The 144,179-nt window shown below is 32.7% G+C and overlaps 1 protein-coding gene across 1 annotated transcript; it reads left to right on the top strand.

Moving 5' to 3' along the window:
- Nucleotides 1–32,114: 32,114 nt before the first annotated feature.
- On the top strand, nucleotides 32,115–137,139 carry LOC126780670 (SCY1-like protein 2). Its single transcript, XM_050505300.1, has 17 exons — nucleotides 32,115–32,282; nucleotides 103,386–103,610; nucleotides 106,853–107,020; nucleotides 112,102–112,222; nucleotides 123,072–123,167; nucleotides 123,523–123,668; nucleotides 127,170–127,300; nucleotides 128,144–128,267; nucleotides 129,651–129,796; nucleotides 129,935–130,100; nucleotides 130,176–130,425; nucleotides 130,927–131,063; nucleotides 133,310–133,562; nucleotides 133,759–134,018; nucleotides 134,190–134,258; nucleotides 135,788–135,928; nucleotides 137,113–137,139. The coding sequence occupies exons 1-17, from the start codon at nucleotides 32,115–32,117 to the stop codon at nucleotides 137,137–137,139; spliced, it is 2,628 nt and encodes an 875-aa protein (XP_050361257.1).
- The last annotated feature ends 7,040 nt before the right edge of the window (nucleotides 137,140–144,179 follow it).

Here is a 144,179-nt window from a genome sequence, read left to right as displayed (position 1 = left end):
TGTATTAAGATAATATTTTTAGCATACACATAATTATATATTTGTTGCAAGATAATCACTCATGTATTGCTGCAAATATTGTATGAAACAGATCCATTATATTGTCTTTTGTGTTTATCTTAGAACGTGAGATTGCTTAGTGATTCAATATTTACTCATATTTTTAAGGAAACTATCCATATGGATAGTTAGTAATAGTTTGCTGTATTTCATTGAAATATACATATCGAAAAACATTTGAATTGAAACTCGGTATGGGTTAGTAAAAAGGTAACAGACGATCTTGCGAACAACGCAATGAAAATTATATAATTTCAATAAATAGTTTGCCGTAATAAAAATGTTTTTAATTTCGACCATCAAAGTACGATGAAAGAAAAAGACACATTTGATACCGCAAATTATACCAAAATAAATAATATATTGCACAACTAAACAAAAATAATGCTCAAACTGTTTTAAACGCTGTTTTTTATTGTAATTTAAATTGTTCTCATAGCAAATGCCATAACGGGGATTACGTGAACGTGCATGAACGCTAATTAAATAAATAAAGCAAGCAATCAGTTGCGTCTGTATGTAATTTAAGCTGAGCTAATTAGTTAACGTAAGACGTTTATTGTTTTTTATTGCAATAGAACAATCAACCAGTCTGAGTAGTGATCTCGGAGTATTTAATGTGATACTTAGCACTGATCTTGATACATGTTTAAATATTAACTATAAACAATCGTATATGGTAATCGTACACAGAGATGGTGTAATGGATAGAATACCTGAAGGCTTTGAACTTCATTGTACATTGTAGTATTTAATAATAAGTCATAATTATTTTGTTCCTGAAGTGTTTTTAGTCTTAATTATTTAATTTTTAGCTTCAAAGACGCTGTTAAAGGAACACGGGTATATTGAAAATACGTCAACAAGATTAGCGTATGTACGTGCTTTTATAGTTAACATTATAATCTTATACAAAATAATAAGCTCCTTTTATTATGGTTTTCCACATATTCATTAATAGTGCAACACGTTATAATATGTGTGGTGTTTGTTCTGTAAAATGAAGGAAATTAGAGAATAGGTTTTGTTAGCTCTGCTTCAAGGATATTTAAAAGTTAAGTTGTCACTTCTACTTATTGCAAAAAAATATTTTATGTAGATTTTATTATTTCTATAAATATCCACTGTTATCGAGCAATAAATAATTTAAATTAAAAAAACACTGAATTCTATATATCACCCGTATTCTATTTATCTAGTAAGCTCATTGTGTTTCTTTGTTTAATTTTTTTTCAATTGAGATTAGTCAATTGCGCAAGATATATTAGAATACATAAGTGCGTAAACACTCTATTTCCTTACTCTCGTAGTTTAATAGTTAAAGGCAATGGCTTAAATTAAGTTACTATATACATACATAATTAATTAAGCATAATATATAATTGTTATTACGCGAAACATATCGTTATACACTGAAAATGACATTTGATACTAAGAGCTACTAGCTAGCTCTTTGTGTTGTGGCCGAAATTGCGGAAATTGATATCGCTGTTACAAACAAGGATTCTTGGATCATATCTCATAGTCAGCATCGACAAGGAAATTATTGTTAATTATTAGATTATTTATGTATCAACTAATAATTCTGGCAACTGATTTTACTTTTTTTTTAAACAGTATCATAGAGTTCGTCTTATTCCTTGTGCGTGCGATTTACTTTACGTAACATTACACTTGTGATGAAAATATAACCTGTATGTGAGTGCACCTTTTGTGTATTTGTATACGTCACTTGAATCGATATCATTGACTATGACTTTGACCAAAATGGTACTAGACTATGAATAAATATCTTATTAATTTTTATTGACACGATTTGTAAGTTGCCAAATATACTGCAATTAAGATTATTTTACTGCTACGGATAATCTAGCTCTAAACTAAATTCATAAGAAGATACGTTTTGCTTATACTAGTAAAAACCTTAGAATAGAGTTTCAAATAATATGAAGATATGATATGATTTTAGGAAAAATGCTACCCGACGTTTGGACGAAAATTAAATGAATATATTTTATTATTCAACGCAGGGTCATCAAATAAGAAATTATATCTTCAGATTTTCATTATTCCGTAACATATATTTATACTAATCAAACTATCTCGTTGATTCGGTGAGTAGCTTTTAAGGCTATTTATTCCTAAGTCCAAGTCTTATACCAAATGTCAAATGAATAAAAAACCATCTATTGCTTAGTGACCTAGATATCATTTGGTAATTGTTGACTTAATGAAACTTAAGGCCTAAATCGAAGCACTAAACACAGAAAACTTAGTTTATTAAGTTCTAATACATGTAGAAATAATTTTCCGTTAAGCGTCATAACATGTCCAGGAAATTAGTTATTTATTTAAATGTTCTCTGAAAAGAACTGCAGTTATGTTAAATGTAATCAAAGCTGCTCTTTGGAATTTGATAAGCAACCTTACTATTTCTTGTAGTCCCCCATTTTCGATTCAATTACATTTTCCATTCAACAAAGTGCGCTATCTCGGGGTTTCGACTGAGCCATCTGAGATATCGTTTCAAAGAAATTACCCAAAGGATTACCATTCAATTCGGCTTTATAGAATCAACTAATGAGAAAATATTTGCGTAAATAATAATAATAAATATTATAAACACTAAAAACTAACATAATTATGTAATTACATTCGATAATGACTTAAAAGCCGAGATGGCCTAGTGGTTAGAACGCGTGAATCTTAACCGATGATCGTGGGTTCAAACCCGGGCAAGCACCACTGAATTTTCATGTGCTTAATTTGTGTTTATAATTCATCTCGTGCTTGACGGTGAAGGAAAACATCGTGAGGAAACCTGCATGTGTCTAATTTCATTGAAATAATGCCACATGTGTATTCTACCAACCCGCATTGGAGCAGCGTGGTGGAATAAGCTCCAAACCTTCTCCTCAAAAGGGAGAGGAGGCCTTAGCCCAGCAGTGGGACATTAACAGGCTGTTACTGTAATGACTTAGATGTATATCAAGTTTTTAAAAATATTTAGTATGTAATCTAAAAAATACACACTAGCATCTAAACTATGCCGACTCTTTTTTTATACAATGGGTAGGCGGACTGGCAAAAGAGCCACTTCATGGTCACCACCGCCCATATATATTGATTCTGTAAGAAATATTAACCATTCCATGCATCGCCAATGCGCTACCAACCTCGGGAATTAAGATGTGATCTCCCTTGTGCCTGTAACACTGACTCACTAACCCTCAGAACTGGACCACAACAATACTAAATATTGCTGGTTGGCGGTAAAATGTCTGATGGGTGGATGATACCTACCCAGATAGGCTTGCACAAAGCACTATCATCAAGTAAAGTGTTTATCTTAGATGCTAGTTCACTTACAATTATGTTAAGGTTTCACAACTTATCGCTAGTGCCATCAAGTAACTTAAATTTTGTTATAGAGTTTATAATCTGTAAGTGTATAAAAAATATATCATTTATTATAAAATATCTTTTTTCTACGACTTAATGCTTATTAAAACGGAACAGAGCAATACAAAGTTGAGTTTACGTGACAATAATCCAGACTCACTCACTCACTACTCACACAGACGGTCTTGCTACCTTGATTGAACGCAAATAGTGCAAAGTTTTTAATACAATTCCACGGTTCCTAAGAGGGATTAGAACTTTTTTGTATGTACATTATATTATGCATTTGTTATGTTTTATTGTCATTCGATTGCAGAAGTTCATTATTATAACATTACAAAAAAAAAAAAACAAAAAAATTGCATAAGTCAATACTACTATTTTTTATTTCAGTCAGTATTTTATATTTATTCTTTTAAACAAATCTTTTATATTTTATAATTAATTTAATTGATTGTAATTTGTTACATTCCGATTTCGGTAATTTGTTAAATTATGATTATCCGCTAGAAAGTTATTAATGCGATGTTAATGCGACTTGAATAATATTTAGATTTAGATTGGACTTGGTGCTCAACTATTTTGAGTTGTTAACTTCTTAACAGACTGAACTTCTATGGATTAGATCACAGTAAGGTTAATGATCGAATTTGATTACAACGTTTATGGGTAACGGTTCTGACAAATAAAAGTTACCATAAAGTATATATATACTAAATATAGTATTAATTTTTTAACACGATTTTCAAACGTCGTTTTCGATTTTATTAATTATAATACATAATAACAGGTAACTTGTAATATCGCAACAAATATTATAAAAACGAAAGTGTTTATTAGATTGGCTTAATTACTGAACCCATCATTATCAAATTGTCGTACATAACACCTGGAACCTCCCCTACAACCTATAACTCGCGGGTGAAGCTATGGGCGGAAACTAGTGATAAAATAAAATTTTAATAAATACTTCAAAAATGTATTTTATACACATTTCTTCTTGTATGTATATCAGCAGAAATTGACATTGGAAATTCATTTTTAAAAGTAAAATATTTTACGTAAAAATATTTGAAAACGTTTATTGCTCTTTTCATTCATATATTCAAATTCACATAATTCAAATATTCTTTACAGCAGTGAGAATGCAAAGGTTGAGATATTACCGGTCAGATATTTCTAAATATACATATATTATTTTATTAGATAATGTAACCAAAGCACCGTTAATATTTAGATGACAATATTATTTGACACAAAGAATTAAAAACAAATGTACTTCTATAAACTCCGGTTACAGAGCGGCCAAATGCTGCTAGTAAGAATGCCTAAAAATGTATATATTTTGTAGGGTATCTTTAATACAGCAGACGTCAAAATGTCGCATAGCATTTTTTAGTCTGGAAAATAAATTACTTCATCGATGACGTAATAACACTAACTTGATCCTTAGTAAATGTCGCTTTATTAATATTACAAAATCAAGTGTTAATATAATATAGTTTCATGTGGAAAAATAATTGTCGTATTACATACTTGCCGGAATTTTACTATAATGGTCCGGTAGCGTTGCAAATACAAATGTCATAGTAAGTCATAGTAAGCCGGCTGATATTGACATCGATATTTGATCTTATATGGCTAATAAGCAAACCACCCAAATAGCGGTTGGAGGTTACGAAAAAGAAAAAGTGGAGAGGCTTAGGTAGCCCGCTCGTGTTATGGGTTTAAGCAGATCCAGTCAATCCAAATATGTGTTTAAGAGGGAACGGCGTAATAGCAATGTTCCAATATTTCTAATCTTTACTGCATCAGCTGACGGTCTTTCCACCGCTACCGAGACAGCTGATTATTGTTTTCGTACTTTCAAATATTTATGCAATGACATAGTTAAATTTCATCCGGCGTACTATGACTTTATTCTACTTATTTTTAGACGATAAAAAAGTTTCAGCGGGCTTTCTATCACTTTATTTTTTTACCACTTTTGCATAGCCAAACTCTCCACAGGTGCGTCAGCTAACGTTTGGTTCTCTTATTAGTCGTTCGAGATCTATTGAAAATTATGACAATCAGTCGGCGTAAGGTCGCTACCTAAAATGCAACACTACCTCCCAGACAATAATAAACCTAAAGACATTTTATTATCAAGAATTAACTGAACACGTTTTTAACTGAGAATAATGAAAGTCGTAATATTATTAAGGAAAGTAATTACAAAAAATAATGCTTTAAAATACTTGATGTTCCATCTGATATTTATTCATTTATTTCTTACTTGACCAAACTAAATGATGGGTAATTATTTTAGCATTTTATGTGTGTTAATAACATTTGCCCCCATAATTGAGATATCATCACCGTGTAATTTACCTTAAAGTGTCCACATGTCATCAGCTATGTGATATCATAATTATTAAAACCAACATGTCGAATTTGACAAGCATAATATGTAAAGTAAGAAATGAATTACGTATGATATTGTGTAGCTTGGTATCGAATGTATTGCTTAAATATACAATTTTCTAAACTATAATTTAATTCTCGCTTTAAACTTTTATAATTGCTAATAATATTCATAAGCCTTTCCAGGATCGCGTTCACTAAAGTTCCTGAAGGATAGCTAGTTTATTTATTTCAAAATGTTTAGTAAGTAGCCATATGAGGATGAGAATTACGTCCCGACTTTAATAATTAAACTTAAAAGTGAATATTGTACCTTATATATATATAAAATAAATTTGAAACTAAAAGTTATACAAATTATAATTATACAATTTTAAATTTTGTTCAGATCAAATCAAAGATCATAACAAAGCGAACATCCGGGCCTCTATACACACGAGTATATGTGTGCGGAATCACCACCATTAGGAAACTAATTAGAACTGATGCTTCGTATTTTCCTACGTTAATAATAGTAATTTTAACATAATATCTGTTATCAGCATTGAAATTTGCAGGAAGAAGACAAAGTACTTATTACATTACGTAACTATATAATCCCCTAATTAACGCTTTTAGCAAAGAATAACTTCGTTATAAAAATGCATATTTTTTGTGTCGAATTACGTCCTTTGATACTAATAAAATGCTTAACAAGACTTAGTCATTTAATTAAAGCTCTTTAACTTGTCATTTTAACAGATCAATGGGTTAAGCATTAGAGAACATCTCGAAAAGTATAAACATAGCAGCTTCGTTAGTAAACTACTAATGAAGCTGCCATGTTTATACAAATATTTATCAACGATAATTAAATTTAAATATTCTGCATGACTACTAAATTTAACTTACTAAGTTTTTGTATTTTGTTAAGCAAACATTTTTTCGTGCTCCTTGTAGCATAATTTGGTAAATAAAGGAAAACGTTCGATGTTCAAAGCCAAAATTGAACATCGATCATTAGTGTATGTGACGTCACAAGATGTTATTCAGAGATAGTCAACCCCGAAAGCGAACACAGAAATATGATATCACTATTCGTCTGCACAAAAGTATTGATGCTTATAGCACTAACTGTCTCGTATTGGTGCTTCATGTTACTTGTGGTCAGCGAAACATATCTATGACTCTTGTACCATACGTGTTTTATATACCTACTGCAAGGATATGATTTAGTACGCGTTAAAATCTTCAAAACAATTCGTAATAAAAGTTTTTATAAGTATAAAATTAACTAATTGTAAATTAACTAATTGGTTAATAAATTCTTCGCTGTACAGTACAGCGAAGAATTTATTAGTACAGTTTTTTTCCGAATATAAATAAGCAACATGGCGTCAATGTCAAATCTCAATCAATACTGCAGAAAAGAAGGAGAGAAGTTGCATACAACTTATTCCATATCGTTCCTTTGTCTGTTGGTTGGTATAGTGTTTTTTTTCTTCCCGAACATTTTTTTTTTAGATTTGCTAGCGATTTTTACTCTGGTCATTTTTACATACATACAATTATAATAGTTCCACAGATTATGTAAAATAATTTAAAAGCAAACATGTATTATGTAGAATTCGGCCAAGCCACTCATTTTGACTAAGGTGTAGTTTGTAGAGAGCTTAAGACTGGGATTCATTCAGATCGCTATTTGCTATGAAGAGAGTTAGGTGTCTAGAGTAGTAGCTTGGCTCATCTAATAACTTTTTTACAGCGCAAGCAATATTTACTCGTCTTGGCGTTATTTTTCATGAAAATGTTTTAGTGTATCATTTCTTTTTGATGAAATAAATGCGAGTAAACATGTTAAACTATGTAATGAAATTAAATTAGAATAAACTGTATTGATAATAATAATAAAGTCCTCCAGATCGATTTCGGCCACGGCGGTGAATCTCAAAGGAGATTAGCCAACTACGCAGGAGATATTATTGTGCACAAGCGTGTGCGCAAACACAGGAGCATTTCCTATTCTCTAACTCTCTCAATCCGATGGGCAGGCAATCCAAAACGATCGGAAAGAGTTCAGGCGCAGGACCAACGGCTTTACGTGCTTTCCGAGGCACGGGAGTGTACACACTTCTAACTTCCAGACTTCGAGCTGCTACTGAGTATTTTCTGGCAGAAAAACCCAATAACTTTTTACTGGCCTGACCTTGATTTTGAACCCAGGACCTCTGGGTCTGCGGCCTTATATCAATCCAACGAGACAGTCACTATATTGACAGACTCTTTGATATAACTGACTTATCAAACTATTTTAATAATTACTAAGCATGTGCAAAACGCTCACGTGTGTTGAATAACTTTTTTTTCCACGCTGGAAAAATGCGTTACGCGCTTCCCCCACGAGAACGGGAGTATGTGGGGCTCGCCGGTGTCCAAGGCGCCGAGTGCGCTCCGAACATCGGAATACCCACTAAAAAACTAGCGGTACCCTTTCCGTCTTAACGAGGAGCGCCACGGGATCGCTTCTGCATGCTACCGTGACGGTTTGTTGAATACCTACAATGACTTTCGTATCAAAACATATTTCTCAACCTAGATACAAACCTGATCTGACGAACATTTCGTAATCGATTCGAAACCTTCTGCTAGGACATAAGATTTCGTTTTTGCCCGATTTAATTTTAAATTAGCATCACACGGTGCACAGGTTTACATCTATATTACAGTATTAATATAAATACTTTATAGATTTACCTCTCACAATAAGAATGTTTACATCATTATGTCTTTCTATTGTTGATAACCATGACAAGCAAGCTTTATAAAGAGTGACATCTCCGTTTTCTATTATTATCTTATTTCTCATAAACCCATTTACATGTTATAACTTTCTTTCCATATTAAAATCCGGACAAGTGTCTAAGCTTTCATGAGAAACTTAACTACTGGAGCTTGAATGTTTAAATAATTATTAATCGGAGTTCTTGGTGATCTATTTTAACACCATGAACGTTATCAATTTCAGTTCCAGTTAAATGTAAGTCAGTTTTATTTATATTCTTTTCCCGCAATAAACTTACACACAATTTTCTCCTGTCCCAGTGTACTTCAGATATAGACCGTGCAAGACTGCTAGCTGTATCTGAAAGAGAGTCAGGCCACTGGCTTCAGGTTCTCCCTTCTAAAAATCTTGGGTCCATGGTCGTCCGATACAAAAAGAATCATAAAAGATATTTCTAAGAAACTGGTCCACACTTCTGGTGACCCAAGAGCTGTCGCTTATTTAGCCCAAAGGCTGAGTCTAGCAGTGCAGAGAGGCAATAGTGCCAGCGTCTTGGGTACAATGCCACATGACAATCTTTTAGACGGCGTGTTTCTGCTTTAAATTTGTAATGTGTATTTTATACTTTTTATTTTTATTTTGGATTTAATTAAAACAAAACGAGGTTATTAAATTACACTTTTTAATATTTATTATACATTTTTTTTAATTTAAACGAAAACCAATACATTATCTTCCGTTATATATAATAAGATATATTAAAGAGATATATCTCTTTAATATGTTTTTTTTCTTTTTTTGTTTTTTTTTTAATTAATTGAGCTTATCCGATACCCTTGCTTTACTTTTTATAAAATACATAAATACCTTATGTGAGTAACCATCATAAATTTCTGGCACCTCCGATTGAAACATTGAACCACAAAATCGGTGTGGATCAGTTCTAGCAATTCATTTGCCCGGAAAATGTTCAATGATTGATTGCCTGATTTGTTTACCTTCTAGGTAGACATGATAAATGATTAGAACTTTCTTTCGATGATGATACTTCAAAACTGGTGGCACAGTTCGGTATTTTATTCACAACACTGAAATTCAAATGACTCATGCGATGATGTCATAAGTAAGTTACGGCATCTCGTTTACAGCTGTCATTGTATTATTATTTGATTGTTGGTATTCAGTCTTAGTTAATTAAAACTGATAATATTTTATTTGAGATCATATGGGTAAATACAATTTAAAGTTGAAAATAAAATATTGTTTGTATAATGAGATTATATTTTCAAGGGTTTTATCTAACTAACTAGAAGACTAACTGGTGGTAGGGCTTTGTGCAAGCTCGTCTGGGTAGGTACCACCCACTCATCAGATATTCTACCGCAAAACAGCAATACTTGATATTGTTGTGTTCCGGTTTGAAGGGTGAGTGAGCCAGTGTAATTACAGGCACAAGGGACATAAAATCTTAGTTCCCAAGGTTGGTGGCGCATTGGCTATGTAAGCGATGGTTGACATTTCTTACAATGCCAATGTCTAAGGGCGTTTGGTGACCACTTACCACCAGGTGGCCCATATGCTCGTCCGCCTTCCTATACAATAAAAAAAAAGACAAAATGACTAAACAATATTTTTCCAGTTTGCATTACGAATTTGGCTTTATTGTAATTTTGCCATCACAAATTAAGGTACTTTTTTTTAAGAATTTTGATACAAGTATGTTAAATAAGTTCAAAAGCCGTCCGTAAAACTCTTCAGCGTTATGAAGTATGTGGAAATGCTCAATTTTCGATTTAAAAAACACATAATTTGAATCAGCAGAAATTGTTAAATATTTAAATAGTTTTTAACGACACATTTAAATAAAATAATAATATAGTAATAATAGGAGTGAGTAAAGTAATAGCTAGTAAATGGTAAACCGCTAGTTAATACCTCTTCACTTATTAAGCACATGAAAAACTAGTAATCCTTGCCTGGGTCTTAACCCCGAATCATTTTGGTAGGTATACGGATACCGCTTTCAATTTAAAAATCGATTTTGCATAATTTCAAGCTGTCCATTCTATGTCGGCTTAAAAAACATACAAAAAAGAAATATGTGTCGATGGACGAGAAAAAAATTTTTTTATGTCAAAGTTTTGTTTTAATCTATTTCAAAATACATTCGATGTATCGCGTAAAAAAGTATATTTGTAAAAGTGTTGATATAATCTTTCGTCCTTTGTCTTCATTAAAAAATGACTGAGCATAGTTGTAGCTCCGTTTAAATTTCCATCGGTCCCACCTAATGTAGCTTCAGTAGAGTACTGTTGTAAAGAAACAGTAAAGATTATGATCGCTATTAGTCTAATAAAATTCCTAAAGAAAACAATCATTAAAATTACAGACTGTGGTAATATAGTGCTTAAAGCCATTTCACTCCATTGGAGCGACCAATTATTTTAGAAAGCGAGTGTAATACCCTTTATTCACGCCTCGTTTCCGACCCGTGACGTCACATTACCTACAGTACAGGGAGTACAGGGAGCAAATTACGTTCCTGGCAACGAACACTGATCATTTTTACTGAAGTTTGGGTTTTGTACGGGCTTGTTGATGCTTTTACCATTTATAATATTAATAATGTTTGATTTAGATAGACATTGATTTTATTAATATCTTAAATCGATTGCGTACTACTAATACCTACCTAACAACACTTAAACTAAGGGATAAGCTGTGACATTCATAGATGATCTAGATGATCTATATACCAATGAGTAGTTGAGGCTGTGATTTTTCAGAACAGATCTGGTTTTCAATGTGAAATTAATTAATTGAGACACGTGATGTGAAAGTTACGTCAATTTACGTGAGTTTGGTAGTTTTCACATGAATCCCTCCGCACGTATAAAACTTTCCACTTTGTAATTTTGTATAATTATGATTCCCGCAACGTCATAGCAGACAATATGGAACATTTATGAAATTGTTACGCTAGACTGTATGAATTCAATGTTCTCTGTAGCTACAACTATATTGCATATACCGTAAATACTTTTATAATTTTTTTGATGTGAAACATGAGGTAAGACCGACTCGTATGACTCGTATGATCGACGGTATGACACCATGGTATGGTACCAAACTGCTCCCTCTCTGCCGCCGCATCTACGCGCATGTGATTGTGGTGGCGCCTATTGAATTTATTATCCTCCCTATTTATTTATTAGCGTTTTTTTAAATAACCGTCAATTACGATATTTCACATCTGCCAGTCGTCCCATGCTCACATATTAATTTCATTTTAATATATGTTATAACTAATGACACAACTTTACGTAGTTTTAAATAATAATTAGACAAGCGATGTTTTTGATTATCACTGTAATAAGATGTTAAAAACTACTCATGATCTTGGTAATATTGTGATTTAGTAAGTATGTTTCCATAAACACGCAAAAATTGTTAATCCTTTTAATGTGACATCTCACAATTCAACTGTATTAAATATGACTATATATAACTACATATATGGAAGCCGATGGCCCAGTGGTAAGAACGCGTGAATCTTAACCGACGATCGTGGGTTCAAACCTGGGCAAGCACCACTGAATTTTCATGTGCTTAATTTGTGTTTATAATTCATCTCGTGCTTGACGGTGAAGGAAAACATCGTGAGGAAACCTGCATGTGTCTAATTTCATTGAAATTCTGCCACATGTGTATTCTACCAACCCGCATTGGAGCAGCATGGTGGAATAAGCTCCAAACCTTCTCCTCAAAAGGGAGAGGAGGCCTTAGCCCAGCAGTGGGACATTAACAGGCTGTTACTGTATTAATAAAAATAAATATTTTAATCTAAATGGAAATGATCAATTGAGATACTAAAATATTTGTGGGATATAGTTGAGTAATTTATTAAAATATTGTATATTTCCGCTTTATTAAAACAATGAAATATCCAAAGTCGATAACACTACAGCTATTTTTTTTACAATGAATAGGCCAACGTTTGACCGTTGACTTGCCTTATGTTAAGCAGCGACACTGTCTAAGATGTAGCACGCTTGCCTATAAGAAACCTGTTTACTCTGGATTTGAAGACACCAACATTGTACCTATCAGGAAATACGGACTCGGGCAAAGCATTCCATAGTTTCGCAGCGTGAATGATGAATGTAGATTCAAAACGCTTCGTAAGTAGGCGGGGAATTTCCACTGTGTACCTATGGCGCTTTGGTCACGTTTGCCTGGCCGTTCGATAGTATAAGGGAGCGGGAGGAATCAGTTCGTGTAATTCCTGAGCACATTCTCCGAAATGTGTCTCATAGAAGACTGAGAGTGATGCAACCACACGTCGATGTTCAAGACTTTGGAGCCTAGACTCGACCAATGTGTCGTCTCCTATCAACCTTCTGGCACGCCTCTCGGTCATCTCTAGAGCCTGAAGGTGGTACTTGGCAGAGCCAGCCCAAAGGTGAGAGCAGTACTCCATACACGACCTCACTTGTGCTTTATACAAGCTGAGCAGTGGTTCTGGAGTAAAGTAACGTCTCACTTTGGAGAGGATACCAAGTTTTCGAGCGGCTATTTTGGCTTTGGACTCAATAAAAGAGCCTAAATTTAGAGTCGATGTGAGAGTAATGACAATAAGGTCAAGATGGTCAGTTACAGGTACAGACACAATTCGGAAAGAGGGAGGTAGCTAGAATTCCCTCTTTTTGGCGGAAAAAAAACACGCCTGCATCTTGGATGCATTGAACATCACCAAATTGGCATCGCCCCAATCGGACACTGCCTTAAGTGTCACGCTCAGGCGCTCTACCATGGCCTCTCTCTGAGCCTAGATTTTGGCCTCACTAGTTCGCGCGTTGGACTTGTAGCTCTCGACGACTGTGCAATCATCTGCGTACCCATGGATACCGGGCATTAGTAGATCATTAAGGTGCAGCAAAAACAGTGTCGCCAAGAGCACTGACCCCTGGGGAGCACCGGCATTTATAGCCATTTGATCCAACGAGTGGTCATTAACTACTACTTGTAACGATCGATTCCTCAGGAAGTCTGAAATCCACGCACACAGGCTAGTAGGCAGATCGCCACTAAGTAACGGTCCAGATCAGTTGTCAGCCGTAGGTCCAAGCAATAGGCCTTATTCGAGTCAACTTCAGGTACCCGTGTAGCACCATGGACCAGCTGGGTAAGATCTAATGCTAAGGCTAGCCTTCGCGTCTCTAACCCAGCATGGCCAGTGTCCTGGTATGGAAATAGCCACTCCTTGTGGTGGGCATTAAAATCCCCAGAAACACCAATTGGGATGTGAGATACAACCGTTGAGCCGCATCAGCCGCCTCACTGAGGTATTCTGTGAGCCTTGTTGTCTCTTGATTCCCGCTGTGCGATCGGTAGACACAGGCATACAGGATTTTTTCCATACCCGTGTCCACCAAAGCCCAAAGTACCGAAAATGTGGTGTCTTCAAATCGTCGGAGACATCGAAAGCAGATGTCATTCCGAACGTAAACGCATACGCCTGCTCGTGATTTAAAATTGTTCTCCAGGGTATATACTGGGTAGGAAAGATACGATACGTCGGACGGACAACCAATCAGCGTCTCCGTAAGAAACAAGAGGTGGGGTTTCTCAGTCTCAAGGTGGTAGTGGACTGGCACGATATTAGAGTGCAACCCTCTAATGTTGCTGAGGTGCACTTTAAGCGAGAGGGAGTGCAACCGCTGTAAGACTTTCCACTTTTTTCGTTTCTTGGTCATTTGCTGCAGAGTATAAAGGTAGAGAGTCGAAAGTAGAACGAGGCGTCATTTTGCTAAGACACGATGATACACACAAGGAATATCGCGCACACTAATGGGGGACTAGGCTGGATACTTCGGGGACGCCCCCCCCAAGGATGTCCATCGGGCCCTCTCATCCGGTCACCGACCGGCACGATGGCGCAACCTCGGAATTTTTCGACAGTTGACGGGGGAGTCTTTTATGAGTGGCTAGCTCACTACTTGGGCCCCCATCTATCTGCGGTCGGTCAGCGGTGCACCGTGCCTCGGATCCTGCTACGGTGACTAGTCCGGTGAGTGGTCACTAACCACGGCCTACCACGAGTTAGATTGTCACCTGATTTGCACCACCCAAGGACCACGTGTGGGGTTACGAATTAAGGGTATTCTCCCACGGATGAGGGACTCGGTCCCCAAACCAACGAGCTACCGGTCAAAGATTATAACACTAATAGTAGAAAGAATTGATGATTATTCCGTACTACAAAATGTGTTGGTTTTTTTTTATATGCACCGGGAAGGCAAATGACTCTACTCCAACGGATGGTAAGTGGTAGTAGAGTTCAAACGCGATGACGGCCAGTACAGACGGGAAAAATGTTCTGCACTAGCCGCCTTCGCCTTGCCGGCCCGTAAGATCTTCACGCCTCGTTTGAAGGAACCCGGGTTGTAAAAGGACACTTGAGCTGGTAAGGAATTCCATTGTTTGGAAGTGCCACAAAGAAAGGAGTTGCCAAATTTCTTTGTGCGCGATGGAATTGATGTCACAGTTAGGCGGTGTCATCGAGAGCCAGCACGCGTAGACGCCAAACAAGGGGGAACAGATTGATGACTATGTCAGAATTCTATCCGATACATTCATGTTTCTTCACGATGTTTTTCTTCACTGCTAGTTCGAAATGAATTAAAATCATACTGTACAACTTAGTGATATGAACCAACAATCTTCGACCATTTATTTTAAAGAAATCTATGTGATGTGTCAGTAAAGCTTATGTAATCGTATATACCATATACATTTATATTGATTAGGGATTTGTATTATGTTCCGTTAGGTAATCCGACAGAGAAGATGAGAAGCATTCGACATTATTGAACTATTTATAAGTACTATGTTAAGGAAATACTTACAAACTTGTTCCGTACATTAGATTCATTTAATCCAAAATCAAATCGACCAAGAGTATTGTGATAGTTAAAATATTATTTCTTTTTCTATTTTCTACGTACGCTATTTTAGTAATTTTTTAAAGTAACATAAAATTACCTAAATATTAATTTGTTTAAATTAAATTTACAACAAATTGTGTCAACTTATACTTCCATGCCGTCAATTTTTTTGTTTAGTAATATTTTATTTTTATTTCCACCATTGGGCGATAGTTTCATTAAATTTCTATAAAAATTCTTATTCTATTCATTCTGATAAATCAAGCGCTTTAAACACTAAAATATGATAGACATACAAATTAAAGTTAAGCCTAGGGTTTGTAGCTTCTTGCTAGTCACTTATTCCGCGTAATTTCATTTAAAACTTAGTATAAATCATTGTAAGCGATTCAGGTTGTAATAAAATACGTTTTATAATTAAATATTTAAGTGTCTTTTAAAATATTCTTAATTCTAAGGAGATGATTTGTAGCTTAGTAAGAGGGGCTTACTCAAAGTTTACATGTGGTATTTTTGCTCTTCGTCACCGAGCTTTAGGTGAATTATAAAATATTTTTTCGGATAAAAACAAAGATTCACGTGTTCCAATTATTGAGTCACTTCGGCTATACTAATATTAACTTAAAACATAAGTGCTCGTATTACACTACACATAGAGCCAAACTTCAAATTAAAATAAACACAAACAAGGTTCTTTTCAGCTTTAAATTCAGCTTTGCGCTTATGTAAGGCGGATGGAGTTGGTAAACTATAGCATGTACGATATCCAATGTCCTTTTCTATTTCCCTGACAACGTGTTTGCAAAATTTCATGATGGTCGGTTAAGTAAAGACATGAAAGCGTAACGACACACCTTCGCATTTATACTATTAAGTAGGTATTACTGTCGGTGGTAGGAACTGATAAGTTGATAGTATCGCCCAAAAAGGTTTATACAAAACTATACGTTCAGTTTGTGCCTAATGCGCTTGACCTTGATTTGACCAATGGTCATAGTGTCTGTAACAATATTGATAGATCCACTTTGTCACCCTTCAAATCAAAACTAATCGAACTAAAACTCAGACAATCGACGCTGTCGCAGCTAATAACTACGCTTAACTATAAATAAATACGCTTAACGTTGTTAATGTACTAATATTTGAATAATTATATGGACAACATGTGTATAAAAAATAAAGCATATAAAATTAGACTCCAATCTTGTACAAACACTTCAAGTCGGCAAACTATAGGTCCTATTCAAAGAACAAATCTTACAAGTAATATTTACTAAAGAAACTCAACTTGGACTTAGTAGACTTGGAAATAAAGTATGGGTCTTGGAGTAATAATAAAAAACAATCACAAATTAAAACTGAAAAAAACGTTTCAATTATATTTTACACAAGACAAACTTAAGAATTTCTATAGGACCTGTAAAGTTGGCGAAATTTTCAAGTAACATGGTTTTCCAGTCGTCAATTTGATAATTTTTGCAATTAAGCCTGATACACTAAATCAATTTGCAGTGAATATGAATTATTGGTGGCCTAGATATCTACGTCAAACTTGTTGCAAGTTTCTTTATTATGATGATTTCTCTAGGGGAAACAATTTATAGTACCTAGCGGATGTTAAGTGCCACGTAGTAGAACATGCCGATAATCGAAGATCGAGGCTTTGAATACGGTTCAAAATCATTTAACTATAGTTAGTTTATCTTTATAATTAATGAGCTTTACGATAACTTTAGGGCGTTGAAAGAAAACCTCCCGAGAAAACTGGGATGTATCGCATGAAATTCACCAAATTTTAGTAGAGCAGGGTTATGGAATAAGCTTCAAACCTTCCCATCAATAATGAGACTTGCACTGCAGTGGGAAATTAACAATCTGTATTTTCACATTTCTAAATTTAAATCACATGTCCGTATTTAAATCAATAAACCTTTATTTATATAGTATAGATTAAAGAAAGAGCCACATTCAATTATCTTAAGTATCGAAATTGGTCACGTGTATCCTTCAAGTAGCAGTTATATAATGATCACGGTGGATTAAGTACCAAGAATACTAATGATAGGAAATATATAGGTTGTTATGAAAATCTCCTTTAAATTCTTTCACGATTAAAATAGTTTACCTTTGCATACTGCAAACTTCCAAAAGTTCCGTACTCAATTTTGTTATTTTGTCGAGAAAGACGTCATATTCTCATCACCATTCTAATAAAAGATATTTCTTAAGAAGCTTATGTTATTTCTGACTAAAATTTGAAATAATTATGTGAATTCTCCAGAAATACGGCTACCGTATTATCGTTGTTTGAAATATTTTCCTTGAACAATTTCTTGAAAACGTTAATGAGTGCACATTTTATAACTTAATATACGGATCCTATGAATGATTGAAACAATGAAAATAATAATTCAACGCAGTTTTACTGAATACCGTCTAAAATATATTTATAATTTGTCTTAAAGACGGTAAAAGGTTAGTCTATTTCCTCTAGTTCCAAACAAAAACACCAATTAAAATAATTTGAATTTTATTTTCTCTACTCTTCTTTACTCTTTATTATTGCCGGGTTTAATAAATGAAGCCTTCGAACTATGTGTATTGTTCTTAATAAAAGAAGCGCGTTTAAGAATAGTACGATACGTAATAAAACGATTTTCAAAGGCCTGATCTCTCTTAGGGAAGTAAGTTTATTAATAAAGCTTTTCAAATACATATCTACCTATTGTATTCATTCTACCTTTCAAACTCTACAGCTGGACATAGGACTTCCATAATTTACACAACTTGAGGGTTATGCTATGCTATGCTTATATGGGTCTGGTTTTTCTGTATTATTTTGCATTCAGTTTTTCTTTTCCATCGTTTATTCATCTATAATAATTAGCCTATAATTATTTAATACAAAACAATTATTTTGAACAAATGAAAATAAAATTGAGATTATATAATAAAAGTATTATTACGTACTACTATTTTTAATGAACAACCGTCTGACGGAAAAGTCATATAAGTTATTTCATAACCTTAATTCTGAGTCAGATTTTAATCGTATTCATTAATATATGTCCATTACGTATTATTAACTGGCTTTATAAAAAAAATTAATAAACTGGTGTTAAGAAGTTGTTGAGATTTTACCTTTGAGCCTCAGAAAGCAGATAAATCCTTTGATTCCACGTGTTATCGATAAAGGAATAAACACAAAACCTATGTTTGAGTAACATAAGTGCACTTTCATATTTCCTAAAACTTTAAAATACGTTCGTACGTACGTAATAAGTGTACTACGTCTTGATGGCACACTCACATAAATAAACCTACCGTAATCTGTCACATTGTCAAAAGTATTTTTATCTGATATTATACTGATTATAATCGACAATTATTGATTGGAAACGTACGACGTTGACGATTGCTTATTAGTAAGAGATTAATCCGCTTGACATTAATTGTAAAGAAACTTTCGATGGGTTTCAAATTACAATTTTGGCGACCGACTTAGTTAGCCTATTATAAATTCAATGTAGAAATCAATGAAGGAAAAGACATTATAAGTAGGTTCAATTATAGCAATATAAGCACATTAATTCTCCTTTAACGTTTTTAATAACTCTGTTCCTTTTTGTGTCTGTTTATTTGTCTGTTGCTGCACCCAATAACTGCAATCTAAGGATCTGAAACTTAAGGCATAGCTTAGAACTAGATAAAAATGCTATTTCATCTAGTTTGTCTGTTCATTCATTAATGTTTGTTAATCTGCAAACTGCAAATTTTGCAACTAATGTTATAACAATTTACCGATAAACAAGAGATAAATAAATTGACGCTTAAAATTAATTGCTTAACGTAACATTCACTTAAATAAAAAGCAGAAAGTTAATATAATAAATATAATTAAGTAGTAAGTAGTTTACGTGAGTTGAAAAAAATTATGCACTGCAAATTATATGAGCTATTGTTTGAAATTTCTAGACATCTATTTCTGACTTTACCACTTACCCTTTTATTTATGCTTTACCACTTAAAATTTTTATACATATTTTTTATTTAATATATAAATACAACAGCACTAAAAATTTGTTGAAAATAAGTGTGTTATAAATATGGAATGTTTTTTAACCTTTTAATGATATTGGAGAACCTTCTCCTCAAAAAGGGAGAGGAGGCCTTTGCTCAGCAGTGGGACATTTACAGGCTGTTACTACTACTACTACTACTAAAGATATTGGAAAAGAATTTAAATGTTATTTTATATAAATTATTATTAAGTTTCAATATTTCAAATCCATTTTGTAAATTAGGATACCATTTACTTCGCTTTCATACAACCAATGTATCCTCGATTAATATTCTAATTTCATGTATGTCAATACGATTTTCAGTGAGATGTATGTCAATTCGATGTTTCAGTGAGAGAGTGGAGAACCAAACCAATTATAAACAGGTATTATTAAGCTGACAATATCAATGTTTTGATTCAGGATACCGATTAAAATAATTAAATTTTATTTGTATATGTATAAACTATTATAAATTGACTCTGGTTTCTCTTTAAATAAGAATATCAATCATTAACGTGTACACAAAAAATATCTCAGTAAAATCATTCTATTATATTTCTATATACAAACTTGGATTTTTCATCAGAGTACGAATCTAAGCGTCATATTTCAAAATTGTAACTACACCACCTTTTGCGAGCCAAAGGACCATCTCTAGTGATTATCCCTACTGACTGGACTATATATTATAGTTTTGTCGCATAGTCATATACTCAAGAAAATATGATATAATGTGACAAGCTATTTATATTTTGAGATAGCAAGAGATTATAAATAAACACTTAAACTAAAGCAGCTATTAATCTATTCATATATTTACTTTGATATTTCATATCTAGAGTGGCTAGAGTCACGTAAGAAACATTTATTTTTACCTTCCCTTAACCCTATTTATTTCCTTACAGTATTCAATAAATTTGCTAATAAAATAAGAACGCACCATCCTTAAAAAATTTAATAATTAATGTACACGAAAACTATTATCTTAATAGGTTAAATCATCAAGCAAATGTAAATCCCCAGAAGCAACTTTAAAATTTATAAATTTATCTCTCTGTCAAGGTGATAGTCGCGTCAGTCCATTATAAACTAGTATTAAAAAATGTAAAAGTCCATTGGAGCTTAGAAATATTCTTTCTTTACATTTCAGTATTTTACTTTACCCTTTATTGTAAAAAGCCTTTCTTGAGACTGTCATATAAAAATTCTTACTGCAAAATAAATAAAACTTTGTGTTCAAATCCTTTTCTACAAAAGAAACTGAATTTTTCCGCGGGCTGTATCCCGCTGTCTTTATAAAGCCATGACCTGCAGTACCAGTAATGACATCTTTCGAATTGAAGGTAAATACAAAGATACATCAATCACTATGACTTTTTACAATTCTTTTTGTTTTTTTTTTTAAAGGCGCCTTTTTAATTTCTTTAACTCACAAAACCCTTTCATAGCTAAAACCTTCTGTTTTGGAGACGTTAGGTGTGGACGTAATTACTATGCCTCTCTAGCTCTACCATTAACATTACTGGAGACATCATACAATAATTGCTTTGAGTTAGTCAAGTTCTTAAGTAGGGACCGCGTCTTGACAAATGATAGAGTGAATCGCAGACTTCATAACTACGCAAAAGGCTTGTGTAATAAACAGCACATAAAGGACCCTCTGGACAAACATTTTGTCTCTACTTTTATCACTTAACGAGGCTGGTTAATATGGACTGAAATAAATTATAAAATAAATTTTAGAACTAGAATTTACTTAGACTTAATAGTGTTTGATCATAAAAGACCCACGTTTGAGATCGAATGAAATCTTGGATCAAATCAGTTGGTGGCGGTTCACAAATGACAGTGTAGTAATGACATCCTTACTTCTTTTACGGTACTTTAAAGGGTCCTTAAATATCATATTATTAAAAATTATGTGAACAAATAAGCATAACTAGTATACTTAAAACCAATACCCTTAAAAACAAAAACATAAATCTCATTGTGTAGGCGACATTTAATTGCCTAAATAAATTTTTAGTCAATCTAAAAAATAAATTAAGATCAATCTTATTAATTTCAGCCACGAAGTTTTATGTTCTAAATTAAACTTTGTCTTGACTAAGTTAGTCTTTCGATTTAATTTATCTTGTTAATAAGTATTCCAAATAGTATTTTTAATATAATAATTTAAAAAAATAAGATAGTGGTGTGAGGGGGTTTTAAGTACCTGATGTCCTCTTCTGTAACCGTTTGACCGTGAATGGATCTTCATAATATAGTGCTATTATAGACTATAGTGTGAAACCGTGCTAAGCCAGAATTCCAGTCGTAGATATTTAGGTTGGATCCAATTGCCGAATACCTAAAAATTGTTGAAAGAAAATCCACTACACATTTCGATTTAAACAAAACCCGCGTGCTCCAAATGAGATAAATTGAATTTAGTTATTCTTCAAATGCGTGAGGATTAAATTCGCAATGCAACTTGTATTATATAACTGAGAAAATAATTAATGTCGGTTTTTTGCTCGCTCATTAAAATCACTTTGATTTTGATTTCATAATCATCTTACAGAAATGTGAGCTAATCATATAAATAAAATAAAATAAATAATTATTTACGTAATATTTTTTTATATAACTAAAGTTCTATACATTGTTAGGTACACACCTTCAATTTATACATATATTATTACTTTAACAATCATTTAAGAGATTTTGACTTATTTACGTCATTAACAATGAAGAAATATTCAAATTAATATAAAACAAACACACGATGGTTCGTGATTAAACACATAGTTTTATACAATACGTATTTCATTTATCAGTGATAATTTGCAATTTAAAAATATCTCGATTATTTTTACTATGGATAAAAAAAGATATGAAACCTTCACCTTTAAAAATAAACTCCTTCGGTGGGAGACTGTTCGGCGACATGACAGATAAATTAGGTTAACATAATTTGAGATGTCACATTCTTGAAACAAAAGGACGCATTTCTATAAATATCTTAGAAAGTGCGAATATGTATTATAATTGTGTTATCTGTGATAATTTTATGAGTTATTACGTGCATAAAATAACAATATATAAAATCCGTTTTTTTACTAATACGTCGGTTGGTTTCGCTAATCACTCATATATTTAAAACCGTAAATTATGAGGTTATAAAAATGAAATCATTAATTGAATAAAATAATTGATAAACAAATTACATTAAACTTTATTTAATTGAAAAACTTAATTCAAAAATTACTTTCATACCTTAATGATGTAATAGCAAGACGGACTTTGTACTTGATCTGATTTGTATTACTTCAGATAATAGGTTTAGGTTAAACCTTACTAAGATCAAGGATACCAATTCTAATTACACAAGAATCCATACTACAGATGTCTTTAATGTTTGTTGAATTTTATAATGTAATGACTCTCAACAGACATTATCGGGAAAGTTTTTCTACTTTTAATAATGATATAATACTAGCAAAACCCAACAAAAGTTATCCTATGAGTTATCAGGGCGATTTTTTGACTTCAACTTGCATACCGTTATGTGCTGCAGCGCCATCCAACGCTACAGACAAGAAGTGAATAGTATAAAAAACCTTTTTTTCATAAAAAGAAAAACAACTTTCCTGTTGATTGGTGAAGCGATATCAAAGCCTATTAATCTTAAAGACCAATGTCCAGTTTTTGTATTTAGTTGTATAAAAGATTTTGTTTTCTGCTACAATACTAGATATAATATATATACCTATATATAATATACCTACCTATATATACCTACCTATATATAATATATACTCCTTTAATTGAATTTTTTTAATATTTCTCACTTTATATCTCAAATATTAATGTGTTGTGAAACTTATCCACGAGAGTTGCTGAAGCTTTGAAAAAGGGACAAACAAACGAAGGAACCGTTTCTCTGAACGACTTTGAAGAACTTCTAAGCATTTTATAGTTTACTTGTATTGTTGGTAACTTATACTACGAGAAGTTCAATTCCTTTTGAAGTCACACCAGTCCTTACGTACGACTTCGTATTTTATCCATTCAAGTATAAAGTACAGCTTGTTGAGTATGGTCCAAGGAGCAATTATCGGAAAAATATAAAGTTGATTAAGTTAAAGATGCTGGTGAATATTTACTCTAAGTATTAAATTCTAACCGAAGTGGGGTTAAATTTCTGTGCAGATTCTTAGTGTTGAATTAGTTTAACTATTTAAGTTCAATATTATTTCAAGATGTTCGTAATCTGGCGAAAATTTTCTGCGCTGATTCGACAGAAAGATCCAAAAAGACTATTATATATTAAGTTAAAGATGCTGGTGAATATTTACTCTAAGTATTAAATTCTAACCGAAGTGGGGTTAAATTTCTGTGCAGATTCTTAGTGTTGAATTAGTTTAACTATTTAAGTTCAATATTACTTCAAGATGTTCGTAATCTGGCGAAAATTTTCTGCGCTGATTCGACGGAAAGATCCAAAAAGACTAACATTCACTGAAAATGTGAATCAAACTCATGATCATACGAAAAAGTTCTACGAATACGCCAAACTGCAGAACTGACTATGCACAAGTATACTTCTTCTAGATGCCGTAAAATAGAGAATTTATTTCTAGATATTTTTTAACCAATTAGATATAAACATTTGTTAACTATACATCCGTACAACATGCCCTGCGTGTATTTTCACGCTTTTATTTTTGTAGTTAATTAAATATTATAAATTTATCGGTGGCTTAAAATTAAATAATATAAGTGTGTAATATTTATTTGCGAAAAAGTATTAAAAAAATGGTATTGATATAGCCAAACTATAGCCTAAAACCATCCGCCCCATAAGTACAAAAAATATATAACATCAAAATTGTTTTAGAGACAGAAGAATACCAAATAATTGGTCCAGTGGCATTTAATTTATTAAAATGATGAAAGACGAGATGGTCTCAACTACTTATTGGATCAACTCCCGTTGTCGAAATAACAAACTTTTGTATAGAACAGGTGTTTGCAACTGTCCGAGTATATGTATTGTATGTATTTCTGAGTCTAGATATACTTGTGGAGGTATTAAGTGGGGCATCAGCGTAGTCGAAGAGGAAAATTATAATACAGAACCGTTATTTTAATAATGTCCAATGAACGATCTTTGTTTAAATTATTATTAAAAAATCTTCAGTTGTGTCGTATGCATTTTTTTCGAATATACTCTGGGTAATAACTGAGTTTTTCATTTTGATGAATTACCACGCTTTTTACGATATTGCCCTTTTAGTACGTCGTGTAGGAGTAGCGTCATTGCTTTTATATTAGGGAACAAATTCTGGACCATTTTTTCTTGAGCTTTATTCTTATCTTTTCATAGCTGTATGTGTTGATCAGAACTTTCAGAATTTTACTTACATAATAAAGTATAAACTATGTTGTATTGAATTGAATGTCTCAGTTTACTTGAAATCTTATTATTATATATTTTGTTTGTTTTCTTACGAATCACATTCTTTATCATCATGATAAATTTTATCCATGTATTCATAAAAGAATATCTGCATAATACGTGAAATATTCATTATATTACTTCACTCTTTTCTCAATTTAAATATTTGAATTGAGAATAATACACGATACGATAAAACCTGCAAGCTATTCACCTCTATTACATTATCTTATATATTAATCGTTAGTAGCGACACCATTTCATAATAACCTTCATTTCCGTTAAGTAAAGTGAGAAAGTAGTGACATTACTTCGCAGCAAGATATTTCCCAGGTATCATAATAATCAATAGTAAAAACATCGAAATAATTAATTTAATTTAAAATACGTTGACATTTTGTTTTAGCAAAGTTACTTTGAAATTTCACGACCTCGTAAAACCGTTAGTCGTTAAAAGTTACAAACTACTGGCTTACTGTTTCATGTAATGAACGACGGGAACGTTCATAAACTAATTTAATTAGTACTACGTGTCATCTCCATTCAGGTAAAAATAAATACAGAAGTTGCTGTGCTCTGAGAAGACAAAATTTTCGTGACGAACAGTACACGTCAGAAAGTGCCAATTAATTATTATTTTAAGTCACACATTCAATTTGAACAAATCTTTCTGATTCGAAGTTCCAAGAAGTTTGTGTTTGTGTGTGTATATGTGTGTGTAACTAATCAACTCAAAACAGAGCAATACAAACATTGATAATTTAATTACCTAAATTTAGTATCATAATATCGAAATAATAATAGGAGTTTAGGTAAATAATAATATACAAAAACTAAAATACATAATAAAAAATGAAGCCGAAGTTGTTGGCTTGAGTAGTGAATCTTTTCGTTGATGTACTTTATATATTGAGTTTGCCTAGGTCCAAATGATGCAGCAAATTTCACACTTACTAATAGGTGCCTACCTTTCACACTTACTAATAAGTGATAAAAATGAAATATACAAATTTAAAAGTAAAATGTATAGAATATTAAGATAGATAAATATTGAATAACTTTTCATAACATTTAACCTAATTTTCTTAAGTTGTCATTTTTTATTTTGTTCTAGAAAATTCTTCTCGTTTTGCGTTACAGCTGCCTGGATTAGATTAATTTGATATTTATCATTCTCAACGTTAAATCTTATTTCTGGTTTAACTATTTATTAAATGGAATTTTCCCGTAGCTCGGCGTTATTTACTATCAGTGTATAAAAATTTACATTTTTATTTTTACTAGTTTTATTTAAAATTCTCGCTAAAATTTGACTAAAACTATGACTACTTTGATTTTGGTAATGTTATAAATGCGTAAATTAATTTTATTTAGTGTTTTATGTTGCTTTAATTTGTATATTATGCAGGGATCTTCAACATTATATTTGTATATATTAAAATACCAAAACAAAACATATTTTATCCGACAAAAACATTCAAAAACAGGAATATTTTAGTTTAAATCATATACAGTTTTTAAAATTTATAAAAATTGAGAACAAGCGATACATTCGCTAAAAAAACTTTACTGATTGACGTTTAAAAATTGTAGAACTTGGCGTGGTTTTAAAAAAAACCGAAGCACAGCTGGATTAGAGGTACCTTGTTCGCTTGCAAACACTGGCTTATAACTTGTTCTAACATCGATAAAAGCTTTTCGCCACCATCAAACCTTGACGACTTCAAAGGCATTTAGAAGCTGTAAAATATTTCTTGCAAAATATTTCAGCTACAGTGGGCAGAAGTTTATAAAATACTATGGCGCAAGATTACGGTAAAAGATTCACTTTTATCTTTAGACCTTTTAAAAAGTAACTTACGCTAAGTTATTCTTAAAAATAATGAACATGATCCTAAGACAGAAGTGACAGCTCTTTTTCATTTGTGAATTGTAAAGTTTTCTTTTATCATATACTAACATAAACAACGTTTAATAAAGTAAGCTTCAGAAAAGATTAATATAATATCAATCAAAATTTTATTAAAATTTAACACAAGTTTTTATAAGAATTGTTACGTTATGCTGATGCTGTTCTGATGGTGTAGTTAAGATAATTAAAAAAAGTGTTTATGTAAAAAGAATATAAATCATTTTGATTTTCTAAATCTAATCATAAATATTTATACTTTTTACTATTTGAAGTTCGTTTATATAAAAAATATAAACGAACAGTATGACGTGACTAAAAATAAGGATCTTTATATAAAGATCCTTTGGGACCCCAAAGATGCTTTGGGACAGTGGGATATCTTATATAAATGTTTGTATGTATATGAAATATTTACTTAAAAATATCCCGGAACGAAGTGTGTGGCCATCAGTAATATTAAAATAGTAGCAAAATTAAAATCTCTTGCCTCTCTACAAAACTGGCATATAAGCTGAGGAGAACCGTTAACTCCGAGCAAAATATTCTGTCAGCGTCACGTTTTACGGTGAAGACAAGGGGATTGATCGGTTGAATAAATTGAAAGGTGTTTGTGATAGCGTTAGTAAATTGTATAGCACTCGATTATACATAAACAATGCGAAAAGATTCGAAAACAACAAAATAAATTTCATGATTTAATTATTTTTAAAAATATTTACCGTTTTTGTTTACCGTCACACAACTTGGCTACTTGTGTTTGAAGATGTGTAAGCTAGTTTAAAAAAAGATAAATCCTGATAACCTTTACTCGGTCAAATCGTTGGCAATAAGTGATAGACACTATTGATTAAATAATTAAAAATTATAACGACTGTAAACCATAGCAGGTATCATTTCATATAAAATAAAATAATATCTACTGTTTGTCGATTATTCTATAGGTACCGTTATAATTTTTTATTTATTGAAACCCTTGCTCGTAACCTCCGTCACTTAGAGTTTAGACACGGATGGAGCCGACATGGCCCAGTGGGTAGAACCAGTGATTGAGTGAATATTTAAAGTCGGGTATCACTGAATTATCACGTACTCTTTATATTTAGAATGTAATAATTTTACTAGTTGTCAAGCACGTCTGGATAGGTACCACCCACTCATCGGATATTCTACCGCTAAGCAGCAGTACTTAGTATTGTTGTGTTCCGGTTTGAAGAGTGAGTGAGCCAGTGTATCTACAGGCACAAGGGACATCTTATTTCCCGCGGTTCGTGGCGCATTAGCGAGTAATAATCTAAGAATGAAAACAACATGATGAAACATGTACGTTTCGGATGAATTTATAAGCCATCACGCAATGGACCAGCTTGGTCCCATTTTTAGGTATACCACTTTACAAAATATTTCTTCCCTTTCTTTCTAAACAATCTTAATTAAATTTGGTTTGTAACAAATTTGAATTCTTAATAATTGACTTTGGTCTTTCCACTGAATTGGTTAGAAAACATTCTGTAGGAATCTATCTACGTAACAGGACACGATCATACTTCAATAAATATTAAGGGGGGCTTGTGACTGTAATTTACTTAACAAGATTAAATTATATGATATCAGCAACGTATACACGATCGAAGATCCACCAACTATAGGCATGTACTCTTGGGAATTTGGTATATAATTCCAAAGAAAATTATATTAGCGTGTACGTAACTCACGTTGTAAGTGGTATGTCGGAACTCTTAAAATGCGCCCTGTATCCCAGTATTGAAAATACTTTCACGTGGTATATTGTGTTAAGGCGCGTAGGCTAAAGTGTACATTAATAACATATAAGGACTCATTTGCCTCTCTTGATATACTTTACTGGGTATACATTACTTATAACAGGCCTGCTTTATTTTTTATTTTCAATAGCTGTTAAGCCACGAAATTTACTGCTCGACTGTAGTTAAGAAAACGTGAAAAAACTTTTAGGAAATAATAAGGTATCGTATTATAGTCTCTATTTTTATTTTGTAAAAGTAAAATTTCCTTTATACATATGCAGTTTCAGGTAGTTTAACTGTTTAAATTGTTGCTGTTTTAAATTGTTGCAATGTTGTTTCTCACGGAGACACAAATACTCCGTCCTGCCGATACCAGCTACCTTAATTATCCCGGCTACACGCTTGAAGAATCCTTCAAAGCGAAAGCCGGAGTATGCTTGTTCGTCAGGACGGATGTTTGCTGTCACCGACTGCGCTGCTTGGAGGACCCCTCCTTCTCCATGTTGGTGGTACGTGTGGACCTGGTTCGTCAGAGCCGAGTCTATGTGTGCCACTATAGATCCCACAATGGTGACTTGGAGACAAGCCGATTATTTGACTATCTTAGTCGGGTGGCAGATGCTGCGCAAGAGCAATTTCCTAACGCGGAATTGGTGTTTTTGGGGGATTTTAATGCTCACTACGAATCATGGTTGAAATCCCTCAAAACTGACCATGCTGGAAGAACTGCTCATGCTTTTGCTCTCACACATGACTTGACCCAACTGGTTGATCAGCCCACCAGGATCCCAGACATTGATGGGCAAGCACCTTCTCTACTGGACCTTCTGCTGACTTCTCACCCGGTGGAATATCAGGTTGTGGTTCAGGCTCCTCTTGGCTCTTCGGATCACAGCCTTATATCTACCAGAGTGCCACAGGCCAAGCTGCCGCCACTAGCGGTATGCAAACGTCGCGTTTGGCACTATAAGTCGGCGGATTGGGACGGTATGCGCGATTACTATGCGTCGGTCCCTTGGAAGGAACGTTGCTTCAGTGGGAATGACCCGACAGCTAGTGCCGCTGCTGTTGCTGGCGAGATCATGTTGGGAATGGAATACTACATTCCTAGCTCAGATCTCGTCAGTAAGAGTACGCGTAACCGTTGGTTCACTTGTGAATGTGCCGATGCTGTATCATCTAAGCAGGCGGCATATCGCAAGTGGATCAACGGCTGCATTAGCGGGGCATCTAACATTGACTCACTGAAAGCAAACTATAATAAAAATTCCAAGTCCTGTAGAAAGGCATACACGAGAGCGGATACACAGCGCATTGTACAGATTGGTCATGACCTTGTTTTGCATCCTAGGGGCTCCCGTAGCTTCTGGCGTCTGACCAAGTCTGTGCAAAACAATTTCTGCCAACCTTCGCTGCCACCGCTCAGAAATCCGGACGGATCGCTAGCTCACAGTCCGCAAGAGCAAGCTGATCTCCTGGCTAAACTCTTTGCCGGCAATTCCGTCATCGATGATTGTAGTGCGCTGCCACCTACAATACCTTCATGTGGCCATACGATGCCTGACATCAAAATCAGGTAACGTGATGTGCGTGCGAAGCTGCAATCACTTGATGTACGGAAAGCTAGCGATCCCGATGGAATACCAGCCATAGTGCTGAAGAAGTGCGCAGCGGAACAGTCTCCTGTGTTAACGCGCCTGTTCCAACTTTCTCTCTCTTCGGGATGTGTGTCGGAGGCCTGGAGAAGAGCTAATGTGCAAGCGGTTCCCAAAAAAGGGGATCGGTCTGACCCGGCAAATTATCGGCCAATAGCTATCACCTCAGTACTTTGTAAGGTGATGGAACGGATTTTAAACAACCAACTGATCCATTACCTAGAAGATCACTGTCTAATTAATGATCGTCAGTACGGGTTTCGACCAAAACGGTCTACAGGTGATCTTCTAGCGTACGTAACACACCTCTGGGGTGAAGCTATCGACAAGCATGCAGAATCGTTGGCTGTCAGCCTCGATATCTCCAAGGCTTTCGACAGGGTCTGGCACAGAAGTCTTCTCTCCAAGCTGCCAGCGTATGGTCTGCCTGCTCAGCTATGCACCTGGATTGCCAGCTTCCTACACAAGCGTAGCCTTCGTGTTTTAGTTGATGGTTGCGCTTCACAATTCTATGTAGTGAATGCTGGGGTTCCCCAGGGATCTGTGCTATCTCCGACACTCTTTCTTTTGCATATCAATGATATGCTCTCTCTTGGGAACATACATTGCTATGCAGACGACAGTGCATGGTAGATACCACGGACGCGCAGTGGCTGGGCGGGCGGAAATTGAGGAGAGGCGGAAGGATCTTGTCGTTGAACTCGATAGGACTTGAACCTTTACAATTGCGTCGTGAGATAGCAGCACTGAGCGCTTTCTATCGATTGTATCACGGCGAGTGCTCTGAGGAATTATTCTCTCTAATTCCTGCCTCCCCCTTCCTTCTTAAGTCCACGCGAGCTGGTTCTAGATGTCACCGCCTAACTGTAACATCAATTCCATCGCGAACAAATAAATTTGGCAACTCCTTTCTTTGTCGCACTTCCAAAAAATAGAATTCCTTACCAGCTCACGTATTCCCCTCCTCATACAACCCGGGTTCCTTCAAACGAGGCGTGAAGAGGCGTCTTGCGGGCCGGCAAGGCGAAGGTGGCTAGTGCAGAACGTTTTTCCCATCTGTACTGGTCGTCGTCGCGTTTGGACTCTACTACCACTTACCATCAGGTGGAGTAGAGTCATTTGCCCTCCCGGCAAATATAAAAAAAATATATATATAATATTAAATTAAAAAGATTTAGTATGTTATATTTGGATATGTGTGAGTGTGGTATTTTGTTAATTAGCAGTGGCTGAAAAAAAATCTTGGAAAACTTTAACAGTCGCTTGAGTTCCGAATAAAAATGTTTTATATCTATTATCATGCAACATACAAATATATATTTACCATCTTAACGAGAATAAACATTTATAATATATAATAGCGTGGTATAAATAAGCAATACTTTAATTTTTACTTAGTATTGTTGTGTTACGATTTGTAGGATAGTGAGCCAGTTTAATTATAGTCACAAGGGACATAACATCCCAAGTTCCCAAGGTTGGTTGTGCATTTACGATGTAAGCGATGGTTAAAATTTTTTACAATGCCAATGTCTATGGGTGTTGGTGACGATTTAACATCAGGTGGTGGTCCATATGTTCGTCCGCCTATTCTATAAAATATATATATTTAAATATATTATATTTATTTTTCTAGATAACCGCCGCGACTCGTCAGATTCCATGTCGCTGACGAGTCGCATAATCCCCGAAATGGCCGCCATGATATCAAAGCTGAAGAACTCACCATCGTCGACGACTTTGCCATTGCCCCTTCCGCTCGAAAACAATCCGATTTTGGACTACTTCGAGATTATCAAGGAGACAAGCTGCGCTGGACCCTGTCTAGTGTGGCGTATCCATGATGCTATCAGGAAAAGTGATTCAAAGGTAAGTTTCGAGCTTAGCTGTTCTCAATAAGGTAGGTGCTTAGATTTTTATACAAACAAATGACTGATTTAAAAAAAAAATACGAGAAACCTGTTTTTCGCAAAATATTTTGTTATAAAATCACTTATTTGTATCCAAATATACAATAAGTAACAACTTGTAAATGTCTGCTGCTGGCTAAGCTCTCCTCCCCTTTTTGAGGAAAAGACTTTGAGTTTACTGAACCACGCTACTCCAATTACGGTTAGTGGATACACATGGCAGATTTTTATCCACCATGTGGTGGCAGGTTTTCTCTTCACCGCCGAGCACGAGATGAATTATACACAAATTAAACAAATAAAAATTCAGTTAGGCCATCATGGCTATACTAGTGTATCTCAGTTTTTATCCATAACGTACGTCAAGTTCAATTTTTTTGATATTTAGTAGGTAAGCAAACTTGCAAATGGTGGTGGTTCCTAGTGCCCGAAGTTGACTCATTCATAATGGCATGCAACCTTAAAACCTGCATTCAATAACTACTAAGTACTAATTAATCTTAACCTTGTACAAAACCTTACCACTGAATAAATGTAATAAATATCCTCGCGAATATGAGTCGAATTAAAACTAATATTTCCATAAAAATGTACTCTGAGAATTTCAATTTAAATGAAATGCAATAAATTTTAAATTCAAATATGGTTTAACTTTTCATTTTGTTAACTTTGGGCAAAATTGAATTTAATACTAACTGACACGACGCCGACCTTATAATTTATGAATAAGCGAGTACTCTCGGCACTCCAAAATAAGCGATACTCTTTTAATCTTAGGTTTTTTCAACATAATTACGTTATTTGTTGAAATTTTAATTTAAAATTTTAAATGTTTATTTAATTGTTGTTAAACTATATTAGAGCCGGCAAGTGATGCAATAGTCGGTAATTCTATCTTAAGGCCGTACAAGCCCGATTTGAATAAATATATTTTTATGTTAGGTAGTCCTTTTATTGTATGACATCACACAATTGCGCGAAATCATGACACAATAGTTTTCAAAGTTTATATGATACGTCTTTTGATAAAATATTCTCCATGCTCAAATTAACTTTTATGGCAATTAAAATGAATAGTAGTTGATATGCCTTAGAGCCATGTACCGCCGAATTACGGCTGTATAAATAGTATAAAAATGTTGTCCGTGAACAAATACATATATCCCAATTTTTATGGTGATCAGTTGAAGAGTGATGAAGTTTATTAATCTGAAACACATATTATACCAACAATCAACAATTGTTTAAATAAGATAATATAACTTATAACTAACTAAGGTGCGGTCGTAGTTAGTAGATAGAAATAATGAGTATATTTAGAAAAAAATATATTGTACCATACTACATCATATTCTTTTATCATAAGATTTAAATAAACGTTCAATTTGTTAATAATAATACTGCATTCGACAGATTATTCCAGTTTAAATGCTGAATCCATTATTTCAATATAACCTGTAATATGAAAAAAGGAACGTTATATAAAAATATGGCACACACACATTAAATTGATGAACCTGTATAATTGAAATAATAATTATTTATTTATCGTTATGAATCATGTGATCGTTTATGAATTACGTGATGTTTTTAGCAACTTTTTAAGTACCCCTCCCCTCATACTCAAAATCACGTGTATTTTTTTAGTACAAAGTATATTGAAAACTTCAGAATATTATCTCTAAATACATACAATACATGTAATCTGATTAAATTTTGGAAAATTAAGCATCGTGATAAAAATTTCCAGACAGACTTTGAGGTTGCAGGTTGTGTTAGACTGGCATAAAAGTAATAAAGGAAGGTGTAAAAAAATATATTTGTACATGTAAATAGAATATTTAATGGACATTTTCCTCGGATCTCGGATTAGCGAAAATTTCTTCAACACTAAAAAGTGTATAAGTATCTTGAAAGTCAGCTATTGGCTCTGTGGCTTCCACAAATTGAAGATCAACGTCAGTTTCATGAACCTACTCGGCGACATCATTTTGGTGTAGAAATTATACGTTCTACGAAAAATTCCCGTTCCCCTGTTCCAAACCACTAAGACCCTTTCAAGCCTTACGTGATTAATGGATGAGTCAACATTAAAAGTATGTACATTGTATCGACAAAAATTAAAATTACAGAATAAATATGATAGAGACAAACTGACTATAAAAGTCTCTTATCATGCAAATAGAAGTGTGTAGAATTAAAAACTATATAACAATGAATTTAAATACACCTTTAAATATAAAATTTTATACTATATAAATATCACATTTAATGACAAAACACAGATTTGAGAAATCTCTCAAATCAATTCTGCTTGGTTTTAATTTTTAATCAGTTATGTATTCAAACACTCGAAATACCGATTCTCTGTATTCTAAACAAACACCAAAATCTAACATATTCACCCTAAACACAATGCACCCTACTATTGTTTCAGACAGAATGTCTACCGCAGGATATGCGCCCTGACCAATCATACTCCTGTCCAACATTGTTACAGTGCAACGGTATCCAACGCAGTATCAACGCAGTATTAGTAAGGGCTCTATTTCCATAAACACATGCGAATCACTTGCTATGTGTATATAATGTTCATCATAAAAGAATTATATAAGATCGGATGATCTTTGTCTTCTGATAACTAAGAAAGGCTAATAATTTTTCATAAATTTCAAAACTTCCAAAATTAATTCGCGTAATCCCTAATCTATATAAGGTCGTGCTTTAAGTTTCAACATTTTGCTATTATCACAACCAACCCGCATTGGAGCAGCGTGGTGGAATTAAGCTCCAAAATCTTTTCCTCAAAAAGAGGAGAGGAGGCCTTTAGCCCAGCAATGGGACATTCACAGGCTGTTACGGATAAGTATTTCTCCACTAATCTTAGTAGTTAGTGGTAATGAGGCCTAAAAATCACGCGTATCGGAACGTTGTCATAAGGTCGATGGATACATCGGTTGACAAGAAAGACGAAGTGAATGAAAATTATTCCAACCAATGAATAAATCTTTTACCTTAGCATTCATCAAAAACGCACGTAATGCTTTGAAAACTTTTGTTGCTTGAGGAAGGTATTCTAAGGATTAAATTTAAATTAAACATTATGAGAAAACAATATTCATTAAATTGCTAATAATTATGTAGCTAGACAAATAGTACGTATTTTGTAAAGGCAAAATAGATAGAGCATAGAGAAAAGTATAACTTAGAATGATTTTGTTTACGGTACAAATATTTGACAATTCAGATATTTATTGAATGCTATCAACAGAGAAAATTGAGCCTGATATCGGTACGATTACGCCAATATAAACAAATCATCGGATATGTCACTAAGTAACTCTAAAAAAGGGGAAACCATTTATTTTACTCGGATATGCAATTAGGAAACACATATTGTAGCTAAAAAATAGATAGTTTTTGTTTTCCGCATTATATTACCCCGGGCTTTCATTTAAATGCATTTATATCCGAACAGATCCGATATTTTTTGCCCGAGTAACTATGAAAACGGTAAGCTAAATTTTACACCAATTTGCAGATATTGAGATAAGTCTACCTTTTATAATGCCCCAAGCCTACTATAATTTTTATATTTGAATAGTCTTTTGATTTCAATGAACTTACGTTGATATCAATTCAGTTTTATTTTATAATTATTAAAGTCAGTCTTGCCTATCACGTGATATTTTTCGATTTCCTCGTGTGATCTGCGGAGATTTTAAAGTATGTTCGAATAGAATAGTTTTGTTTGCGTATTTTCATTACATAACCAATAACAACAACAAATACCGCGAAAAACAAAAATCAGATGTGTTTTTATTGTACTATGATCTTCGTATAATGTGGCTGTAATCTCGAGATAATATTTGCTGACGTCATGAAATCTATATTAAGGTGAATTCTTCCAACACAGACGCCGACGGAATAAAAGATGAACAGCGAATGAAAGGTTCAGTTCTCATTGACAAGCATTAACGGAGTCGTAATAAATTTTTTCATCATTTTATCACAGTCTGTAGGATTATTTAATAATTAATAATCTAAAAATATTTTTTATATATATTTAATATTATTATTTATTTTAAATAAAACTCCTGTTTATTTGTACTAACATTATAAATGCGGCTAAGCCACTGTCCTGAACGTTATCAAATTAGATTTTCAATTAGTCTGAGAACTAGATATTTAAATAAGTAATTTAGCCGAGATGGCCTAGTGGTTAGAACACGTGAATCTTAACCAACGATCGTGGGTTCAAACCCGGGCAAGCACAACTGAATTTTCATGTGCTTAATTTGTGATTATAATTCATCTCGTGCTTGACGGTGAAGGAAAACATCGTGAGGAAACCTGCATGTGTCTAATTTCATTGAAATTATGCCACATTACACATCTACCAACCCGCATTGGAGCAGCGTGATGGAATAAGCTCCAAACCTTCTCCTCAAAAGGGAGAGGAGGCCTTAGCCCAGAAGTGGGACATTAACAGGCTGTTACTAGAAATTTTATCCATATTGCCGAGATGGTTCAGTGATTAGAACGCGTGAATCTTAACCGATGATCGTGGGTTCAAACCTGGGCAAGCAACACTGAATTTTCACGTGCTCAATTTATAAGAATAATAATATCCTGGGACATTATTCACACACAGCCGTCTCATCCCAAACTAAGCAGAGCTTGTACAATGGAAACCAGACAACTGATATACTACGTATACTACTTTTCTTTTGTGAATACATACTTATATAGATAATTACACAAAGACTTAGGACAAACAGACATGCACACAAATGTCTGTCCTGGGTGGGAATTGAACCACAACCTTCAGCGTGAAAGGCAAGTATCTACCAACCACGCCAACCGGCCCGTATTTATAATTCATCTCGTGCTTGACGGTGAAAGAAAACTTCGTGAGAAAACCTGTATGTGTCTAATTTTACTGAAAATCTACCACGAATGTATTCAAGCAAACCCACATTAGAGCAGCGTGATTCCGTAATAATCAGTAATAAAGACTTAAGTAGATATTGCATATTTTTTAAATTAATAGCTTCATATAAAATCAAGAATATAATTATATAATAATCATAAATGGTTTTTAACAATACTTTATTTCATCTGTTCACTGAAACGAACACACACATATATGCTAAATTGAATTGTCACCAGGATCAGAAGTTTGTGCAAAAGCTTAGCCCAACCGACTGGTTTTAACTGGTTTAAAATTCAATTATAAAATTTGACGTACGTGTTTGGCTAACTATCAGCTTTAACAAAAGGGTGGGTGTGTTCTCACATTCAACTTAATTCTGTAGCGTTACAAAATTTTCAAGATTCAAAAGTGCTTATAATAAATATAATGTTCCTTATTTAAGTGCTACTTGAATATATTATTAATATGATTTAAAAAAAGCTAATAAATACAAATACAAGACAAATATAGAAAGGATTTTTATGCATTGAAAATACAATCATAGTTTAGCAAACAGTTGCATCGTCTAAAGCAAAAATGTAATAGCTATCTATATTTTCAATCTGAGACTAATAAAAGCTAACATTTCTTCACAGACTTATATGGAAAACCTAGCAAATTTAGTACTATGAAATACTTTTCTTGTTATTAAATATTCACGTTTATCACGATTTTAAAAATTAATGTCTAAATATATGTAAATATATCCTTGCGTATTTCAAATCCTTATAATATCAGCCTTGTTAAGGTGTCGCGTACAAAAAACGCTAAATATGTGGACAGAGGACTGGGTCACGGATCAATTTTAGCTTACGATATCACTATATTTGTAAATCTTCTACAATGGCAGGTGGTAATGAACAAACCAGGCCAAGTGGACATTGATATATTGGTAAGCCCGGAGGTAGTTCTTGAAACCCTGTTCACAAGGAAGCCAGAAGAAAATAACTCAGGGAAAACACGCGTTTACTAATATATAATTATAAAGTTATAAAACGCAAATTAAAGTGCTTGTGTTTGATCTTGAGTAATTAATATAAAGCTATCTCCATACCAATTAATTAATCCAACAGATAATAGCACAATTATTAACGGCCTTACTGATAAATCTTGTTAAGAGGGTAATTAGTTGAAAAATCCTGTCTTCTTCTTTTGAATTTCATACAAATAATGACAGAAATAGAGACAACAGTGCTTAAATAAACAGTTGCTAAGCTACGTTTTATAAGTATTTACGAGGTTTTGAGGGTTTTAGTTCAAGGGGTTTCAAGTCAACTCCTAAAATTTTATTCGATTTTTCTTACGTTGGTCTGTTAAGAATTAAATAGTTTGATTGGGCATTAATCAATACACTAATGCACGAAAAGCAAACTTTGTATCCCTTTGTTAACATTGCGCTTTTTTTTAAACGGAGGACTTAAAGGTTCGGAATGGTTAAAGTTTATATAGAGAAGAAGAGAAGAATTTATGTATATTTGAATTATAATTCATATTGCCAATATCAAACACAACATAACTTTAGTTATCAAATGTTTTTAGACAATTAGTTGGGTGTATTTTTTGTCGTTATATTAAGCAGGTTTCTCCCTTAATTTAAAAATGTACATTATATTAATAATAATACTCAGGGACATTATTTACACAAGGCCATCTGATTCCAAACTAAACAGAGCTTGTACTATGGAAACCAGACAACTGATATACTTTTGTAAATACATACATATAAAGATAATTACACCCAGAGTCAAGACAAACAGGCATATTCATGCACACAAATGTCTTTCCTGGATGGGAAATGAACCTATAACCTTCGGCGTAGAAGGCAGGTATCTACCAACCACGCCAACTGGCCCGTATGCTTAGAAGAAAAATAAAAAAATTATAAATTGAATTTTAAGCCTAACTCTTATTAGCAATGAATTACGGTCGAGATTCGATCAATTTGAGTCCTCGTTTTATAAATAAATCAATAAAATATCTCATTTTACAGTTAACTACATATACACGCGTTATTTCTAATAACTTGCCGTGAAACAGCTTAATACTCAAATATCCTTCAAACTTATTTCTATATTTACTTCAACTAAATTTGCAATTTCCTGATTATGAACTAAGTTCAATTTTAACTTATAATTTCGACGTTTTATTTATAAATTATTTTTATGCACTAGTGGTCGTCTATTGGTCAAAATTCGTGCATGATTATTATTGAAATATTTGAGAAAAACGATGATATTACTGTTTTGAACATATTTCCAAAATATTTTCCATATTAAACATATATAAAAAATAGTTTAAAAAATATACTACGTAAGCAAATTATATAATACCATTCTTTTTTTAATTTTATGGTCATCAATTGCCAATTACGTGTGCCAATTTTCATTAGAGGTCTCGAAGATGATCAAAATCACGTTGAAAAATAGATAAGATAGATGTCATGCAAAAAAATATAGCTGTTGACAAACAGAGAAGAAAAAATTACTGAACTGTTTTGTTTTTGCCTATTTACATATAACATATGTTACAGGAGTAATATCCAGGGTCTATGAAACATTATTAAAAAAAAAATTAAACGGTTTTATTGAAAATAAATATAATAGTGATGTAGATAATGTATAAAAAGCTAAAAAATAATTAGGTAGGTCCTCGGTATCAGCCATCACACCACTCTCCTCATAAATCTAGGGCATTGATCAGACGAAAAAATAAAATCGTTGGGCGTAGCGTGACTTGAGTAAATATGTAAATAGCATTCATAATGATATAGCGGTTGACTTGATAGAAATTTCAGGCGCCTTTTAGTACATTATCTTCATCATTATTACCTTTATTTTCAATAAAACCGTTTAACTTAACTTTTTTTACTTTTTTTTTTCTTTTTAAGTTTTTACTTTTTAATTTTGTGCCAACGGCCACCTTAGATTTCAAATTGAATTTAATTCTATCAGTCAACCTTTCCTTTGACACCCATATTGAAAGGGTTATAAAAAAAATATGCATTTAATACGCCATTTTGTTGGCGGCCATATTGGATTTGCATTTTTTTTACATAGCGTAACCACTATTCTATAATATTTATATTTCCATTTTGCTTTCTTATAATAGAAATATTATAAAGGTTCAGTAACTCGGGGCGGTAAATGGATCGATTAGCTCTTTCAGGTTTGCGAAGTAACATTGAAAAACCCTAAACGCAAAAAGCTTTTTCGGATCATTTATCTTTATTAAAGTAAATCAACTATAATATTGAGACGACATTTGTACTAATAACACTAACCTAGTTTACTATGCCGTATGTAGATCTGTTATATAATTCATATATTAAATATATCTCCTTACTTGTTACATTTCTGAACGTTCAAGTGAAGCTGAACGTAATTTAAGCGCAAGAGTTTCTTATATAAAGTGGGTAAGAATTGTTTTGAGGTTTCCTTTATTTAAGGAGTTATTTTATGTAACTGAGATACGAGCACGACGTATGTAAGTGGCACATCATTAATAACTAATATTATTTTATAGTTTATTTCATAAATACTCACAACACTTACTAATTATAATCGTTGATAGAAATAATTCCTAAGAATCGAATATTAACTTATTTAAAATATATTATCTGCGAAAAAGAATTGTTTCAGCGATTATGGTTGCCACTATGGTTAGAATATGTGAATCTTAACCGATAATTTCAAGCACCACTGTTTCACCAATTTTCTCGACTGTACTAGCTGTCATCGCGTCTGGACTCTACAATCACCACCAGGTATATATATATATATATATATATATATATATATATATATATCCGAACCGAAACAGCCTGTGAATGTCCCACTGCTGGGCTAAAGGCCTCCTCTCCTCATTTTGAGGAGAAGGTTTGGAGCTTATTCCACCACGCTGCTCCAATGCATTTGAATAAATATTAAGCTTATAATAAAGTTGGTAGGAGCTTTCGACTTATACATATTCCTAACTATAAATTGTATAGAATTTAACTCAACACGGAAGTTTCTTGTACAAAGACTTAAAATTGGATTTTCGATTCAATTACTGAGGGGATGAAAAGGGGGTAAGCATGGAATTGTTAATATGTAACGCTCATGTATTCGTTCATATTGTTCTTGTTTACAATACGTTGCCCTCACGGGACACCTGGCTGATGTAATCATCATGTAACTATAATTAGGGAGAAAATTAATAAAAATATAGACTGTATAATGTATAATTATATGTAGCAACTAAGTATGTAGTATACGCGCAATATATACCTGGGAGAAGAAAGTGTCAATGAAGTGGTATATAGAACGTCATGTCGTTTGCCGACACGGCATGCTAGTCGGTTCCACCCCCAAGACGCGGCTAAACGTGTCACATCAAAAAACAGCTTCTAATATAAGACTAAAATAAAATTTAAATGTTAAAATAACCAATAAGTTTTTCAATTGTATAAGTCAACCTTAAATTTTAAAATATACAAATTTGCTTTGAAAATATGAAATCCTCAGAGTGTGAAATCATGAATATACTTCAAGGTATTTGTGGCCAAAGGAGTGAATATACTACGTCTCGAAGATACAAATGGCATGACGTCATAATTTCATATACATGCAGATTTAGCACACAGACATATGACAATATGTATGTACATAGTCACACATTCACAAGAATCATGTATATTTTTCCAAAATATATTAAGATCTCTTGACATCGAATTTCATTAATTTTTTGTGTAAAATAGCTAAACTTATATATTTAGTATCTTGGGTATTTTTTAAAGTCTATCTAAAGGACCTATTCATATGGACCAAATTTCATCAAAATCGGTTCAGTCAATTTAGTATAATGCGGCAATTACAGAATAACGGATCATATCTATCTCAGAAGAATTCTCCTATATTCTGGGACAAAAAGACTCTCTGTCCCATCTATAATCTATCTCCATGCAACAATTACTTCGATCCATTGCTATAATGCATTTCCGCGTAAAACAAAGACAAACCGACAAATTGATCGTGAGGTCCTGGATTCAATCCCCATCTGACTTGTAAAAAGTTATATAAAAATGAATTCTTAGCAGCGGTCCGCAGGTCCGTTGATCCTGCGTCTGGATTCTTTTCGGTCGTCTTTGCCATCCACAGTTGTCAACATCCAGTGTTTGCGCATACACTTGTACTTTTTGTATATAATATTATGTGATTAGTTGATTATTCTCTATGTTATGAGTACTAATGTTATGAATGAATAATAAAGTGATAAGTAAAGTAAAAGATTTTAGCTGTTACTTAAAAATTACAAAATTACGGCGTTGTACTAGAAATGGTTCTACCTGCTCATCAGTTATTTCATCGTAAAAGAAAAATACTTTTTATTGCTGTGTTTCGGCTTAAGAGAGAATTGAGCTAGTGTTAGAAGCTAGAGGCAAAAAGACAATACATTTTAAATCCCATAGTTGCCGGATGTAAAGAGTAGGATACTTGGCCAAGGGTGTAGGTCACTCGGCAAAAAATATTTGCCCACTTCACTCAAGTGAAATTTTAGCTTTTATTTAATAATTAAATAAGTATATGGGTATTTATTATAATCTACGATTTATACCGGGTTATCCTGCCTTACGAGTCGTAAAATGCAATTTCTTTACGTCATAGATATGCGGCTTCGAAACTTCAGAAACATTTATTAGAGACATTTTTGTATAACACCCCTTAGACAATACCTAGGCAAAATATCTGGTTATCATCTAATTTAGTAATTACACATTTTGTATCCTTTTTATCGGCTGTGTTTTCATTAAATACAGTATTTTTTAAATCAACATAACGAATTTTATATTTGTTACAAAAGAAAAAGAGAGCTCTTACGTTTTTACCATTTCTAACCGGTGAAACAATTTAAACAACGACCGAACCTAATGAGCAAGAAACTATGACTCAATTGTTCAAATACATATGAAAAAATAGTATTATTTCTAACTTAAAACCAAACATCGCTACTCAGATTCCAACCACACAATATAAAATTAACCTCGGCACAGATGTATTCTCACTAGTTGTATATTTTAGTTCATTCTGAGTTAATGCTTCTACAAGTTAAAGCAAATCTCGTAACTAGCTTTAAAACGTCATAACGGTTTTGTGTTTATATAAATTAATTGTTACTTAATAGCACACTATTTTCAGATCAATTATATATTTTCAAGTCATTTACACTAATGTAGGATATATAATGTTGTTAATTTTAGTTTTGTTATTATATATCTTTTATTAACCTTAATCTGTTTACTTTACCTGAGTCAAATCTTGCAACTGCAAACCGAAACAAATTCGAACACACTGTTTGTTAGATTCAGTACAATCTAATATACTAAAGTTATTTTAAAAAGTGTTTGATTAATTATTATTTTCTGGAATGTGGAATTTATGAAAATTTTACTGGTGTAAGAGTTTTATACATGCTCGTCTGAGTAGGTGCTAACCACTCATCAGATATTCCACCGCAAAACAGCAGTACTTGGTATTGTTGTGTTCCGATTTGAAGGGTGAATGAGCTAGTGTTATTACAAGCCCAATAGACATAACATCTTAGTTCCCGGGATTGGTGGCACATTCGTGATATAAGCGATGGTTAACATTTCTTACAATGCTAATGTCTATGGGCGTTGGTGACCACTTACGCTTATGCTTATATATGTAAAAATAAAATAAAAATTGTAAATAAAAAATACAGAAACCATACTATATTAAGGTCTTATAAGACCGGGACAACATTGTTTAATTGTATTTATAAATTTTGAAATGCAATTGTATTTTAATGCGAAACACTTGAAGGTAACAATAAATCATTTTTAAATAAATAAAATGTCACCTGCGTATCATGTAAAATAATGGCCTTTGAATTAATGCTTGATATCAATTTAACTGTTGTGACGTAACTGATATTTAAAGTGTCTTTTTTTGGATTTTCTATTTTACGGAAGAGGGCTTATTATCCTTACAGTAACAGCCTGTTAATGTCCCACAGCTGGGCTAAGGCCTCCTCTCCCTTTTTGAGGAGAAGGTTTGGAGCTTATTCCACCACGCTGCTCCAATGCGGGTTGGTAGAATACACATGTGGCAGAATTTCAATGAAATTAGACACATGCAGGTTTCCTCACGATGTTTTCCTTCACCGTTAAGCACGAGATGAATTATAAGCACAAATTAAGCACATGAAAATTCACGATCATCGGTTAAGACTCACGCGTTCTTACCACTAGGCCATCTCGGCTTTTATTATCCTTAACACTATTTAACTAATGGTAATGAATTAGCCCAGCTAGGATAGCGAGTACCTAATCTTATGGTGATTATGCAGTAGTGAGTCTTATATATCTTATAGATCAACCACATTATGTTCAAATATGTCTTTTGTGAAATAAATAAACAAAAAATAGACATTTTGTTAATATTTTACTATGTACTGTAATATAATATATACACATATAATGTAAAGTTTTAAATCTTTAAAATATTTAAAATCATTACATTTTACTTTATTAGGTTACATTTATTTTATCTTTGAAATAAAGTTAGTCAAATGGAACAATGACGGGTTTGCACGGGTAGATAAGAAGAAAAATGTATTCGGATTATGGATTAGGAGATCTCGAGAGAGAGAGATATTTATATATTAAAGGACGTGAGTAATACGAATCGAATGAGAAACAGTACAAAAGTGGACTTCCACTTTTGTACTGTTTCTCATTCGATTAAACGGTAATTTGCTTAGAGAATAGAATACTTAGTCTAATAGCAATCAAATTCAATACTTATTATTTTCTATTATAAAGATTATTATGGCATTCGTAGATAATATATGTATTTAATCAAAATTCATATATCATGTAATTAATTCATCGGAAATTAGTTCTCGTTGAAACTTCGACGTTAAATTTAAATAATTTAATGATCATTTAAATATTTACGTTTAATTTAATGATTTATATAAATAATAAAAATAAATTATTTATACTCTATATTTATTTTTAAGACAAATTTATTTTGATTACGTACACCTATATGGACGTAGGATGGTGTTTCTTTCAAATAAAATTCCAAGCTTTAGCACTTACAGTTTAGTAACATCTATTTTTTATTTTCTTATAGGCTTTTATAAGCTTCTACATGTCAAGAGTTGTGAGTCTTGCAACGACAAGAAGTGTGAATTTGACTGAATAGAAATGAATGACTTGAATATAACTTTTTTTAAACCATCTTAAACAAAGCTCTGCTTCAGAATTTATTAAAAGTCGAAACGGTATTTTTGTAGAAAAGCAATGTGAAGTTCTTATTTATTTTTAGGTAGCAGGAATTGATATAACTTTAAAGCTCGAGAAACGATAGGCTTGAAAGACGTCAAAATAATTTGACATATATATATAACAATGTTCTGTTTGATTACTAGCCCTATGATTGCATTGCTATAGTGTTCATTCAGATCATTTGACGAAAACAAATGAAGTTACAGGCATGAATGTCACAACAAACCTTCACACTACAATGGCAATTGATGACACTCAAGAGCAAGAGATTATCCTTCCTTCAGATGCAATGATTAAAAGCAATGAATCAACAGACTTGAAATATGTCACTCTGACACCGTTATTCGTAATGTCTTCATCAAACACTAGTAATGAACCTTATTTAACAATCGGCAATCAATATTTTGAATATTGTGAAGTAAACAATATAAACTGAGTAATCAATATTTTAAAATGTCACACTGTTGTACATTGTATTTTTCTTCTTATTTTTATAAAGTTTCAGCTTAGTTATATATGATTTTTTTTCTCTTGTTATATATATACAAGACGTAGTCGTTACTTAACCACTGGATATTTAATCTATATATATATACATGTTTCTATGTAACTTTCCTTATATTAAATTAGTAGTGTAATTAATTAACTGTATGCAATTCATTAGTTTACCGTGATTATTTATGTTGTGCTGCTTTTTAATTTGAGTGTGTGCTGTTTAATTTTAGTAACCACTTCAGCAGTAGCTGTGATTTCTCGCAAACGAAATATAATAAGTTCACGAGTTTAGAGATTGAAAAGTTATGATTGAAGCAATTCGCTCCGAATAAATTACTTTAGCAATAATTTGCCTTCATTTTCCTTACTAGTACTTGTTAATTATTTTGTTGATAACTATTATCCTTTTATTAGTCTTAAAAGTTGAAGTACAAATGAATGAGACATAATCCATAGTTTTCAAGGTAATATTATGATTAATTATTATATTTATATTGAACAATTTCGCATGTTAGATCATATTAACTTCATTCTAGATAGTGAAACTAAATTCTTCTAAATTATTTTGTATTTACGTAATTTAATCTAAGTTAGCGTAAATATTTGTATTAGTTTTAAGTTGAGAGAGAATATATATACAAATACAAATAAAATTGAAGTTTATGTCTGTGATTTCAAAAGTAACGGCCTCTTTTAAAGGCCTTACAATCATTTATTATATTCATTTATCTTTACTAGATTGATCATAATCGAACTAATATTACAAATACGAAAGGTTGTGGGTTGTAAATATTAGTTCTACTTCATGCTTTATCACAGTAATCGACTAGGTAAACAGATTTATTTGGTAAATCTGTAGTTGGCGCATGTTGATTGTATTATATATAAAAAAATGTTCTTACTCCATTATTAAAAAAATATATTATTTAATGAATGTTAATAAAATAAAATGGATGTCTATTATCATCAGGTGCTTGTTATTTTTTTATAAATATAATATTAAGATAGGCGAGCAGAACGTCGTCTCAGTGCAGAAAATACGTCGTTAACAACGGAGACATTCGACGCCGATAATCTCCTCATATTGTCAGTGCTTACAATCGAAACACTAAGGGGTTACATATCAGGCGCCTTTAATTGCTCTGAAACTCTTACACGCTCGCTAATTAAATTAGATCACAACCAACATATAATATCACAGCTGGCAAGAAAGTAATGATCTACTCTTTTACCCGTAAAATTTGATTTAATATTTTCACCCATCAAATATATGCATGAAAACGAAATAATAACTTAATCATCATTTTATTTTGCCTACAATAAAATCAATAGTATATTACTTACATTGAATATAATCTTGAATTGTGATCATTGGTAAATTTAAATATTCGATTTGTCTTATAAAATCGAATAACCCTAATATATACTTTACATTTACTTTTCGAGGCCAAAAATATTTCAAGATATGCAAAATAATATACTAATTTGTTACTGACATTGATGTTAATTGGATAATTCGTATTAGACTGAATATTCTAAATGTAAACCATTTAATATTCAGTATATCACACCATAACAATGCTTATTGATATCGATGGTGGTTAGTCGAGCATTTGATTTGTTTATTGTTGTCCATGGACCAGTGTGCTAATTGTTACGGCGTGTGAGATGTTACGTATTATTGACATGTGTTGACCCAGAATATTTACTTATCACATAAATTAAAATGTACAAAAATCTGCTAATTTTTCGTAAAATAAATGCAGTACTTTGTAATTTCATGTAGCTTAAAATTAATATTAATTCAAATTAGCTAGATGTTACTTTTTGTGTAAATTAATTTAAATCATAAGTATTTTTTGGTAATAATGTAATATGCAAGAACTAGACGGGATTAAAAGGCACAAGTGTGCAACCGCACACTTATATAATATGAGATGGTAATCTCGTTTAGAGAGTATGCACATGCTTTTCGAGGCACAGGTGTACATCACTACCTACTCCGATAGAAGTTCTATTATCAAATTGACAGATTTAAGTTCAAGATCTCAGAGATGAAGTTTGCAGTCTCAGAAATATTTATATTACACTTGAGCTGACGTTAAAACACTGTGTTATGAAATAGGAAAATATAATCAGTTAATCATGCTAAAAAAGCTTACAAGATACAATACTCTAGTTTAGTTTTCGTCTGATATCCAGACCCGGATTAAGCCACCGGTCTAGGGGCTCCGCCTGCCCATGGGCTTCATCCAAACAAAGTAATATCATATTACTCTAACCGCTTCAGAATTGGGGGCCTAAGTTCCAATTGCCTAGGGACCTTAGATATCTAAGTCCGGGCCTTTTTAACATAGTTTTCACTAATATGTTACTTTTCTTTATACTTTATATTTTTTATTAATAAGCTGTGGATTGAATTATTTGAAATCCAAAATGTTTATTGTTTTCATAAATTCAATTAAAGTAAAAAAAATAAAGTAACAGCATGTATAATTCAACTGTCAGTCAGTCTTCTTTTGAGGAAAACTTTATACATGAGATCGATTTTTATCCGACACATACAAGATTTATGAGGTGTTCTTTCAACGCCGCGTAGGAGATGAATTATAAACACAAATTAAGCACATGAAAACTGAGTGATACTTGCCTGGGTGAGAAGCCGCTCTCTAGTCTCTTCAACCAAATCAAATTGAGCTAATAATTATTAAAGCATAAATTGAATTGTGACAACTAAGCTTACAAATATTTAACTTGAAGTGAAAGCAATTCATGTTGTATTGAGCACTAGCACTCAGACTTCGATTTTTATTTAGAGTGCATTAAATGGTGCATCGACCAAATAGTTGATATGATTTTGCAATTAAGTAAGTTTGATTTAAATAATCCGTTGGTATTAAGGATTCCGTTCAACATTTCAGAAGGTACGACTTTAATTAGTTTGATGAAACATCTCTATATATGGTTTAAGGACTGACTTATGTAAATAATGCCGCTTTTGATTTATTGCTCCGTCTGTTATAACTTTACACCACCTGTCTTAGCACGAATAATATTCTAATTACAACTGAACTGAACTTTAGGGTAAAATTTATACTTACAAAATTATCTTAATTGTCATACTATATCGACAAAGTGAATGTACCATAATAATAAAAAGTCTTCTTCTTCTGCCTAGCGTTTTCCCGGCCTGGTAATGCCAGGGTCCGCTTTCCCACTTTGCCCGATCTAAAGCGTCCTCCTGAGTGAGATCGTGCTCTCTCATATCGTCCCTCACAACATCGAGCCAGCTCTTCTTGGGCCTGCCGCGTGATCTAGGGCCTTCGACAACAAAGTCCAGGCATCGGTTCCCGACATCGTCTGGCGGTCTGCGGCTAATGTGGCCAAATCAACGCAGAGGGCTTTCCTGCAACTTATCCGCTACATCGCAAACGTCAAGGTTACCACGGATGTGCTCGTTACGAATGCGATCTAGTCGCGTAACGCCACACATCCACCACAGCATCTTCATTTCCAGTGTGTGAATCAGAGGTGAAGATGCTGAACATGTCTTTCGAGAGCTGGCCACATCTCGCTGTCGTACAATAAGACTGGTCGGATGATGCACTTGTACACAAGACCCTTTCATTTCACCGGTATCCTGCGATGGCCCAAGCTGCGTTTATTCGAGCTCTGACGTCGAGGTCGATCGTACCAGACTCGTGCTATACGGACCCGAGGTATTTAAAGTTTTCCGTCTTGATAGTGGATTCTCCGCCTATCTTTATGGGTTCGGAGTCCGTATTGCCACAGGCCATATACTCGGTCTTCGCAACATTTAGCATCAGACCGCCCTTCGCTAGCACACCCTTCCACTGGTATTCCTTTTGCTCCAATACCTGCTTGTCCTGATCTACCAGTGCAATGTCATCAGCATACATCATGAGTCAGGGAGACGGCATGGGCTTTCGCTGTGACAACGTCAAGCACTACACTGAACAGAAAAGGACACAGGGCCGAGTCTTGGTGGACACCAACTGTGATTGAAAGGGTGTGCGTCGCCAACGGCGGTCCTTACTTTTGATTCTGAATTATGGTACATGTCTCGGATAATGTCAATATAGATTTATGGCATGTTCTTCATCTTCAAAGCCCACCAGATAATTTGGCGTGGGACGCAGTCAAATGCCTTCTGCAGGTCTAGAAACGCCATTTACAGCGGCTTCTTCTTTTATCTGTGGGCCTCGGCCAGTATTCTTAGGGCGAAGATGGGGTCTATGGTTTCACAACCTGGGCAAAACCCATCTTGACATTCCGAGACAATACATTCTTGCCGGAGCCTTGAATCGATTACGCGTTCGAAGAGTTTCATGGTGTGGCACATAACCTTAATACCGCGGTAGCTTTCGCAGTCCTGTACACTACCTTTGCTTTTATATACTGGAGTAATGATACTCAATCTCCACGAGTTGGGAATCTTCCGGCTAGTAAGTATTCGGTTAAAAACGTCAGTAATTAGGTTCACACCATGAGAACCCATTGCTTTCCACGCTTCAATCGGCAAGTCGTCAGGACCTACGGCTTTTCGGTTCTTCATTGTACGAAGATATTTGAGTACCTCGTCAGGTGTTACCAGTGCAACCAGACCGAGATTAGGAGGTGATTCTGGAGGAGAGACATTAACCGTGTTGTGTGTTAAGCAACAGGTTAAAGTAGTCGCGCCACCTCTCCTGCACCGTTTTGCATAGCATCGCAAACCAAAGTGCCATTTGAGTCCTTGACACAAAGACATTTTGTAATGTCTTGTGTCGCTTTCTCCCGAGCTTTTGCCAAACGGTAGTCTTTTGGCCCTTATTTATCTTAAGCGTGTCATAAAAAGGTGACAACGTCTGATAGCGGGCTTTGGCAACTGCTCGTTTGGTGGCATATTTAACTGCTTTATAGGCGTCCCGGTCTTCAGGAGATTTGGTTTTTTGCCACTTCACCACCACATCTCTTTGTCGATGGTGTGATTGTGGATGATGGTGGGTGATTTTCCAATGATGTTCACTGTTTACAGGATCCTAGACCATTGACTATCGACTGATTCCTCTGTGTCTGTGCTTAATTTGGAGCTAGCTACGACTTTACAGAAGTCATGCTATTTTGGTCCATTCAACAGCCACCATTTGGTCTGCGTCGTTCAGGCACTTTTTTACTTGGTACTACCAGCATGTCCATGACAAGGATGTGGTGTTGTGTTGTGAGGCATTCCCCAGGAATTACTTTGCAGTTGGTCACTCTACCAATTTGTCTTCTTTTTATGAGCAAGTAGTCGATCTGGGTGGAGTGCGGCAAACTTTTATAGGTGGTGAGGTGCTCGGGTTTCTTTTGGATGAAAGTGTTAACAATGGCAAGGTCTGATAATAAGCAAGTGCTGAGAATTGAATCCCCCTTTGCATTCTCACGACCATAGCCGTAGCCGCCATGTACACTTCTATATTCACGTGACTCCTCACCAACATGGCCGTTCAAATCTCTACCAATCACGATGTTCTCGGTGTTCGGAATGCAGCGGAGCATGTCTTCCAAGTCATTCCAGAAGGCTTCTTTCTCCGATTCAGAGCCACCGACCTGTGAAGTGTAGGCGCTGATAAGATGAGTAATTACTCCTTCTATCAGTAGCTCCACCCGGTGAAGTCGATCGCTCAGTCTATCGACTTCTAGAATACCGTTCTGGAGTTCCTCGGACAGTACTACGGCCACACCGTTCTTTCCTGAGGGGGAGCCGGAGTAGATCAACCTATAACCCAGCACGAGACTTGTTCCCTTTCCAACGAGTTTCTTGCAAGAATGCAACGTGAACCCTGCGCTTCGTCAGTACGTCAGCCATTTCAAGGAAGCGACCTGTGAGAGAGCCGATGTTCCAGGTAGCAAAGCGGAGCTTCTTTTTAAGTACTTGCTTCTTCAGCCGTGCCCTTACTTGACATGGTAGCCCTTTCCTACTTGTCGCAGGCTTAGGGCGATGTGCCTGGGCGTCGTTTTGCGGCGACGCTCTATCCATTGTACCTAAAATTTTGTTCTTCTTTTCCATTTTAAATGGCTGGTACTGGTTTTACAAGGAACGACTGCCGTCTGACCTCCCGAACATAGAATAGGGATCCAGTTCAGGATAGAGGGATGTTGGGGAAATTTGGTGGGAATTCAAGATATAAGGATACTTATGCCATGGAAGACGTTTAGCATAAGGAAGGGTTTAGCATAAGTAGCTCGGGGAAGGCGGGGTTGTGTACCCGTTTGTTTATATCTCTTATATCGGACAGGTAAAAAGTATATGTACGTTAATAAGGAATTGTATTATAGACACATATATACTATTTTATAATAATTATTCATTTTGAGATACAATATAAGACTTTTATATATATAATATTTATGTACAAATATCAAAGTGAATATTAATTATACCGTGATTTTAGACAAGAGCACATGTTATTGTATATTTGAAAATTAATATAACTCGCATGAATTATAAACTTCATCTACATGAAAAGACGAAGAATACAAGACTATTAATCTGTAAATCTACGGCGATGACGTAAATTACTAATGAAGGTTAGTTCATAAACCCATACTCGTGGTACAGAGCAAAATAGCTTCGGCTACTTAACTTGCTTGGTCGCTACACATTTATGCTACTTCCTTTTCATATTTTTTTAAATATTCTAATTATTCGTCAGTCAGTCATTTAATCAGTCGTAGTTTAAATGCAAACATGATTTATACAAAAGATATAAACTCTAAGAATTAAAGAAAAAAAACATATTTCGTTTTTTAATTATAAAAACAATATTTAATATTTATTAAAGTATTCGTCGTCCACCTAATTCAATTTTAAATTTAAATATGAAATATATAAGATTATTCATTATTTATTCATTACAATTCTACAATTAAAACAGTTAAACTTTTAAGCAATAAAAAAATTCTGAAAAGACTTGCAGCTCCGCACGCTTAAAGTCAAAACTGATAAGACGTCATGCCCGATACATTATAAAAAAATGTTAAAAACATTGAACCGACGAAGTCAACAACTTGTTCATTTTATTTCAAAATTTATAAAATGATAATGACTAATTCTCATTATTTTTTAAAGCCTTTAATTGCCTTTAAAAAAGTATTTTGTAATATCTTGTTTCGCTTATCTAAAACGTCGTGTCCAGCTAACATTTCTGCTACAATCAATTTATTTAATTAATCCTAAATTCATTTTTAGAAAATTTTCTTAAAATTTATTTACTTCGTACTATTATCGTATCGTTAAAATAGCGTATCGTAAAATCATTTAGATGCGTGTGTAAAACATAAGACGTAGACGTGGTAGTAAGAATATTGTTTAATTTTTTTATAGAAAGAGCATGCTATCAAGAATTTTTTGCAGTTATCGATAATAATATTTATTTTGAATATAAAATTGGTTTTTAGATTTAAACTTTTTTTACATACATACAATTTTATTAGTTTGGCCAAAGAGTGATGCCTGATTTACGTTGCAAAAAGTATGAATCCCTGAGTCATTCATTGTTAATAAAGGCTCGGTCGACATGATAATGTTTAGAATATCTCAATAAATGTGACGATATATATTTTAAGACGTAAAATACTTTTATTCTGTAAAATTTAACGGAATAAGACGTTGATGACTGCTTAAATGCAAAATCAATTTTGAGCGAAGTAGAAAACTCCTTCGTAGCGTAAGAACTTTTCTATAGATCAGTTCACGATTATTTACCGATTTGAGCCAAACCCAACTAAACTAATTCACGGTTCAATTATTTTAAATTTTTCTTATGCACATATGGATGTAACCAAACTTTAGGTTAAATATTAATATTTTTAGCTTTTTCTGATTGCAAACTTAAGACATAAAATTTAATTATATAATCCATTATTATTAAAAATAATAAATATAAAATATATTATAATTAATTTATTTACAATACATAAGAACTCAAATATATATTTTCGTGGCATATTTAGCTTGTACATTAATATACTTTTGAATATCTTGTGGTAACTTATTATGTAAAACAAAAATTACTTAATAAATAAGCACAAAAGCTTTTGTCTTATTTTTACGGTATCAGTAGTTTCTGAAATAAGGGCATTCAAACAAACTCTCTAACATTTATGAATATTTGAAAAAATAATAGATTATTTTATTAGGTTTCGTCCAAGAGCATTTGGACCAGTCACTTGTTGTGTTCTTCTCGTTACGTCATTCTCGTATGTATGTAAAACACAAACAACAACATCTTAGTTCCCAAGGTTGGCAGTACATTGACGATGTAAAGAATGGTTAATATTTTTTAAAGTGTCATTGTCTAAGCGGTCGCGACCACTAACCACCAGCTGACCTATTTGCAATTCCAACTATCTAACAACCTAACTTCGATTCAAAAGATCCGATTCCGAGGAGGTATCGTAAGAGCATATCGAGTCGAATTATTTATTGTTAAGCTTGATAATCTTTAGCTAGCTTAGTTAAAAATCTACTGAGTTGGTATATTGTGTAAGTAGAACATATGTTTATCTTTTATTCTAGTCTCTCTATCCTTCTCTCGTAAGCCCATTCCATTATCTCAACTTATAGTTTTGTTTCACTACTAAAGTATTTACCTGAATAGTAAAGCTCTCTAGATTAAATAGGATTTCAAGAAAATAGAGTGAAAATTATAAGAGAAAAGCACTTGTTTTCTTATTTTAAGTGTGTTTGTATTTGTTTTAGCACATAGTGCTTTAAGGATAATTGTAGGAATACTACTTAAATAGCGTTTTCAAAAAGGTACTATTTTATATTAATAAGTTTCGACGGATTTACATGAGTTAGTTAAGGGTATACTTTTTTTATATGCGCCGGGATGGCAAATGACTCTACTCCACCTGATGGTAAGTGGTAGTAGAGTCCAAACGCGACGACGGCCAGTACAGTCGGGAAGAAAGTTCTGTACTAACCGTCCCCGCTTTACCGGCCCGCAAGATGCCTCTTCACGCCTCGTTTGAAGGAACCCGGGTTGTAAGAGGAGGGGAACACGTGAGCTGGTAAGGAATTCAATTTTTTGGTAGTGCGACAAAGAAAGGAGTTGCCAAATTTCTTTGTGCGCGATGGAATTGATGTCACAGTTAGGCAGTGACATCAAGAACCAGCTCGCGTGGACCTTAGAAGGATGGTGGAAGCAGGAATTAGAGAGAATAATTCCTCAGAGCACTCGCCGTGATACAGTCGATAGAAAGCGCTCAGTTCTGCTATCTCGCGACGCTATTGTAAAGGTTCAAGGGTGTTTGTGACCTTTACGTCGCTAATAATGCATACTGCACGTCGCTGCAACCGGTCCAAGGCCACCAGTAGGTACTTAGCGGAGCCATCCCGAAGGTGCGAGCAATATTCAACGCAAGACCGTACCTGTGTTCTGTATAACAGGCACAGTTGTTGTGGCGTGAAAAAACGCCGCACCTTGTTCAGAACTCCGAGTTTCCGTGAAGCTGTTTTTATAATAGCCTCGATGTAATCCCTTGCACTAAGGTCGCAGCGAACGTCCATCCCCAGCATGGCGATTTTGCTTTGTATCATCAGCGGTGTGCCACATAGGGAGGGAAGAGGGGAAAATGGTGACTTTTTCGCTGTGAGAGCGCATACCTGTGTTTTCTTGGCATTAAACTCAACAAGATTATCAAAACCCCATTTGGTGATGAGCTCTAACGTCTTATCGAGTTCAATGACAAGATTCTCCCGCCTCTCCTCAGTTTCCGCCCGCCCAGCCACTGCGCGTCCGTGGTATCCACCAAGCACTGTACTATCATCTGCATAGCAATGTATGTTCCCAAGAGAGAGCATATCATTGATATGCAAAAGAAAGAGTGTGGGAGATAGCACAGATCCCTGGGGGACCCCAGCATTCACTACATAGAAGCGCAACCATCTACTAAAACACGAAGGCTACGCTTGTGTAGAGAATATATAGAATTAAGTAAATAAAGAGAATATATAGAATGTTTATATTAAAGGACAGACATAAAAGGAAACAACCTGTTTTTTTTTAGCTAGAAACCTTCGCGTACGCAGAACAACTCATCAAAATGTAATCACGATTGGATGAATGTCTTAGCAACGCATAGGAGACATTCAAACAAACATTAATTTTAATTTGTTAAGATTTTCTCAATAGAAGAGAAAGTATGTAATTTAATTTTATATTTTATTGATTAAAAAAATGTATTACTGTACTATTATGTAATTAGAGGCTGAAGATGAATAAAGTCTTAGAATCCGGCGTTAGTGACGCATTTTCTATGGATCGGTGACCTTTTAGCATGGCCTATTTGCTCGTTTGCCTCTAAAATAAAATAACAAAATATAAATTTTCGAAAATATATATAAAAATATAAATCGCCGCGAGCTCTATATACTAACGAGATTGGTGTAAGAACGTGACTTATTCACCAACCAGTAGATTCGTAATAAAACAAAACAATTTGTTAAACATAATTACATCAATTATTGGATACTACCTGTAATAAAGGCTTCTATGCGATATGGTTTCACCTCAGGTTTATTTGGATAATAATTGCGTGTTTCATGCACGTGATTCTAGTCTTTAGTTTATCATATAAATTAACGTTTATAGTGAAACTTCTTATAGTCCTAACCTAACTCCTGGTTACAACGTAAAGTTTGGGGATATGACAAATTATTAGCATTCGAAGTAATAATAATGTTCTCCAGACCGATTTCGGCCACGGCGGCCAATCTCAAGAGAAACTAGCCAACTACGCAGGAGATATTATAGAGCACAAGTGTGTGCGCAAACACAGATCTCTAATCTAACTATCATAATCCGATGGGACGGCAATCCGACATGACCAAAAAAAGTATAGGCGCAGAATCAACGGCTTTACGTGCTTTACTACCGCTTAATGGCTTAGCTGTTGCAAAAGCGCCGGCCGTGCATATCGCCATGGATTTCTTAATGACATATTTCGTCGGGCTTTTGCCACAGCATCGATTCCTGCTACTTTGGAACCGAATGGCTTATGCGGAAATGATGGCAGGAGACCCCATTGAGCGACATTAGCGCCATGATCGATGTTCTTGTGTGGGATGCAACTTGCGTAGATACGCTGGCAGTATTTCATATCAAGAATATGTCTCGTAAGGCCAGTGCAGCCGCTGAAGCTGCTCAAATACTCAAGCGCCATAAATATTCACTTTTATTCAACGAATATGAATTTGCGAGGCTGTGTTTAGAAGAAACATTGGGTTCATGGTCGTCCGATACAAAAGGAATCATAAAAGATATTTCTAAGAAACTGGTCCACACTTCTGGTGACCCAAGAGCTGGCGCTTATTTAGCCCAAATGCTGAGTCTAGCGGTGCAGAGAGGCAATAGTGCCAGCGTCTTGGGTACAATGCCACAGACAATCTTTTAGATGGCGTGTTTTTTGATTTTTTATTTTAATTTTGTATTAAATTATAATAATATTATATAATATAATTTAAAAAATTGAATATAGAATAAAAATAAAAATTACCGAGTAAGCGGAGTAGAATTACTGAGCCTCTTTTAATCGGTGGTCTTATGAGCTGACAAAGGATTTTTTTGTAAAGAACATCTATTTTTATAAGAGGAGGGGGGATTATGTCCCCAGGCAAGGAACTGGTTGGAGGGTAAACGCATGATTAATATGAAATGAAACAAGCATTTTGATAACCTAATTATTATCTGAGGTCTGTCTCGACTGAGTTGAAATCTTTACCCAATAATGCTTATAAAATCGTGAATAAGCATTTGTGTTGTTTACTTATTTTGGTCCATGTTTTCCGAACCTAATAGTTTTATTATAATGATGTTATTATACTATAATATAGTAATGATATTGCTTTTTTTATTATTTATTTATAATAGAAAGGCGAAATGACAAATGGGCAACCTGGTGGCAAGTGGTAACCATTGATAAATCACAACTAGCCTTGGGAACTAATAAATTATATTATTTGGTCTATAATCACACACACACACACAATACAAGTGCTGTTTAGCGATAGAAGAAATGACTAGCAGGTAAGAGATTTCTAAAGAATTAATGAAGGTTCCGTAACAGCCTGTGAATGTCCCACTGCTGGGCTAAAGGCCTCCTCTCCTCTTTTTGATGAGAAGGTTTGGAGCTTATTCCACCACGCTGCTCCAATGCGGGTTGGTAGAATTCACATGTGGCAGAATTTCAGTGAAATTAGACACATGCAGGTTTCCTCACGATGTTTTCCTTCACCTTAAAGCACGAGATGAATTATAATCACAAATTAAGCACATGAAAATTCAGTGGTGCTTGCCCGGGTTTGAACCCACGATCATCGGTTAAGATTCACGCGTTCTTACCACTGGGCCATCTCGGCTTTTTTATATGAAGGTTCCGATTTTAAATTATTTATTATTTAGCGTAATAATATAAATAAGACATAAAAATGTCCTACTGTTTTTAATAAATGTTCTCATTTTATTACCAAAATATCAACTTCAAAAAAATTGTAAGGAGGTCAAATAGAAAGTTAAGATGACATCACATCTACATTTTAAATGTTTTTTCAGCTAAATGAATTTATAAATTTGACTTTGGAATTTTTAACCAAAGAGGAGATATTTCAGATCAAAGTGGTCAGTACGACAAAACGCTAATTCCATATGTAAGGACCTAATGGGTAACCTATCTATCGTATATATAGTGACTGAAAAACTTTTCAGCAGGCAATCAAAATTTAATTTGAATATTGAAGAATATTGCCTATATGACTATTTTTATTTCTTTATAAATCCTAAAATGGAAAGATTTACAAAATATTATGAAATAACCATAACATGTGCTAATCGTAAAACATTAACCAATCTGCCAGAATAAAGGCGCTGGTGAAATATTGAATGAAAATCTCTAATCGATTTCTCACATCGCAATTTTAGAATAAATCTATAAAATGATTTGAAAACTAACACAACATTCATTTTTATTAAACTCTTGATCTGTACTTTTACTGTACTGTGCTTGCTTATGAAAATATGGTCAAAATGGTAATATTATCGCAAATAAGAAATCGGTCCATTCATTCCGGAGAAACAAAGCTATAAATAAATATGTGCATCAGGTGTTAAATATATAAGAAGAATATTTAATTTCACCACGAAAAATACCTAAATCTTTTAAAAATGTATGTACTTTAAGAAACCCTCCTAAATAAACTTTCGGATCTCCGAATAGCTATAATAATATAATACATAATTTTGCTACATCTATTTCATAAATGCAGTACGCAATACGCTACAAAAGCAACCCGAGACTGAAAAAATTCTATACAATCATATCATTTCATAAAGGTATACCTATATCTAACCTATGTATACCTAACTGAAAAAAATACTCCCAACTTACGTCTATGATTGAGAATCTAAAAAGAAAAATATATGATTTATTAGAAATGCCATCAACGAACTACGATAATTGAAACTTTTGAACAGAATGCCGAATGCAGGTCCTCTTCCATTTGCGTACCACGCGGTACTGACGTTGCGCATGCATTTTAGTTCACGTGTAAATACTACAACGTGCTCTGAGCTTACTACGTAAAATTTATATACAACGAGTGCCATCTATCGAACTTTCTAAGTAAGCCTGCTGTAACATAGTATCGTCTATACGTCTTCACCCAACGACGAGTTCGTCGACACTGAAAACCTAAAGTGCATTCTGCGCAAGTTTGCAAACGATTTAAATTAGTGCTGTATTCACATTAGTGTAACAACTTCATAGTTACTCACATACGTACGTACTCACATATGTAGAAATGAGGCTTTGAATTATTCAGATGTGACACGATTTCAAACTTCGTTCAAGTGCTCAGAAATTCTTTTTTAATTATACATTGTTATTTATTTACTAAAATAACCGTCATTTAATTTTCAAATTTATATATAAAATTTTGATAACTGAGGTAGCAATTTGTTTTTTTTGACATAAAATCTCGTTTGTCAGAACAAAAAAAAAATTATGTAACTTGTTCAAAATAATAACATCTTGTTTGAAAAAAAAATTGATCAAAGTCAGATTAACTAATAATACATAAATAATCCTGCCTTAACCCTTCGTATGCCGTATAACACACCATGAAAAATGATGAATCTGCCGCCGATTTATCGGGTGAAGAAGGGGAAAGAGATAGTTTTTTTTCTGTCTTTTTCATAGGTCCAAGTGTAAACTTTATTTAGACAATATTATCGAAAGTTTTTGTATATTCTTTTTTATCACTAGCTCTCATATCCAGATTTTTTTGAATATTTAAAGTCTGAGTGTTTTACTTATTTATTATGATTGTTTTTACTTTTTCACAACACAATTTTAACTACGCTAATTGTATTAGATTTAAAACAAAGTGAAAATACCATAGAACCACAATCTAGATTTTACGAATAGGTAAGGTAATGACGTAAAAAAAAATATTGTATGAGATGATGTTATCGCAGAATGGAAATTTTTTTAGGATTATTCTCGGCTATGAACGTATAATTGGTACAAAATCCTTCTATATATATAAAACAATACTTCGTTAAACCCTTGTATTTAAATCATACATGAAAATACATAATACATGAAAGTTTATGAACTTCCTTGAAGCTGAAATAGTATTTTTTATGGAATAGTATTTTATATCTTTAACTTGATTTTGCAGAAGGTGAAAAATAAAATAATGTATGTATAACTACAATATAACTTAAAGGGTTGATCAATGAATATATATAAATATATATAATATATTATATATATTATAATTAATATATAATAGATAAACATCAAATGATTATTTTTATCGATAAAAAAAACGAAGGCTTTAGTTTATTAAGACCAAAGCTGGAAGATTGATTGAATTAACACATAATCTAGGGCTGACGTTAGAGTGTTTCTGTTACATATATTATAAAGAAAGGTTTTGGCGCTTTACATTGCCTTTTCATATTCCAATTGTTATTTCATATTCATCATTGCGACTGCGCTCCTAAAAATAAAATTTATACTGTTTCGCTACCGTAACTTCATAGCAATCCTGAAGACGAGATTCGAAAGGAATCCCTTACTAGCCAACCAAATTTTCATCATTGGTACGAAGAAAATCTTTTCCATTATGCTTTTGTGTTCTTTTTTCCCACGCTGCAAAAAATATCCACGGATCTTCTGTACGCCTTTTCATCATTTATATCACCGCTTTCTCCCTGTAAAACCTATGACGGTCGGTTGTAACAGACGGTTGTAAAATAATGAGATTATTTGACATATATGTTACGTTGCCCTCATATCGTAATTTTATTAATTTTATAATTAATAAAAAAAAGGAAGCCAACATTATATATTAAGAAAAACATTTTCTTATTGCTTATATAATAGTGTAACAAAATTTATATCAATTATAGGCTAACTTAACATTCAAATTAAAAAAAATCTATTTTTAGAATTTATTAACTTAAATATTAATTCAATTGAATATGTAAAAGGTATTTTTTTAATTCATAAAAAATCTACTCTAAAAAGGTGTTATAAATTACTAACTAATATGAATAGGATTATTATATCTAGAAATTCAAGTACCTACTATCAATACTTACATCAAGTACTCTTCGACGAATCTAGTCTGATTTTGTTGTTAGCTTCAAAAAAAGACTTAAGCCTGTAAGCTGTCGGGTTCAGATCATTGCTCGTGGACTTGATCAATGTTTTGTATGACATGCAACATTTCTCTAGGTGATCCAGAAAAGGCAATGTCTAAAACATTATCCTAGATTGATCGGTTTCAATTCCGTTTAAACAATAATAATATCTTTGTTTCGTAATTAACAATACCATTTTACCTATAAGTGCATATCTTATATTTGTAGTGGAATTGTTTGTTTTTTTTAATAAGTAAAAAATATGACTATTAAGTTCAAACAACAATATTTGTTAAAAAATTAAAAGTAATTTTAGATTTCGCTATTGTGTGTTTCTGAAAATTATTATGTATTTTATTCATTTTCTTGTATATGAAACAATGAAGTTAAAAAATGACTTCACAAATAGTAAGAGCCGAACACAACTTGAAACTGACACATGAATCATATTGATACAAAAATGTTTTTAAAAAGATTTATGAATACCTACGTATTAAATTAATTTAATATGATAACTTTATTTAAACAATTAAAATAGAAATTATAAATATTATTATTGAATGATAAGCTTAAAAAAATAATATGTTTTGTTAAGGGTAAACTAAAATCTTTGCGGAAGAAGTGCAAAAAGATATTTTATATATAGAACATACAAATATGCTCTACGCTGACCCGAGAACCTTTGTTAGCATTAAAAAAATTACTTTACTGTTGTTAATTATATTCGAAAAAACATTTTGCATTTTGAGCATTCGAAAAAATTATGTTAGCGTGCGAATTTGCGACGTGAATTTCGTCGTCGCTGATTGTTCGAAATGATAATCTAATAATAAAGAGAGAGGAAGACAAATATATATCAATTACTATGGATAAAAAAGAGCTAGGTTTCTTTAGTGTAGTGTAAAACAAAAATAAATTAACTATGAGATAACGTTCGAGCGCATATCTACGCTCCGGCATACGAAGGATTAATAAGCATTTTAATCAATTTTTCTCTAAAATTACAAAAAAACAATTAATCCTAGACCTCTTATTTTGTGCCAGGTTGCCGTCTCATCGCCTGTGAAACTAAGGGAATAGAAAGAGCAGCTGTCTTTTTATAAATACGTTTTCTTAGCGGTAAATCAGTTCTAAAGACATTATTACTTTTGTTATAGTGCAAAAGGTAATTTTTAACTTACATTGAGATAAAAATCATTTCAAGATCAATAATAAACCCACTTTTTATCGACTTTTGAAGACTTATGTCACCTACGTCATCAGCAATAAATAGCTAATAATAATCCACTATTGGATATTTTTTATTCTAATGTACGCCAAAGATCTGTATGTCAGGTCCCACCAGCTTCTTTAGGTCATTAGACCACATAGGTGTGTGCGCTATCCATTCTAGAATTCGTCTGCTCGAGCGGTCATCGGTTATTTGACAAACATGATCAGCTCCTTTTCTTCATTCTGCTAATCTTGCAATTTTGCAATTCTCGTATTTGTGGACTATTTCCGCAGCGTCCACGTCTCGGCAACGTAAGCCGCGGTAAGTAATATGTATTGGTTAAAAACATTTTTCTTTAAGTATTGCGGTACATTAGCTTAAGTAAATCTAACATTTTCTGTCCAAACAAAAACTTTCGTATTTTGGCGACGATCTTTACATAACTACAGTTTTTTGTGGTTCCCTCAAAACCTTTTAGAATTATTCATCAAAAAAACTACATTTAAATAAAGTACTTTTTTAAATTGGGAAATGTTAGTACGAAAAGTAGAATTTACCATGAAGAACCAGCAAAAAACATCTCTTAGTTAATCTAATATGACATAACATAACTGTAAAAGTTAAAAGAAATACTATTTACAAAACAGTAAAATAAAAATGTTATTTAATTTAATCTAACTCCTTTTTAATAAGGCCTGGATCTAGTTATAGTGTCTAGTGTAGTGAAAACCAATTTAGCATTTTATGACCCTCCCTGACAAAGGGTAAGTACGTTGTAGATAGCCTTTTGTTTTATGATTGAGGACCCGCACACACTTAACTCCAGCAACAGGATCATAATATAATATTAGAATTCACGTTTCATATCACAAATTCTGATCGAATATTAAATGACATTCGCGACCAATATTCCTATTTTAGGCTTGGAGATTCAATGTTAAGATTAATTTACTAAGATGATAATATTGCCCCTGTTCTGCTCCCACACAGAACAAACCTACGTTCTCCCAAACCGAATAGATTCCAAATGATAATAAACATAATACCTTTATGAGAGACATATCACGATGCAATGTCAATATTACTCTGAGACTAGAGGTTATTCTACGCCGTCAAATTTATAATCTGTCTGCATACAGACCCCACAGGATGGATTAAAATTAAACTACCCATGGTGAAAGATTATACGAAGGGTACGGTAGGTCCGGGTATATATATAGAAGAAAATTTATTTCTGGAAATTGAAACCTAAACCGAGGGGTTTCCAAACCATTTAAAATAGCTGAATTGATAAAGTACTCGCCTATTCTACCTGAGCCTTATATATTTTGATTATAAATTTGTCCAAATGAGACGAACGAAAATGTAGAATAACAGGAGTAGACAGACTATAGTAAAATTTGTTACTGTCATTTTAGACTATATATATATTTTAATGTCTCTTCGATTCGTTAAAAAATAATGCTTCACATGTCTTATACGTGATAATCTTTACCAATTTTTTCTCATGTTCAATAGTCCTAAGAATATGATCGAAAAAAAAATTATATACTTATCTGATTCAAAGGAAATTCACATGAATATGGCATGGCTTCTTTATTGCAACGTAACGTCAGACTGATTATTATCGACCAAACGTTGACAAATCAAGAATTGATAAACGAAATTACTAACTAATAACTTCATCAATCTTCGGATAAATTTGTATATCATGGGTTCCAAAAAAATAATTAAATCACAATGCTGTCGATCGTTGTAGATATATATAATCAGCATAGATATTAATGTGTTCGCAATATATGGGGGTACCAACGAGCACGGGGTGAAATATGAAATTTTGGTGGGTGCGCGCTTTTAATCCATATTTCGAACGAAAGTTGTGCAATCAAAAATTTCATAAGCGATTTCAGTCTGTTACATGTTAGAATGCACATAACGAGAACAATTCACTCGTAGATGTTTCTTCAATAAAATATTAATGTAAAGACAATCAAGTGGACCGAACAAAAAAGATTGAAGAAAAATGCAAATATGAACCGTGTTTACTCGTAAATACTATTGGAAGATTGCACTGAACATCAACTTACTCGTTATTTGTGTTCACGAGTTAAATCGGAATCAGAACACTTCTAGAAAACTACCATTAAATCTTTAGAATTGATAATACTTTTCCCTCGTATCAGATTTCGCAGAAATTTTATAACATCGTTGAACGGTTTTAACGACCTGAGTATATTATAATATATTTGCGTCGCATTTTGCTTTGATATGACTTCATATTAAAGTAATTTCCCTAGAAATTATTACATCATTCTTGTTATATTGTGTATAATTTTTCTTTGCATTCTGTAAATACCTTCGAATGGTTTCTCTCTCCTTTATGATAGAAATCGAGATGTGCAAAATCATACCTACTAAAACCCTTGCAACGTCCGTTTTCTGTTCTGATCAGAAAGGCGTAAAAAAATTGCGCATTCGTTATCACGTCTGTGCTATGTTCACGCACACAGCCTAGTTCACATTGGGCGAGAGAAAATCTTCTCTTAAGTTCCACCTCCTGAGCAGGAAATCGAAAATTACTAGAAGTTATCGATTCGGTTCAACCACTTTATCAGTCGATAGCTATTTCCAGCAACAATTCTGAAGAGTGATCTTAACAAATTTATAAAAATTCTAAATTTTATGGAAAATTGTAGATATCAATGAAAAGTCCATCTATATCTCTATACTAATATTATAAAGAGGTAAAGTTTGTGAGGTTGTAGGGGGCAGTCTATGGTTCTACCTAACAAATTTTGAAAATTCTTTTACCAATAGAAAGGTACATCATTTATGAGTGTCCTAGGATATATATTAATCCGAAAAATGAAAAGACTTTTTCGTCGACTAATGGGTTTTGCAAAGTTAGTCGGAGAAAAAACGATCGAACGAAAACGTTTCTTACGAACACTGCCTTAACGATAAAAGATATATGATTAAGTTTTAGAGAATAGTTGTAGAACTTGATATTGCCTACAAAAAAGTCAAGGACAGCATATGGATATAATATGGACCATTGGTTAAAGAGATAATACGACATGGAAAAGCCACCGTGTTGTTATCTATTGAGCGATATTTCTATTAGACGGTCACGTCAATTTATTTAGAAAATTTCATTTATATAAAATCCGTTTTTTACAGTTTGTTTTTTGGTTGCATAGTTTAAGAGATAATTTAAAATATCAAATACGTGAGACATTTTAAATAATGTTCGGCCAATCAACCACAAGTAAAAATGTTTACCGCCCAACAAAGTGGGCACGGGTCAGCTAGTATATAATATATATGTTGTCTTACAAATCCTCAAGTAATAAACCATAGACACCATATTTAAATTCAGAAACAGTAACAGCCAATGAATGTCTCACTGCTGGGCCTTAGCCCAGGAGGAGGTATGAAGCTTTATCCACCACACCGCTCCAATGCTGGTTGGTAGAATACACATGTGGCAGAATTTCAGTGAAATTATATACATGCAGGTTTCCTCACGATGATTGTAACCACAAATTAAGCACATGAAAATTCAGTGCTGCTTGCCCGGGTTTGAACCCACGATTATCGGTTAAGAATCAGGCATTCTTATCACTGGGCCATCTATATATTTAAATGAATCTATAATAATATAATAAATTTTATTAGTAAAAAAAAACATTTTGCGATATAACATCATTTGTAGCCATGCAATATATGTATAATTATAAAATAATCTAATAATAATTTCACATATCTATAATTCGACGAATTTCTGTTTAGACAATGAACAGAAATGATAAGCATATTTATACGATTAGAGTGTTTATGTTAAAGCAGATAAAATTCGATATTCCGAACTACATTAGACCTCTTGAAAAGGGTCGGGCCTATCCAAGACGGTAGCTTGGACAATATGAGGTAATCCGTATTTGTACAAGCTTAGCATCGATGGCGAAATTGTGTAATTTAAGGATCTCATTAAATATTTAATAGTATTTCACATTAGTAAGGTTTCGAGCTTAATAAGCATCAGCAACGAAGTTTTCAATAATTTCTTTAAATTATTTTCGATACATTGTTTTATAGATTTATAATTAAAATTGAAGCAATGTTAACCAACTTAGTAAATATTATCATAACTAACATCTCGATAAAACGAGCCTATAGTTAGCTATGCATGCAACACCATAGTGTTAGAAATAGTTTGTAAGTGCTGGTTTGGGTAAAGGTGCTGGTGTGTTAACAACTTACCATCAGAAAAAAATACAATGTCTGATCGACCTCCATGTTTAGGGTTCATCTGGTTAACGTTTATGTAGAGTTCGGTACGGAATCGCATTGACCTAATTAAAAATTATTATTTTAATAAAAATCATAGCTACAGTGTCTTAAATCCTGGTGGTAGGGCTTTGTGCAAGCTCGTCTGGGTAGGTACCACCCACTCATTAGATATTCTACCGCAAAACAGCAGTACTTGTTATTGTTGTGTTCCGGTTTGAAGGATGAGTGAGCCAGTGTAATTACATTCAGAAGGGACATAAAATCTTAGTTCCCAAGGTTGGTGGCGCATTGGCTACGTAAGCGATGGTTGACATTTCTTACAATGCCAATGTCTAAGGGCGTTTGGTGACCACTTACCATCAGGTGGCCCATATGCTCTTCCGCCTTCCTATTTTATAAAAATCCGTAAAAATATAAAGGGAACTTTCATCAGTAAGAGGATTTAAAGATAAATCATAACAAGAGATACGAAAAATACTTATAACAAACGAGACATCCGCTTGCAACCATAATAAGGTTGTTTGTGAATTTATCCTACCTTTCAAAAGGCATTTGAAGATGATAAAGTCTTTGTCCAGTAAATGTTTCAAAGAGGCTTAAATTCAAACTATACATTTTAAATCCTGTAAGCAACCATTGATTTGCAATAGTCGTTATTACAAAGCTCGCTACAAAGGATTATGTCCAATTAGTAATGAAGTTTCGATTAAACCAAAGTATAACTTATATACTTCAACATATATACTTAAACTACTGCCTTTTTAATAGTTAAACTGTGAATGTGGAATGAATGAAGAATAAGCCTTTATTCGACAACAGATTCTAAAAAAAAATATAATAATAATAACATAAAAAAGTAAGTGAAAATAGGTCATATTAAAATGGTTATTTAAGTTTAACAATCATACCTCATAAATACGAAAGTCTCTCAGCTCATGTGTCAATTTAAGTCTATATATATAACATTGGTTCCAATGCTAATGGTGGTCATGCTGATGGGCTAACGAAACTGATACAAGAATAAATATTTTTTTCTATATTAAGTTATTATCTTTAAGCATTTCAGTATAAGAGGCCCGGTTATTAGAAAACCGTGATCCAGTGACACGTGACACGGGTACAAAGCCGGGCAAGCTCCGCTGAGTTTTCATGAACTTAATTTATGCGTACATTGCGTGATTTTCGGTAAAAGACAACATAATGAGGAGGCCCGCATGATGCAATGAAAGTCTTCCAACAACCCGCACAGGAGCAGCGTATTAGGCTAAGCTCTAAAATATTTATTGATCATAGTTAAACTTTTATGGGACTGTTTGTCTTTGTGACATTACACTTTAATTTAATGGCGTCATGACTATTAGGGTAAAAGAAGGGAAAGTGTATCTCTATAAAAAGAATTCTATAGGAACTACCACAAAACCGTTACCATACCATACAAAAAAAACTACAGGCATAAATTATATAATATCTTAACGCCCAAGGTTGGTGGCGTATTGGCGATATAAGGGATGATTAGTATTTCTTATGGCACCAATGTCTAGACGGTGGTGACCACTTACTATTAGGTGGTACATTTGCCCGTCTGGCTGCATGTGATATAAAAAACATTACTAACGTCGCATTTTCATAGATCGATAGAAAACCAATTAATAGCAGGCGATGCCTAAAGTTAAAGCCGTATAAAGTGAGCGTAGATAAAGCATTTCTATTGGACAATAAAACGTATGTGTTTTTAAATATATTGAAAATTTACGTGTTAAACTACTGGCGTACTCGTATATCGATTGACTAATCCTAGTTATCGTTACCCCGTCTACGAGGAGTCTCCAAATTTGCACTTATAGTAAAAAAAGTAAAGTAACAAGCTTTTGAATGACCTACTGCTGGGTTAAAAAAAGCCGAGATGGCCCTGTGGTAAGAACGCGTGAATCTTAACCGATGATCGTGGGTTCAAACCCGGGCAAGCACCACTGAATTTTCATGTGCTTAATTTGTGATTATAATTCATCTCGTGCTTTACGGTGAAGGAAAACATCGTGAGGAAACCTGCATGTGTCTAATTTCACTGAAGTTCCGCCACATGTGAATTCTACCAACCCGCATTGGAGCAGCGTGGTGGAATAAGCTCCAAACCTTCTCCTCAAAAAGAGGAGAGGAGGCCTTTAGCCCAGCAGTGGGACATTCACAGGCTGTTACGGTTACTGCTGGGTTAAGGCCTTTTCTCCTTTTTTGATGAAAAGGTTTGAAGCTTATACCACCAAGCTTCTCCAATACGGGTTAGTGGAATACACATGTGGCAGAATTTCAGTGAAATTAGACATACAGGTTTCTTGACTATGATTCTGCATTAGAAGAATCAAATCAAATCAAAGTCCGTATTGTTTTTGTTACAGTCCATTAACTATATTATTCTACTAATACTATGATATGTTCATACACTTTCACTATAACTTATGACGAAAAATTGATACTTATGTTTGTTTTGTTTATTTTATTTATTACTAGCGACCCGCCCGACTTCATCCGGGTTGAACAATTATCTTAATATATATTACGTAGGTATCATTTATTTTAAAACTAACTCACTACAGGAAGTATTCGACAAAAGTCACCAACAGATACTCCCATAATTTTGTCTGAGCTTCTTAAGTCTCTTAGAGTTCTGTCTACGGTTTCTGTGTGTGAGCTCATCGTATGCATAATTTATGAGACTAACCTCTTGAAAAGTTGTTTTGTTTTTACTATAATTGTTAGGCAGACTGGCATGTGGACTGTCTAATGGTTAGTGGTCACCATCAATCACATACATGGGCACTAAGATAAATATTAACTTCCATTTATGTTCCATTACATCACCAATGCGCCGCCAACCTTAGCGCTACCAAACGGGTATTACCTATTACCTACCTACCTTACTAGACGGGCTTGCACTAATTCCTTCCACCAAGTAAACATGGTACATAAAAAAATCACATAATAATTATTTGCACTACTGTGCCATCGCACATCGCACCACCACCATGAGAATTTTTATAGAGCGTTTTAATGTATAAATAATAATAATAAAAACAGATTTCTTTAGATTTCCATACGAACTTTCATACTCTTTTTCATCCCACACAGGTCGAATTTTCAAAAACGTTAAACCAAATATTTATTTACTTCTTATTGTAATTGGCTCAATACAAAGTTTCATGGTTTTATTTTCGACAATTACGAACTTCCATACAAATTTTTATCCGCCTTCAATATTTCAACCCCTTCAAGCCTTTTATTTCATGATAAATATTTCTTTTCCAAGATCTATTCTATCTCTGTACCATAATTCATCAAAACCGGTTCAGTGGTTTAACCATGAAAGCATAATGACTGCCTTGTTGGTCTAGTGGCTTGATGTAAGGTAAGCCCGGAGGTCATGGGTTCAATTCCCAAATCGGGCCAATAATAAGTTATTGGGTTTACCTAATAGAAAATTCTCTGTAGCAGCCCGGAGTCTGGAAGTTGGAAGTGTGTAGACCCCCGAGACTCGGAAACTCGGAACTCTTTCCGGTCGTGTTGGATTGCCGTCCCATCGGATTAGGAGAATTAGGGAATAAAGAGTAAACCTGTGTTTGCGCACACACTTGTGCACTATAATATCTCCTGCGTAGTTGGCTAATCTCTCTTGAGATTGGCTGCCGTGGCCGAAATCGGTCTGGAGGACATTATCTTATTAATAGGGATTAAAACATGTTAACTCCATATTAAACCAATTTAAAATATTCATAAATATAGGTATACATTGCTTACTTACATTATGAAAATGTTAATTTTAAAATATTTTTCGAAAACCATATTTAAAAATTTTGTCCATTGTTTTTTTTATTTAAATTCTTAAAATGCCTTTTATATTTTCGCCCAATTTACTGAATATTGTATAAACGGATACTTGGTTTTATTACAAGTTAACTATTTCAGTAATGATTTAATAGTTGTAATCAATACAAGAGGCGATCTCTCATAAATAAAACGATCGTTTTGAAATAAAAATTTCACTATAGTTTCGTTTCGAAATAATAATTCGATAACACGCAAGAATAATCAAGCAATCTGAATTGTTATGTATTTTACTTCCAAAGCAAAAGAACAAAGGACTACTTTGTTAAAGCTAAATCAGCATTTACAATACAGATTTATGTATTCAATCGCTCAGTAAAACTTCGACGTATTTTTCAAAAAAAAAAATTATACACAAAATATATTTTCTTTCAATAAATATCGGACGATAAGTTTATTTATTGACACTCAATGTAAAAACTACCAACTGTTCGAAAAATAACACACGCGGAACTGAGAAGAATCGGAGAAAGAAACTGAGTGGGTTTCTCCACATGTAGAATTTTCATTAGACACAAGCTTCCTGATGATGTTTTTTTTGAGCTTCGATAACATGAGATAAACCCAGGCAATCTTCGCTTATAATTGCTTGTGTTGACCTACCCGTTTGGATCTACTTATAAAAAGAAACTGGTAAAGTATAGTTTTATATCATACTTAACTTTGCTTATTTTTGTTTTCGGTTTCACGCAAAAACTATTGATATGATTAATATATAGAACATGCATTTAGTTCATAATTTCAGGTCAGACATAGGCTATACGTACTTTATATCACATAATATATACGTTGCATATTTTTATGATGTAGCTTAATATGCTGATGTAGCCGAAGAAAAAAATGTCGGCGTAGGTTTGAAGCGAACAATGCTATAAATGTCACATATATTTCATTTATTTACTCTTACTCAAATATGAACGAACCGCTTTAAATTAAGTTTTTTGACATCGATATTCAAATACAACTACCGCGTTAATGCGGTAACGTTATGAAGTCCTAAGCCAACATAATGAACGGAAGTCGGTATTTATCTTTGTAATGTATCGAAAATAGCTCTTACTATATATTTTTTAACGTTTTAAAGTTAAATATTTAAAGACATTAGTTTCAAAGCATATATTTTGAACTGATAGCAGCTATACAGTCAAAGTCATTTAAAATTACCTTATGCCTTTATTTATACTGGCTCACTCATTCTTCAAACTGGATCACAGAAACACAAAATATTGAGCGGTAGAATGTCATCAGAGTATGGGTTCCACCGTAGGCGACTATCGGTTGGTCGATGAGGAGGTGGATTGTATTTACCAAGAAGCTTCAACGCAGCATTTATATATTAGGTCTCCTATTTAGAAATATACAGGTGAAAATAAATAAAGGGGAAAACACAAAGACGGTTACGCAACCATAAGTAAATAGCGTCATAAATTATCTGATTAACAACGAAGCATAAACTATATTGAGGTCGCTTTGTAGTAAAAATATCTGTATATTTTTTCTATCTTTAGCCTACTACGCTACGTATTGTGGTAAAAATAAATATTTTATTATATATTCTTTTTAAGGTTTGACATGAAAGTCGAAAACACGAAAACCTTTTAGGATCACTCGGGTGTCTATCCGTCTGTTAAATCTATTTTTTCCGAATTTACTAAGGAAAATATAACAGCAAAATAAATTACTTCTGAATTTGGGAATTTAAACTTAAGAAGCAATTTAGAAATTAAAAAAAAATAAACAAGTTTATCCTTTGATGTATGAAAAGGGATGCTCGTTATAAGAAAAAAAATATAATTATATAATTCACACTTTTAAAAACATAAAAGAAAATCTTTAAAAATTCAAATGGGAATTTTCTCCGCCCGCCTTTAATCTCAAAAACTACTGATCCTTGGAATAGCAATAAACACGTCATGAGTCTAACTCGCCCTTGATCGATTTTTATTTAAATTAGCCTAAATATATGAAATACTTTTGTCATCTGTAAACAAAACGAACTTTATTATGACAGGATTCTTATTTTTCCTTTTCTTTCTAGATTCATGCAAAAACTATTTTATGATAAATTAATATAAAAATTTAAAAATAAATTGTAGTTTCAGTAACAATATCCTAATTAAATAATATTATAAAAGCGAAATGGAGTTTGTTTATTTGTTACGGTTTCACATTTTAACTACTAAAATGATCATGATAAATTAATCATCATGAAATTTTGCATTTACATTGTCACGGTTATAGAAGAGGACATATGGGTTACTAATGCCCCCTAAAACTCAAACGACTTCACAAAAACTGACGAATTTGTAACGGAAACCATGTTAAGTCTTATAAATATGTATTTAATAAGCTTGAATTTAGTATATGTATTATATTAAATTTTACTGTCAAAATCTTTGTGAAAATTTCAATTTAATTGATTTGAGATTATACTTACATACATAAAACGTCCTCCGGACCGATTTCGGCCACGGCGGCCTATCTCAAGAGAGATTAGCCAACTACGCAGGAGATATTATAGCGCACAAGTTTGTGCGCAAACACAGGTGCACTATCTATTCTCTACGTCTCATAATCCGATAGGACGTTAATCCGACACGACCGGAAAGAGTTCAGGTGCAGGACCAACGGCTTTACGTGCTTTCCGAGGCACGGGAGTGAACACACTTCCAAATTCCAGACTCCGGACTGCTACTGAGAACTTTCTGACAGAAAAACCCAATAACTTTTTATTGGCCCGACCTGGGAATTGAACCCAGCACCTCCGCGTCTGCAGCCTTACATCAAGCCACTAAACCAACGAGGCAGTCACATACATATTACTAACACAGTATAATTAGGAAAAATCTATAAAAAAACATGATGCAAACTATGATAACAAAACCATAGAAAATGAATAAAATTTAAAGTACAAAATATCTCTAAATAAAGATTGAAGCGCTTAAAGAAAATAGCTGGGGTTAGATAAAATCATGTGGTCGATCGCGAGGCTGACGCTAATTGTAGCAGGATATCCGTTGTGAACCAGTCTCCGGTGCCTGACCTTGCTACAACGAACTAATCGATCGTCTATGAAAGCGTATTAAGATTTTTCTTTGTCGTGCACCTTACGTATTAAAAACCAACTAACGGTTAAATACACTATTTTGATTCTTGAATCTTTTAAATGTTATAATAATTATGGTCAATATTACCTATCACTTTCTGACATTTTACAAAAGTGTTGGATTTTGCGGTCTGTTTTGAGTTTTTAAAAAGGTCTACTAGTTGTTCTCCATTAGCCATTATATCCGTATTTACGACCGATAAATAGCAATAGATATAAATTGCAATGAATTAATATAAAATAGTTGATAGTTCAGTTTTGAAGAATCTTCAAGTAATAACTCAAACTATAAGGCGTGTAAGTAATAAGCCATTAAAAAAAATCCACGCTGGCTGATCTTTATCGAAAGCTCTACTGATTTTTCAGGTATATTTATATGATTTTATAATTAACTTTTAAGTTTTTGAATATTTTGAACCTATTTTTTAAGTGTATGGTTTTGATCATATACGCCACCTCCTAAAGAAGGACCTTTTCCTAGAATTATGTAAAGATTTATATCTATAAAATATGGCAGATATATCAAGCGCGTATTTGCCAAGACCAATGATGTTTTTTAATACAAATTCCATTATTTTACTTATCAGAGTAGTATACTGGAGAAACCTAAACCTTACATCATGTAATAAAATATTCTTATTAGGCTCATTCGATGTTGCTTAAAATATTTTAGTTCGCGGCGTTCTATGAAGAAAATTATTATCAAGTTTTACTTCGAGTGGTTATGACTAAATTTAAAGGCTATTAATATTGAGATTAAAATGTCATACTGACATGAACTGATCTTCGCCACAACCAATGCACTTTGAAGTTTTATTAAATATTAAACTGATCTACGTTGCATTTATTTACAGCATGGAACCATCGAGTAAAGTAAAACATGATATAGACCACCCGTAGCTCTTTTAAAATAAAAAAAAGCCTAGATGGCCTAGTGGTTAGAACGCGTGAAGCTTAACTGACGATCGTGGGTTCAAACCCGGGCAAGCACCACTGAATTTTCATGTGCTTAATTTGTGATTATAATTCATCTCGTGCTTGACGGTGAAGGAAAACATCGTGAGGAAACCTGCATGTGTCTAATTTCATTGAAATTATGCCACATGTGTATTCTACCAACCCGCATTGGAACCACCCGCGTGGTGGAATAAGCTCCAAACCTTCTCCTCAAAAGGGAGAGGAGGCCTTAGCCCAGCAGTGGGACATTAACAGGCTGTTACTGTTACTGTACCTCTTTTTTAAGAGATACATTAAAACAATATAAGTTATAAACTATTTGCTATATCAATGTGCTGTAAGCCCTTGGTTCTAAGATGTTATACTCCTGCGGGACACTTGAATTTTAATTAAAGATTGCGAGTTTAAACTAGGTCAAGCACCATTAAATGTTCTTATCGGTACTTATAATTAATCTTGTGACATAAAACCGTAAAGAAAATGATTGTTTTGTTCACTTTTTGTTTCTGTTAATTTGAAATATTTCCGTTTTATTAAAAATTAAGTAGTGGGTAGAATATTTTCAGACGCGCTTTGCAGAAATATATATATATAGCAATTAATTAATTATTTTTTTCGCGAGAATGTTGTGAGAATGCCACAATACACTATTATTGTTTAGCTTTTATCAAAACCGTCTTTAATATTTAGAAATAAGTTATACACTGGAGTCGAATATGATTGCTTTATTGTATCAAATGTTATTTAAATTCATGCCTTATTTTGTTCTGTCTATTATATCTTATTTCATATAATATATTTATGCAAATATTTAATAAATTTATGTTAATTATTAACATGAAAACCGGTCAAAATATAATAGAATGTAAATGTTATCAATGATAACAATGTCTAAATATTTGTTAATTTCGCTACCATATTTATAAAATTTAATTGTAAACTTAATAATATAATTCATTACATTCCCGCCGCATTCAACCTGCATTTGAAAATCGCGAAGTAAGCTTCGAACTGATAAAAATTGGAGAAATACATACAAAACAGTAACTACTGAGTATCTCGTCGATTCTTATTAATTGAATAAATAAGGCGAGGCTACTAAAATTCCATCAAAATAGCTTATAAGAGTTGTAGACACTTCAGTATTCTTCAACGAATGCTATTGGTCGGTTACTTTATTCAATAAACAAGTCGTTTAGCTTATGGCTAATAGATTTGTCTACAAGGCGTAATGCGCTCATTACATTTGTAGTAAAATTTTAAAAATAAACAAATAGTATATTAAACTTTAAAAACTAACATTACCTAAATGGAACATTAAACAATAAAGTTTCCTGTAATTTTTAATGTATATCATATAAAGTTTCAATAAAATGTAAACATATACACATACACATGAATCTATATGTATATATTAGTTATCGTAGACAATATGATTAAATATAAACAATATTTATTATAACGTATTGGAGCAGCTTGTTGGAATAGACTCCTTATCTCCTCAAAAGGAGAGGAAGTCTCTGCTTAACAAAGAAACATTTGTGGGTTGTGTGTTACTTAACGATTTGTTGGTCTTATAATTAAAAATGGCAGGTGTGAAACTGTTATGTTATACCTTCAGCTTAATCAATCGAATTTAACACCAGCGCACGCGAGTCTGGATGTTGAATTTTTATACGCGTCATCTAAATAAAGCACGGTTGGTTGATTTGTAATTTAGTTTTCATCGTCAGCCACATGCATATTAAGAACGCCCCTAAAATAAGCGTATTTTATATTTCTCGCACACGCCCTTGCTGGACCCCGTAATCTCAAAAAATCTCTTTGATCGTAAATAGACGATATTATTTTTTAAACTGATTCTATCTGCAACGACTGGCAGTTTTTTATAAAGTAAGTAGACAGACGGACTAATGGGTCACCTAATGATAAGTGGTCACCACCACCCTTAGACATCGAACCTGTAGTTACATTGGCTCACTCACCCTTTAAACCGGAACACACCCGTATTAATGTGTGTGTAAGGTGTGTCGAAAAAGACTATAAGGCAACTAACTTCTGACCCACTCTCTTATGTGGGCTGAGCCGCGGGTGGAAACTAGTTTTTATTTACTATTATTTGAATAACATTACAGCATATTATATTAAGCCTACGTAATCCTAATTAAATTTCCATTTCCCTATTCAAGGAAGCGTAAACGTTTGAAGCTCGCGTCGTGTAGGCAACGTTCAAAATAGCTCATTAAATCTTTGATCCATAAATTCTACGTTCTGATACATATTATGAATTTCATCTTAACGCATCTATAATATAATATTGTACCGAATATCGTTATTTATAAATTTATATTAAAAAAAACTTATATACTTTAAAGCACTTTTGTGGTTTAAAGAGAGTTGTAATAGTTTCATATTCATCAACAGCCAATCGTTGTCCACTGCTGAACATAGGCCTCTCCCAAGGTGCGCCAAAGCTCCCTGTCCTCCGCCTTCCGCATCCAGTTGGTGCCCGCCACCTTCTTAAGGTCGTCGGTCCACCTGGCTGGAGGGCGCCCTACGCTGCGCTTGCCGATTCGCGGTCTCCACTCTAGGACTCGTCTGCTCCAACGGCCATCGGTCCTACGACATACGTGACCAGCCCACTGCCACTTCAGCCTGCTAATTTTGCAAGCTATGTCGGTGACTCCGGTTCTTTTCCGGATAATCTCATTTCTGATCTTATCCTTCAAAGATACTCCGAGCATAGCTCGCTCCATAGCACGCTGAGCGACTTTGAATTTGTGGACTAGTCCCGCAGTTAGTGTCCACGTTTCGGCACCGTATGTCATGGCAGGTAAGACGCATTGGTTGAAGACTTTCGTCTTCAAACATTGCGGTATAGACGACTTGAGGACTTGACGAAGGTTGCCAAATGCTGCCCATCCCAAGTGAATTCTTCGATCGGCTTCCTTCTCGAAGTTGTTCCTACCGACTTGTATTATCTGTCCTAGGTAGGTATATTCACTAACAACTTCGAGAGGTTTCCCCTCGACGTATATCGGTCCCGGCACGACATGCCTATTGAACATGACCTTGGTCTTGTCCAAGTTCATACCGAGACCGACACACCGGGAAGACTCGCCTAGGCTACGCAGCATTTCGGTAAGTTGTTCCAGCGACTCTGCTATGATGACGATATCGTCGGCAAATCGAAGGTGTGAGATGTACTCGCCGTTTACATTGACTCCATACATAGTCCAATCCAGCGTTTTGAAAACGTCTTCCAACGCGTTGGTGAACAGTTTCGGGGATATTACATCCCCCTGTCTCACCCCTCTGCGCAGTTGGATCGCCTTCGTCTTACAGTCCTGGATGTGGACAGTCATTGTAGCGGCGTTGTACAGACATCTCAGTACCTTGATATATCTCCAATCGATATGACATCTCTGCAATGAGTCGAGCACTGCCCAGGTTTCGATGGAGTCGAAGGCTTTCTCGTAGTCCACGAATGCCATACACAGCGGCTGATTGTACTCTTCGGTCTTCTGCACAATCTGCCGAACAGTATGGATGTGGTCCACGGTGCTGTAGCTGTATCAAAAATATATTATTCTATATGCAAGTAAGCTCTTTTAAGCACTTTTAATTAGTTATGTTAAGTATATAAGGTGACTTACCGCTGTTTCGGTTACTCAGAACTATTTTTCTAAAATGCGATGCACAAATTATACTTAAATCATAAAACTAAACAAATGTGATCTAAAAGTTAAAAAAAATTGAAGCTCTCGAATGAATAAAACAGGAATAAGCGAATATATTGTAGGCTCACACAATTTCACAACTAAAATTCTATCAGGAAATAAATCGGTGGGTTGATTCAATACACTGCCGTCTATAACAGAATAAAATGCACGAGCGGATGAAAAACATATCAATAGGAAAACATCCAATTCAACAGATGCACCATTCGTTGACATATTAGATGAATATAATAAATAAAAATAGTCTTTACACAACTAATGGTTTGAATAGGCGATGGTCCATTATAGTCCAACTGACCTGTAATGGTTTCAATCAATACAAATAGTCACGCTCATTTATTGTGGTAGTGACGCCATTGCAAAGCGAACTATTATTTATAATAGCCAACATACCGCACTGCGATTGAAGGGGTCGTATTGCACAGATAAGAAGCAGGTATAGTGAGTGGTTCAAAGATAACTAGATGCTGAGGGGAAAACGTGTAATTGTTAAGATTGGTCTTATCCACTAAAACTCTTACAATAATTGTTCTCGATATGAATCAAAAGGGATGTATTTCACATACTTATTCCCCACCCCTACAGTACCTTGCTTCAATCCTGGCAATTCAGACTATTTCACTCTCGCACCCCCATTCCACACTTTTCAGCTAGTGTGAACAGCAGGCCAAGATACCTTAAGACATCTGAAACAGGTGCGCCCCTCCCCCCACCTGACACATCCCCGGCGCCCTAGAGTCATGCGCTATCTTTTTGCTCCAGGTAACACTAGATATGCTGGAAGAACTATTATTCTTTTAAATGCATATATTAATATCAGCATCAGCACTTTCCGCAGGGTGCCGAAAGTTTGTGCAGTATGTGCAGATGCTGGAAGACCCTCCGGACACAGGAAAGGTGGTATGAGGTCACTCACGCACACCAACAACAACGTCGGACGGCGCCAGGCCGAGGAGGAAGCAGCCATGTCAACATGAGCGACCAACTCAGCTTCCTACAGACGAACGTCAACCATTGCGCTGGGGCTCAGGACCTGCTACTGCAGTCCATGGCGGAGTGGCAAATTGACCTGGCTGTGACCTGCGAGCCTTATTTCGTCCCTACCTTACCTCAATGGGTAGGGGACTTGGACGGCACCGTGGTGGTCCTCACTCGGAGTGGTACGGGTCCTTTCTTCTCGCTCATACTATTCGCTTCGTAGTGGCGAAAAAAATGGAAAATGAGAAAGATCAAGGACAATTATATATAAATAGAAAGGACATAATTTATAAGGACAACATAGAAAAGTTAAAGATATATCACATACAGAAGTAAAAGAACTAGAAATCAAAATAGATAGTACAATAAAAATATTAGGACTTACCTGGAACCGCAGCCAAGACATCTTCCAGTACTTAGTTAATCTCCCGCCGCTGACTGCACATGCAACTAAAAGATCAATAATTTCAAATATATCACGGCTATTTGATCTTATGAGTTGGATAGCCCCAAATATAGTACTAGGAAAGATATTCATACAAAAGTTATGGCTTACCGGCGTTAGTTAGTGAAGGAGTGACCGACGTAAGCATACCTCGTTGGATAGGCACATTGAATTAAAATAATTTTTTGAATCAGAAGCTGGAATTGCATGGATTTAATTGAGTATTCCTAAAGATCAAATTAAAGCATGGACTGATTCCCCAGTGGTACTAGCCTGGATAAACAACCACTCAAGTAGATGGAAGACATTTGTAGCTAATCGAACATCTGAAATACTAACGAACATGAAAACATCTCAATGGTTTCATGTTTCGACAAAGGACAACCCCGCAGACTGTGCATCTAGGGCGATACTGCCGAGATCACTTCTTACCTGTGGTTTATAGGACCATCATTCCTGAAATGTTTTTTCTAAAGTACTAAGTAAGTTTTTGTAAATTCATAATGAAAGAGAGAACAATTACACTATCTGACCAGCAGTACATACGCGTTGCTTTTATTTTGAAGTCTTACATTACCAATTCTACCGGGTAACCCCAAACAGTAACGTATGTACATAGAAAATATTAGATTCATAGCAATTATTATAAATATTTATCAATGCGCTATATCTACCGTAACCGTAACCGTAACAGCCTGTGAATGTCCCACTGCTGGGCTAAAGGCCTCCTCTCCTCTTTTTGAGGAGAAGGTTTGGAGCTTATTCCACCACGCTGCTCCAATGCGGGTTGATAGAATTCACATGTGGCAAAACTTCAGAGAAATTAGACACATGCAGGTTTCCTCACGATGTTTTCCTTCACCGTAAATCTAAAATTTTGTTTATTTATTAATTGCATCTAAAGAGTGCAACAGCTTTACGCTCACGTTATGCGTTTCAATTTCTCCAGTACAGATACGATGCCGTTGTCAAAATGAGGTCATGTCAAAATTGTTGATATATATCAGAAAAAGTGGATCATTCAATTTGGGGATATGATTTTTTTTAATTGTTTAGGAAGAATACTAAACAAAATAAATGGATTCGGCGATAAAATCAAGAAGCACTGACTGACTGACTGACGTTTTTTATCATTTATCTTGTATAAAATAAGCCTTGCATATTATTGATTTCTACTCCTCAAACATTCTGCGAGTGAATACCGACTGTCATGGCTGTCGGTTGAATGAGAGGTTGATGTGCATTAACGCCATCTAGTAGTGAGTTGCAAAAAAAATATAACTGCCTCGTTACTAAAGTGGCTAGCTATAACTCAAGTCCCAAGGCCCTAAGGTAGTTTCAAACCCCATATCAATCCCGTAAAAAGAAATTAGATTTTATCGTACGCAAAGGGTCGGATTGCCATCCCACCCACAGAATATGAGTGAGACAATAGGGAGTGCACCTGTGTTTGCGCACACACTTGTGAACTGTAATATGTCCTGCGCAGTTAACTAGTCTTATTGTATTAAAAATTATATATAAATGTGTTAAAATTCGTGGTAATCAGAGATCAGAATTATATCAACATAGTTTATATATAAGTTTATTGGTAAGTATTTAATACCGCAGTATTTCATGAAGGTTTGTAATGAAACCACTGAATCTTGAATAGTTAAAGGAATGTAGGTATTTGTTTAATTAAAACTGATCAACATACCTTGATATACATGAGGCCGGATAAAGCGTGAAGCGTGATTTAAATTACAGACATACATAATATAATCCCAAACATTATTATAGCAAAATGACAATATTCTAAATCTAAAAACCTTGAGCAGTCAGCGAAATAATTGTGGTTTCAAGAATCAGTTACCTAAGTGACGTATTGGGTTCAATATTTATATGTACATACACATATAAGCATGTGAACGTGTGACTGTAACTGACGTCAGTCAATACGCTAAATTACGTTCGCGTAAATACTGATGTTCAGTTCAAGGATTTATTACTACGCTTACGTTACGTGTCACAGTTTCTCACGGGTACAATAAGGGTCTACATTAAGTTTTATATTATTACGTATATCTTAATAAATAATTATTATAATTCTATTGATTTTACGAGGCGTAGTTTTTGAGTTATTCGCATTCAGACAGACGACGCGGCAGAGGAACTTCGTTATATATATATAATACATATATAATATGTAATAATATTTGACAGATGATAATTTTTATGTTAAATAAATTATTAAACATCAGAAATAAAATAGACACAAAACAAATCTTAAAAGAGAGACTTACGCTGGCTCACTTTGCTTTCAAACCCGAACCTACCAATCCTTAGTATTGCTGTTTGGCGATAGAATATCTAATGAGTGGGGTACCTACCCAGACAGACTTGCACAAAATTCCACCACCAGTAAAAAAGTATCAAAATCATAAGCTCAAACAGATGTACCATTAGAGATATAAATAACATATAACAGTAACGGCCCGTTAATGTCCCACTGCTGGGCTAAGGCCTCCTATCCCTTTTGAGGAGAAGGTTTGGAGCTTATTCCTCCACGCTGCTCCAATGCGGGTTGGTAAAATACACATGTGGCATAATTTCAATGAAATTAGACACATGTAGGTTTCCTCACGATGTTTTCCTTCACCGTCAAGCATGAGATGAATTATAAACCCAAATTAAGCACATGAAAATACAGTGGTGCTTGCCCGGGTTTGAACCCACGATCATCGGTTAAGATTCACGCGTTCTAACCACTAGGCCATCTCGGCTTAAATAACATATACATATTACAAATCGGAAAGATAGAACCAGATATAAGAGCGTACAAACAAACGAACTCTTTAGCTGTATAAAAATATGAATTATGAAAATGATGAAACATTAAAACTATAATCAAAATAATACATTTCATTCGAGTACGCTTATATAAGCATTTTAAATCGAAATTTAAATCGAAAGTCTCTCGTGCCAGTTCAACAAGAAAATTCATGTATGAAACAAGATATATATAATTACATTAAATTTTTATCCTGTAGAATATCAACGCATATTCATTTCACTAATTTGTTAATTTTTTAATGATCTGGCTTTCTTTAAATAAGTGAATTTAGTTCGAATTTAAATTATAAATGCATTCGACCATTTTAATAAACATTGAAAACTATAACTTTTTACGAAAATCATAAACCAAATCGTTTCGCATAGTGTACACGATTGGTATGTTCAATACAAAAAAAAAACTGTTCAAACAACCGAACAACTGTGTTGCTCTTTGTTTTGCTAGCCTTATCTGTTATTGCTTTAGTCAATGTTCATTTTTTATAGTATTCGATATGCTTTATCGGTATAAAATATTATTTTTTTAAATAAGTTAGAGCAGGCTTTTGCAACAAACTAAAACTCATTGAGTGGTGACTTTTTATCAATAGCATTGAATTATTAAAGTTATGACTCGTTCCTACATCGCTAGTCATTAACATTTTATTGATGCTGGTTATCACGTTGACGCTATTTATACAGATTTTTGCAAAGCTTTTGACAAAGTAAATGATGATCCTAAAGAAATTATCGGTATACGGGATTACGGGTACCGTGCTGAAATGGTGCAGTTCATATTTTGAATGCAGACACTCTAAAGTAGTTATAAATGGTAATGAGTCCAATAACTTCATAGCGTACTCTCGTGTCCCTCAGGGGTCAATTGGGTCTATTATTCTTTAACATAAATGATACTATGCATATTTTCAAAAACTCCACTGTTAGTTTATTCGCAGACGATCTGGAATTCATTCAAACATTCATATAGTGAGAATTGCCATTTAATTTACCTCGTAGAAATACAAGACGAATAGACAATCTTTTACACACAGGAACATACAGGACGCAATTAGGGAAAAAAACACTTATACCAAGTTTATCAGATATACATTAGCATTTCAAAACTAGTAGCTAAATTAGATACTTTCCATAGTAGCATCTCTCAGTTCAAACGCAACATTTTGAATTACCTAGTTAGTCGTTGAACTATCTTGCAATCGATACAACTTGAGTTATTTTAATTATTCACTACTTATATAGAATTATGATATTTAATTTTTGTTTTCTAAAATTGATTTTTTGTTTGTTTATTTTTATGTTCTCTTAAATTTTTTCATTAAAATTATATGTAGGTTTATATATATATATATATATATATATATATATTATATTATATTATATATTGTAAATAAACCTACATATATATATATATATATATATATATATATATATATATATATATATATATATTCAATCGTAAATTTAATAACAATGGTTATAATAATTTTAATGATATTAATGTATTTTTATTTTTATGGACTTTTAACTGTTAACGATAAACTTTATTTAATGACTATTTATAATGTGATGCTTTTTTCTTCTTTTATGATATGATAACCTATAATTAATAAAATTTTGTCAAAAAAACTATTCAACTATTTTTAGTGTCTATCTAATGTATCTACTGTTGGTTGGTTTTAAGTTACTTGTAACCAAGAAAAGTTAAAAAAAGTGTAATAAAGACCTTAGCTATATCCCAAATTGCCATTCGATAGCCAACCAGCCAACAAGGCTAGATTTTTTAACCTTTAACAAGTGATTACTCTAATTACGATATGTAAATGGAAAAGATCACAACGCATTGGATTGTAAATAAATAAAAATGTAAATGTCAATAACAAAATATTCCCGTTAATTTTTTTTTAATCTCTGTACATACAGTATGATCGTATAAATAAATATTTTGCTTTTTAGTAAAAACATACGTTTCGCAATAACGCACAAGCTATACGAAGGTCAATATTATGATAAAAAACACGTTAAATAAACAAAACGTTACAACACGAGACAAATATTTCGTAACAACAGTATTTAATAAATGGAATTCATCGAATTCCCTTTATGTTATTAAACGGGATAAAAATTTATAAACAAAATATGATAAATACAATACATGAAGCAATGTTTGTGCAATTATTTAATGTATAAAAATACCAACTTTATTAAACATTGTTAAAACATAGCTAGCATCGAGCAATAAATAAACTTAACAAACAAAACTTAATATATACAGTACATTACCTCATAATAAGTGCCGCATAAATGCTTTTTTTGTTTCGTACAATATTAAGCTAATTTATTTTAATTTATACGAGATATATTAAAATTACTTAAAAATAATTTAGAAAAAACTATAAATAGCTACTCAAAAATTATGAGTAAAAAAGGGGGTAAAATACTGTTACTGTACCATACTGTACTGTTATATATACATTAATATGAAATTTATTTCAAAGTTGATAATTAAGTGAGAATAATACTTTAAATTCATAGCAATTATCTTAGAAAACCGACACTCATTCTTAGTAAAAATTAATCAGAATGAGTCAGAATTCAATGCAAGCTTTTACAAACGTGCCAATTTCAAATAATTTATTGAAATGCTACATGTAACATAGTAAATATATATAAACATATAATTTATGGCAAGGCATTGTCGAGCTCGTCTCGATAGTAGGAGTTTGAGGATTGTAGAGTATAGTATAAAGCAAAGAATGGACATGTATAATATATACATGTGATGTGTTCCGGTCTGAAGGAAGTGTGAGCCATTGTATCTACAGGCACAAGGGACATAATATCTTAGCGATGTAAGAATGTCTATGGACGGCGATGAAAGCTTACCATCAGGTACCAGTCACTTGCCAGCCTGCTAACTTATATTGTCCAATTCGCTTAAACTATTTAGATTTACAGAACATTATTGTTTGTCATTCCATTTATATTTTATAGAACAAGTTTAAAAAAGACAAGTAATCTATATGTTAAGTTATTTCTTGTTTGAAATATACGAAATATATTAAATCACTTTCAAATTTAAATCACAAAGTCAATAAGTTGATTTAAAAACAATATTCAGGTACAATATTATAGAAATACCAAAATAAATCTTTTTGAAAAATATATACCAACCTTGAAAATTGGTATATTCACAATGAAAGATCTCTTAAAAGATAATGCCGATACTGCATCGAGGTTAGGACATATTCAAAGGACGCTTTATTAAGGATATTATATTCGTTTGCAAAGACTAAAGGAAACCTTTTCTAAATAAAACACAGATTCAAGCTGAACTTGTTCATAAAGAAAATTATTTTTTATTCTACTTATTGAAACATTGTGCTTAAATTTGACCTATAAATTTTGCTCAAACATCACACAAAGAATTTCCCAACGAAGCCGTTAATCTTTACTAATATTATTAATGCGAAAATACCTCTGTCTGTTTGTCTGTTACGCTTTCAAGCTTTCACTAAACTACTGAACAGATTTTTATGTAATTTATAATAATTAATAACTCTTAATTGGTACAAGACAAACTTGCACAGTAAGAAAGGACATAGGGTATTTATTATACCTAACACCTGACACGGCATCAACGCCGCCGTGGGCGAAAACTAGTAATTTTTATGTAATTTAAACAACTTAATAAATAATTTAAAAAAAAAAATTGGTCGGATATTAGTACAATACTATTATACAATAATTATTTAGAGAACCGCGTCGTTATTTTTATGAATATATAATATATATTTATTAGTTTTAAAAAAATATTCTTATACTTTGCTTTGCGTTAAAGAAAAGGAAATATGCATCTATCTATATTGCGAAGGTCCCTCCGACCCAAGAATAAAGTGGACGGATCATAAAATGTTAATATTCACATCCTTTCCTTTAATTAAATTTCGCAACATACATAGAATAGTATTATTTAATACATAACTAATATAATTTTTATTTACTTATTACTAACCACATTGTAGGTATAGTGGTTACCTTATGAGGCTGAAATCCCGAGGTCTTAAGTTTATACTCTTAAAAAGTTTTTAAGATATCCGGGTCAGAAATTTTCAGTAGCAGCCGAAGATTGCAACCTGGCAATGTCGATATTTCGAAAAGCATGTAATGTTTCACGTTTAACCTCCGTCTGAGCTCCACTCGCGTCGGATTTGCCCTCCCATCGGATTAAGAGAGTCCCGCGCAATTGGCTAGTCTCTGAAGGAAGGCAGCCACGGTCTATTCAGAACATCATCAGAATAATCAGAATACAAAAACATTGTTTGTTGCTATTATTTTAATTTTATTTTTCTTCAATTTTCTAGATATATATTTTATGATTATTATTATTAAACAACTTTATTGCACGCTCACCACAAAAAAAGAAAAGACAAACACAAGTAAAAAAAAAGAAAAACAAATGTTCAAGAGAAGCTATGTTATATAAATAAAATTGTGGACCTCAACATGATGCGTGCAGGGCGGTCTTATTACTCAAGTAGTGATCTCTTCCAGACACCCCTGAATTAAGATGCTGGCAGGACCTAACGGGCGAGTGCATTGTACATACATATATATAAATGTAAACAATACATACACAAAGATACATATATACATTTATAAACCATACAACATATATCAATACATATATACATATATCTATTTACAATACAAACATTTATAACATTAAGAGTGGACAGATGAAATTTATGATGAAAAATTAAAGAATGTCTGAGAATAAGAAATTCGAAAACGAAGCTAAAGTTGTTTTTTTCTAATATCAGTCTGAGTGATAGTATAACCCGGATAACAAAAGATACGGGTAGTGTAATCAAATAAAATAATTTTATACGCACTCTGCGTATTATATATTTTGTTATATAAGTTCTATTTTAGTTAAATAAAGTTATAACTTCGTTCATACATTTATCCTCTCTGATTTTTTCGTTAAGGGCCTTATCAAAATCAAAGTCGAGATATTTTAAAAATTGAAAGCACTTAATTAATAATTATTGTCAACATCGACCACGAATTCAAAATTATAACATAAGATTTGAGAAGAAACGGAGAAAGTAATTTATCATCAGTTTTTTACGAGATGAAAGCAATAATTTACACATTACACATTACACACACAGCTTTCAAAATGATCTCACTTTTCAAATAGAATGCATCGAGCTGCATTTCTCGTAGTAATTTTTTGTGCATCTTAATTGGAAGCTCTTTGGCTACGTTAAGAGGATTTCGTTTAATTGATAACCCACGCATCCGTGTGTTCCATTTACACTTAGCTTATAACACTATTAGCGTTTTTTTTTTTTTTTGACAGACAGACAGCGTCACCGGGCGTGGGGCGATTCTTTAAGATACTTAGTTGTCTAGTAGCATGTGATGCCGTGTACTAGCACTGTGCACTACAATAGCATAAAAAAATTATGGCCTCGCTTTAACTTATCGGTTTGAAGGAGCAGTTTAGTTTGGATTCATTATGAAAATAAATAATACGCCACCAATAAATAATAGACCACCTGGTGGTAAGTGAACTATTCCTTACATCGCCAATGCGCCACCAACGTTGGAAACTAAGATTTAATGTCACTCGTGCCTGTTATACTGGCTCACTTACCGGTCACTCAACAAACTAGAACACAACAATACAAAGTATTACTTGGCGGTAGAAAATAAGTGGGTGGTACCTATCTGGACGGGCTTGCATAAGGCCTTGCCACCAAGTAAAAACACTACTACACATAAAAGCGAAACATATTATTATTTTATTTTGTATGTTTAAGTAGAAATAAAATAAGAAAGACTAAATAAAATATTTAATATAGCATTTTAATGTTTTACATTAAAATATAATCTTTGTTTATGACCAAAGTAGAAACTTAACACGATAATTGACTTTGGCTATACTTACGATTTCATTCACTTGAATAAAGAGGTTTAATATAATAAAAGAGATTTTAAAAAAAATATATATATAAAATGTTTTAATAAAAAACGCGCTTTTAAAATAGTCTCACTAGGATTACATAAATGTATTGTTTGTGTTTCGATACGTTTCACACTGTTTGTTTTTTACTTATTTTCATACATGTCATTATTCGAGTTTTTTTATCTTTGTATGGTTTCGCTAAGCTAATTGCGATTTTATTAGTTTTATTTGAATCACATTATTTGTATTCTAATTCTTCCATTATATATAATGTTATGTTATTACTACATATATTATAAAATAATGCCTCCCACACCGTATCTCTGTCTGTTTGTCTGCCTGTCTGAACGCTCAAAAACTACCAAACGGATAAGATCTCCAGAAAAAAACAAAGTGATTCATGAGAACGGTTTACGTGTAATTGGCAGAAATATGACGATATTAGTTAAAGATGTCGGAAAAAATCATGCCGGCTGGGAGCTTTGCCGTAACGTATGCTGCTGGGAGCTTTAAAGCCGCTTAAAGTAATAAAGTTATATATACTACGATTTAAACGTTGAAATGTTGAAATTACATAGTCACAAATTGTCAGTATACAAACAATGTCGTTGGAGAATTTAATCAATTCGAGATTTTATAGATGATAGGAATACAAATCGCTGGTATAAATTAATTGATCCATGTATGATATGAAAGATATTAAATGAATGTGAGATTTTATTTTAAAATTATAACAACAGAATTTTTGCTGGTTATTCTGGGTAGAATCTATATTCCAAACAAGTAGTAACTTTACATTTCGATCTTGTAACTTAGAAAGTGCACGTAAGAACCTACTTGAATAAAGATATAGTATAGGAATACATTCATTTTATCCTTACTAAGAATAAAATAATGAGGTTATATTGTAGATTGATCAATAAATAACTTAAAATGTAATTGATGATATTAAGGTATAAAACTAAATTATATAGGGTTCTATCAACTCTCAACGATAACAAAATATCTAAAGTGATACTTCTCACATGTGAGAAGATGTGACAGGATGAAGTGACAGGATGAGTCATAAAATTGGTTATACTTTGTGACTACGTTTTATATACAAATGTGATTGTTAAGTTGGTCTTTGTCCATTTGTCTGATGTCTTATAATTATAAGATTCTACTTATTATTTTATACTATTATGGTATTATTTTATACTATATAGGTGAACGGCTAGATGTGAGTAGACACTAATGTCCATAGACATAAGCGCCGGAAGGAATGTTGAATATTCCATATATCACAAATATGCCAGCAACCTTGGGAAATAAGATTTTCTGTCCCTTGTGCCTAAATGGATCTCAGGTTTATAGCAGCAATCGGGTTTGTACAGTAGTTATTGAGTTTTATGACAAGAAAATAATTAACATTGTTATAATTTCGTGCTTCGAAAAGAACGTAAAACTGTTGTTCCTGCGTCTGATCTCTCTCCGTTTGTATCGGATAGACGTCACATCGACTTATAAGAGTGAGAAAATCGATAAACCTAACCTAACTTCTACACAGTTGGCTTTGATTTTGTCGGCCATTCTTAAGAAATACTTCTCTTGAATTGTAAAATGGCCGACAAAATGTTAAAAGGATGGCATCTTGTTTATAATATTACAACACTTTAACTATTGATGATAATTTAAATATATATAATAGTTAAATGGGCTTATAAGCGTGGTTTTTATAATCATTTATGTATAATAATCCATTTCGATAAATAGAGCAATTGCTCGACGAATAAAATAAATTCAATAAAATTGCAACTAAACGACAAATTGCTGCCAGTTCATTCTATTCAAAGCAGCTGCGATTTGAATTTTACAATTCCGATTTTTATTATAACTTCAAACTCTGATTCTTATTTCAACTTAAGTAAACCTCATAATTCCTACTGTATAATATTAACTGATCTCCATCACGGCAGTATGAAGATTAATTACTTAACTTACAACTTAATAAGTACAAAATGTGATATATTTATATATATAACATCTGGAACTTTCAGAAAAGTTTTTTAAGAATATTGAGTTTAAATACAAATATATACTATGTACATTTTAACATATTTTGATATAAAGATCAACATTAATTTACACTTTTCATAAAAACAATATTACCGATTCATAAATGCGTGCTGTGACATCTTAAAACTAGGACATTATAGTTTAATATTGAAGATATAATGCGAAAAGTACTATTTGTAGGAAATCTAGAAGGTAGTACCCGGTAGGGCTTTGTGCAAGCCACTGGGATAAGTACAACCGACTCATAATATATTCTGCCGTTAAACAGCAATACTTTTACAATATTACAGGCACAAGAGACATAACATCTTGGTTCCCAATAATGGTGGCGCATTGGTGATGTAAGGAATGGTTAATATTTCTTACATTGCCAATGGGCCTATGGGCGGTGGTGAACACATACCATCAGGTGACTCATTTTCCCGACCACCTATAACATTATATCTTTGTCAATATATATATATTGACAACACAAAATATAGCGAAATAAATGTTTAACCACATACGAAATACAAATTTTGATGTAATAATATATCGCCCTCGTTTCGTTGCTTTCCACCTAAAGTCTAAACGCTTTAGTGAATTTACATAAACGAAATCTTGATGATTCATGGAGCACACATATTAACAACGCAACTTTTATTTATTACAAGCTGTATTGCACGATGTGTCTTATTATATTATTTACGATGGATTTGCGGACTGGCTTATTGACCACCTGTTTGTCACCACCGCTCATAGACCACTTTGTTTCGTAACGTGCTTATGATAATAATATCATTGAGCAGTTTAGTTTTATTATAGATTGTAAATATCATAATAAATATAAATGTAAGTTCTTATAATTTACTTAGGTGTTTGGAAAGAGCATAATAAATCATAGAATAATCTGTCCGCTTTTATTATGACGTATTACATGAGTTGTTAACTAAATTACCGTAGCAGAGTGTTCATACACATATAACTTTATAGTAATTGAAGACAGTTTTGCTTCTTACTGAACAAACTTTCAACTTTCAATTTATCACTACATTTTTTTTTTCATATCACGATGACATATATACCGATGACTAAAGGCACGCTTAAGGCTGTGGATGCTGCGCCGGTTTTATTAAAATCGTATCAGTTTGATTTCTCTTCACGACAATGAGAGATAAGATAATACACCTCTGTTTGCACATATTTTTGCGCATTATAATACGTCATGCAAAGTTGACAGGAACATTAAAACGTTGATTTAGTATTAAACCATGTTTTTTTTAATAACTCAAACTTTGCTCGGTGCTAAAAAAACAACGTACCTACCTACGCTTGTGTTCTGTGAATATTTGCCGCACGATGCTCCAAACCTTCTTCTCAAAAAGAGATGAAGGCCTTAGCCTATTAGTTATTTATCATTAGTTTTGTTAATTAAAGAAATAATGACTATCAACCAAACAACAAAGATCACATCCCACACACAAATCACATTCGTTCTAAAGTCTTTCTATGCATAATAATTGTCTCACTCACAGAGTCGGTAGAATGCCTTGTAAATCGATAGTACCTATTCGCATGGGCCAGGAATAAAACAATGATAAGTTATATTTAAAATTGTATTATATTTTCAAATCGTATTAAAAAAGATTATGCAGAAGAATAAGAACTGTAATTATACTACAAAACCAATATGCCTATTTAATAATCTCGTAGCCGCAATTTATAGGTTAATGAACTTCTTCAACTGAAGTTGCTATCATAACGCGATATTACTATTTCCTGTGAGATAGCAATGGGAAAACTTAGAATGAGATATAGCTGCGGTTTGCTAGTATTCATTAGATATATATTTTTTATTTGTAATTAAAAACGCAAACGTTGCTCGACAAATATATAAATATTAATTATAGAATGTCCGAGACAAGGTTTTTTATTATCCTTTAATTTAATAAATTAAAAATAAGAAAACGTTTTTAGAAACATGATTTCACTTACTGAATCGTCTTTATTGTTGAACGATAAGCGACTCTTTATAAAAAGTAACTTATAAAATTTGAACTCCGTAGGATAAAAATAAGTGATTCTAAAGATTTGTCATAAGCAAACCACCAAAAATTAAGGCTAAAAAAATTAAAATTAATCTGACAATATATGAATAAATTTCTATTATCAACTGCATCTTCATCTTTTAATCTCAGAGATAAATTTTCATTGACAAAAAATAGCATCAGAGAAAATCATTTCAGCAAACTTTATTTATTTATATTAAACTAAACTATGCAATACATATTTTAGTGCACAAGTAAGTATGTATAAAGTGTGCTAACTCATTCTTATAATCCGAGGGGACGACAAATCCGACGCGATGGGAAAGAGTTCAAGCTCAGGACCAACGGCTTTATATGTTTTCTAAACACAGGAGTACACATTTTCAACTTCCAAACCACGAACTAATACTGAGAATTTAACAACGGAAAACCTAATAGCACGGAATCTATGGCTTTAAATCTAGCCATTACAACAACGAGGCAGTCAATATATAATATTATTGGGTGAAGCAAACTGTAACTTCGACTTAACCTGTTTTCAGCTTATATATTACTAATATTAATTATGGATTTAACGCAAATGAACAACCAAGCTCAGTTAATCGCAGTTGCTATATTTCAAATGTACGAATATAGCAACAGCGATTTTAGCTTTACGAACTATGTACGAATTCTTTCGTATCGATTCGTCGTTCCAATATAACGAGTCCCAAAGGTCCAGCGCAAACCGGTTGAAACGCAGCGCTAATGATCTTTGACTGCGAATGAATTAACAAAATTCATACTATTATTAAATTTTACTTCGCTTACGTTACATAGCTATAAACAAAGTATTTTAAATCATATTAAAGTACAGTACATCAAAGGACTTGCTATACCGTGTGATCCGACACCGACACGTGAAGATGGGAAGTACAATCGATTTTGGTAAGATTTGTGTAAAATCCGTTCATAGTGAGCTTCTACGTCGGGGAAGGAGTAATGTGACAAATTTTATATCAATCGGGCGCATAGGAGATCTCGTTATGAGTGGTATTTAACTTATAAAAAGTTTATAACATTATAACAAGGCAACTTTACACATGTATATTCACTCCTCAACGATTTCAATTTTTTTTACACAAAAGGCACTCGTATGCTTATTAAATTCAAATTATATTTACATTACAATAATGGTACGGTTTCGTTGACTTTTCTAGACATTTTGGAGATCTAAAAATCTTAACCATAAGTTTTTTTTATATTATAGTTTTGGCTAAATTCACTTGAAGATAAATTAAGATAACATTTTACAAACATATATAACATAAACATATAAGATAACATTTTATGAGAGCTTATGTTTATTACATAAGCTCTCATAATCTATTAAAAAACATACATACAAATACTATTTAATTCTTTGTTAAATTAATGTACTTATTTATCCTTTGAACAAAGAAAAAGAAATATATATTTATAAAAAAAGATGTATAAACTACTGATAGGATCTTAGAAGACATATAAACAAATGACACAGTTCTCATACAAATACTTTACAAGTCTAAACGTAAATAAGGCATTGTGTGAACACGAGAACGTGAGTAACGGAGCTCTTTTTTGCTGAGTTATACAAAGTATCTTAATTGTGTGTAATTGTATCGCAAGAAAAAAATGTTCAGTAAATCAGATAAATCGAATCTAATTACCATCTGATTTTTGTACAAAAAACTGTCCAAGTGTCCAACAGTCAGACAACGCAAAGTAAAGGATAAATTTATAGCCTTTTTGTTGTAACGATGTTTTTCATACACAGAATACATTGATATATTTATTTACTTTATCAATAAATCCTGATATACGTAGGTAATAACTTCGTTTGGCTTGAATTAAAAAATTGTGACTTTATATTTTGGCGATAATCGAGTACCTCCACGCCACTTTGCGTTTGTAGTGTGTAACATTTATGCAATTAATGTTCATTTCATAACATTTATGAAAATATCTTTATATTACGTAGTATTTTCCAAAAACACTGCAAAAAACACAAAGTTAATTCTGCAGTCGCTAAGCTTAAAAATATGCATACCGAAGCTACCACTTATAAAAAACTACCCAAATGTATTTTTTAAATCAACTAGTATAAACATATTTCTTAACAATTTTAGAATTGTCCACTTTATAGCTAAAAATTAGAAGGAGAGGGATATATCTGTGGAATAAAATGAAAAAGCTATTTTAAAACCTCTTCATCATCGTTCCAAACCTCTATAGCGATACCTCCCTCGTTTATTCTACTCTCCCAAAAACCATATAATCAATTTTAAACACCTTATTATAATAAAAATCTATCCTCGGTTCAGAACAACAAATTTCAAAACTGAGATGATCCTGTGAAAGAAACTCAGCGGAATGATTGACTTTTTTTCATATAAAAGAGATATATTGCAACATTGAAATCAATGTAAAAGATCCCATAAATCCTATGAGGCTAACAGAAGTAAATACCATCTATTATCGATCATAGCTGGATGAATAATAAAACGATGTAAGCTAGTGACTGCTTTCAGAAATCTTTACCTCACGTAGTTTCGTAAAAGATACTGAGATAAAGAAGAAATGTAAAACGGTCCAATTACACTATCGTTACAGTATTATTATTACTTCACTGATTTTGATACGTCTACCACATGATGATGGCAATTTAAATCGGAAACAAGTAGAGCAGTTTGCTTATTGTTATTATATAAGCTATATTATATAAGATATATAGTATCGTATAATATCTCATCTTGGATAGGTTAAATTTTAATACATGCTCCGATTTGTTATAGAACCGTTTAGGGTTATCAAGTTTATTACCGTTTAAACTTCTTAATTGGTTCTAAGATTTCATATCCCTCTTAGGCATTGGTTCTATATATAAACTCATATGTGGTACATATTCGTGATTGACTAATTACCATATCTTAGACTTTGTAAATAACTTATGTACAGATTGACGGGGTAAGAGTCAATTGACTTGATAAATATTTAATTTACTATTTTTATTTTTATTTATTCTCTTATTAGAGCAATTTATTAAACTACAAACTATAAAAACAATTACATAATGTTTTGTTTACGTAACGACGTTCAAATTACTTAATTAATTTTTTTTAGTAATAAAATGCGTCTGACATCAGCAACAGTTATATTTGGAAACCAATACTTATGCTTGTATCACCAAGTTTCTGACTCCGCAAAGTAATTACTTCCCTTCTAGGGCCGATTTTACAGATATTTTCGCAGTGATTTATCTATAGTACATTTGCTCGTCTGCTTATTAGAAATTATAAAAACTATATATTTATTGACGGTGTCCAAGACCTTCACACCTCACACATCGGTATAACTTGTATCCAAGTGGGATACATTCGGTACTTTTAATATAACATAGAAATTTTAAAGTCGCATATATGCAACTATATGCGAGTTTCTTACACTTTTGCTCGTCTAAATTCAATTAGTTTAATTTTTAAGGCGATATGAACTCAAATATTGTCTCCCCTGACTCAGATTTTAATTAAAGCTTAAGGGAAAATAACTTCTTTTTAATTTAAAAACTCAGTTTTTTATGAAATATTTTATTATTATATCCATCCATCTAAAAGTTATGTGAACAATACTTTCATTGGTTATAATCCAGTGAATACTAACGATACTCTGTTTTTAATAAAAGGATGTCTGCTTGTTTAATATGTATGTTACTATGCTATATACGTATGTTTTCTGACATCTTAGCTTTCGCATATTCTGAAAACAAATCCTTCGAAACTTCGGTTAAGATTTTCATACTCTACTGGGACATCCCGAATTAATTGTTTTTTTTAAACAAAAGTTAAAATGTTCTACTTAAAGGTAAATACCAATATCAATTAGCGCTATAGAAATATTAACTGTTCCTTTTAGCATCAATATACCGCTAACCACAGAAAATAATATGAGCGAAGTACCTTATGCCTTGTGGAATACAATACTACAAAGAATTGATATTTAGCTATAGAATACAATAAAATAATATTAGTTTATTATATATATATATATATATATATATATATATATATTAGTTTATTGTATTATATATATATATATATATATAATACAATAAACTGGTGATGAAACTATCTTATTCCCAACCAAAAGCAAAAAGCCCTTCAACGAGTAGTCTTTAACAAGAAAGCTTAATCTGTAAAATATAAATGTCATTGAAACTAACAAAATACAGGCTGATAAGAAATGTATCAGTCATTACAGACACAAGGGAAATAACGGCATAGTTGGATAGCAATTGCTTTTGTAATAAACAACACCAATGCCAATGTTAAAATATAAGACTGTTTATTGAATACAACAGCTTAATCAGTTCCTTTTGCATATTTGAGCTAAGTAGCGGGGCACTGTTTTATTATTTAAAACTAGAGCATCACCGCGGCTTTTCCCTAGCCATAATCGATAATCGAAATCCATATTTAGGTTGCGATAAAGCGTGAAGAAATAACAAATATTCACAGCACACAACATTTCATATTTTCGATATTAGTACGATTATTATTATTCTATTAATTAAAAATAAATTGATAAAGTGAATTTTGTAATAACTCCCTATATACTATATGGACACTGCGGTTCTGCGCGGCTATGGAGATTAACCTGGACAAACAGGCAGACAAAAATGATTGTTGTGTATTGGTAACTCGCAAATATTAACTTTAAAAGAGGCAGTTATTTTGAAATCGCAAAAAGATACTTCAAATTTATTTGTATAGAATCAAATTACACGTTTTTAATTTCTAACTCTCAGTAGCTTCTAATATATTTGTCATATTATATTCAATTTTACTTGATAAAATCCACCGTATTGTCTGGACAATACGGTGGATCTGTTAAATCTGGATTTAATTGAATTTTAACTATAATAGATACGAATCTTCAAAATCTCCGCAAGTATTGATATTACGTTAACCATTTTTGTATTTCAATTCAATTATTTTAATCAAAAAATAAACGATTGCTGAAATAATATAATGTATCTAATTAATAATCTTATCAAAGCTCTTAATAGAGAGAATCGTTTTATGTTATTGCGAGTGATTAGATTAATAAGGGAAAAAAAAATAAAACGGTCAAATGCTTTAGCGAAGTACGGACATATCGTTTGGTTCGATAGTCGACACAAATTGATATTATACTTGTTTAAATCATAAACATAACCTCACTTTTACTCTGCAAAGTGGGGTATCTGCTAAAAAACAAACATATAAGTTAGAGCTAACTTTGTTTAACTAAAACGCCCTCCAGCAAATAGCGGAGACTATAAGTCAGTCTACTGAAGTAATTTCTAAGTAATAAGTTTCTAATTTGTAACTTTGAGATGCGAATAAGCAACGCATGCACGTGTGACTATTCTATAATATGAATTTTTAGTTTTAAAATTTAATATTTTTACTACACAAAGGTTAAGGTACATTTTCATAACATGATGTTTCAATTTAACTATTGCCGTCGCGTTGCGTTCCTATGCCCGTGATTTCTTGACTTTGTAAATCGGTAAAGCAATTTCGTATTGAAAGAGTTTTCTCCTGAGCTTATATATATATATATATCTTAACGCGTTTGTTTGGCAACCTTTCCTCTTCGTCCAGTACAGTCCAGAAGCTGCATTTAGTTTATTTAATTGTAAATATAGGAGGATAGACCACCGTAGCCAAAATCAGCCCGGAGGACATTATTATTATTATTTTATTTATATTTTCGTATGAAATATAACAAAATCAATATAATACTTTAAAAGCATTAAAGCAATCACTTAATAAAATTCAAACATTTGCCACATCATAGCGACAATTTTAGGACAAATAAAACTTAACGGTTACCGACCACCATTATCGTAAAAGGATCTTTATCCAAGATCGTAAAATTGCCATTCGTCCCATAAAAATACCACAAATATAAATGCAACACGCTTTATATTCACTTCCTTATATTATATAACTAACAAAGTAAGATTGTACCGTACCGAACATGATCTTTGCATGTGGGTGTGCTTTAATATAATAATTTGGCAATAAATTATATCAAAATAATTTGTCCAACATAGAAGTATTAAACTTATTGCTTGACGATTTGGGAACTACCAACGGTTCGAAAGAGTAATATTGACCTGAAAAGAACGACGAGAAAACACTCGGCTAGTTTTATTAATGTTTTTATTTGTGATTGTTTACGAATTTTCACTACAGAACTGATCAATATCAAATTGATCCGAAAATAGTGTTCTGACACTATTATCACACTGTTATTATTATTTCTGACACTAGTAAATACTAGGAAAAATTTCTTGACTAATTTCGGCCAAGTCGGCTCAGCGTCCACTATCCAGCTGCGGAAAGTATACTATAGCGTGAGCTTGTTTACTTAAACACAGATGCATTTTCTATTTTCTTACTTCCATAGCCTAAAGAAGCGACTATACAACACGCCACAGATCAGGCACGCTAGCAACATTCTTTTGAAGCACTTGAGTTTAATTCTGACCTCGTATCTTCGCGTTACATTACGGATTTCTGCAAAAAAAAAATTTATAAATCTGTAAAGTAGCTGTTATATTTTTACTCCACCTTTGTTTGTTTGAAGGTAAAAGTTGGCTGAAAAAGGTACAGTGACACGCGAACATGGTGGGCACAAAAAATCTCACTAATTGATAAGCCATTGTACCGAGCTCATACTTCAAGTATATATTCCCAATTTTATAACTAAGTGTCTTTAAAAAATTAGCAATATTTAAACAATATTTATAAATATTTTTATCATTACCAATTATCGATATGACGTTATTCTCAACAATATCAGTAGTGAAAGACAAATTTGAAGAGAGTATAATGACTGTAATTTATTTCCGAAATCGATAAAAGAGCGTAACATCACTGTTGAAGAAATAAAATTGTATGACACCGATTAAAGCGATTGCAAATTATAATAACCATATTACTATTGTATGTTTTTTTTATTTATTTGACAAACACAGACTTTATTGAAATTAATGATTACTTAGGATAGAAAGAAATTATGTAATGTATGTACCTTATGTATGAAATACACTGTAAATTTGAAGCTACCATTGAATCTCAGACATTGACGCCCATTAATGTTTTTTTTTAAATAGGTGGGGGGATTCATGGCTACGATTTTTTTCAAAAATAGCGATGTAGTTTTAGCTGTTGCATGTAGTATTAGATTTAGTAAACATAGAAGTAAACTATGTAGCTATAAAATAGCTGAAAAAATATTTAATCTATAGAGGAGAAAATTTTTGAGCGGCAAAATTCTACAAGCCAGATAAAACTACACATCAGATTGTTTTAACTCATAAATATTCGTAAGCATTTAATTAATGTTGATATTTATTATTTCGCGTGTTCGTAATAATTGAGATTAAGATTGTGTTATGTAAACAAATAAACCGTCACCTAATTTAAATAAAAACATTAACACGCAACTTTTGCACTTTATATTCTATTTTTTTTTTAAATCAACAATCTTCAGTTTAATAAAAATACAAAGAATCATTGTTCCGTGCGTAAAGTGAAACTTTCTATTATTTTGATTGAGTTTATTTATGATATACCAGCATCACAATCGAAATTTCATAATTACAACTTTTAACTACTTTATGGTTTATTTGGAGTCTTTTTAATTCTTGCGTGTGTTCAAAACAACTGAGTTTTCGTAATTGGTGTCTTATTGATTTTTATGACCTAGTATTCAAACAGTTAATTTATAATAATGATCACACTTTAAATCCATTTTAAATCAGGAACAAGTAACAAAGCTCTCACATATTTACAAAATAGTAAAGTGTTACATACTTCATGTTTATATATATATATATATATATTTTATATGTCCGGGATGGCAAATGACTCTATTCCACCTGATGGTAAGTGGTAGTAGAGTCCAAACACGACGACGGCCAGTACAGTCGGGAAGAATGTTCTGTACTAGCCGTCACCGTCTTGCCGGTCCGCAAGATGCCTCTTCACGCCTCGTTTGAAGAAACCCGGGTTGTAAGAGGAGGGGAAATAATAAAAATATTTATTTATTTATCACTATTCATTTTACAAATACTTCTTAATTTAAAGGAATCAATTGCAATAATATCTTATGAGTATTAAAAGAGAGATTAGGTTGGCTTAGATTAGATAGTCGGCTGTGCCAGAGTCTCAAAGGAACAGCGTCTCCCACCCATATTTACAAGAGCACAATTCATTGTTATAAGCACAATTTAGAGATACACCTTTGTTATTGCTGTACAACTTATTGACTGCCTCATTGTTCTAGTGGTTAGATGTAAGACTTCAGACCCGATAGACCTGGGTTCATATCCCAGGTTAGATCAGTAAAAAGTTATTGGAATTTTCTGTCGAAAATTCTCAGTAGCAGCTTGGAGTCTGGAACTTGGAAGTGTATATAATCCCGTTCCTTGGAAAACATGTAAAGCCGTTAGTACTGCGCCTGGGAGAGGGAGTGTACCTGTGCTTGTGCACATACTTGTGCTCTGCAATATGTCTTGCTCTGCTAGCTCTTTTGATATTGACCACCGTGACACCGAAAGATATTATTACAAAACTTTTACAATAAAGATGAATTAAAAGTACATTCTCACGAAGTAAGCGTGTAGGAGCTCAAACCAGTATGTAAACCATAGACTTTGCAATTTTACTTTATTATTTATATAACAATTATTTAAATTAAAGTTTCAAGCATGAATGTATTTATTTAGAACTAGATAATAGAAAAGCGCAAACTAATAATAATATGAAAACATTAATATTTTTGAAAATATTTTTAACAGTAAGTCAATTTAGATCAGTGCTCAGTTTACATAAGGGCTTTCATAATGCTTAAGGTTTCTGTAGTTACATCAAAGTTTGGAAAGCAACAGTAATCTTCATGAAAAATGTACGAATATTGTGGGTGTTGACTACGAGCGTGTATTGAGTTCGTATCTCGTAAATTTAATCAATTTGTTGGAGCGATAATTTAAGAAATATGTAACATAAGCGTGCAATACTTTTTAACATAAATGTTAAGCTTAGTTTCCATGACATCATTGTAAATTAAATGAATAAGAAATTTATCAAATATATATCAAAAACGTATTTTATAATAAAAGTTGCAATAAATATTAATTGATCAAAGTTTCTGCTATAATTGTGAATTTTTTTAAAGATCTCTTTTTGTAAAAAACAACTTACGTCGTGAGGAAATTTTCTTGAGAAAGTTGAGAACCTGCATCAACGAAATCATCATTATTCAGCCGCGGGTCTACTACTGTACTCCTAGTTAATTATGCAGCAACTTGTATATGTTTGTAGTTTTAAAAATATCCAGTTAAGAGCGGTTAGGACAGAGATTTATTATTGGGGTCTGTATAATATATATATATATATAAATCTCAAATAAATTGTAAATCATAATGTTTAAGATTTTTATAAAATTAATTTTAGCATTTCGTTTTTATTATAATTTTATCTAGTATATATAATACACGAGGTGAAACCATCGTCTCTCTCTTTCGTTAAAAAGCATTTGAACCTTCAGGCATATTATCAATAGAGGCTCTAGGGACGGATAGTAGTAGTAGATTGGGATAATGACGTCATATGTCATCAGACCTATGAATGACTCGTTTAAGAATGACAAATTTTAAGAAGGTAGCCGATAAAAAATAATAACAGTCGTAACAAAAAATGCGACTTTATCTAGAAAAACTCGTTATAAAAATCTTAATAAGACAAACAAATTCATTTTGAATATATTTCCTTTATTTGCTCTAAAGTTATATATATTTAGAACAGCTAAGGACGTAAATAATGTGTTCTTTGAATGACAGTATCATCTTATTAACTTATGTTATGAACAAAAATACATATATATATACATAATGTATTATATATATACATACAATTTTTTGAAATCATTAATCTGAATGCCATTGATATAATTTAACAAAAAAAAACTTCCCTTACAACTAACAGAAAAAACAACTTTATTAATATAAAACTTCTTTTCACAGAAATGCTCGGTGTTCTTCTTCGATAAGCGTATAGTTGATAAGCTGTACAAGCCGAAAAAGAAAGATAGTATGCTCGATAGGATAAAGGCAAGCATCATCATCCTAGAAAGGCTCCGCCATCCCAGGCTGTTACGTATAATTCATACACTTGAAGAAGGTGAACATACCTTGGCGTTTGCAACCGAAGCTGTTTATGGAAGCCTCCATAACATTTTGGCTTGGCAAGTAAGTATTAAATTTATTATACCTTTTTAAGTAAAATTTCCTTTTTTCAACGTGTAATCATTTTAAAATTAGTCAAAAAAATTTATCCTTAGTCCTGGTTAGGCGCAACACACATGACAAAATTTTGTCTAATACGTTTAAGTTTTCTCACTGTTTTTTTTTACCGCGGAAAACAAGGTGATTTATTAACACAAGCTATTGAAGTGTGCCACAGCTTTGTATTCTCCATTTTTCGCATCCAGTCGGATCCCGCGACCTTTTTCAGGTCATTGGTCCACCTAGCTATCTGCGATCTCCAATTTAGGGCAGCTGTTCCAACGGCCATCGGTCCTTCGACATACTTAACCTTTTCTAGATTTGAACCAGCATTCTTCGTTTAAGAATAGTATAGTTCAGTTAAAAGAATTTATTACATTTAATCATTTAACTTTTAGCAATGCATCATTTTATTGAAATATGATCACAGCCGCAATGGCCGCTAAAGACGTCAAGCGATTAAAACCGACTCAGCTCACAGTATGAACTCATTTACATAAATTATTTTTTTCAATTTACTCAGCTTGATGAAGTCTTCAAAGACTTGGTAAATATTATGGGTTGGAATTTTTCTTCCTGCTACAAGAATATCACTTAAATCGCTTACTTTTTTGAGCGCTAGGAAATAATTTCAACTTGCTACCTGCGATGTAAAAATGAAACAAATACAATTATCCGTTGGTTTTATTTTTGATTTTAAATATGAAACGTGTTAAATAATAATAATAATAAAGTAAAAAATATATAAGATGAAGTGTCAATGTCTATGGGCGACAGTGACCTCCGTCACTTAAAAAAAAACTATTCGGGTAATCTTTACCTATTACTTGATTGTACTTATGTACAAAAGATAGAAAAGAAGAAGCGTGTGCTCTGTGATATGATGATGACGATAAAGAAACATGTGAAGCATTCCAGGATAAGTAGCGTAAGTGAAACGGGGTTATGTAATTATAATGTGCTTTAGCTGTAAAAACAATCAATTAGTTAGCAAAATATAAGCCATTAGTTCATAACGGTCAACATTAAAATGAGAGTGCACTTAGGGGGGCTCCCTGCAATCAATCACTCTCTGAATGAGTTCCCATGGGTGACACACAAGTTAAGCAGCACACATGAACAACTGGGACCTTCGAAAGAATAACGTTGAAAGTATATAAATTAGTATTACTTTTTATAAATAATAATGTCGGCGTGGTGTGTCAATTGCATGATAAAAATAATTTGTCATATTTTTATTAACGGCCGAAGCCTGAAGCTATACTCCTTGGGTAATTTTTCTGTTTCAATATCAAAAATTACAAGACTTGGTTTGAAATTGTAGGTATCCGTTCTGCTTTGTGGGAACTTTTCTTATGATATGTTTTTTTTACACAGATGTATTTTACATGCCTTTGGGGTATTTAGTTTATTTATTGTTATTTCAATATACCATGCTTATTACCAAGCAAGACCACAATCTACGTCTCAGTATTCATTTTTTAAAAATTTGGTATTCATTTGCAATATAAATATTGGTTTGCATTTGACGACGTAGAATTCAGATAACTTCTTCATTGACTCGGAATGTTTGCCAGTTGACTTTCTTGAAGGGGTATTAGTTGCCTTCATGGGATTCTGGATTCCTTAGTTGGTCCAGTTGGTATTCAGCCAGTCTTACCATAGCCGAGACATTCGCCATTATTTGCCATTTGTGCCCTCTTCAACAATTCCCGAAATGTATTCGTTATCGTCGGTATAAGAAACAATGGTTTTCTTGTGCAACCACTAACCGGGATACGCTATCATGCAAGCGAAGCTTTCTCGTCATACATTTGATAAGGATAACTGTCTCTTTATGTAATCCCTGTGCCTTGTGTTTTGTAAGAGTGTTGGCTCTTTCTCCGTTGCCGTTGCTATATATTATTATAAAAATAAAAAATATGTTATCTATTCGTTTTCTTTAATAAAAAAACATATAATAACTATCCCGGAACTACCACATTATTTTACAATGATTTGATTTAATTCAATTCAATAATCATTATGAAATTAATTATTAAGCATAAAGTTGGAAACATTAGATGGAATTTGTTATTCTTCATTAGTAAAAGTCAAGATAAAGCCCTATTAGTCAGAGATGAAACCAATTTATATTTCACAAGAACCGCCTCGAAACGAAGGGAACGGTCACGTTGAGTGATCTTATATTTAATCGGTCAAAAAAGAGAAGTGTGCTTTTAAATAAAAATGGTTGTTCATCTTGACATCAGAAGAAAAAGCTATTAAATATTCTCCTCAATATCTTAGCGATCACCTATATCAGGTTATGTATTACCTAAAAACATAAAATATATTTAAGTTCTACATTATCTTAACATGCCTATTTTATATATATATTTAATTCATTATAAATTAACCTATATTTTTAGTATATATTATAAAAACAAGAAATTAAGATGGATGGACTTATTTCGAATAGTAACAGGAGAAAACTTCGTGTTACATCTAAAATAGATGTTATAAAGTGCAACTTTCAAAGAATAAAGTATCATTAAGCTCAAAAAATATCGAATGTTCCTAATATTAAAAGACCTAAATAAAAACATACAAGAAAAACTATGCTTCAAAATGTAAATTAAGAACCAACGACCAGCCTTTTAGAAATATACAGCCACCGAGAAGCTCTCCAGCATTTCTGTTTTGTTTTTTATTCATTCTATTTTTAAGTGAAATAATAATCATTAAGTTTTGTTAAATACTTACTGTGGATATTCAAATATTTTTTTTTAAATTTCCACAAAATCGTCGAATACACTTGAAATTTGGTATTCGAGTAGAGTTAGGTTGGGTGAGATTCTATAAGTTACTTTTGGGGTGCAAATTAGACAAAAATATAACATATGTCTATCAAATAAACATAGTTGTTATAAAAAATACCTATTTTCATTTTACGCTTTCTTATCTGAACTTTCTCCGAATTGATCAATCATTTTTTTGTTTCTTTATTTTATAGCCTTTTCATCAAAAGTAAACTTTTTGTTAGTAAAAATGCTTTTATTACATCGTCAAAAGTAGTAATTATTGGCATAATTAAAATGTAATAAAGTATCATAAGTAAACAACGATATCACAAATACTTTATTAATATTATGCTACTGCTTAGCTAGATAGTAACTAACGATTACTGAAGCATACTTGGAATTAGCATTTGGATTATTAAACAGGAATCATCCCCGGTGCCTCCTGGTTGCGAGATGCCTGTAATGCCGTATCCCATGTCATTGGGGCCGCCGTCAGAACAATCAACGCCACCCAACCCGCCGTCAGAGCCACCACCGTTTGCCCAAGAATATAATTTCTTGGAAATTGAATTATGTTTTGGGATGCTTCAGGTAAATATTCATTGTTTTATAGTAGTCATTTATTATTAAAAGTAGAGTTGTAAAGTAGTATGGGAACGATAATACTTTCACACGTTTTATTTATTAATGAAATAAAGACCGGGATTGTCGAAGAACAAGTCACAACGAACTTTTATGTGCTTATTTTATTTTTATTATTTATCTAGTTTGCGGGTTGAAGGAAAAACTTCGTAAAAAATAGATGGTTTTGGATAAAAACCTGCCACTTTTGGGTATTAACCAACTCGCATTAAAGTAGCATGGTGGATTAAGCTTCTAACTTTTTTCAAAGGATTTAACCAAGCAAAAATTTACTAGCTGTTTCTTTTTACTTTTATTCATAAATATTTTAAAAAAAATTCAAATCGATTTGTTCGAATTTATTAAAGATCTACGCCACATTGCACATCATATTATTAGAGAAACACCTATTACAGACTTTAGGTTTAATAAGAATTTAATTTAAGGCAGTATTTAGGCTTTAAAAAATATGGAACCTATACAAAGATGCAAATCAATTTAATTCATTTTACTCCCTCATAAAGAGGCCGATAATTGAACAAAGTTGTCTTTAGTAATTCCATACTCTGTGATATTAATGATCATGAATGTAATCGGATTAAAGTACCGTAACACGACGTAGGCCGATTACTAATATGTCAAACATTATCTGGAAAATACATTTATGTTCAATGTGGTAACGGTTAAACTACCCACGTCAATTTCATGCCACTTTGTAGCAAACTAAATTACAAGGTCAACAAATCAGGCCGATGTTCAAAACAGAGATAGATACTAATTACTTATTGATGGTCGTGGAGTACAATCCGAGCAAATGCCACTTTATATATAATGAATATATATATGACGCAACATACAAAGCAAAGTAATATATCCCAAAAAAAGCGGCTACCAGACAGGGTATATGATTGACCAACGTATAAGTTAGTCTAAACTAATTTTTTTTATATTTTTTTAGCCCTTTCTATATAATAAAATATCTATGAATATAGTCTACACACATCTTACTAAACACAATCTCAAGACAAAACTTCATAAATATATAAAAAGTTAACATATGATGATGTTACTGAGAAACTGTTAAAACCTGACGTTATAACCTAGCTCAACTTAAATTTTTTTTAAAAAAAATGCTCTTTACAATCTTTTGCACACGCACAAACACACACACGCCCACACGCACACACATACACATGCACGCGCGTACATAAGCATGAGAAACGAATTTGTTATAATAAATAAATAGTAAATATTATAGAAACAGTATGTAACTTTTGCATATTCGATGCAGCTAGTGACAAGCGGTCGAGAATTTTGCTTCTACTGTCATACAGTTCACCTAGTATGGAGGGTAATATGAATCGAACTTGGGTTACTTAGCATTATTAGATACTACAAATTATTTAGTTACATGCTTAATTACGTGTTTACTTTATCTTTCATTTACTAAATTGAAAATTACAATCCATCTCGTACTTGGTGGCGAAGAAAAATATTGCAGTATGCATTGTATTTATTGACTTAAACTCCTTTATAACGCCTATGCTCTAGTGAACGGTATTGAGAACAAAAAACAATAAGTCATAACGAGACTAAAAAATATAATTACAACATTGCGCGTCGTCGTTAAGGGATCCACGTAATTATATTTCATAGAAATAATTAATGACTATATTGGACATTTTAATTGAACGAGAATAATAGCTTTTATTTTGATCAGTACGGATGTTTATCAACATAAATCATTAACTCTAGCAATCACAAAATATTGTCGAACGAATTTGAGTACGCAATTTACGACAGCAGCGGCTTCAGACGAATCGATCGTATGCTTAATCGAAAGAAATTTGAACCGTCTGAACGAATTTTCAATCTAATTGAATCAACGTAAATCTATTCAATAAAATGTTGCCATCCCGGAAAATTTATTGATTCCAGTTAAATTCAATTATATAGAATAGCGGGTTGATACGTGTCTATTTCAATTGATCAACATTTCTTGCTCAATAAATAATATAATCATATTAAATTTTATCAAGAGAAATAATAGGTGGCTGGTTTATTAAATCGATTTTGTTGCATCAATCTGATCAGACGACTAAAGTGGTTTTTCATTAAGCAGTTGATCGACTAAAATTGACTTGTGTGAATGCGATTTTAAATGCCAATGTCAGTGGGCACGTTTAAAAGTTTATTTTTGTTTTGGACATAAGTATAACCTGTCAGCAATCAAATCAATAAACTACATTTCTACCATCATGTTTTGCTTCTTAGAATTATATAGACACGATTTTAGATTTAATTTATTTTTTACACTTACGTCACAAATATTTAATATGCGCGCTCTGAATATCGGGTACCAATATTAAATTAAGTAATTGTGCCGCCTGGACGTCTTTATTAAAATTAATTTCGTTTTAAAAATGATTTAAATCTACTATGTGCTACTGATTAACTACTTAAAGACTAATTGCTCGTTTATATGCTACGCTTATTGATAAAAACTAGCCATGAACTGAACAACTTCAATGAAATATATATTTGTATTAGCAGTTCAATTATATTATGGAATTAAAAATAGATATTATTAGTCTTTCAATACGAATGAAAGAACGGCCCATAATAAATTTTCAATTACCCTTTTAACGTACAACAACGAAGAAATATTTTTTTAATGATTACAGTATAGGATGTTTTCTTACTATAAACAAACATACATGTATTTTTTTATAAATTAATTAACGTTCGGTTTCTAGATTATTCATCCAAACTAGTTTGAAGCAAATATTGTCCTTATTAGAAAGGATACACAAAAAAATTGTGAAAGAGATTTGAAGGTGATCAAAATGTCAGAACAAAGAAATCATCAATACTATGTATTTAACTTTATCCAAAAATAGGATATTCGTTTTGTCCGTTTAATAGAAATAAATAGTCTTTTACATTTTGTAATTCTTCCCGGTAGTTGTAGAAATATTACGAGATATTTAAATAATGGCGTGAAAAAATATGCGGGTCGTATTATGCTTGCTTGCACACTACGGGCGAATAAATCGTTTGGAGGATGTTTATATATCATTTATTAAAGAATAGCACGGCATAAAATATGATGCTTATGCCAGGTCAAGACGACTTAGGTATTGATAATTAATAAATATTTTGGTTTCACGTTGAATGTGCCATCAAGTGTGTGAGCATATGATTTTCTCATGTTATATCATCGTCATCATCATCATATCAGTCGAAAGACGTCCACTGCTGGACAAAGGCCTCCCCCAAGGATTTCCACGTTAGCCGGTCTTGCGCTACCCGCATCCAACGGCTTCCCGCGACTCGTTCTAAGTTGTCGGTCCACCTTGTAGGGGGCCTGCCCACGCTGCGTCTTCCGGTTCGTAGTCGCCACTCGAGAACCTCTCTGCCGCAGCGGCCGTTGGTTCTGCGAGCAATGTGCCCCGCCCACTGCCAACTTCAATTTAGCAATTCTTCGGGCTATATCGGTTACTTTGGTTCGCCTGCGGATTTTATCATTTCTGATTCGATCTCGCAGAGAAACTCCGAGCATAGCCCTCTCCATTGCCCTTTGAGAGACCTTGAGCCTTCTTATGAGGTCCACGAGTGAGCGACCACGTCTCTGATCCATAAGTCATCACTGGCAACACATACTGGTCGAAGACTTTCGACTTGAGACACTACGGTATTTGGGATGAGATGATATCGTGTAGCTTCCCGAACGCTGCCCAGCCGAGTTAAATTCGACGATTGACCTCTTTCTCGAAGTTGGACCTACCTAGTTGGACGGTCTGACCTAGGTAGACATAGTTGTCTACAACTTCGATAATAAAGTTAATATCAATACTTTACATCAAAATAAAAAAATCGACAAATGCATGGTTTTCAGCATGTAATAAATCCGCCTTGATCTGACACACTCGAGGATTTCAGACCAACATTTTTGTTTACCATTACCAAGGCCTGCTGCCCTTGACGCTAAGCCCTAGATGAAGGGCTTATGTATGATTGTGGAACTAAACTTTTTGTAAGGTATTTTCTCCTATGTTAGTCTACCGTGCTCGAGTAAATCCCCGAATCTTCTATTGGGCTCCCCTACTTTTAATGTTTGACACAATTATAACCATTTGCCATATGAGCAAAACATATACAATTTCCCCGCTAGTCCATTAATATTACGAAATGCGATGAAAATACTTATATAGCAAAGTTTTAGTACGATCTCCGCTCCGCAAAGCTTTGGTCTATATTGGTTTTATTTGTAGCGTAACGTTTACCTAAAGCGGATTTAAGCATTTCACAACTGGAAACTGCAGGTAAAAGTTCAAGATCATCAAATATTATCACTTTATTCACTGGCAGTAAAACATTGTTATTGAAATTCTGATTCTTTTAAGTAAGCTCGGATTATTTTGCATATTCCACGTAGAATAAAATAATTATGATATCATTATTCATAATATTTTCATCAGCAAACAAAAATATTTGTCGCGTGCATTGTTCGAAAGGTATTTTATATGCAAATGAAAAAACTATAATCATTTTTATTTTATTACATCGCTTCGATAATTTCATTTTACTTGACTTCATTTTTTATTCCACCGCCAAAGAGTAATACTTAATATTGTTGGGTTCTTAAATTTGAAAGGACTAGTAAGCCAGCGTACTCACAAGCACAAGAGATAAAACATCTTAGTTCCCAAGGTTGGTGGCGCATTGACAATGTAAGGCTTATATTTCTTATAGAGGCAATGTCACACAGTACAAAAGTCGCTGTGACTTACCAACAGGTGGCTTATTTACCTACTTATTTTTAATATAAAAATATCCTTCCTAATTATTAGCTTAAAATAAATGAAAAGTTCGTTATAATTGTTATAGTAAAACAAGTTAAGTATAATTATTATAGTAACATAGGTTTTGTTACAATAAGAAATATCTGTAACAGGGATTGGCGACGCGACTTGCACGTGTGTCTGTGTGTGTTCGTTTAAAGGCTGACATAATCGTAGCTATACTAAAATATTTTATTTTGTGTTTAGATCATCGAAGCGCTCCATTTCATGCACTACAGCATTAGGCAAATCCACCGCAACCTTTGCCCGCAAGTAATCATCGTGACTAAACGGGGAACTTGGAAGCTTTTTGGCCTCGAATTTATCGGTAAGTCTACATTACATAATTGCATGCCTTAAATACTAAGTACTTAATTACTAACTTGTATTTGCTTAATTATAGTTTAAATAACAATCAGATACAAGAGAGAGTCATATATATAAAAGTTAGAGCTCTACTGTTCAAGAACGTTTGTTTCATATGTTTTATTATATTGTAATCCTTGGTAATATTATAAATGCGGAAGTGAGTATGCATACATTTTTGAATAATATAGTTGACGAAATCTACTCAGTATGGCAATAACAAAAGTAAATCCAAAATAATAAAAAAAAATGCCAACGATCTTCATTAAATTGAATTGAATGATTATAATAATAAGAAAGATTTTATTTTGAATCGAATATATTTAAAATACCCTCGTACCACTTAAGTTGAATGACCTTTCAATCTTTAAAGTTAAATTAAGCGAGGACTCCTTTGAATACGTCATTGGAAGTTCTTCTATCTCAAAAACTCATTTTGGACGGACAAACTTAAAATTGTTCTTTCATGAAACAATCTTGTAAAAATGGAACCCCTGCTATTTCTAAAGAATGCCCGTGGAATCTATTGATTGATGAACAAACTTTGAGGAGTAATGAAATTCTTCTAAACTTAAATGGATAGCCAGATCGTATAAGCAATATGCATTGTATTAATACTGACTCTTGTATTCAGCGATATTTGTCATCTATTTTTTTAAAACAAAATTGGACTGTTTTTTTCTTACTTGAATTCGTCGATCAATTGAAATTCACGATTGAGAGGTGCAATTACTCCATTAATATAAGCAATATCCGATTCTCAATAATTGGATAGCTAGCTCAGGCGAATGTGCCGATTTTCGAATTTTAGACCAGTGGAGGTCTTCGCTAGCCTAAATCTTGTGACCATTTTGTTGCCATATCCATATCAAAAATCATTTTGATAAGAATTGTTAAGTTTTCGGGAAAAATAGATTGAAAGAAAGTTACCATTTATTATTTAATTTATGTTTAATCGTATAGAAATTACTGTTTTCTATCTTAGAACCGTCATCGTTTTACCTCGGATTACACTAGCTCACTCATCTTTTTCAAGGTAATTCCGCAATGTAAACTACTTATGTAATTTACTAGTGTACGGCTGAATAGCTAACGAATGTGCGTTACAGATGAATTTAAACAAATCCCTCTCACCGATGGAATGGAAAACGATAAAAGCCTTAGTCTAAAAGCAATAAGGCTAACTTCTAAAGTCCAAGTTACTCGACTTCAATTTCTTTTAGAATCCAATTTGAAATATTAGCCTAATAAACTCTTCAGAAAATAATAATAATTTCACTTGTTACATTTTATTTAAATATATATATTTTTATATCAGCTTTTTAATTGTGACAAACAATTAAAAACTGATATAAAAAATTATTGAGCTTTTTAAGATTGCCTTAGCTGTGATTGCTGTTTGGAAGTGTGCCAGTTTGTTTATGTATGTGTGAATGGACAGAGCTATTTTTGTCTGAAGATTTTATTGGCATATACTCGGTAGTGATTGTAAATATAATATACTTTATGAAACCAAATACACAATACAAATTAAAAAATTTAGATTCCATTTTTAAAAACTAATCGACAATTTTAAACTAAAAACTAGGTACTAAATTGAAATTATATTAAATAATTGACATGATTCGATATGTATATGATATATGATTTTGAACAAAAATAATTTATATATATATATATATATATATATATATATATATATTATATATATATATATAAATATATATATATATATAAGCACTTGGAATTATAGGGGAATCTAATATATAAAATATATACTTCACACTTTTGTAGAAAATATTTTAATTGTTGAAAAATTGCGCTTATATCAATATGTTATTTTTTTTATAAATTCTTGTGTATAAATGTATATATTAGTTAAGAATTGCAATGAAAAGCTTATACACCAATAGTAAGGAATATAAAAAAAATACAGATAAATCCAAATTAAAAAAAAAACTGTCTTAAAGAGGCTTCACATAAAAGAGAAAAGCGCCGTTTAATCTAAACGTAAGAATGTTACCAAATACATTATTCGTGTAATAGAATTTGACAAGTTTCTTAGCAGAAAATCAAATAACTTTTTATCGGTCTGGTCTTGGATTCAAACCCAAGGTACAGATCTAGCCACCAGATTAACGAGAAAGATAAAACTATTTTAAAACTAAATAAACGAACGAAATATCTCAAAGATATTAAATGACGTCAAATTGTTGAGAATACCATTTTTTACCGTTGACATTATCTTTGTGTCCCATTTGTTTTGGTCGATAAATATATTTTTTTATCCGAAAAATAATTGAAATTTTATGACTGCATTTTAGTTATAAGTCAATCGTGCATAGCAAATACGCATGGCTTGTATCAATACAATGTGTGTTTTAAACGTTTTAAAGCACACGTTTGTAGTATATTTCGAAACGCTATGATACGCACGATACCCATGCGATATAATATGCTTGTTTTGGTTTTCTCTTTATTCAAGACAACAACGTCACATAATACACGGGGTTTTAATAAAAGACGCATCGCATGAGCAGTGCTTGGTAAGTGCATATCCAAGTTAGAATTGAATGTTAGATTACAAACGGTGTTACTCAGAGCCTGTCAAATAGACATGTATGCGCTATAAGAGCTTCATTTTAAAACGCATTAAATTTACACTTTCTATAATAACGTAAGAACATATATATAATGTACTCAAAGTTATTTTGATGTGTAAATCCGTTAGGTATTCACTTTTATTTTACTTTTTATTTAGTCACTTTTATTTTATTATTTAATTTTTGTGTAAAATTATGAGATTTCACTAATTTTAATAATACCAATGCGCATTTCTCTAATACCTTGTTCTCATAGAATAATACCAGGGGATTTAAAAGAGCAAAAATATCGACGATTGCTTAGGAAACCGCTGCAGAAAAGTCTAGCAAACTGCAACATTTAATAATATTTTACGCTTGCACGTGCATTACATACGTATTTAACACGTGCCACCTACTGAGAAACTTAAACTAACTCCCCTATTCCATAAATTAGTTATGTATGCAAGTCCTTGGCTCATATCCGTACATAGTTATGTAAACTTTCTTACTCTGAAAAAGTAGAGAAATAAGAATAATAAATAATATTAAAACTTATAAATACTTTCGGCTCATATTTTAGTCGATCGGCCTCGATCGGTCACAATTGTCTTCACCGGTATTGTTGTTCAGACAAATAGATCGGATTGTTTGATGTAACACAAAATACAAATCGATCAAATACAAGTTGCTTCATCAAATTGGCAATTTGCTAAAACAAAGCCATTTGACCAGGTAGAGGACCTTTAGAACCACAATGTCAATTTACTACTAACCGTAGGATGTAATTTAACAGTAACAATAAATATCGTTACTTTTTCATATTGGTGCAGAATTGATATTTAATTGAAAATAATGGACTCGGCTCTAACAGAGCTGCAGTGATATTCTGTAAGACCGCATTCAATCTCACAAGTGAAATTTTGACAACCAACTTATGGTCATCGATCAAAATCAAATTATTTTTCTTTCCAAATATCTTTTTCGACATTACCTTTACCCATCGGGTTTATTTAATATTAAAAAACACACTATTTTATAAAATCGACATTTATTAAAACATCGTAATCTGTTAATATTACATTACGCTTACATATTATAAAACAAAGCGCCCCAACAAAGTTCGTCTGTCTGAACTCAAAAACTACGAAACCGATTTTCAACAATGAACGGAGTAATTCATGAGGAAGGTTCAAGTGTATAATTCTTTAATGTTTTGCTTAAAACGACTGAAATATAACAATATTTGTTGATGTTCGAAAAACATCATGCCGACTGGGTTCTATACTGGTAGGCGCCACGTATACCATAGAGTTATATGTATTATATTACGATATAAACTTTTTATGCCGACCCTATCCATCTGGTGCGAGGCCGGGTACGGCGGTAGCTATCACAGACTAAACTAGACCGTACTTACGAACTTATTAAATATTGAAAGACTTGTGAGTTAGACTGTAAGCTTACACTAGGAAGTTACCAAGTACTTACATAATACTTTTAGAATATTTTTAGTATAAAAAACTGAGTGCCAAATTCGAGTTACTTTAATTATTATTTATTAGATTTGACATTAACTGCAATTTGTATGTAATTACGATTACTGTCACGAGACGGCGCTGTTTTTATTCGATACATATCGCAGATAGCTTTAATGCTATCGAATAGTAAAAAAACTCGTAATAGGTACAATAATTTAAATATAATAACCAATTTAATCTGAACGCACGCTGCACGCGACGGACGAAATTGTTTTAGAGTAATATCACCAGCCTCAAAATATGAGATAAAACAAACATTTACGAAAAATCCCACATAAATTCAAAATTAAACTCTGGGAGCAGAAACGGAAAGTCAAAGTCAAAATGGACTTTATTCAAGTAGATTCTCACTTTTGAATCGTCGTTAATTTTAAAATAAAGCTACCGGGTCGGAATGTGGTTTCCCCGAGAAGAACTGGCAAGAAATAAAGTAGTTACTCCTTTTTAACGATCAAAAAAATGGTCATCTGATAATCACATACAACTATTTTTATTTATCCTACATTTATAGCACCAACCGTACCAACTAGATTAACTACCGATTAGAAATAATAATATGTTAACTAGCCCGTGGCTTTGCCCATCACCTATTGTACTAACTCAGAAACGTTCACGTGGGCCTACGTGCACACTACAACTCTCCAAAGTTTCATCACATTCGGGCGAATGGTATAGGAAACATAGTACAGGACAAAAAAACAAAACTTTTTTTATGTTTTTTGCATTTGGGCACCAACCAAAAAAACGAAATTAATTTTCCGCCACATCGCAATTCGAAAATAGTGATTGAAGCTTAAGCATACCGATAGCTTTATAGGTAAGTAGGTTTTTTTTTTGTTTAAAAGATAACATGAAATTTCAAACATTTTTGTGGCGTTAAACTTTTGACAGTACAAACGAGTGAATTTTCAACAAAGTGAGAGTTCAACTTTGGCAAGCCTGTCCGTGAAATTGTGCATTTTGTAGTTTTCTACTTTTTTTTGCCGGCATCAGGCACGTTTTTTAGTATCGGTTATTTCAAAAGAATACACACAAAATGTAATTAAATGAAGTATTTAAATTATTTCAGGTTTCAGAGTCCATACAATAAACATTTTTACTTTGGTTGGTTACTTTAAAGTTTTTTTCAAAGACAATTTTCAAAATATAAATTTTTATTCATATATTAATTTTTGGTGTTCACCAAAATTAATAATTAAGTATTGACTATATGTTAAATGAAAGTTCAAAAAAAAAATAATTAAATGAGTACTCACTTAAATAAAATTTTCGCCATTCAGAAGCCGTAACGTAGTATGAGTTTAACGCTATGATTGAAATTTCGAAGCCGAATCATCTCATCATACATATTTCATTCTGCGAATTTCTAACTTTAAGCTCTTTGAATAGAATTTTTTTTTTAATATTTGCATTTGTTATTCACGTATGTATATTAAACGTATAAGTATTTAATTAAATACATAAATACAGTTAATATATTAAAGATCATTTAAAGATTTTGTTAACTTAGTATCTCTTAGTTTCTACAATAATAAGGATCAGTAACCTGTGAATGTCAAAGGTGGGCTAAAAACTCCCCTCCTTCTTTTTTGAGTAGAAGGTTTTAGTGTTTATGTCACCACGCTGTTTCAATGCTTGGTGAAATACATATGTGGCAGAATTTCAGTAAAATTAGACACATGCAGGTTTCCTCGCGGTGTTTTCCTTCACCGTCTAGCCTACTCAAGTCATTGGACCTACGATCATCGGTTAAGATTTACTCGTTCTAACAACAAAGACATCTCGGCTTTTTACATAAATACAACACACAATAACAAGGATCACTATACACTTTATATAATATAACATACTATCTTAATTTTTGTTACATTAATACTATATAATAAGCGCTTATTGTTCTTTAGAAATTACAAAGAGAATTTTATTATTATGACTAACGCACGTGGTGTCGCATTTACAAAGCCAGACCGTAATAGAATTCGTTTGTACAAACGAGTTGTACCAAATTATCAATCATATTTAAATTTATCTGTATATATGTTTAGGTCTAAAACTAAAACTCATTTTAATTGTTGTAAATCCCCAGATCATTAAGATGCCGACTATGCAATTTCAGTACAGGCCCTATTCTTATACATAATCAATCAATATAAAATATTGATTGATTATGTATAAGATAATATAAAATCCCGCAGACATTAAGCCAATAGATAGATATGGAGTATATTAGATAAAAACAGAATTTCTTTTTATTATTATGATATTAATAATAAAACTTATTATTAGGCTAACAAAAATGGCTGTGGAGAGAGACCCAGAGTGCATAGGAAAGCGTAATGCAGTTTACCGTCACGGCATACGAGTCGGTCTAACATAGTATATTTAACATTAACAAAAAAGTATACATAAAATAATGAATATTTTGCTAACTTTAAAGTTAAGCTATTTTTTAAAAGTCATGTCAAAACACTTAAGCGCAATATTGCTTCAAGCTGAATGAACTATTTAGATTATTTTAATACAGTAACGGTAATACGTTTTTTTATACTTTCATAACATAGTACAATTTCGTTAAAATGTAATATGAAAATGTTCTTTTCGCAGGTTTTAAAATGAAAGTCTTGAAATGGAATTTAATTTTTTACAAAGGTTTTTGAGTACTTTGTATTTCTATACAAAGACATTTATACACATATAATAGTAGTTTGCGCGTTCTGCTGAGTAAGAACTACGTTAAGAACCGATTAATTTAATCTTGCTAATTGATCCAAAGGTGCTTGTAAAATCATCCTTGAATAAAGTTTATTTGGATCTCATATTTGAATATTGAAATCTATCAAGCTCAAGAACACTCACCAGTGTTTTGAAATTGTCATTAATCATTACTTCACCCTCAAATTTTTCAATATAACATATTTCTAAACTGAACGTATATTTTAAATATATTATTAGACGACGATGTAATATACTCAAGAATAACTTGGCGATTAAAAAACTATAAATTTATTAAAAAATTCGGAATTAAATTAAATATTTGTTAATATATACATTATTAGTGATTAAAGTCCTACAGGCACAAAATTTTAAAATCTCTAAAAATCAGACCAATAACATAATTTCCATATTTGATGTTTACGATATACGGAATTTAATATTGGCATATTTGGAGAGCGCTCTAACCGCGCAATATAAAACCTCAACAACGTTTTACTGTGACTGATTCACGATTCACTCAATAATTAACCTCATAAATTTTATCGTTAATCTATTTTAAAAGCTACAATTCAATTTGAAAAATTGTAATAGAGTCGTATCGCAACATTTTAAAACTATGATTTTCTACTGACGATTGTCAAGAGAGACTAGCCATCTGCGCAAGACAAATAAAAGTGATCATGCCTTGCACAAACACAAGTTCACACCGTTCTTTTTGAGGCACGGAAGTGTAAACAACTACCAGCCTCCACGCTGCTACGGAAAATCTCGCCGAAAACCCGCGTATGTAGTACGCTTGTATCTTAGCTCATAACTGTATTAATTATTGCCTTATGTAATTAATCTAACCATTATGATACTAGCTTATTTAATTACGATATAGTGGTTAGGTTTCAATAATGCATGTTAATTGCTTCTACCGCAATCGATTTATGCATTACAAGTCAAGGTCGTACTAACTAATAACTTTACAGTTTTCCCTAATAAACAATAAAACATGCTTATATTCGTGAGTAATGTCCCACAGCGCGAAATTTCTTTTCCAAATAAGATACGAAACTTTATTGACTCCAAACTAGTAATTTAATCAAATAGTAATATGCAAAATTGGCTGTACAATTATAACATTTACCTGTCTACGTAGGGTCATCAAATAATAGAAATATTTAGTATTGTTGTGTTCCAGTTTTAAGGGTAAGTAAGCCAGTGTAACCACTAGGCACGAGGGACGTAACATTTTCGTTGGTGTTCTAGATGGGTGGCGAAGTGGGCACATCGTCACCAACCTTTGGAATATCGTGTTTACCTATTTTTTTTTTTTACTATTAATAGGCCAGCGTTTGACCGTTGACTTGCCTGATGTTAAGCATCGACACGGTCTAAGATGTAGCACGCTTGCCTATAAGAAACCTGTTTACTCTGGATTTGAAGACACCATATCTATAAATAAATAGCGGTTGTTGTCATATTATGCAACCGTTAAGTTAGTAACGATTTAAAAAATGTGTATGTCAGCATTTATCTGAAATGCACATTTAAAAATCGATATATTAATTAACAATGATGTATTAATCGATAGAATACAAAATAAGAAAAGTAATTTGAAAATAGTTACGTAATAGAAAAGAAAAATGGTAACCAGTATGGAAATTTCGTATTGAAAAAGTAATTTAATATCACGAGAACGGGATTGAAATGCAGAAAGGGAGTAAATGAGGATATGGCTGGGGAGCGATGAAGAAAGACCAAAACATACTGTGCCGACCCAAAATAAAAGATATAAATGCAAGCAATTGACGATGCAGGTTTATAGAACTTTTACTTGGAAAACAAATTATGATGTTTCCAACATAAATAAATGATTTTACACTTTTTATTGCATCTGCAATTTTTGAATTCGGTTAATTTTTTGACGTGAAAAATTAATTAGTGCAAGTACGACTCGTTTTGCTGTGATAGCAAACGGCATGACAATTTCACTTTGTTCAATATTTATTTATTGTCTTTATTTTCTTTATAATATCTGCCAGTGACGGTCGTTCATTTTCGGTCATTCAATTTTTTCCGACATTTGTCTTTTTTTATTGTTGCTCAGGTTATTTGAGACAAAATAAATAATTATTTTAATTATTTGTTCATTTATAGCTTATTCTCTTTATATTACTTTCTATTATAAAAAATATGTATACTAGTAAAAACCGTGGAATTCAGTTTCTTGAAGGTTTCTTACCTTCAAAATCCATAGTAATTACTATTTGAATTATACATGTAAATATTTTGGCAGCTTTGTTTGAAAATAAATAAGGTGCTCTAGTGGTTTATTTTTTCTCCTGTAGATCCGATTTGAGTCGGACTATTATAAATATTAATATGTATTTCTAACTATTTAAACAAACTCTTAGTCGCCACTGCTGAAGTTGAAAATTAGGATTTGTCTTCCAAGCCTCGGAAAGCACGTTAAGCTGTTAGTTAAGTCCGTAATATCGCACAAGCTGCGTCGACTATATATATAGCTATAGGAATTAGATCAATCAATCAACAGCCAATCGTTGTCCACTGCTGAACATAGGCCTCTCCCAAGGTGCGCCAAAGCTCCCTGTCCTCCGCCTTCCGCATCCAGTTGGTGCCCGCCACCTTCTTAAGGTCGTCGGTCCATCTGGCTGGAGGGCACCCTACGCTGCGCTTGCCGATTCGCGGTCTCCACTCTAGGACTCGTCTGCTCCAACGGCCATCGGTCCTACGACATACGTGACCAGCCCACTGCCACTTCAGCCTGCTAATTTTTAAAAATTAGCAGGAATTAGATAGAGAGTATTTGTGCACATTTAAACGTATCACGTCTCAGTTGAGAAGATGGCCTTTGACTCGGTTAGCATTATCATCATAACATATAGTATTGTAATATTTAGATTAGATCTAATTTACATTTTCTAACTAATATCATACATGCGAATGTGATGTTGTGTGTTTGTTAAGCTGTTACGTTTTACGTTTCAACTACTCACCACCCATAATAATGAAATTTTGCGTACAGTTACATTTACGTCTTTACTTTTTCAGCGGTACTGAAAATGGTACATAGGTCCTTAAACCTGCCCCACCAAATTCATATAAAATAAAAATTATAATACAATTGTATGTTGTATAATGAATTTATAAATAATTTAAAGGATATTAAAATTAGAAATGTATTGTTTTATTTTTTAACATTGAAGTCTTTTTGTATTATTTGTATTAATGAAATATTTATCAATCGACAATTATGTAGTTTGGTCTAAGTTCATCTTCTGTTTCGGCTTATCTTTGTTAAAGGTTAAAATAAATCTAAATAGGTATTAAAATCTGTCAATCCTTAAAATATTATTCAAATTACAAAGCAAATCAAACAAACATTATATCACATATACATATATATTATAACATAAATAATAAATAGCATGATCATTTCTTTAAATACAAGTTAGAATACGGATTTTCTTAATAGTTTCTAAAAGTTATGTATGTATGTACTGTACAGTGTAACAGTCCTTAAAATTATCTGGTAAGACGTACACACATTTCGATATTAGTCGCTTTTAATTTTATAAACTCATTTCCTATTGTTAGAGGACTCAATATTGTCAAAGCCGAGACGAGGTAACTCCTTTAATTAATCTGTAAAGATGAGAGGTCGGTTAGTCGGTCGAGGACTCGGTCAATAACTCTATGTAAGCGATAGAAATACGAAGCAATATTAAATTGTTCCTTTCTAGACGAATTTATTTATAAACATTTGAAATTAAATAAATAAATCTCAGGAAATATATACGTATGCGTGAAAAATGAAAATAAAACAAGCATTCATTTATTTTTTAAATATAATATGTCCCTCTTATATATGCTATTCATATGTATTCTTATATATGTGTTGTATTATTTACATTCGATTTTATAATAATTAGAAAGATTTCTGAAAAATATTTTTTCTTTACAGAAACAGTTGTTGGCCTTGATCCAACTGATAATGTTTCCGTGCCACCGTGGTCTACGAAAGTGGCCAGGATTTGCCAGCCCAACCTCGATTTCATGGGTAAGTTAAATATTTTCCATACATTGTACTTTTATATCAAATTATTTGATAACGGCTTTTACATCGATTTTTTTTCCTTATGTCATCAGTAATTAGAAATATGTACACAATACACAAATAATGATTTACAATTTAAATATTAGACTTAGAAGCATCAATAGCCCAATGGTTTACCGCCTATCGATGTACAAAAGTCCCCTCAGACTATTGTCGTACCCACCACTAAAACAAGCTTTACGCTTAATTGAAGTAGTAAATAGGATTAGGATAGGTATTGTTAATATTACTTAAAAAAACAGCTACATAATGTTTATTAGTTAAGGCAAAATACAATATTATAAGCCTTTATCAACAGCCCCAGAAATGCAAACAAACGGCGAATGCACAATATTATCAGATATGTTCTCTTTGGGACTGATAATATGCGCTTTGTACAACCAAGGCAAGTCGCTGATTCAAGCTAACAACAACCCCATGCTTTATATGAAGCAGATCGAATATGTAAGTATAAATTTATTCTTAACGTTACGTAAGAAATGTTTTAATAATATTGGTACCAGTAAAAATTTCAAATCATTGTCCGTCAGATAATATTCATATTTCCAACGCATCTAAAATAATAAGTTTCGATATTAATTATCTTGATGGTTGAACTACCAATAAATCTACCGCCAAACAGCAATAATTTATATTGCTATGTACCGGGTTGGAAGGTGATTGAGCACAAAGGAAGAGATTTTAGTTCCCGTGGTTGTTGATGCATTGATGATGTATGAAATGCTTAGTAACATGGCCACTTTGTTGTGGTTAGAGATCATTTTCGTCACTCACATCGTCTGGTCACCACTTATATCATCATCATTTAAAAATCTTATAACAATGAAGTTGAATATTATTCGGTATCATATATGAATTAATGACGATGTATCCTGAATAATATTAACAAATGTCCATTCATTCACATGATACTAACTACCAGACCGGGCATTATTTTATTATAATTAAATTAATAACGCCAAGTGACCCCTCATTATCCAGCGCTATCCATGGAGTGGAATGGATTATGGATATAATATATAAATGTAGCTTCTGGGCTCTATGCGTCATTCTCGTTATTTATGATTAAATGCTAATGCTCGGAATGTCTTGCAATGGCTCATTAATGTTTACAATGTATTGCGACTTGCGCTAAAATATTATGCTTTATCAAATGTACTTATATATCAACTGATGGTGTTCGGTTGAACGGTATAAAAGTTAAAGTGCTAAAACACTATTAGCGCGTTACGAAGTGAAATGGTATAAAACATTCTCCATGTAAAAGTAAATATATATTATATACCATAAAAGTAATTAATCAATTAGAGTCCACGTCTCTTAATCTCAAAAAAATAAACCAACATCCATTTATTGTTACATAAAATACAAATAAAAAAGTTACTTTATAAATACTTTTAGGAAAATTATACCGCATTAATACATTAAAGCCAAATTTCCAACAAAATCAATTACATAGAAATTATCGTTTTCCATACACTACAGTACATATACTATATTGCATTATGTAATTTACAAATTCGTTCGCAATATATCGTTATTGTATCGAGTAATGAGAATATTGCATTAATTGAATTGCAGAAACCTTCAAACCAATTAATTATATTTGAAATGAAACGGTTTATATGATTATTAATATCATTATACTTTTTTTAATATCATTTTACAAAACTGGGTAAGATCCTGGCCACACAGACAAGATATTACTTAGTAATATACTGAGCATAGACTTTTGTTAAGCCAAGATTGTTATGGGCATCATCATAATGTTGGTTTTAGAACACTAACTTGTTTTCACGAGGTGATTCTTCTATTACTAGTTTTTTTTACTCTTATCATTTTGTATTTATTCGTAAGCCAAAGGCGTTGAATAGGTTAAAACATGGTATACAAACTTTTAATATCCCAAACACAAATGCCATATTGTATTACCTAGTCCACCTCCATTCCGTGGTCTTCAGAATTTAGTTAAAAATAGTAATAAGAAAAAAATAAGATTTTTAATACAGTAGCAGTTTGAATAATAAAAAAAAAATTAATGGGTGAGAGGTAAAAATGAAACATTCAGAAAAAGTCGTCGACTCATTTTTCATTAGTGAATTAAATTTTAACTTCATATAATTTCAGCTTGATGTACTAGCTTTGCATATTCATTAAACTTTTGCGACAATATTTCTTATGAAAAAGTCATCTTAACTAAATTAGCTTTCAGTAGAGTTAAAAAAATAAATTTGCTTTATAATATAACCTATAATTTTGTTATTAAGTTCTTAAATTGTGTTTTTAATAATTAATTTGTAATATAAGTTGTCTACTGTTATTTTACATTAGACAACTTACTTAAATGTTAGGATCATATTATTTCCTTTTAAATCTTGGGGATACTTTATTTGATTTTTTATTATCATTTCTTTTTTAAGCTGGTTCGGGCATTTTCAGCTAAACAAGGACGTACCTATATATTTTTATGACACGTTTATAGCTATAATTTAAATATATTTTCAAAGTTAATTAGAATAATAGAATTTAAAACAAAAACAAAGATACTTCCTAAATGTAGCGATCCGAACCACTAAGCGTTTTGTTAATTAAAGGTATCTAAATTGGGAGTACCTGTCTCCTACAGGGGCATAATCTTATTAGAGAAACAACAAAAGTAAATACAACTATGTATATAAAGCAAGCGATCAAAGCGTATTAAAAGGATTAATCCAATTAATTTTACAGTGGTTTTAATTAATTTATTGTAATATGAAACTTATATAATAAAGAACCTCCCGTAATAAAGTTCGTTTCGCTAAGAAATATTTAAATATAATAATTGTCAAACGTACTTTATAACGAGTTTTATTTTTAATTCTTTATTTTCTTTTATATATTGACATAATATATTTTTAAATAATTTTAACATTTCTCTACTTTTCTTTATATTGTTTCTCTGAATAGGTAACTCAAAGGTTGGCTGGAACAAATTCATTGCGATAAATCAGCCTTTGTACGCTTTAATTTACTTATTTGATTATATTTGTGTAAAGTAAAGCAAAATTATAAGTCAAATAAAATAGCACACGATGTCGTCTTTGAGCGCTACAATATAAAAAAACATTATATAATTTATTTTATAACATAGTCATTCAAGTTATACGATCGTTATGTACTAAACTTTAAATAAATCATTTCTCTCTTTCTGTCATCAGTAATTTGACATTCGCAAGAAGATGAGAAAATATGGTGTAACCATTAACACAATGTTTATTATAAAATTAGATAATAATTAAACCTGACCTGAAATAATTGAAAATTAAATCATATTTCTCATTTATTTAACGTTTTCTTTAAAGCCAAAAATAATATATGCTTTAGCCTACGATATAGCTTTAGCTTCTCTCAGTATCGCAAAAGGATTGACTGTTTAATCAACAACCTTCAGGCTACTTGTCAAATACAGTCGTGAACACAATAGCACTGAAATTGAAAACGAACTTCATGGAGAAACGAAACAATTGCATTGTGTTCCAACTAGTTAATTTTTAAGCGTAGTTCGGAGTCGACAATTAACCTACCTGTACGAGGAATATTAATTGAACACAAGTTCACGTCTGAATACTATTTTATTTTACCTACGCTTTACACTAATTTTCATTAAATATTTGAAAGTTGAACTAAATTTAATATTGAAAATTTAAAAAGAAAATGAGACCAAGATTGCGAGCTCGTTGGCTAACTGGTGCTACTCTTAATTGGCACTTGGCCCTTGGGAATAGACGATAAAAAATAGTACAAACATATCAATATTCCACCAACCATGCATGAAGAGCTAATAATAATGTTATATTCTTTGCGAAAAATTATTGACCACAGGTTGGCACGCAATGAGCCCGGTATTGATATGGTATACTAATTTATCATACGCTTTCGTTCTGTAATATGAGAATGTGTGAACAGTTGGACCAGCAAGTGTTGGCCGTGCTGCCTCGTATACCGCCGGGGCTGCAAGAGGCCGTACAGCGTCTGCTCTCTCGCGATCCGCACCCGCGTCCCTCAACTCAGTTGCTGCCGCTCATCAATTACTTCAAGTAATATCAATTCTATTATTTTCAACGTGTTTTTTTTTTCGACTTTTTATCGACCTACTAGTGGGACAGTTACAGGCTGTTACTTTACTTTTATCTACATCGCATCATGACAAACACTTAGTAGTTTAAGTGTTTTATTATCATTCTATAAAACATTCTAAACATTAATTTCACATTATTATGAAAATATGACGTTACTTAATTTTGTTAATGCTAATATATTTTTTCCTGTTTTCAGTTCAGGCGTTTCGATTTGTACATACATTACATATTACTCTAACGTATATACCGTGTTGATGCATAATCATAAGAAATACAATCATTTAATGATATATTATTTTGGGGCGATTGGCGTGTTGGTAGATACTTGCCCTTCACGCCGAAGGTTGTGGGTTCGATTCCCACCCAGGACAGACATTTGTGTGCATGAACATGTCTGTTTGTCCTGAGTCTGGGTGTAATGATCTATATAAGTATGTATTTACAAAATAAAAGTAGTATATGTAGTATATCAGTTGTCTGGTTTCCATAGTACAAGCTCTGCTTATTTTGGGATCAGATGGTCGTGTGTGAATGTCCCAGGATATTATTATTATTATATTACTTACTAAAGCGATATGAGCCAACGGTTAGAACATGAGAATAATAAACGTAGATTGCGAGTTTAACTCCGGGCAAGACCCATTGTCTTATAAAAACACATAGCATCTACTTCTGTCTATTACTTTACTTGCAATATAATAAATAAAGATCAACGAACATAAAAATAAAACCATTGTTTTATTAAGCGAAAAATGAATGAGCACTTATAATCAAAAATATCTTAATATCGCATGACCTTAGATGCCAAAGCGAGCCAGCTATTCAGTCGATGCTGTTCCTGGACGTAATCAGCTCGAAAGACGTCGCTCAAAAGAATGACTTCTACAAAGGCCTACTGGTTGAAGCTTTGCCTTTCATACCGAAGGTAACCACTTCCTTCTACCATCATCATAATAAGCTACGCGAATTTGTATTAATAAATAAAAAGTATATCTTCAATGGGCGTTGAACTCCAGCGCCATTTCTTAAAACACGCTGTACTTGTTGTGATATACATGTTACAAACCTCAGCTCTTTTAATTATGTTGCTTTATACGAACGTAGATTTCTATTCGTTTATCCATAATATAAACTGAATTAATATTGCTTTTGCTAAAATTTATGTTTTGTTTGTATTTATCAATATTAATGAATAATAATCATGAATTTCATATTACAGTAGCGAAATCTTTATCCATTATATATATTTAATAATTTACAAGTTTATAAATATTTTCCAATTCAACTATTTATGAAGCAAATTATTATTACAATTTTAAAAATCTTTTTTAAGTCATCATAATTAATTACAAATTTAATTGTTAATTGTTTGTTTTGTAAATAATCGGCAATCGTAAATAGATATGGTTTTTGTAATGCAATTAAATTTTAACTATTTTATTAGACATTAATTAAATTATATATGTGAGTAACCAAATTCTGTAAATAACATTTCTATAATAACATAATGGAAAATAAGCGTGGTGGTTATTTTTTTCAGATGCGAACTTTGGCGATTTTTTTCACCTGCACCAGCTTGCAATGAACTTTACCAATAACATTGACTTCATTATTACACCAAATGTTTTAATATAAATTATTTGATTGCTTAGTTTCGACGACTTAGACGACTTTCAAAGATTTACGTATAAAATAAAACAAAAGTTAGAAGTTTATTCAAATGGCTGTTACAGGAACTTTTGAATCGTCACATTATAGGATTAAATTGAATTGAAGCTCTAATGTCACCGGTTCGGAATATATTTTTTTCGAGAAAAACCGGCAAGAATCTAAGTAGTCTCCCTTAAATTAAAATACATTGACAACTAAAGACGATTACATATATAAGTCCGGTGACGAAATCAGTGATTACTTCCTTTTTTATCATTATCGAAGCTTTTTCATGATCTATATAATCTTGTATTGTATAATAAGCCTTAACTATTTGGTCATGGTCAAAATATCTTCGGAATTTATTAGTAATACTTATCTCAGATATTTTGGTTTGTTTTTATATCTTAGTATAATTTTTTTAATTACTGCAATAATTATTAATTTAAATGACCCCACATAAATACGATACCAACTTGTAAATAATTTTAACATTAAACATTGTTCTATTTATAAATATTTCATATTCATGTACTTATCTTGCTGCAAAGCGATGGAACTAAATGCCTTTATTGTTGAATACTAAATGAGCAACAGGTTTCTAACGAAGCGACTATATCGGTACGTTCGTTGTTATGGATTATTAATTGCCTTTCAGAAATTACGTTGGCAGTTTGTTTGGCCAATTTTGGAGGTGGATGTGGAGACTCCAGAAATTTTGGGCTCCGTTCTTAATCCCATCATGTGGATGACGCACGAGTCTACTATGGAGGAGTTTGAAACTTCCATCCTTCCAGCTTTGAAGTAAGCCTCACAAGTCCTGAATTCGGGACATATATATAATTTCACATAAGTTTTATTCATTTTATCCCTTGCACTGTACAATTTGTTTGGGTAGCTAGAATTTACTAGAACAAAATCTCATATTCTATTTCATTATAGAAAAGTGGACTTCATGAAAGTGATGCGCTCATCAAACCCTGAGCCATGTCAAGCATTGCTGGTGAATCTCCACCATTTGATACATAAGTGTTCGAGGGATGAAACAAACACCAGGATTATGCCACTGCTATACGCTGCCATGGATACCAATAACAGCATTATACAGGTCCGATTCGGCTTTACTATAATATAAATCTGTAATGTATGAATGAATTAACAAAACAACTACATTTTTTTTCAGACGGCGTCTTTAATTGCCGTACGGAATGTTTCTGAGATTATCTCTGACCGAGAATTACAAAATGTTATCATAGCTAAGGTGAAGCATCTCCTTGAACTAAACCAGAATGATGTGAAAGTTGTAAGCCTTGTGCTTGGTTTCTTTGAGATGGTTCTTCTTCGTCTACAAAGAAAGCATGTAATGGACGTCGTTGTACCGACACTTCTGGTCATGAAGCTGAGTGATGCTGATATAATTACTCGTGTCGTTAGTAAGTAGTCTTTAAAATAATCCAACGATAATCCGAAAAAACTTTACAAATATAAATCTAATAAACTACGGACTGCAAAGTAAAGACCGAACAATAGCTTATATGAAAGACGTGGATTGATCGATGTCCAAATCAGCGATTATTTTCGAGCGCGGCCTAATTGATTTAATGCGATGTGCCAAACTTCACAAGAATCATCACTTATGTTAATCTTGGGTCAAAAAACAGTTCCATTTATATTCTTATAACATTTTCATTGTCAAGTGAGCATATTAATCAAAGTGTACTTGTAAAGTTTTTTCTTCTTTTCTTTTTATTAAGGATGTATTTTATGAAATCTAGCGCTTAGATGTTAAAAAGGTTTAATTTTAATTAAATTTTAAGCTAACCTGCGTCAAATTTCGTGCAGCAGCGAATGTTGCGTTGCGATATTTATTGCTGAGCGTTGATACTTAATTTTTATTGTAATTTAAATGTAATAAGTGGAGTTTCCGGTTACAGAACTTTATAAATTCATGATATTGGAATCTAAATTCGACCTCACCAGCAAGGTGATGGCCACCGAGATGATACCGTCTTTGGCACCTCAGGCTGTCAATCCGACGCTTGATCTGGAACAGTTTAATATGTTGATGGAGGTAAGTTACTATTTATATCCAACTTAAAAAAGTAGTTATCAATTCAATATTTTTTTCCTGGAATATTTCGTCTATTATAGACAGATTTTGGTTGTTCCTTTTTGTTCACTCGATTATATTACGGGATGGTCTTATTTTGATGTGATAGAATAAGTAGGTTATGGATGAAAGTATAGTAGATTTGTCATTTGTTCTGAACATATTACTTAATATAATTGCATACTTTAATTTTAAATTAATTTTAAGTATGATTGTTTTATTTAAATAGTGGACCCATATTAAATATAAAAAATACTTGATTTACAGTGTAAACCATGAAATAAATTATTTTAAAAATAATTAAAATAAAAAAAAACTTTTTTTACATATTTAAACTTTTTAAGCAAGTGGAAGCTGTGATTAACCGGCGGTGAGGTGGCGGCGTGATTTCAGTACGAACTGAATTATTATTGAATTTTAATATCTGATTAATTAATATTATCGATATATTAACGACAGAAAATGAGCATTGGGTCATTACTTTTTCTCAATGTGTGTGTAAGCTCCGTGATAGAATTTAGTCAATTTAACCTGATCAATTATATAATCATAACCGGTGTAATATTAATCAGGTGCTATGTATAAATATCATAAACCACTTTTAAATTTACATAACTTAAAACTTGGAAGCAGTGAAGAATCTATTTTGTCACATAATTTCTACGCCTCACCATTATATCTATGAAAATGCAATCAGTATGCCGTTGTTGGGAAGAAGACCGATAATAGTCTATTAGCATAAATTCAATTTGGTGCTCTATTTACCGGAGACTATGGTGAAACAGTCGCTTCATCCCTTTAGATTCTTATTTTTAAAAGAAACATATTAACTTTTACGTTTCCGCTTTTAAAAATATATAAATGATTGTACATAATATCGGACATCCGATTTGTCGATATTTTTGTCGTGGTGAAAAAAATCGTGGTGTCCAGATTTACCGGTATCTTAGCAATCGCGTATCGTTCTGCGTTTTTGTTATGCAGTCGTTCTTACGACTCATCGTTTTGGCTTATCATTAATTTCATTCCTACAGTTTACATTGATGAGTGCATGAGATGGCCCAGTGGTAAGAACGCGTGAATCTTAACCAATGATCATGGGTTCAAACCCGGGCAAGCACCACTGAATTTTCATTTGCTTAATTTGTGGTTATAATTCATCTTGTGCATGCCGGTGAAGAAAACCTGCATGTGTCTAATTTCACTGAAATTCTGCCACATATGTATTCCACCAATAGGAACGCATTGGAGCAGCGTGGTGGAATAAGCTCCAAACCTTCTCCTCAAAAAGGGAAAGGAGACCTTAGCCTAGCAATGGGCCATTCTCAGGCTGTTATATTGATAATATTAAATAATTTATAGAAGCATAATATTGTTGCTTTCCGGTTTGAAGAGTGAGTAAGCCAGTGCAACTACAGACACAAGGAACATAACAACTTCGTTCCTAAGATTAATGGTGAATTTGCGATGTACGGAATGGTTAATATTTCTTACATATCTATGTGTGGTCACCACGACCACTTAATATCCAATAACATAAAAAAATATTTATCTTTAATCAATAAAATAATAATAATTGCACTAATATCAGAAATACGAAAGGTTGTGTCTATTGTAAATATAATATAATTAACATATTTTGGCCTTTTTATCTCATTTAACTGGATTTTCGATTATGACACGGACGAAGCCGCGGGCCAAGCGCTATTTAATCAATAAAGACCAAATTCTAAGCAGTAATGATTTTCCTAGATGCTATTTAAGCTCACCGTTCGTGTCAGATTGCTACCCTACCAGATTATGAGAGTGAGGGAATAGAGAGAGTATATACACAAACACAGGTAGTGTTTGCGTACACTATCCTGTTTGTAAACACAGAAGATATTATAGTGTTCGATTGTGTACTCAGGAAAATGGCAGTCGCGACCAAAATCGGCCGAGAAACATCAACATAATCACATTTAACTGCTGTCTTAGGATAATTTAGCTACAATTTACTGGGTGCCACCGCTAGTCTGTAAATTCTACTTAAATAAAGCGTTTAAAATGTTTTATTTAAAACATTTTAAATCTTTTACAATACTTATAAATTCACTCATCCAGTGCTAAGTTAATATGTCTTTACTACTTAAGTTTTTTGTTTTAAGTTCATTAAAATATTAAAAGCTCGAATTTATGTATAAATATGAAAAAAATCTTATTTGCAGATAATTTATCAATTGCTGGAGAATATTGACAAGCACCAGCGTAGTCTGTTGAAGGAACCCAGTGTTCCTGTGCCCACCCCTGAACGTAGCGTCTTTCGCCAAGCGACACACACAGATATCAATAATCCACCACCGTTTAGTATTCCCAACCTACGGGTAGACAGACGGAAGCCATCCAGTACCGACGAAATGGATCGCAAAAACGCGGCTGCTGGTCCTTCTACCTCCAAGGCAGCCAGTAGCACCATTGGTAGTGGTGTCGCTAGTGCAATCGGTAGCGTCGCAAGTGGTGTCGCAGGGAGCTTTAAGAGTAAGTGAATAACTGTGTTTGTACTACTTACTATTATATTCAAAAGGTGTAAATATAAAGTGTCTTTATATTTAACAAATTAACTATAATATATTTATAAAAAATATTTATAAGTAATGTTATCACTTTAATTTTAAAGGTACAGGCATCGGCCAATGGTTCTTCGGTTCGAACAACTCTACAAACAACGATGGCAACTTTCTGCGTGTTGCAAGCGTATTTCCAAACAGACGCTTATCAGATAATACTATGATAGCACCCAAGATTCGCATTGCTCCATCTTGTGCTTCATCTCCAGGCGGAACTCCAGGTAGCGCTTCTGGATTGCCAACTCGGCGCCATTCAAGCATTGGACCACAAGAGCGCCGAGGATCTGCTGTAAACTTATCACCACCCACTGTAAGTCACACGATCGCAAACGTTATACATAATTGACTCCTTACATTTACCACATATTGTATTTAAATGACATGTCATTCAATGGTCATAAGGAATTATTAGGACAAATCAGAGGAAACAGCGCTAACAGCGTCATCAATGCTAATGGTTGTGACGCTATTGTTTTGACAGGTTCGTCAGTACAGAGGACGTGGCGGCTCAGGCTCGAGCCTATCCGTGCCATCGCCCTCACATCACGTCGTAAGTGATGTTAATCATCCACATCCGCCCTGCAACGGTTTCCCGAATTCTCTATTAAATGTCGACTTGGAACGGCTTAAATTTATGTGGACTGTTCTCTTCTGCGATCGGGTCTTCTCCCCACGTGGACTGGGAGAGATTGTGTCATTGCTCATCATCACTATCACACGTCTATATGCACGAACCTGGTTGGCGTATTTATCACACGTTGCGAACTCTTTCTGTCCAATCATTATATCTCTCATCGTATCATGTCGCTAATACTTCCATTCCTGCGAGAAAACTGTGATCGTAACATCAAGAAATACTGAAGTGATGCATGCTCGTTATATTATTTTGCAAACGAATTGCGATGCATGACGCCCATACACGTCATTGTATCAACCCGAATCGCTGGAGGGTAGCTTCTCCCGCGCCTATTATGTTCTGCTTAACCTTCGAACAACATTCTGCAAGGACCCTCGTCGAATCTGTGTTTTAATGGTAATAATTGAGAACATTATTGGCAATATCAATATAAACATATATTTTATGAAACAAAAACATTTTCAAAATTCAAAATTTTATATACTCTATTGACGTTAAGTTAAAATTACTCGAGAACGTAATTTAAATCGTTAACGAGTCTCAGCACAAAACACGCGGTCGACTGGAGCTCTCGGCTCATCAAGTGCTTAAATATCGTTTTATGTTTTTTTGGATGTGAAATGATTCAAAGCAATAATCATCATTTCATTTATATTGTGGCTGAGAGCCGAATGATTACCGCTGTCTCATTTACTGTTGCTATTTGTTCTTCTATGCAGCTTGCACGGAGCATGATCGTGAGTATGAAGTTCTCTTACATGTTTGTCGTTCAGTCACGACTTTTACATTATCTTCAATTATGTATGTAATTTTGCATCACTTAGATGTTGCCCAAACGTAACATTTCCAATGAAGTCTGATACAATTCAAGTGTACTATCTCGCTAACAAGATGGCAACATCTCCGTGCACAGAACTGTGTAGTCTAGCTTACTAAATAACTTATGACGCACAAAACATTAACTCAACATATTTTATACGCTGATATAATGTATCTACAGTTTATAGCATGTTTAGTAGTATCTTCTAATAATCAGTTTTAGGTACAAACAGAATCGGTCAACAGTAAGTTACATTTCTACACTAAACCAACCTTATCATATAGAACAAGATAACTATTTATATATATATATATATATATATATATATATATATTTTAATATTTGTCAAATTACTCAGAATAATATTATGTTTACATAAATGCATGAATTTAATTATTTAACAATTTTCAAAACTAATGCAGTGGTTGAATTAAGTTCAAGAGTTGGCCGTTACTTTAAATATACCTACTAAAAGTATACCTACTTCATTTGCATGAATCTAATCAGAATAATAAAGTTACTGATACGTAGTTTTTTTTGCAAAAGACAAATACAATTTCTATAATAACAACATTGAAACTCGTTTATGACGGACAAAAGCTACAATATGCCTATAATGTAGGGTGGTTCGATGCCGAATACGTCATCAAGCGTTCCGTTCTTGCTGACATCATCAATGCAGTCGGTCAGGTCAAGGCGACCATCCGCGCATCTCGGCGGCTCGCAGGGCTCCGGGATTCTACATCATCTGAGCGGAGGCATGGTAAGGCATTTTCCTATGGGCTCTCATAGCCCTGTACCGCAGTCGCAACGGCCATGGGGCACGTTACAGGGCGCTACGTCCGCAGGCTGCAGCGCTCTACGGCACACTGCTATGGCAGTCAGGAAATGCCCCTCTCTTAACATCACACCAACCCGTTAAGCGGTCGGTCCGTCACCCGCTCGGTATAACCACTAAACCCTGCTTATCTTTTATCCTCATTTGTTATACGAGTGGGATGACTTCGGTGCTGCTCCGATTTCATTGGTACATCGCTCACAGCGTTCCAAAGCACTTTACGTAGCTTACATTGGCTCCTTACCCTTCCGTATTGACGATTTGCGCCCTTACCTTTGTATAAATGTCTACGAGCATGGGGTGGGAGTTCAAGGTAATGCTTCAAGTACTTCGGTGCAGTATTCATTGTAAGTACTTAAAGCACTTCACGGACGTATAGTACCTCACCCGCCTGTTAAGGAAACATAGGGCCCTTGCTTAGTACAAGAAGTGAGGTCCTAGGTGCTGTTTCGAGACCTGCAAAACTAAGCTAACATCAACCACGTATCCTACCCTGTGTTTGAAATACCCTACTAGCGGGAAGGTATTAGGCGTTGAACCGATCAAATCGATACAGCACCGATAACGCTTCCTTAAAAATTCTGCCGCTCTGGCGATCCCCGTCCGATCTCTCCAAGTTCAGTAGTTCCATTATCAGTGTTGTTCAAGTACCGACGTTATATTTATTTGCTTTTAAATTTCCAAACATGATCTTAAAGGAGTATTTAATTTTCTTAACAAAGACTGATTTGCTTATTTATCTTAAGCTCAATTTATTAAATTATTTCATTGTATTTCAAGAGTATGTTACGGTGGGTTGAAACGGAAAGTAAGCTTTAATTGGTATAATGTGGACATATCACTTTTCCATTGGGCGAAAAAATGTGAATTAAAAATGTCCAATTATATTAAAAATTTAGAAATTTTAAAAATTGGAAAATAAAATGAAATTATATATGTGAAATGATTTATATAAAATGTTACCAACGTAAAGTACGGCATAGTGTTGTAAATGCTGCTGTGATATGGTATTGTTATATTTATTAGTATTATATTTGAATGACTTATTTTGTTTGTTAATGTTATCAAGGTTTTAAATATAAAATAACTCATCGTTATTTATTTACCAGGTCGGTAAAAGAAGGATATCAAAATAAAATGTGCCAAACACGTTTATAACAGATTGCTAGTCACGGTGGTTGTGCCCGTACAAATACACTTTGAAAGAGTTCATTTCCTTTTATGTTATGTAACCAGAAATTAATATGGATTTATTCTATACTTATTTATATATACTGTCATCATTATTTAATAATAATGGTGCAAAAATGAAAACCATTTATTTTAGACTAAGATAATTATTACTTTAACTAAACTCACTAGCATTATTACTTTGTTCATATTGTCTACCGAAACGTCGTATTTTATAATTTTACGAGATTTTACTAATTAGGTAAACAAACTGGGAATGGTATTAGGTGCACAATCACCAACTAGACTATTTTTTCTAAAAATTATTATGAAATACCCAAAACTGTGTATTTTGTAAAAAAGCAAATTTGTAACAAAATGTAGTCTTAAATATTTTTGCAATAAATGGCATGTTTAAGATTCCTTCAAGATTAAGTAAAGTATAAGAGTGTTTCGCAAATATACAAATTCATAGTTTAAACAAAATTATAGACAAAAATTGTCACTTTGTAGGTACTAATTGTATCCGAACACTGAAATCTTTTTTTTTCAACAAAAAATTGTTCATATTCATCCTGTGCTGTCGTTTAATTATAATTTGCTTTTGCTTAATGAGTGCGATGTCTAGTAATGAGGTACTTCGGACGATGTAACAAATCTATTGGGACATTGTGTAGAGTAGTGTTGAGCCTCGGAGCTGGCGGGCGGGGGCCGCGCGACTGCTAACGGCCGCTAAAATGTTCGATTTATTAGCGTTACATGACTCATGTTCTTAATCCATTCATATTTCACTGACGTTTAAAGCCAACCAAAATCAAATTAAAACAGGTCCAAAATATTTTTAAAAAAATAAAGATACATTACGAAATTTATATTTGAAATTTAGGATCTCCAAATGCGGACACTAAGTTCGATAACTTATGTGTAACAACAATTGTGTTTGATTATCTCACCCTACGTTGCACATCCTAACGTAAAAGAGCTCGAGTCTTGAAACGGTGATAAAGTCGTCGGTCGCAGGCGCGTAGATTTTAATCAGTCTTTATTGTGGTTGCTTGCAGCACCAGCTGTTTTCCGGGCGTACGTAGAGAGAATTTGATTATCATTAACGTAAACGGGAGCGAGTTGAGGTGCGGCGTGCGGCTCGACGCCCGTGCTTCGCTCCATCGCGCATCGCTCCCTTCACTCATTATATTCCATTTCACGGAATCAACATTCTCAATTCATCAACCATTTTACACGCTTCAGAAGAATATTCACTCGATAATTACTTGAAAAAAAAATGCATGAATACATTCCAATCCTCTGTTTTTTAATTATATACAATTGTTTTGCCAATTTGCACCCTCTGACATGGCGGTCTCACTTTATGCATTATTTCACACCGTGATCGCGTACCTACAAGCCATTAAATAATTAAATTTAAAGGCATTCTTGTAATTTTGAACACAAATCTTGAGGGAATCATAATAACATAATTTATGGATTTACATATAGTTCCCAAATAAAATTTAAATTAAAAATATTTATTAAATATCGATATTTGTCGATGAAAATCTGTAATTTAGGAACAAATTTAATATAAAGAGAACATATATTTATTCTTATAGGTAAAGAAATCATATTTCCATAAAAACCTATTTATCTGAAAGTATTTTTATATTATAAACTTACATAATAGAATTCCATTCAAAAATAAAATTTCAACTGAATAACAATAGAAAATGACATTAAATTGTTAGTACCAATATGATCGATCATATTGGGTACAATTACAACTTGACTCAAGAAAATTCTTATTAATTTTCAAATATCACTTGAAACCTGAAACATAGGCTCATCTTATTTAATATATATATATATATATATATATATATATATATATATATATATATATGCACTTTTATATATATATATATATATATATATATATATATATATATATATATATATATATTTATAATCAATCGCAAGAGTGTAGAGAGGAAATTAAATCATTTGCAGCCTCAAGTAATTGTATGTTTTAAGTGAAGATTAATCTTAATATATTATTATTAATTATCTGTATTACTTATTATTTATTGTAATATCGCATCGAATTTAATTAAAATATTACGATATTTTATACCACTGACATCATGGGGCTAGGAAGCTATCGTGCAAAGTTCTAAATGATTTTGTCATGTGAAAGAATTTTAACAGTTAAATACATGTCAAAAGTAACACGGCTCGAAATACTCGATAGCTTCCTAAATATAAAAATGGTTGTAAATTAGTTTTTTTTATCATTAATTTTACCTCGAGTGCATATCTTTGTACTTTCCTAGTTGCTAAGTATTTATTTTAAAACATAAGTCACTAAAAATAATAACGGCTACACGGTTAAATTATAGCATTCTTAAGAAATCCTTGAATTGTATAATTAATTATTTTTATTGTACTTTTATTGATTTTGTATTCGTTCGACGCGTTTTGGAATTAGGAGTGATTTATTTGTATAGTATTATAGGTATAAGAATGTCGAGAAAGTGAGAAATAGAGGTAAATATGTATAGCTTGGCATATAAGACTATCGTATAAAAAATTATATTATATTGATATGTGAACCTTTCAAAAGAAACTTTTGCCTTCATTGTTACTAACCTGAAAATATATAATCTATAAAAAAATATAAAAAAATATTGAAAATTATAATAAAATATAGTAGATATGTTATATTTGAAATATAAATCAATATATCATTATTATTATTTATATTTGCATTATGGGGAAGAGGAGGTAGATAAATTCGTTTCGAGTATCTACCTTAGTGAAGTAGTTAAGAAATTTGAAGGATATAATTCTTGCGATTTTGCAATAAACTACGTAATGTGTATATTTCAAATTATAAATAATTGGAATATGAGTTTACGGAATTTATTTTATTAAAAGAGAATGTAGTGCCTATAATATGAAGTGGTATCGAAAGTACTTCGAAATGCTACATACGAATAATACTGGTTGGTAACATTTACTTTAATTTTTTTTTTATTATTCTTCAGAGGGTTGTGGTGTTTGCTCACTGTTAGGTATACAAAACATACTTATGTAATCGTGCCCTTTATCAACGTTCTCTCTTTAAAATTATTTTTATTAACTTTGAATAGTTACTAGTCCTTATAAAAGTGCTCTTTCTATGCGAAATCTTGACTGCTGTGTTTAGGCGAAAATAATATACGACAATACTTATGTATCTTTTCGCCTGCTCGCACTAAGCGAAGGAGGTTTCTTGGTAAACCTTATTAGGATAAAATTAACAAGTTTGAGCTTATCCGAAGGAAGGAATCGTACTGACTATCCATATACTTAATTTTATTTTAAGAAAAAAGTCTTTTTCTTTTATTTTATACACTTTATTATATTTATAGCTATTTTATACTAAACTCTACCTAAAGCTTTAACTTTCACTTGCGATGGACCATACCTACCCTTATACTAACGCTCTATCGTCGTCATTTAACAATGTCCCCCTCTTAAAATGTCTATGCTATTAAGTATCGGGGATCTATTACATCATTATCAATGTAATCAAACGGGAAAATGTATTGCGGCATCAGAAAGCAAGTAGGCAAATTAATATTAAATGTGATGTAACTGGTCCAATGGAAGTTCCATACGATACATACTTATTCAACCTTAATCAACATATATTTCAATTATTCTGCATGCATGTTAATGTTATTATGAAATATATTAATCCATTTATTACATAAACGTTACAATTTATCGTATCACTTTATCAGTAGATTCAGAATTAATATGTTATAATTAGGTGTTGTACGGTATATCACGCGAGGATAAAATTTAAAAAAAACCCAAAAAAAACTTTCCGCGTGGTATCGTACAAAAGTTCCTTAGTAATTATACGTTATATAACTTCAAGTAATCACTCTTCAAGTAGATTTGATGTTGTTATAAGTATTAATCACGTACAGGTCCTAGCACCACACTTTATGAAAAAAAAATATGTTAATCAAATATTATATTCCTGTAATACCTAGGCCGCACTCCTCGCGATAATATTCGTGCGAAAAAACATCACCTTCGATCTGCGGCGAATATGCATATCCGTATGACATCGTCGTCTAGTTTATGGCGAAGTAAACTAACAAAGAACAAATAAGATAGAAGTGCGAACGCGCAAGCGAAGCTCATCGCGATAAAATCCTTTGGCGCGTGAGGGCTTACCAACAGCGGATCGGAGTGTCTTCGGCTTCGCCCCGATATACCGAAGTCTTCGCATCCATCACCCCATCGAGATAACGCGAATATTCGTGGTATATGAATGCGGCCTAGGCACAAATTATATTATAATCAAAAATATTATTGAATGTTTTAACTTAATAGATATATTTGGTTGTCACTCGCCATACTATCTATGTATACGTTAGAGTAGAAAAAATTATAAACAGTAAAATAAAAGGTGTTTTATTTCCTTCTCAATCCCACTTACTAAATAATTTACTCTATTATATAAAGTATAGTAATTTAATCTGGATACCTAACTTATCAATAAAACATGAACCTACATAATATATATATATATATATACAATTAGAAGTTTTGCTTACAAGTCAAGTTTTTTGCTTCGAATAGAAATCCTCTCTTAGATTAATATTTCTAATAAATATGTCACAAGGATGTCAGTTAAGATAACTAATAACAGCGATAAGCCTATTTTACTTTTTTTCTTCAAACTAGCATAATTCTTAAAGACAGCTCAATAAAGATGTTGATTGTGAGACTTTCATTATGCTAACAATAAGACAAACTTTACAGAAAAACTTCCATCCTTCCTTTGCATTATTTTAATCCCAGACTATTTTAAATTTAATAGTAAATAAATTAAAAAGTTATATTATAAAAGTATTAATGAATAAGGCATACTATACTATACAAAACGTAATTATTAGTATAAAAAGCAAAGATTCGGAGGACAACTTAGAATAAAAAAAATATCTTATGCATACCTTTATTTTTAAAAATTATTTTAAGAGAAAATTAATAAATAGCCGAAAAGTAAACATCGGCAGATAAATATAACTCGTTTTGTACTTTTCCCCAGTTGACTTCTTTCTGCGTAACCAGGTCCAATTTTCATATTCATAATGCAATATACAACGCGTGTAGTGTAGGTACCATAAATTATTTTACTAATGCTTCCTAAAAATAACATATGTATCAATGGAAATGATTTACAGGGATTATAAATCACTTGTTATTTCGAAAAATATTTAATATTTACATGTTTAATAAAATTTTAATTACGAAAAACAAAATTAGCTCTATATGGCACGTATGTAAAATATACGTAGAGTAATTATGTAAAAATCGAATTGTTGTCTAGTTTATCGCCATTCAACGTAACAGATACACAAAATTTTCCAATGTTAGCTAATACAGAGTGACACAATTTTACTGTAAAGTTGAATACCTACTATATGTTTTTTCTTTCGTCACTTACGTCATTTTAAGTGGTTTTTGTATCAGGTTTGGGTAATAATTATATTTAAAAAAATACTTATAAAATAATTTGTGAGATTTAGATTTTATAGCTAATCATGTTTTTTGGGAACTGTGACTCTTAGGCAAAATCAAGGCTGAGTTAGGTAGTCTATGTTGGGATGACATAGAGACGATGATGTAAAATAAAAGAAGTAGATCAAATTCGAGACCTAGGTGTACGATAAAAAAATAACTTTTATACCTCATATGGACACAATAATAAAAAAAGGTTCTTGCATGTTAGGGTTTGTTCTAAGAACTTTTAAGGTATTTCGCGACAAAAAAACTAAAATATCAATTTATAACAGTTTGATTTGGAGGGTCTTTGAATATTGTAGTGTGGTCTGGAGACCACATTAAGCTACAAACTCACTGCGACTTGAGCGTATTCAAAAACGATTTGTATAGCACCTTGCGTTTCATAATGGCGTAGCTAAAAAATACGCTCATATAAATGTCGCCTTAAACACTTTAACATGAAGTCCCTAACCAATAGTAGGCATATATTGAATGCAATGAATGCGGGTAAATTTTTTTGCCACAAAATTGACTGTCCCCAGCTTGTTGGCCTATTAAAGATGCGTGTACCCTCTAGGCTGCCCTGCAGCTCGATGACACCACTTTGTCCACCTCTTAGAACGACTGTGTTAGGTGCCAACTCTCCCTGATCTAGATTATGTAGTGATAAATACTTGCAGTGATCAAATCGATCTCCATTATGATTCCCTCACTTAGTTCAAATTAACTTGTACTGACTTATCTTACTTTGATTACTGAAATAATTACTTCTATAAGACACTTTCAGATATACATATTTTTGTTTCGCATATCCTTCTATTGTTGTAATTAAGTTTTATTTTATCTTTATTTAATGTTACATGAATTTGCTACTTTTTTCTTTTTATATTTAATTAAAAGCGGTGTAGTAGTAGGCAGTTGTTACACTATTTTATGTAAATATATTTTTTTGAATGTATTAAATGTTATATTCAGTGTATACAACTGTTGGTAAACCTTAATAAATAAATAAATAAAACAAATGACTTGTAAGTAAAATAAATCCTTCAGTATAGTAAACTATTATATTTTGTCAGTCTCTTATACACAATAGGAATATAAAAGCCAAAAATCAGTCTTGACCGAAGACTGATTGGATGCAAACCCGGGCAAACAACAATTAATTTTCATATCCTTAGTTCATGTTGAGGGTTCCTTTCATGCTCGACGGTGAACGAAAACATTGTGAGGAAACCTACATGTGTTGAGTGGAACATCAACCAATCCACATTTGAGCAGCGTGGTGGAGTAAGCTCCTAAAGACTGCAATGTGCATATTGTCATTACAATAAATAATTTGGTAGCAGTTGATCTGATAATCGAGTTTAATGATAGAACTTCTATAGCTACTAGAAAACCCCATAAGTTTGAGATCAATTGGTTGTGACGAATCGTTTATATTATA

This window comes from Nymphalis io, chromosome Z (genome assembly GCF_905147045.1).
Source record: "Nymphalis io chromosome Z, ilAglIoxx1.1, whole genome shotgun sequence".
Taxonomy (NCBI): Eukaryota; Metazoa; Arthropoda; class Insecta; order Lepidoptera; family Nymphalidae; genus Nymphalis; species Nymphalis io.
This window is presented reverse-complemented; position numbering and strand designations above follow the sequence as displayed.

Bases quoted from the DNA above. Each gene is read 5' to 3' on its own strand.
- LOC126780670 (XM_050505300.1), top strand. From the start codon at position 32,115: ATGATATCAAAGCTGAAGAACTCACCATCGTCGACGACTTTGCCATTG. The intron at 103,611-106,852 runs GTAAGTATTAAA...ATTATTAAACAG, and splicing joins ATAACATTTTGGCTTGGCAA to GAATCATCCCCGGTGCCTCC. The intron at 112,223-123,071 runs GTAAGTCTACAT...TTTTCTTTACAG, and splicing joins TTTTGGCCTCGAATTTATCG to AAACAGTTGTTGGCCTTGAT.